The sequence below is a fragment of the Schistocerca serialis genome, chromosome 5 (assembly GCF_023864345.2).
Source record: "Schistocerca serialis cubense isolate TAMUIC-IGC-003099 chromosome 5, iqSchSeri2.2, whole genome shotgun sequence".
Lineage (NCBI taxonomy): Eukaryota > Metazoa > Arthropoda > Insecta > Orthoptera > Acrididae > Schistocerca > Schistocerca serialis.
In genome coordinates this window covers 258,351,472-258,495,650 of record NC_064642.1, presented here as the reverse complement: position 1 = coordinate 258,495,650, position 144,179 = coordinate 258,351,472, and the positions used below count along the sequence as shown (strand labels likewise).

Below are 144,179 nucleotides of genomic sequence, written 5' to 3'. Positions count from 1 at the left end.
CAACATTGAATGTGTTTTTTGCAGTTTCACGGGAAAAGATGTAAGGTCCATTTTTCTTTGACGAGAACACTGTTACAGGAATCACATATCTCGATATGCTTGAGAACTTTCTTTTCTCACAGTTCGAGACTGATTCGAACGACTTTATTTACCAACAGGATGGGCATCGACTCACTGACATCTGGAAGTGTGGGAATTTTTAAATCAAAGAATTAGTGAACGATGGATCGATAGCCCTGGACCAAATGATTCAGCCTTACATTAGTGGCCTTCATGGTCGCCGGACGTGACTGTATGTGATCATTTCTTGTTGGAGTTTATAAAAGACTCTGTTTATGTGCCTCAGTTATCAACAACAATGAATGAACTGAGACAGCACATAACAGCAGCTGTGGAAGCTGTGACTCAAGTCACGCTCGCTGCATTGTGGAAACAATTTGAATACTACATTGACATATGCCGTGCATCTAATGAGGCAAATTAAGCACTATTAAAAGGTATCAAGAAAAACTTTTTGAGTTTCCGTCATCAAAATTCATTGTATATGTTTATTATCCCAGAAATATAGACGTACCACTTCGGATGATCCATTTTGATAAACACTGTACATTACCGTGGCAAATAAATCTGATGAATAGTGAAGGCAGACGAGACGCCTCATACACCTCTCACAGAACTGAAACAACAAATAAACTGGTGTGAACTACGTTACAACAAAGGAATTCAAGAGCCAAAACTTCCAAAACGGAACGCAAGAGTCATAACGTTTGGTAGTTGTGCAGAACAAACAGGAGGTACTTACACGACACAGACACAGATTTCAATGCTGCGAACAGACATGTCAATGACCAGACGGACAGTTCATAACTTTGCACAAAATAAGGGGGGGGGGGGCACTAGGGAGATTTCAACACGTATCTGCCCCTTCGCAGTCCAACACCGTGACCACGCAACCACGACGGCTTAGCTCTTCTTGTTCGCTCGATCCTTTTTTCTCGGTCCAGTACACCATTCTCCTGTTTTCATGTTTGATCTGTGTTTAGTTTTTGACGGGATGTTCTCTGAGCCTTCTTACCACTAAATCTGAGGACGCTACGACGAGGACTTTCCCTTGTAAGAGCTCACTGAGATGATGACGATGTTTGGTTCGTGGGGCGTTCGACTGCGCGTCATCAGCGCCCGTACAACGACCCAATTCTAACAGTGTCGAATTTTTTCAGAATCTAATCTAGCCACTGTCACGAATGATGATGATGAAATGATGGAAATGATGAGGACAACACAAACATCCAGTCCCTAGGCAGAGAAAACCCCCAACGCTGCCGGGAATCGAAGAGGCCTGAGGGCCTCAACGAAATGGGGCTAAGAGAGCATCTCTCTCAGCAATTTTGTAAGCTTGATCACAGCATAGCAGTGTGCCACCTCCAAAAGAAAAACATCCATGCCGCCAACTTGACTAGGATTGGTAATGCAAACGGTTCCTACTGCTTTTGCGCGAGAGGACAGCGCATTGGTGACTCTGCAGGGACCAGTGGGCATATTCAGTGTTCGTATGTACCGGCATTGCTCTTGCTGGAATTTGAAATTAATGGCCCAAGGAACCTCTGCCGATTTTCCTCATATCGTGTATTTTATGAATTAAAATACTGATGACACAAAAACTACAGTGATGACACATAAATTACAGTGTTTCAGCGAGGTAGAGATACCATATGCTAGGGTCTTAGTTTTCCTCTGCCTGCTTGAGAAACAAGGCAATATGGCCCAGGAACTGTAAGGGCGTTCAAAAAGAAACGAGCCTGAGGCATAATTACAGAAAGAGTACCTGTATGTTAGAAGTGTTGACCCTGGCTGTTGAGACCCTTGTCCCAAAGTGACACAAAGCGGTGAATAGCTGTCTCATAAAATTCCCAGAGCTGCGATGTTAACCAGTTCCGCACGAGTAGCTAGACGTCGTCGTCCGAGGCGAATCACTTGCCGCTTAGAGCCTTTCTAAGGGGACCAAAAATGGAGTAATCACACGGGGAGAGGTCCGGACTGTATGGAGGGTGGCCAGAACCTCCCATTTGAACGTATGCAGGAGTTCCGCGAATGTATTGGCTGTATGAGGCTTCGCATTGTTGTGGAGCAGAATGACCCCACGAGTGAGATTGCCTGGTCGTTTTGATTTGATCGCTTGGCGAAAGGTGGTCAAAGTTTGCGAGTAGCGCTGGGCATTCACTCTTGCCTCGAGCTACAGGAAGTGAATCAGAAGGGGGCCATCTTGGTCAAAGAAGAACTTCAGCATAACCTTTCCTGCACTCGTGTGGATGACCTTGGCTTCTTTTGGTGGTGTGACCCTGGGTGCTTCCACTGGGGACTTGGTCGTTTTGATTCCGGTTCGAAGTGATGACACCGTGACTCATCTCCAGCCACCACTCGTGCCAGGAACGCATTCCCTTCCCGAGCATAGCGCTGCAGATGAGCAAGACAGTGGGCCATTCGACATGCTTCCTGGTGTGGTTGAAGACCGTGGGGCACCCATTGGGCACACACTTTGCGCATGTGCAGTCGTTCCTTCATGATAGTGTGAACACTTCTGAGGCTCAATCCGACCACGGCAGCTATGGCTTTCACTGTCACTCGGCGGTCCTGCGTAATGAGTGCGTCCACCAGCTGGACGATGTCATCGGTAACGCAGTGTGGTGCTCCAGACCGTGCACCATCGGCTAACGACACCCGTCCTTCCCTGAAGCGCTTGTGCTACGCCTTGATCCTTGCAAGAGACATGCAGTGTTCGTTGTACACTTGTGACATTCGTCGATGGATGTCCGTTCCTCCTACTCCTTCCGCTGTCAGGAAAGGAACAACACCTCTTTGCTGTTCTTTTGATGTCTCCATGTCACTGTTTGTAATGCGATTGGCAGCGTTGGACGATTGATGCATGCTGCTGCTAGCTCTGTATAGTCACGTAACGTGCACGCGTACCCTCTAGCGACGGACTGTGAATTTCCACGCACAGGTCGGAACCATACCTCGTTACACACGCCACGTTATTACCCTCCCGTCATCGGTTTGCGCATTCCAGACTACGGCTCGTTTCTTTTTGAACGACCCTTATATATTAAAACTGACACCTAATATATTCAGTAAAAATACTAAAACTGTTTAGAGACTTACTATGAAAATCTGAATACAGCGTCTGATTCATGATATTGATTCGAGCTCACTAAAATTCTTATTAACAAAGTTATCAACATCTAACAATAAACAGACAGTAGAGAATGTGGCACAGCGTTAAGGATCAGTGGGTGTCAGGTAAGGCATGAACAAGACTCTAATATTAGTACGAAAATAAATAAATGTTATAATAACGAGTAGAGGAGTACTTTACAGTTTATAGCACTTGATGATGGAGCTCTTATGCTCTGAAATCAGTTAAACAAATAAACTCTCATTACAACTGAAGTGGTTTCTTGCTTTACGAATGTATTACTCAGTTTAGGTTGTCCACCAGGTGAAATCATTCATACTACTCGGCCTATAAAAAGTGACGAAGACTTCTCAGACCTTTCCAAAGTTCCCCTGAAGTCTGTTCATAAGATGCCATAATAGTTGGGAAAACTTTGTGTAACGATAGATGCATAGTCTGAGAGTGTACTATGTTCTAACCGTATAGACCCTAATTGCTGCAAGCAATTAAACCCAAATGATGCTAACTCCAGTCCCACAGCCAAATTTTAATTAAACACTGCTAGTGTTTTAACTAAAGTAAAAAACAGATTTTTCTTAAATTTATGTTCCACTTGCAGCATAAGTAGCGACGAATAAAAACGTTTATCTTTCAAACCAATAACGTCGCGTTTTTTTTTTTTTTTTTTTTTTTTTTTTTTTTTTTTTTTTTTTTTTTTGAGGCCTCTCTACCGTATTCGCATTTTTACAAGTAGTGTGGGAGATATTTAGTCTTTCACAACTGTAATAAGAGTCTTCCAAGACCTTTAACACAGTCGCATAAACGATATGTTTCCCATATTTTTCCACAAGTCACTATAGTAATGGATTCTGTACGTACAAACAAATAATGAGCAGATAGAGAAGAATTCCACTTTATTTCGATAGTAACCATGGAAGTCATGTCTGGGAAGTGGAAATGACTAACTAGAGTTAGAATATGCAGTTTATTGTGAGGTTCTTCCACGTTTGCAGCAATCGTCACGTCTCCTAAAGAAAAGGACATTTTCTCAAGAAACCACTTTTCATTAGCGTGAAATACTCAAAAATAAATAAACTAAAATAACATTTGGAATCATAATGGATGACATAAGTGGACATTTTTTGTTGCAGAAGTCGCAAGTAATGATGAAAATTACTTTAACATCCAGGAGATGTATCTTATTCTTCATTTAGTTGGCTATCAACTGATAATATTTCTCCAGGATGGTGATGAATCACCACATGGGTGGTTTAAAAAGAGAATTCTTGAAAACTACCTCTGTTGAGAGCTAATTTGGTACAAGTATCTTGTTTATCACACTAACGTCGAAGACATCAGTGACCTGAAGCCCAAAATCAGCAGTCTATTTACATTTAATGAATGACGTTTAAAGACGTGGCAGTCATCTACTGTCTCAATAACCACGCTCATTTCCGATTTCGTAAGTCCCATAATCACGATAGTTGGTTAAAACAATAAAGAAGAAAGATCCAACCTTTGGAGCACGGGATATCTAAATGTTAATTAAGTTTTGGAATTGGAATTCAATGTAGCATGCAACAGCTGTATGCCACCATTGTAGCAAAGTGGGCAACTGAGTGGCCGGTAACTTGCAAGTTGCCATGGTAAAGGGTTTGGAGCGCGGCGCCGGGAAGTTTCTGTAGGCTTGGAGCAAGGTTACGACGGGAGAGAACTGGAAGTTAGAGGCAGTTTGCTAGGTCTGACCCCCCTTATCAACAAGCAGGCGAACTCGTCCCGAGCCCCGAAATCAGTGAAAGAAATACAGTCCTTCTAAAACACACTTTTTAAGGAGTTAGCCTGAGGGTTAAATTATTTCAAGTAGTGTTCCGAAAGAGTATCCACTGGAGAACAAAGGGTAGGACAAAATATTATCAAAAGTGTAAATATTAGTGAAGAGGCTTTTCTGAACTCACATAGGCCGAAAAATTATAAACGTAAGTGACAGAACACTGTGTGGTGGAGAAAGTGTTGGGTGCTAGCAGTTACAGCTCTGCTGTGCAGTAAGCTTTGTAATTGTTGATTTAATGTTGACACAGTTTGAAAACGTGAATATCCGAGTTTGGTAGGCAGCTCTTTTAATTGGTGTTCTGAAGTTGTATTTTGATGGTGACAATATCTATAGACTTAGAAGTTGGTAGCGGTAACAAATAAAGCTTATGTCGCGTCATTAAGCAAAATGTCGGTAAGCGGACGATGCTTGTTATCTAGCTGTGTACATTCTCTGTGTTGTAATTATATCATTACTGATGACCTTCTGGTTGCGACTGTGGGGATAGATTGTTTTACGTGTTGGAAATATCCAACAGATCCAGAACTAAACAGTGTTTCGTTTCGTATTCTGTGGGGCAGTAGCTGCGTTGTTGTAATTTTATGCGGTAATCGCTATTTAGATAATGGTGAAAGTGTCTTGTCAATCAGAAATAGCGTTTCTCCATGAATTCTCATGATTGTCACTTGTGGTTTGCGCATTTGTTGTAACTAATGTACAGCAAACAAACTGGAGATAACAGGGCCTCAAACATATATTACGATTTTACCAGATTGACTTGTTATTTATTTGATGGCGTACAAACCTCTAACAGAGTTGTGTAGTGTTACTAGAAAGCTTAATCAGGTCACAGAAACGGGCGTGCAGTGCATGAACGACTGTATAACAGTTAAGGGTAGGTAGGGTTAACAGGTTGAATATGTGCGGATGTGCACTCGTGTTCAGAAAAAGCAGAACACCTTGAACGACTAGAGATAGGACGTTCATATTTACAGGATACGTACACGTACATTAGTATGATCTGCAGAAGTGATTAGCATTTCAATCATCTCGGTTCAGAATGTATCCTGTTGTCCAGTAGACAAAGGATCCACCGTGGACTCTGATAACTTTTTCTATGAGTAATGACATTGCCGCGTACTAGGCGCAAATGGCGTTCTGTGTACAGTCACCCATTCTGCAGTCACCTGGTTCCAAAGTTTATCTGTGGTGGTTGGCATTGGGTCACTGCACTGCAATCGCCGTTTCACTATATCTCACACATTTTCTACTGGTGTTAAGCCTGATGATCTGCTGGGCCAGGGCCAAAGGATGACATCCAGTGACAGCAAGAAGGCAGGTGTTTGTGCAGCAACTTGCGTTCGTGCATTGTCTTGCTGAAAAATAGTGTCTGTTGTGTTGTGCAGAAAGGGTATGATTGCGGGTTGCAGGATGTCATTCATGTAGCTCACACTGGTCATAGTGCACTGGACACGCACCAGCTGTGATTTATCTCTGTATCCAATAGCACCCCACAAGCATAAGGCCTTGAGATGGTGCCGCAAGTCTTGGACGGATGCAGTCACTGTAATGCCGCTCCCCATGTCTGCGGCCATCATTTTCAAACAAACAGAACCTGAATTCGTATGAAAACACTTATCCGTTGCCATTACTGTCTACAATGACATCGTTCCATACACTACTGCCGTCTAAAGTTTGTGCACATCCGTCAAAGGTAGGCGGAGAAGTGGACGATGCGCATATAACCCATAGCGTAATAAAAGGCGACGTACTGTCACTTCTAATAGTGTACGATGTGTTTCACTGTTCCACTTCTGCGCCTGAGCCGATGAGAACGCAGATCTGTCCTACAATGCCATTCGGATGAGGTGTCAATCTGCTCTGAGGGTGGTCTGGGTGGTGCGACCTGACGCTTCTCGTCGTGTTCTTCTCCGGCCTTCCATGAATAATTCTCCACACACCCATTGCACTGCCGAAATACTTCATCCCACAAGAGCAGTAATTTCCCGGATGAATGCAGCACATTTTCTCATGTCAATAATGCTCCCTCTTTCAAACTCATTTGTTTGACGGCACAGTTCGCACATACGTTTGCGAGACATCCTGCACGTCTGTTCAAGTCACGAATCCAATACCTTCGGTTTATAGCACCAACGAGAGCCGTAGCAGTGTTGCGCCGCAATACCGATGTTGACCTGGAACCCTCGGGCGGCATAGCTCGACAACTACTTATTTCTGCAGGACGCACTAATATGCAAGTCCTGTGAATGTGGACCTCCTATTTCTAGTCGTTCAAGGTATTCCGTTTATTTTTAATATGAGTGTATTTTGACTACACAGTGTGTAACGCTCCCAGGGAAAATATATACACTCTTGACAAATACTCCCTAAACACAGGAAGGGGAGGGTGTTTAACGACCGCGTGCCTAAATCCTGTACATCTGGTTTTCGCGGGGCGGTTGCTCTTTCCCTGCACTGCCTGCTTCTATGTGCTCTATAATAATTACTATCGAACAGGGTGCGGAGCCACTTACAAAAACAAAGTCAACTTAGTCTCGTGGGATTCAGTACATTCTGTTAAAAACACACAGAGGATTAGGCTGCACTGTTCACGTTTTACATTATTCTATAATTACCGAAGTTAGTATTTGCATTACAATCGCATTATCTGTTGTGATCTACTATGGTTATTTTTGAAGTATTACTATCCAATTCCTCCCCTCATGAACCATGGACTTTGCCATTGTTGGGGAGGCTTGCATGCCTCAGCGATACAGATGGCCGTACCGTAGGTGCAACCACAACTGAGGCGTATCTGTTCAGAGGCCAGACAAACTTGTGGTTCCTGAAGAGAGGCAGCAGCCTTTTCAGTAGTTGCAGGGGCAGCAGTCTGGATATTGACTGATGTGGCCTTGTAATACTAACCAAAACGGCCTTGCTGTGCTGGTACTGCGAAAGGCTGAAAGAAAGGGGAAACTACAGCCGTGATTTTTCCCGAGGGCATGCAGCTTTACTGTTTAAATGATGATGGCGTCCTCTTGGGTAAAATATTCCCGAGGTAAAATAGTCCCCCATTCGGATCTCCGGGCGGGGACTACTCAGGAGGACGTCGTTATCAGGAGAAAGAAAACTGGCGTTCTACGGATCGGAGCGTGGAATGTCAGATCCCTTAATCGGGCAGGTAGATTAGAAAATTTAAAAAGGGAAATGCATAGGTTAAAGTTAGATATAGTGGGAATTAGTGAAGTTCGGTTGCAGAAGGAACAAGACTTCTGTTCAGGTGATTACAGGGTTATAAATACAAAATCAAATAGGGGTAATGCAGGAGTAGGTTTAATAACGAATAAAAAATAGGAGTGCGGGTAAGCTACTACAAACAGCATAGTGAACGCATTATTGTGGTCAAGATAGACACGAAGCTCATGCCTACTACAGTAGTACAAGCTTATATGCCAACTAGCTCTGCAGATAATGAAGAAATTAATGAAACGTATGAGGAGGCAAAAGAAATTATTCAGGTAGTGAAGGGAGATGAAAATTTAATAGTCATGGGTGACTGGAATTCAAGAGTAGGAAAAGGGAGAGAAGGAAACATAGTAGGTGAATATGGATTGGGGGTAAGAAATGAAAGAGGAAGCAGTCTGGTAGAATTTTGCACAGAGCATAACTTAATCATAGCTAACACTTGGTTCAAGAATCATGAAAGAAGGTTGTATACATGGAAGAATCCTCGAGATACTAGAAGGTATCAGATAGTTTATATAATGGTAAGACAGAGATTTAGGAACCAGGTTTTAAATTGTAAGACATTTCCAGAAGCAGATGTGGACTCTGACCACAATCTATTGGTTATGAACTGTAGATTAAAACTGCAGAAACTGCAAAAAGGTGGGATTTTAAGGAGATGGGACCTGGATAAACTGAAAGAACCAGAGGTTGTACAGGATTTCAGGGAGAGCATAAGGGAACAATTGACAGGAATGGTGGAAACAAATACAGTAGAAAAAGAATGGGTAGCTTTGAGGGATGAAATAGTGAAGGCAGCAGAGTATCAAGTAGGTAAAAAGACGAGGGCTAGTAGAAACCCTTGGGTAACAGAAGAAATATCGAATTTAATTGATGAAAGGAGGAAATACAAAAACGCAGTAAATGAAGCAGGCAAAAAGGAATACAAACGTCTCAGAAATGAGATAGACAGGAAGAGTAAAATGGCTAAGCAGGGATGGCTAGAGGACAAATGTAAGGATGTAGAGGCTTATCTCACTAGGCGCAAGATAGATACTGCCTATAGGAAAATTAGAGAGACCTTTGGAGAAAGGAGAACCACTTGCATGAATATCAAGACCATTGATGGAAACCCAGTTCTAAGCAAAGAAGGCAAAGCAGAAGGGTTGAAGGAGTATATAGAGGGTCTATACAAGGGCGATGTACTTGAAGACAATATTATGGAAATGGAAGAGGATGTAGATGAAGATGAAATGGTAGATATGATACTGCGTGAAGAGTTTGACAGAGCACTGAAAGACCTGAGTCAAAACAAGGCCCCGGAGTAGACAACATTCCATTAGAACTACTGACAGCCTTGGGAGAGCCAGTCCTGACAAAACTCTACCATGTGGTGAGCAAGATGTATGAGACAGTCAAAATACCCTCAGACTTCAAGAAGAATATAATAATTCCAATCCCAAAGAAAGCATGTATTGACAGATGTGAAAATTACCGAACTATCAGTTTAATAAGTCACAGCTGCAAAATAGGCAATATTGACCCTACGACTTACCTTAGAAGAAAGATTAAGGATAGGCAAACCTACGTTTCTAGCATTTGTAGACTTAGAGAAAGCTTTTGACAATGTTGACTGCAATACTCTCTTTCAAATTCTAAAGGTGGCAGGGTTAAAATACAGGGAGCGAAAGACTATTAACAATAAGTACAGAAACCAGATGGCAGTTATAAGAGTCGAGGGGCATGAAAGGGAAGCAGTGGTTGGGAAGGGAGTGAGAGGGGTTGCAGCCTCTGCCCGATGTTATTCAATCTTTATATTGAGCAAGCAGTGAAGCAAACAAAAGAAAAATTCGGAGTAGGTAGTAAAATCCATGCAGAAGAAATAAAAACTTTGAAGTTCGCCGATGACATTGTAATTCTATCAGAGCCAGCAAAGGACTTGGAAGAGTAGTTCAACGGAATGTACAGTGTCTTGAAAGGAGGGCATAAGACGAACATCAACAAAGGCAAAACGAGGATAATGGAATGTAGTCGAATTAAGTCGGGTGATGCTGAGGGACTTAGATTAGGAAATGAGACACTTAAAGTAGTAAAGAAGTTTTGCTATTTGGGGAGCAAAATAACTGATGATGGTCGAAGTAGAGAGGATATAAAATGTAGACTGGTAATGGCAAGGAAAGAGAAATTTGTTAACATCGAATATAGAGTTAAGTGTCAGGAAGTCGTTTCTGAAAGTATTTGTATGGAGTGTAGCCATAAATGGAAGTGAAACATGGACGATAAATAGATTGGACAAGAAGAGAATAGAAGCTTTCGAAATGCTGTGCTACAGAAGAATGCTAACGATTAGATGGGTAGATCACACAACTGATGAGGAGGTACTGAACAGAATTGGGGAGAAGAGGACTTTGTGGCACAACTTGACAAGAAGAAGTGACCGGTTGGTAGGACATGTTCTGAGGCATCAAGGGATCACCAATTTAGCATTGGAGGGCAGCGTGGAGGGTAAAAATCGTAGAGGGAGACCAAGAGGTGAATACACTAAGCAGATTCAGAAGGATGTAGGTTGCAGTAAGTACTTGGAGATGAAGAAGCTTGCACAGGATAGAGTAGCATGGAGAGCTGCATGAAACTAGTCTCATGACTGAGGACCACAACAACAACAACAACAACAACAACTATCAAATTCAGATAAATGCAACACAGAGCACACATGGAATTCACTGTTCAAAATACGCTTTATAAGTAGATGAAGGCCACACTTCCTCCCGTCAGTACTAAACAATTCCTCGGTTCGTTACACAAGCATGCATGTGGTCGAATTTCGAAACACATGTTTAAAAATGTCAGCGACCGATATCCGGAATGAGAAAGTACCTACTCTCATGATATTCAAACAGTCCAACCATAAATGCTTCATTCACTTGCAGCTTGTAATAAGGTTCTGTTCTGGCGTAACCACAAGCACAGGAACGAAGACGAAGAACGGAAAACCAGAGAAGGCGGTGAAACGACGTCGGCCAATGGTAAGCTGATTAGGTCCGCACCATTACAGGAGCGCCCCCTGCAAGAAGTGTATATAAGCGCTGCCCCTACCAGCCTCAGCCGCTCAGATCTGCTCAGTGTACGGACATTAGTGGACAGCATTAGCGCGACTTATAAGAGTGCTTAGTGACCATATCCACTGCATGTCTGGACTTCGTCTGTAGCGAGGACAATTACTGTTTGCATGTCACTTGCAACACCGATGTAACTCCAGAGTTAAGTATTGTTAGTCAGATTTATAGAAATAAAACTACTAATGTTATTGGATAATGGAATGTAGTCTAATTAAGTCGGGTGATGCTGAGGGAATTAGATTAGGAAATGAGGCACTTAAAGTAGTAAAGGAGTTTTGCTATTTGGGGAGCAAAATAACTGATGATGGTCGAAGTAGAGAGGATATAAAATGTAGGCTGGCAATGGCAAGGAAAGCGTTTCTGAAGAAGAGAAATTTGTTAACATCCAGTATTGATTTAAGTGTCAGGAAGTCATTTCTGAAAGTATTCGTATGGAGTGTAGCCATGTATGGAAGTGAAACATGGACGATAAATAGTTTGGACAAGAAGAGAATAGAAGCTTTCGAAATGTGGTGCTACAGAAGAATGCTGAAGATTAGATGGGTAGATCACATAACTAATGAGGAAGTATTGAATAGGATTGGGGAGAAGAGAAGTTTGTGGCACAACTTGACCAGAAGAAGGGATCGGTTGGTAGGACATGTTCTGAGGCATCAAGGGATCACCAATTTAGTATTGGAGGGCAGCGTGGAGGGTAAAAATCGTAGAGGGAGACCAAGCGATGAATACACTAAGCAGATTCAGAAGGATGTAGGTTGCAGTAGGTACTGGGAGATGAAAAAGCTTGCACAGGATAGAGTAGCATGGAGAGCTGCATCAAACCAGTCTCAGGACTGAAGACCACAACAACAACAACAACAATGTTATTTTCTTGAATTGCTGTATAGCATTGCGGTCCCTTAGGCACCCTGTACGAGACGAGTGGGCAGGACCCAACAGAGTCACGTTATCTTCCCGTAGCTGTACCGACGATGTTGACTATTGACCACCCAACACAACACACGAGATCTAAAGTCACCATTGTTTAGATGAACATTAGTATTGAGCTGCGTACACTAATACGAAATGTACAACCTGCGTGGCAAACGTTTTTAATTACATTGCAATGATTCGAGAAAAGCGTGCTGCAGCCAAGGATCAACACTATACTGTGACCGCGCCCACAGTGATTAATTGTCAACCACGACGATTCGCGCGCTCTCCCTCTTCAGAGAGGCGATTATCGATACGTAAGCCATACAATAGTGTGCTCACAAATGCAAAAGGTAGATCTGAGTTATCAGACAGTCACGCACTCCTATTTGTCCTCAGGGGACACGATTCATCAGTGAACACAATACAATGATATCATTCATCGACAGTCCATACGTCCTAGTCATGCAGACGTTTGTGTCCTGTGTCAACGAGAGTCAACACATGGGACGGTAATTCCCTGGTCCGATCGTTGCTACTTTCCGACAAATGGACAAATGGTGCGGCATGATGCAGAATGTTGTATCAAGTCCATTACTTGCTCTCAAATGGCAGGCACAGATGTGATTGGCTTATGATGTGATTGGAGCATGGTGATCCTCGCTTGTGCTTGGGGTAGTCGAGCACAAACTTGACTACGTGTGCGCCTGCCCTCAGGTTCCACGTGAGTACAGCCTCCATCCAATGTCAGATCACACTCATAGGAGTCCGCTTCAGAGAGGGGGGGTGGGGCACTTCCTCCCTTCTTGGATCTGGGTACAGGCTGTTATTCGATAAATAATGATATCGAATTTCTAAAAATAATTGCCTTCGACTCTATTACTCTCTAGAGTCAACCACGGTTGTTTCTCTTATTACACAAGTTTTTTCGCCCAGACCGCATAAAAATATACAATGGTACTAGTATCAATGAAATTAAATCGCAATCTTCAGATCTTTTGTATATAAAAATTTTATACGGTGCCAATCGATTTCGTCGACTGTTAACATTAATGGGACGTAACTATTATATATATATATATATATATATATACAGGGTGTCCCATCTATCTTGTCCATCCAAAATATCTCTGGAACAATAACAGCTATTGGAAAACGACTTTCACCGGTGTCAATGTAGGGCTGCGGCCCATGAATGTACGTATTTGGAAACATTCTAAAACGAAAGCATATGTGTTTTTTAACACAAACTTATGTTTTTTTAAATGGACCTTCTATATTTTTTCTTCAGCAATCCATAGCATGATAAAGCACATACACAATGGCGTTGATTGCATCGCAATATTCCCATTACATCCCGAGACATTAAGACGCGAAGTTGACGCTTGACACACCCGATATGCGCTGCTAGCGTACGTCCTGAGGCTCAGGCGTGAACCCCGTGCTGCCCGTAATCGCGATGTGATTGACATGTGTAATCACACCTCCATACTTATCAAGAGGTCCGAAACGAATAATACGGTCTGTTGCCATCAACTCTCATAAGCACACAATGGTTTCCCTCTTGCACATTTTACGTATCTACGTACACAATATGAACCAGTACCGATCGGTGTACACCCGTCAGGTTGTCTTATTTATCCTGCACACCCAAAATAAGGTTTATCTAATTCATCCCCATTACGGTCGGAGGAAGGCAACGGCAAACCACCTCCATTAGGACCTTGCCTAGTAAGGCGGTGCGGGTCTCCCACATCGTTCCCCTACGCACTGTAAAGAAGCATGGGACTTAATTTCCATTTTTAAATGCGTTATATGACCCATTGTCCCTGTAACGCAGGGCCTGGCTCTACCTAGTCAAGTGTCCAACGTAGTTCCCACTACTGCCACAGTTACCACTTCGCCTTGTTTATGATTTGCGACCCATGCAAACTCCTGTACTCCACCACCCTCCGAGCATCCCATTTGTTGTTGCTTTGGTATGCAGTACACCGCTTGCCAGTGTAGTCGTGCATCAGAGTAATCTAGTGACGGCACAGAGGTAGTACACATTGTGAATAAACGTTGTGTTGTGGAACTTATACTGTACAGTATAATGTACACACATGAAGATATGGTAGAAATGCTGCTGATCTATGGAGAATGTACGTTGACGGGAAATACGTTATGAGATTGCTTGTTTGTTGATAGTACTGTTAGCGAACATTATGATTATTAAGTTAATATGTCTGTTTTCTACCCTACTCTACATACCTGTACTGTACCCTGTTGTAGGTGGACGAAATGCTGTTCAGGCAGAACGACCGTACAGAAGACGATTCCCTGACAAGCCATTGCCTTCGCGCCGGATGTTTGTCTCACATCTCGTCTACGTGAAACGAGAAGCTTAAATCCAAGACCGCGACATAGCTGTGAATCCTCAAATCAGCACACGTCAAATTGAACGTGAAGTTGGTGTGTCGAAATCAAGTGCATAACGTATTCTTAACCGTCATAAATTTCATCCTTACCATGTTCGTTTACACCAGGATCTTCATGGAAATGACTTCCGCAATAGTGTAACATTTTGTCGGTGGGCTCAGCAAAAACTTCTGACTAATCCAAATTTTTTGCAGACGTTCTCTTTACCGACGCGGCATCATTCTCCAACAAAGGAATTGTCAGTATGAGGAATATGCATTATTGGTCCGCAGACAATCCAAAATGGCTCCGTCAGGTAGAGCATCAACGTCCGTGGAAAGTTAATGTTTGGTGTGGGATTATTGGAGATAACATTATCGGACCTTTCTTTATAAATGGCATCCAAAATGGCAGACAATATTCCAGATCTATACGACACAATCTTCCTGTTCACTTGGACACCGTACCTCTGAACCGGAGAATGGTCATGTGGTATCAGCATGACGGATGCCCTGCACATAACGCCTTGCGAGCACGATGACTTCTGAACCGTAAGTTCCCTGGTAGGTGGATTGGACGAGGTGGCCCAGTTAGGTGGCCTGCCCGATCTCCGGACCTTACACCGCTGGATTATTTTCTTTGGGGAGCAGTGAAGGATGCTGTTTACCAACATGAACCAACAACACCAGAGGACATGCAGCAACGCATTATTGATGCTTGTACAGCCATCAAAGAGGAAACAGTAGCACGAAGTAGGGCATCCTTCATCCGCAGAGTGACCCTATGTATGCAAGCCAATGGGCATCACTTTGAACATGCGATGGGAACGCTATGTTTAGTATGTAGTGCTGGTACCACAGTGGAAGTTTCTACAAAGGGCCATTTTACCCAGTGATGTTAAGAAACATTTGTTTGCAACAATTTGTCATTTAACGCACTAGATAAACATAACATTCATAATTATGTGATAATAAAACTAATTAGTTAAACATGTTTACATTCATCTTCTATGTCCTACCTGAACTTCCCAAATCAAAACATTTTTACCTAAACAACGGTAAAACTTTTAGTCCACTTGCTCGTTTCACTAAAACCATCAACATGAATTTTACTATTACGAGTGAATGATTAACTGTCACTTGCGCTAGATCTACAGTAAAGTAAAGTTTTAACGTAGAACGGCATTACCTTTTTAGTAACGGATTAACGATAAGCGAAGTTAACTTTGTGACTAATGTTGCGGTACACAGATATGTTACAGAACCGCATCACCCCTAGCCTATAGGATAAATACCTGCTGGAATGTACGACGTTAATGCAGGATGGCAGCAGACCGTATTATTCGTTTCGGACCTCTTGATAAGTATGGAAGTGTGATTACGCATGTCAATCAGATCGCGATTACGGGCAGCATGGGGTTCACGCCTGAGCCTCAGGACGTGCGCTAGCAGCGCGTGTCGGGTGTTTCAAGCGTCAACTTCGCGTCTTAATGTCTCGGGATGTAATGGGAAAATTGCGATGCAATCAACGCCATTGCGTAAGTGCTTTGTCATGCTATGGTTTTCTGAAGAAAAAATATAGGAGGTCCATTTAAAAAAACATAAGTTTGTGTTAAAAAACACATATGCTTTCGTTTTAGAATGTTTCCAAATATATACACTCCTGGAAATGGAAAAAAGAACACATTGACACCGGTGTGTCAGACCCACCATACTTGCTCCGGACACTGCGAGAGGGCTGTACAAGCAATGATCACACGCACGGCACAGCGGACACACCAGGAACTGCGGTGTTGGCCGTTGAATGGCGCTAGCTGCGCAGTATTTGTGCACCGCCGCCGTCAGTGTCAGCCAGTTTGCCGTGGCATACGGAGCTCCATCGCAGTCTTTAACACTGGTAGCATGCCGAGACAGCGTGGACGTGAACCGTATGTGCAGTTGACGGACTTTGAGCGAGGGCATATAGTGGGCATGCGGGAGGCCGGATGGACGTACCGCCGAACTGCTCAACACGTGGGGCGTAAGGTCTCCACAGTACATCGATGTCGTCGCCAGTGGTCGGCGGAAGGTGCACGTGCCCATCGACCTGGGACCGGACCGCAGCGACGAACGGATGCACGCCAAGACCGTAGGATCCTACGCAGTGCCGTAGGGGACCGCACCGCCACTTCCCAGCAAATTAGGGACACTGTTGCTCCTGGGGTATCGGCGAGGACCATTCGCAACCGTCTCCATGAAGCTGGGCTACGGTCCCGCACACCGTTAGGCCGTCTTCCGCTCACGCCCCAACATCGTGCAGCCCGCCTCCAGTGGTGTCGCGACAGGCGTGAATGGAGGGACGAATGGAGACGTGTCGTCTTCAGCGATGAGAGTCGCTTCTGCCTTGGTGCCAATGATGGTCGTATGCGTGTTTGGCGCCGTGCAGGTGAGCGCCACAATCAGGACTGCATACGACCGAGGCACACAGGGCCAACACCCGGCATCATGGTGTGGGGAGCGATCTCCTACACTGGCCGTACACCACTGGTGATCGTCGAGGGGACACTGAATAGTGCACGGTACATCCAAACCGTCGTCGAACCCATCGTTCTACCATTCCTAGACCGGCAAGGGAACTTGCTGTTCCAACAGGACAATGCACGTCCGCATGTATCCCGTGCCACCCAACGTGCTCTAGAAGGTGTAAGTCAACTACCCTGGCCAGCAAGATCTCCGGATCTGTCCCCCATTGAGCATGTTTGGGACTGGATGAAGCGTCGTCTCACGCGGTCTGCACGTCCAGCACGAACGCTGGTCCAACTGAGGCGCCAGGTGGAAATGGCATGGCAAGCCGTTCCACAGGACTACATCCAGCATCTCTACGATCGTCTCCATGGGAGAATAGCAGCCTGCATTGCTGCGAAAGGTGGATATACACTGTACTAGTGCCGACATTGTGCATGCTCTGTTGCCTGTGTCTATGTGCCTGTGGTTCTGTCAGTGTGATCATGTGATGTATCTGACCCCAGGAATGTGTCAATAAAGTTTCCCCTTCCTGGGACAATGAATTCATGGTGTTCTTATTTCAATTTCCAGGAGTGTACATTCATGGGCCCCAGTTTTGGGTGGACAAGATAGCTGGGCCACCCTGTATATATATATATATATATATATATATATATATATATATATATATATATATATATATATATATATATATATAATGATAGTAGTATGGGAAATTCTAACTTCAAGCCAGCATAAAAACACACAAATTCAAAGTAAACATACCTTATAGGGACTACATTCCACAGTACCATCTTTCGGCAGTGCACAGTGGACAGGTATTCTCTTATTGTATGACTTGGTAGGTACTGTGGAACGTAGTGTCTATGAGCCATACTTTAAATCTGTACGCATTTTCTTTTGGTTCGACGTTAGAATTATCCATAATTGTACGTTTACACAGGGTGTTCAGAAACTCCCTTTAGGAACTTGGACTTTTGTAGAGGTATCAGGTCATAATATTCTGAAAAGGAACCCATGTCTGTAAACGTGTCGTTCCCGTTCTACGACTGTTGCAAGTCAGATGTTTAACTCATCCATTTCTGCTTGAGGAATTTAATTAGGCGTGATGCTATACAATTATTGGGTAACAATTCGAACGGAAATATAACGAAACAGCTATTTATCCCTTAAGCACATCTGTTTGTGGTAACACTTAAACATGACTTAAACATGACATGTTGACATTATTTCAAAACAAAAAGGAACGCAGCATACAGTACATACAGAGCAGCAACGACGCCGTACAACAGCGGCTCGATGTGACGACGAACATCGTTGTTATAGACCTACATACTGCCCATACCAACTAGTGTGTCTTCAATTTCTGATCCAGCGGCCAGACCTCGTGCCAGCAAGTCTTACTCTGTCTCTAAAGGAGTCTACAAAATTAAACTCTGTATACGACATTAATTAACAGAAGTGACCGTCTGACGTAGTACACATCATCCTGTCTACCTTCCTGTATACCAGGACAAGAAACTCTGAGACTTTATTCTTTCCATCAGCAGACGCGGACGCGTCGCACATCTGAATTGAAACCGTCATAGAACTAAAACAGTACGTTCCCGGACACGGGTTACTCTTCAAAATATTGTGTGCTCAATCCCTTCTACAAGTCCTAGAAGTTTGCAACGGGAATTTCCGAACACTCTGTACACATTACAGTCCAATTAATGTCAGCAGTCGATGAAACGTATCGATACTGTAAACATTTTTCTGCACAAGTCATCCGAAAATTGTGATTTAATTTCACTCAAACTACTAATCATTGTGTGAGGCGAATAACCTTCTGTAATAAGAAGAACAACCGTGTTTAAGTTCTGAGATCGCCTCCAATACAGTTGACAATGTCAGCTAAACATCTAGAGTTAACATTGCAGAACGCGACAAGACGTATTGTAGCTTTATCAACGACAACATATCTTGGGTTTTCCTAGTTATCACTCTGCGCACGGGAAATTACGCCGATTCCGTGGTGTGGCTGCGATTTCAGCACTGTTTTGCAGTCAAGATGGATACCAACCGTTACAGAACCGAGCCGAAATAATGTATTCAATTGTTTCTGACGCTTCCACGTGCAGCTCTTAGCGATGTGTAGAATGGTGTTGGTCAAATACGGATTTCGTCGCCGATTGCCAAAACAAAAATATGGCAGCAGTGTACATTCCCATCATCAGTCTCCAATTCCCTTAAAGACGGCCCACCCCCGTGATGCACAACGGAATCACAGCAGTAGTTTTCATATTTGTCTGTGGGAAAAGAAAACACATGATGACTTGACGATTCTGCATTCAGTTTTATACGACCGAGCTATTGTGAATAACTCAGCCATGACGTATTGTAGGCGTTTGCATCTCTACTTAATCCCATACGAAATAATATTCTCTCCACGTCTGGGACCTTCTCAAAGTCTGTAAGTGTGACACAGCACGACACACAGCTACGAATTCTGCATTCCAATTCGCATGCTGCACATTAATGTAAGAAACTGCAAGGACAAGGCTTACCTTGTTGGTGTCCTAAGCAGCTGAAACTGATTATGCCAGCCAATTTGACAATGCTTTCTGGAAGTGCTACACATTAATCTGGCCAGATGTTGGCCTTAGGCTGCACTTAACTCAACCGCCTCAAGAAACATAGTTTTAAAACCAAATTTTGTTCGCTTCAGTTATTCCAGACGACACAGAATATAAAAATCATGCATGAAATTAATGCTGAAAGTATCTAACCAAAATTGTTTCCTTTTTAGTTAGTGAAAGTTTCAATGATAAGATTGTTCCAAATTAATTATTCAACAAACCTGCATCTGACTGCGTCTGCGAACTTGTTTCTTGCATTCCTCCATTTTGCCAGTTATGAAACATGTATTTGACTCAGCAATCAAGTTTAAGAGAATAATGCCGTTTGTGCAATGGCATTACGATGGTACTGAAAAATTAACTTTTGGCCCTCATGTTTACTTAATGAAATTATATCTTGCCTTAAATAATGCCAGTTGTGCAATGGCATAAAATTTGTTATTTGAAATAACTTTGTTCTGATAATTTTAGTTATACCAAAATCGATTTCAAACCATGAACTGCCCATATGTATTTCATAGAGGCCTCATTTTCCTTACGTTCTTTCATTGGTGGGTAACTTTACTTTAGTACTCATTTCCATATTCAATACAAACAAAGGATGTGGATTATGATTCAGGCTGTTAGATTTAAACACAATGTTGATCTCAATATATATATTGTTAAAATTTTAATAAGTCATAGACAAAACCTACCATTTCCAACATTTTTGTAGCATGAATCACTCTCACAAAAAATTTTACAAAACGTTTACTGCATCAAACCTTGGACATACAAATCCTAACTCTGAACATTATCTAACATAAACCATTTTTGAAATCATTATATATCTTCTCTCATTTTCATGCCAAAGTTTGCTCAGTGTAACTGCGCAGCGAGCGGGCACCCTACCTTAAATCTGTCACCACACGTCTGCTTCCTCTGGGCATCTAGCTGCGACTCTCGAGTTTTTTACTGCACGCGCCCGGCTCTCTTAACCATCCTACTCTAAGATCTTATACTCATTCCACCTTTCGGTTGGCAACTACCGACTTTATTTTCTGGATCTACCCTGATCAGACCTTAGCACATACCTTTCATAACGCCCTGGTCCGCTGGACCAGAATTTTGTGGGGGGATCTGTAATGTAAGATACAATACAAAACGTGCATAGTATTCCAATTAAAAGTGTATTACACAGCTAATAAATTTATCAATAGAAACATAGTATGTGAAGTAAAATGTATAATATCGCTAGATTGTCAAATCGCAGTGAATCAATGAACATCAAAATGTACAAAACAGAAACACATAAATTTAGGGCAAAGACATCAGACATTTAGATTATTAAGGAAAGTGTATCAAATACCATCAAAATTTGCGAAACAGAAGAAAACAATATGAGGTAAAATCCATAAGGTATTTAGATTTTGAAGGTGAACTGTCTCAAATAACACCAAAAGTTACAATGCAGAAATGCAGAATGTGGGGTAAAATGAAGAATATACTTATATATCTAAAGAGAAGTGTATTAAATAGTATTAAAAGTTACAAAATAGAAGCATAGAAATGTGAGGTAAAATACCTCAAATAACATCAAACTTTATCGAACAGAAATGTAGAGTGTGAGGTAAAACACATAAAATAGTTAAATATGCGCTAGAAGTTAACAGCAAATGTGGATAAATGTCTCATAAAGAACTCTTAATGCCAGTGAAATAATGCAATAAGATGCTTTAAATAAAAGTAGGATTAAATATATAATATGTGTCATTCGGTGGCAGCATTTATTGACTTTCAGTTACAATCATTATCTTGTAGTAGACCTAGAGTACACGCCGAGTTTCATTGACAATAGTAAATTAAGAAGACATGTCACTTTAGGTCACGGTTTACATTGAGTCTAATTGTAAACTGCAGTAAAACGTGGGGCCTCAGATGAAGAAACACTGAGCTACAACTAGTGTCGATTGTACAATCCATGTCACATCAGGTGACAGTTTATACGGATTCTAATTGTAAACGATAGTAAAATATGGGGCCTCAGGTGATGAAACACACTGAGTCACAAATAATGTCGATCGTACAATAGACGTCACATCAAGTGATAGGACACCCTGACTTTTAAAAGTGATCAGTAGTAAAATAAGGTTGAAGAGTGGGCATCAGATGGTGGGACACACTGAGCCACCTTACTGAGTACGTAGAATACCTGTTAAGTCAGGGGATAACTCTCCCTGTTTTGGTTACCATAATGAAAGACTATATTATGTCACAAATAGGGGTCTCAGGTGATGAAACACACTGAGCCACAAATAATGTCTATTGTACAATACCTATCACATCAGATGATAGGACACACTGACTTTAATAGTGATCAGTAGTACAATAAGACTGAAGAAGAAAGGGCATCAGGTGATGGGACACACTGAGCCGTAGTAGTATCGATTGTAAAATATATGTCAAGTCAGGTGACAACACACACTGACGTTCAGTTACAATTATAATAGTCGATCAGTCACAGAACACATGTTATGTCAGGTGGTAGCTCACACTGACATACACTTAAAGTTACGATATTCAGTTTGTTATAGGACACCTTTTACATGAGAAGGTAGCTCACACTGACTTTCTTAATATTCTCGTAGACTCAGACCAGTTATTATGTCAGGTGACAGTTCAGTCTAAGTTTCATTTACATTTACGTAGACTTGGGCTACTCGTTATGTCAGGTGGTAGTCCACTCTGACTCTCAAACACAATCATGAGATTCTCGCAGATGCAGAACGTATGTCCTGGCAGGCGACAGCTTAGTCTGATGCTAGATTAAAAACATTTACAAAATGACATTTGTCATAGTGACAGAAACGTACATTATTATTTTGCAGGAAATTAATATTAAAAGTAATATACAATAACTGTATGCAGTGGACATTTTCTGCAAAAAATTTTATATATCTTGAAGGTAACAATAACGTCATATCCTCCATAGCAATAACAGTAATTAGTTTTATAGAATCTATGTACAAAAAATTCCTACTAAAGGTAGTATACCATAATAATAACACTATGCAGCGGACATTTGTTACAAAATAAATGTTTATAGGTCTTTAAGGTGAATAGAATTTCACATAGTCAGCAACAATGCTGTATTGAAATCGTCAATAAGACTATAAATGATTCGTAGTCATATATAATATTAATGATTACAATAACCTGCACAATCACAATAGTCATTTTAGCGTCAACTTTATATTAAGTATAGACAGGTAATGGCTTAACAAATTTTGTACAACATTCTTAAATTAGAGTTTTGATAAAGTCTGAATAAGTATTTTAATTTCACAGTATAAATCTTATTTCTTTTCAGTACAATTATTAAAAAAAGTTGTGAACCTATGAGGAAAGTTACACAGATATCTTAGAAAAATAAGCAAAATATTTAGAACAGAAAGAAGAGTAGACTGAGAACTCAGAAAGGAAGAGTGAGTTCTACAGAGCTCAAGGATACGGGGCACCACCGCCATATGCTGTGTCAGTTAAAGAATAACCAACCCTGTACCCCATTACTTTTTGTGTAGACCACAAGGATAATCTGTTATCAAGTGTTGAAATAATGTCAATAATGGAAATTATTTGTGAAAAGAAAGAGGAAATAAAGTTAATTAAATAAACGATAGACAGAGACAATAAAAAGGATACTGATTACTGTAGCTGAAAATAATGGTTGTTATGGTACACCAAAAAGATAATTGTCATGCAAACAAAAACATAATAATGTTATATCAATGTAGAATGAAAATACTATAACACTTAAGGAACAGGCATTAGGAATGGACAAAACACTGAGCTCAGCCAAGGAGAGGTACTGTCTTGTCTCGGAAAACAATAATGTGACAAATCAAAAGTGTGTATAAAATAAATAAATAAATAAATAAATTATATATATATATATATATATATATATATATATATATATATATATATATATATAGTAAGATGTAGTAAGTGGCAACATAATTAGAGTCACAAAGTACAAAGGCAAAAACATTGTTTAAAAGATCCATAATCAGTCTATCATAAACAAAAAATAATAAGCATTCAGAGAAAGTCTGAAAATAACTGTAACAAAATGTAACATGTCAACTTCAGATAATAAAGTAAAAATAGCATGCCAACACAAAACAAAAATTTTAACTGAAAGCATAGAACATAACATTATCTTAGTCCTGAAATAGATAACACTACCAGAAAATAAAAGTGTAGAGACACATAAAGCAGAGCATAGCACAATTGATAAACAATAAAATAGTAACAGATGTTTATATATTTCCTTGAAAAACACGTGAAAAGAGAAAAAGGCAACCTAGAAGGCAGCACAGAGATATCATAAGAATTATGATACTTGTGGTGCTGTAGGCATGAGAGCAAAAATGATCAAAGAATGCTTGTAGTATGTCATGAAGTAAGCCCTGAGTGGATCCTCAACAATGAGTCCGAAAACAATCCCAATTGGACTCTAGTAATCCAAAGTCATCTGGAAAATAGTTGAAAATTAATAAACAGTATATAATGGAGACAAAATGTTAAGTTCTCAGAGAAGAGTATTTGCTTATTATAAAAAGGAAAGGGTCAGAAATGAAAGTTACTTGGTACATCGTAAAATCATTGATACTTGTTCTTAATAGCTGCAGGGAACATTAATTGTTAAATTGTATTAAAGTTAATTATGAAACTCGTCAGGAAATCACCATCGACATTTTGGGAAAATGTAGAACAACATCGCTCACACTTCATGTTGCTATGGTCGTAACTTTAGCACACAGCATTTGCTAATCACCACTTGCAGTATCCAAGATTCCAAAGTCTCAAAAAAAAAGGAACTTAAATCTAACAATATCTCATTCTGCTCGTAAGTTTCAAATATCATCTTAAAAACTCGTGTGAACACACCCTTTCTTCAAATATCTTAAAACCATCAAAATCATTAGTCTCGTCTTCTTACATTAATTGTCAATAGTCATATTACGCCCTTTAGCACGAAAACCCTAAGTAAACTTCAGGAAAATTGGTACCACTAGCTTAACATCAACATACAAAGTGGCCTTAGTTACCACAAAATCTTGCTGCAGTTAGTGTCATTATGTAGTATAAATATAGTTCATGGTAGTCATCGCAAAATGACAGAGGTGATCATCCAACAAAATATAGGGGCAAAGATATCATGTAGAAAGTATCAACATCAATTTGATGACCGAAATTCTCAACTGTGATGTCAACTTCAAACGCCTGTATGAAAAGATTTTCACGGAAAACAATTATGTAGTTCATCAGCAATGTATTGAAATAATCCCAGGTTACTACAATAAGTAAGAAACCTATAACGCTCTAGAAAGAAAGCAGGTAACATTACTAAGCTGTCTCCAGAAAAAGATGTCTCCGAACTCATGTCTTTATCTAATGCCAGAACAGAACACAGGTAGTGTTATTTGGAGCTTTTACACGGCGAAATATTCTGAATGTTTGCACGCTGGAAAAGAAATGCGCGCGATCCAGGCCTAACGACGTGAAAAAGATCTGTCCCGCCAGCAGTGCGTGTTGTATCCATTGTGGCCTACCGCCAGCTGTGACAGGAATTTGTGCCACACAGGCCATTAGTAGGGTTCCAGGTTACCGCCGCACAGGCGCTACACGTCCGCAAACCATGACCGGGACAGGGAGAAATAACATAAATAAAATAGCTGGACATACGTAGCTGGGATTTACTCTAATAAACCGAAGTAATGAAACCCTAAATGTTCCCTACGAAAACGGTACTGTCTATTCAATGAAATATTTGCAGTTTGTGATATGATGTACACCACGTGATTTTTTTTTTTTGTACGTAATGTTTGGATTTCAAGGTCATTAGGATCTGCTATATGGACTACTCGATGTGGACCATTATATAACAGAAAGAATTTTTGACAGATTGCGGGCTTTATGGGATAGCCTGTGGGAGCGGACCAGAACTTTGTCTCCTACTTGAAATGAAATATTCCTCTTTGGTGATTTCATCGGGCGCAGCCATTGGTCAGCAGCTCGCTTAATATTGTGTAATGCAATTTGAATAATCTTGTGATGCCGTAGGCAGCGAGATATCGGGAACGTATGATTTCTTTAATCTTGTCAGATGGATGCTAGCTGGCGGATGTTGATTCTTTAAAACAAGATGTGGAGACAACTGTTTGGAAGTATTTGGTAATAAATTTGTTACATCCTGACACATGTGAAGGTATTTGTCCCAATCATTGTGTTTTGCATGACAAAATATCTTCAATAATTTCACCAATTCCTTCACTAAGTTTGCTGGGGGATTCGATGAAGCTTGGTACCTGGAAATGAAAATGGGGGAAATTTTGTGAGTCTGAAGAGTACGTCGCCAAGTGTGCGAACGGAACTGCGGCTCATTGTCGGAGATTACTGATGCTACATGACCCACTTACATCAAAAAATGTTTAGTAAAAGAACGTGAAACAGTGCAGGCCGTAGCTTTACGTAATGGGGTGAAAGTGACGAATTTTGAAGTTAATTCCACGCAGACAAAAACATAGATGTAACCTATGTTTGTAGTGGGAATTGGGCCAAATATATCAGCGGCTGCTAGCTGACGAAGACGTAAAGGGATGATGGGGAATGTCTGAGCAGCAAAGGATACAATGGGTGGTTTTGATTCTTGACAAAGTCTGCATTTTGAGAGGACTTGGCGAATACGTTTTTCCATGTTGAAAAAGTAAGATGTTTGTTTGAGCAACTGAAAACATTTGCGCAGTCCATAATGCACGTAGCTAAGGTGAACATACCAAATGAGTTTGTTAAATAGGTCTTCTGGGATACAAACCAGCCAAATTGTCGTATCAGGTTATATACGGCGGAACAGAACATTGTTATGTATTAAGTAATACTGTCACAGAGTGGTGTTATTAACATCGCGCCATTTTTGTTTCACGTCTTTCCAGATGGAATCCTTATCCTGTTCTGAAGCAATGTTGTGCAAGGCATCGGAAACAAAGTTTTCAAATGCGACCTGGCGCATGTACAGCAAACTGAAATTGTTATGGCAAAATGTGTTGGCTGGATCAGTATTGTCGGTGTCTAAAGTGCGTGACAAAGCGTCAGCAACGACATTTTGAGGTCCTGATACGTACACAATGGAAAATGAGAATTCTTGTAACAAGAGAGCCCATCTCGCTAAACGACCATGAGATAGTTTAGCTGACATCAAAAATGCTAATGCTCTATGATCTGTGAACACTGTGGTGTGTCTACCAAACAGAAAAGGTCTAAATTTTGAAAGTGCCCATACAACAGCCAGAGCTTCTAATTCAATGATGGAATAGTTTCTGTCTGAAGAAGATAATGCTCGACTAGCAAATGGATATTTTTTGTACCTTGTATTGTATTGTATTGTATGTTGACCAGGGACCTAGGAACGACAGAGAGGCTCCGTCCCCGCTGCAGCCGCAGTGGTCCACAACCCCACGACGATTACCGCAGTCCATTTCAACCCTCCACCACCCCACACCGAACCCAGGGTTATTGTGCGGTTCGGTACGTGAAGAACTTGTTTGCGCAGCAATTGCCGACGTAGTGTGAGGCGGAATAAGGGGAACCAGCCCGCATTCGCTGAGGCAGATGGAAAACCGCCTAAAACCCATCCACAGACTGGCCGGTTCACCGGACCTCGACACAAATCCGCCGGACGGATTCGTGCCGGGGACCAGGTGCTCCTTCCCGTCCGGAAAGCCGTGCGTTAGACCGCACGGCCAAAACGGCGGGCTTTTTGTACCTTGGTTTCACCTTCAATGAACTCTTGAAAGAGATGAACTCCAAGGGCTGTGTTTGAGGAGACTGTTGAGATGCAAAAATCAATAGTTAGTTCGGGGTGAGATAGCAGGCGAGCATCTGTAAGAGACTGTTTTAATGTCTCAAATTCCTTTTGAGCAGTATTATCCCAAATCCAGACAATTTTTTCCTGTTAATTTACATGAAGTTGGCGTATCTAAAGTTTTGCTGTTAATAAACCTGCGAAAAAAGTTTATCATTCCAAGAAAACTGCGAAGTTGGTTTTTAGTGCGAGGAACCTGGATGTCATGGATTGCTTTTAGCTTATCAGGGTCCGGTTGAATTCCGGATGATGAAATAAGATGGCCTCAAATTTGATTTGAGCTTGTCCAAAATGAGATTTTTCTAGATTTACTGTAACACCGAAGCTAGAGAACGAGTGAAGAGACAATATTATGCTGTTGCCAGGAAGAAACGGTCATGAGAATATCGTCCTCGTAAGTGGTAATCCTGTCTTTCAAATGTGGTGGCAACACAGTATTTAGTCCACGGATAAAGGCTGCAGATGAGATTGTTAACCCAAAGGGGAGTCTGCAAAATTGGTAGCACTGACCAAAACAGAGAAAAACTGTATTTGCGGTAGTTGGGGTGTAATTCTATTTGGTAAAAACTGGACCTAAGATCTAAGGAGGAAAAAATAGACACGCCGTGAAACTGTTGTAAGATTTCATCCAAAGTTAGTGGCCTATCCGTATCTAGTATGATAATCGTATTGATCTATCTTGAATCCAAAACAAGACGAATTGATCCATCCCGTTTAGGCACAACATGTATTGGGGAATTGTATGAACTGGTAGCAGTTCCAGTAATATTGTGAGCTACCATTGATTGGATTTCCTGTCTGACTTTGTCACGGTGAACTAGCGGTATCGGATAAGGTGGAACAACAAAAGGGGTATGGGGTTTTACTTGAAATTCATATAAAAAATCTTTAATTGTGCCTGGAGCCGTGTCAAGAACATGGGAAAACTCAGTTAAAATGGCATGTAAATCTTCCTTTTCTCGAACTGAAGCGGAATCAACTACCTTGATTTTATCCTGAATAATGTTACCAATGTCTGGTGTCGTATCGTCATTGTCAATGTTTGGGAAACGAACAAAAAATGACGTCAGTGTTACGTCCGACGGGACCCGAGACGGAATGGAATTAATTTTGTTAAGGTCTTGTTCTTCTTGCGACAATTTTTTGTGAAAGTCCACAAAGAAGCAACTCCATCATCACAGAGACGAATCCAGTGATCTTCAAAATCTAAAATTGCTTTATGTTTGGTCAAAAAATCTATCCCCAGAATGACGTCTGTAGTGAGAAGCGGAACTATTAAGAATGTAGCATATAAAAAATGTGTATCGACTTGAAACTGCAGACAACATTGTTGTTTAATATCTACACCTTTTCCAGGAACAGCACCACTCACCTTAGTATGTGAAAGCGGAAGTGTTGCTAGAAACAGTGGCGTATTTTTGAAAATCGGCTTCACTAATAACAGAAATTGGAGAACTCGAATCAAGGAACGCAGAGAATTTGTCTGTGCCTATCGAAATATTAATAAAGGGATGATGAACAATTGGTTGTAGTTGATTTTTTCCAGCAAAAGGTCCTCTCGCGTATCGTCACAACGGATAACGTGTGATGTAAAAGTTTCAGACCGCTCTCGCTGCAGCGAGCACGCGGTAGGCAGAGCAGTTGGTTGCTATTGTTGGTGTTCTGTCTCACGCTGATGATCTCCATTGTTTAACAAATACTAACAAAGAGATAGAGGGGCTGGCCAGTACTTACCTCAACTCAGTACAGCCGATAGATACACATAAAACACATAAAACAGAACCGAAAATTTACGTTCCTAGCTTTCGGAACAAATGTTCCTTCATCGGGGAGGAGAGAGGGGAAAGAAAGGGAAGAAGGGAAAGGAGATTCAGTTACTCACAGCCCAGGTTATGAAGCAACAGGGAAACGAAAATAGGGAGGGTAGCAAGGATGGAGGCATGGTTGTCAGAGGGAAGCTTCCCTGAATCTCCTTTCCCTTCTTCCCTTTCTTTCCCTCTCTCCTCCCCGATGAAGGAACATTTGTTCCGAAAGCTAGGAACGTAAATTTTCGGTTCTGTTTTATGTGTTTTATGTGTATCTATCGGCTGTACTGAGCTGAGGTAAGTACTGGCCAGCCCCTCTATCTCTTTGTTAGTATTTGTTTCACATCTCATATGAGATTTTCCATTAATCATTTAGATCTCCATTGTTTCGTGGATTTGGTGGACGAACTTCTACTAAATGCACTGTTCCACCTGATGAATTATTGAAATCATGTCTGGGGTGGAACCGGGAATCAGGTTGATGAAATGGTACTCGTCTGTCGTCGCCGTAATTCCGTTGGCTGTCATTGGTTTGTCTCTGGTTAAAATTCTGTTGACTGTACTGATGAGTGGGTACGCGATCAAATGTTTGTCGTCGTTGGTAGTAATCATTGGTTCTGTATGGTTGATGGCGGTTCTGGTGCCACATTTGGTTTCTTTGTAGAAAGGAGTGTTTGAATTATTCCGCTGATTCTCCCAGTTTATCTGGTTGTTACTGTACCGCCGATTATTTTGTGAGGTAGTGCCATATTGACAATTGCGGAACGACATTGATGGAAAGGGGTGGTAATTTTGATTCCTGGATGGGTAGGCGTTCACAACATTCTGCTGATACTGGGGTTGTAGAAGAAAGCGTCTTGCATTTCCATATTGAGGTCCATTATTCGGAAAAAACTGCTTGCCGTTATTACGGAAACGGTTGTCTCTATTCTTTTGTGTTTCCGGGAAAGAGTGTTGACTAGATCGTGAATTGTATATTTCATCCAGTTCAAGAAGCTGTAAAACATCGCGAAAAGTGTTCAAGTTTTATGTGCAATTCCTGTCACCAACGAAACTCTCAACGATCTAGGTAATTTTCAAATACAAAGCTGAATGAGACCGGAAGGGCTGTAAGGTTCAGTAAAATGTCGATTCTGTTGAATCATGTGGTCAAAATATTGTGTCAAAGTGCCAAATTGTGAGTTATAAAAAGGTGGCATATTTAGCAACTGATCTTTCACAGCAGGCTGTGAAGTGGGATTCCAGTAAGCATCAAGAAATTGTTGTTGGAATGACTTGAAAGACAAACATTGCCATGCAATGTATCTCATTCGCGTTGCAGGTTCACCCTCCAAAAAACTGCAGACAAGTTCTAATTGATGTGCTAGTGGTCAATTTGGAGAAAAAGCGAATGTAAATTGCTGAATCCAATCAAGAGGATGTAAATCATTCGGATTATTCCGGAACATTTTAAATTTCTTGATTGACAGGAAGTGTTTGTAATCTACATTGTCATGGAGTGGAAAAGAAGGAGCATCATGGAGCAAAGGAAAACTGCCTGGGAAGGTACTACTTGGTACAGAGTAATCTTGAGCAAATGGAGCCTGTGAAGATAAGAATGGGGGCTGTTATTGCTGGTATGCAAACGGGTTTTCCTCCTGTTCTGGGACAAAATTACGAGGCGCACTGTCGTCCTGTAATTGTTGCTGAATATCGGAAAGATTACTATGAATTGAGTTGAGTTCTCGCTCTTGTTGTTCATTAATAGTGATTTGTTTACTCTTAAATTTAGCCAGTTGTCTCTAAAAAGGGAACTGAGGTTGTCTGATCTAATTCGTTTTCTGCTTGAGTTTCCAAAGCGGCTACTCTTTCCGTTATTTTTACTAATTGTGAGTGGAATTGCTCACCCTGTTCACTGACCTTTGTTTTAAGTTGAGTGACGTCATATGCCAGGGATTCGGTACATAATTCTAAGACCTGTATGAACTCAGAGGACTTGGAAGAGCAGTTGAACGGAATGGACAGTGTCTTGAAATGAGGATATAAGATGAACATCAACAAAAGCAAAACGAGGATAATGGAATGCAGTCGAATTAAGTCGGGTAATGCTGAGGGAACTAGATTAGGAAATGAGATACTTAAAGTAGTAAAGGAGTTTTGCTATTTGGGGAGCAAGATAACTGATGATGGTCGAAGTAGAGAAGATATAAAATGTAGACTGGCAATGGCAAGGAAAGCGTTTCTGAAGAAGAGAAATTTGTTAACATCGAGTATTGATTTAAGTGTCAGGAAGTCGTTTCTGAAAGTATTTGCATGGAGTGTAGCCATGTATGGAAGTGAAACATGGACGATAACCAGTTTGGACAAGAAGAGAATAGAAGCTTTCGAAATGTGGTGCTACAGAAGAATGCTGAAGATAAGATGGGTAGATCACATAACTAATGAGGAGGTATTGAATACAATTGGGGAGAAGAGGAATTTGTGGCACAACTTGACGAGAAGAAGGGACCGGTTGGTAGGACATTTTCTGAGGCATCAAGGCATTACAAATTTAGCATTGGAGGGCAGCGTGGAGGGTAAAAATCGTAGAGGGAGACCAAGAGATGAATACACTAAGCAGCTTCAGAAGGATGTAGGTTGCAGTAGGTACTGGGAGATGAAGAAACTTGCACAGGATAGGGTAGCATTGAGAGCTGCATCAAACCAGTCTCAGGACTGAAGACCACAACAACAACAACATGTGCTCAGAATGAGCAGCAGACGTTTGTTCCAACTTTTCAATAGACTCAGAAGGAAGTACTGCATTGATTCTGTCCCTAAGGGCAGTAACATCGCGCTTATGCGTTTCAATGATATCCTGCAATTTATTGTCAGTTATTTCTTTAAATGTGTAGATAGTCTGGGTTAATTTCTGAATGTTACCGGTAAGGTATTCACGTTTTGCGTTGTCAGCGCACAAAGCGTCTAATCGTCCTGCTAATCTTTTGTCACGTTCTGGATTGTCTCCACGGTATTCAGCTAATTATTCATCACATTTTGCGTCACGTTCGCTCAGATGTTGAAAATAATCTAATTTATCTTCAACTAGAGCTGGGGATGTCATCTCGGGATTTGGGTGTTGCAACTCATATTGCTGGGGAGGGTTGCTAAAACCGTTTGAGAATTCTCAGATGAAGCAACTTCTCTGTCTGTGGAAGAATATTGCAAGAGAAATTGGCTGTCGGAATCAACCACATGGCTTTGTGAAGATTGAATTAACGTGAACGAGTCATGGGAAACTGTTTCTAATTGGCTTACTACGTTCTGAGAATCCGAAGGCAGAAGAGGAACCGGTGCGGAATTTTGTGACTTTGTGGCGCCATTACCTGCCGCAGCATTGTCAAATTCCTGATCACTTTGCGAAGTAGGAGGGTTAGCTGACAAAACTAGGTCATTGTCCGGTTGTTGTTGCTTACTCGATTTTGAGGAACTGCATAATTATACTTTATCACTCTGTCGATTTGCTTCGGACATCTTGAAGGAGACAATATGGCGGACAAAATTTCGAAATGGTCGTAATTCGTAAGACGATAATTTGTACACAAAAGGTAAAATATTTAGATACATAAAATCAGTATAAGCAGAAGCAGAGTTAAAAATAAATATTCACAAGCGTAGCAGCAAACACAATATTGCGCAACTAGCAACGCAGAGAGCGCACAGCTGAAACAGTGGTGGCGAAAGGAATGCTCTAAAACCAAGTCCACAGTTACGGAAAATATATCCAAGAACGTCACCACAGAGGATGTCGCCAAGTGAAAGTATCTAACCAAAATTGTCTCCTTTTCAGTTAGTGAAAGTCTCAATCATAAGATTGTTCCAAATTAATTATTCAGCAAACCTGCATCTGACTGCGGCTGCGAACTTGTTTCTTGCACTCCTCCATTTTGCCTGCAATGAAACATGTATTTGACTCAGCAATCAAGTTTAAGAGGATAATGCCATTTGTGCAATGGCATTACGATGGTACTGAAAAATTAACTTTTGGCCCTGATGTTTACTTAATGAAATTATATCTTTCCTCCTTGGGTAACAGAAGAAATATTGAATTTAATTGATGAAAGGAGAAGATATAAAAATGCAGTAAATGAAGCAGGCAAAAAGGAATACAAACGTCTCAAAAATTATATCGACAGGAAGTGCAAAATGGCTAAGCAGGGATGGCTAGAGGACAAATGTAAGGATGTAGATGCTTGTCTCACTAGGGGTAAGATAGATACTGCCTACAGGAAAATTAAAGAGATCTTTGGAGAGAAGAGAACCACTTGTATGAATATCAAGAGCTCAGATGGCAACCCAGTTCTAAGCAAAAAAGGAAGGCAGAAAGGTGAAAGGAGTATATAGAGGGTTTATACAAGGGCGATGTACTTGAGGACAATATTATGGAAATGGAAGACGATGTAGATGAAGACGAAATGGGAGATAAGATACTGCGTGAAGAGTTTGACAGAGCACTGAAAGACCTGAGTCGAAACAAGGCCCCGGGAGTAGACAACATTCCATTAGAACTACTGATGGCCTCGGGAGAGCCAGTCATGACAAAACTCTACCATCTGGTGAGCACGATGTATGAGACAGGTGAAATACCCTCAGACTTCAAGAAGAATATAATAATTCCAATCCCAAAGAAAGCAGGTTTTGACAGATGTGAAAATTACCGAACTATCAGTTTAATAAGTCACAGCTGCAAAATACTAACGCGAATTCTTTACAGACCAATGGAAAAACTGGTAGAAGCCGACCTCGGGGAAGATCAGTTTGGATTCCGTAGAAATGTTGGAACACGTGAGGCAATACTGACCTTACGACTTATCTTAGAAGAAAGATTAAGAAAAGGCAAACCTACGTTTCTAGCATTTGCAGACTTAGAGAAAGCTTTTGACAATGTTAACTGGAATACTCTCTTTCAAATTCTAAAGGTGGCAGGGGTAAAATACAGGGAGCGAAAGGCTATTTACAATTTGTACAGAAACCAGATGGCAGTTATAAGAGTCGAGGGGCATGAAAGGGAAGCAGTGGTTGGGAAAGGAGTGAGACAGGGTTGTAGCCTCTCCCCGATGTTATTCAATCTGTATATTGAGCAAGCAGTAAAGGAAACAAAAGAAAAATTCGGAGTAGGTATTAAAATTCATGGAGAAGGAGTAAAAACTTTGAGGTTCGCCGATGACATTGTAATTCTATCAGAGACAGCAAAGGACTTGGAAGAGCAGTTGGACGGAATGGACAGTGTCTTGAAAGGAGGATATAAGATGAACATCAACAAAAGCAAAACGAGGATAATGGAATGTAGTCAAACTAAGTCGGGTGATGCTGAGGGAATTAGATTAGGAAATGAGACACTTAAAGTAGTAAAGGAGTTTTGCTATTTAGGGAGTAAAATAACTGATGATGGTCGAAGTAGAGAGGATATAAAATGTAGACTGGCAATGGAAAGGAAAGCGTTTCTCAAGAAGAGAAATTTGTTAACATCGAGTATAGATTTAAGTGTCAGGAGTCGTTTCTGAAAGTATTTGTATGGAGTGTAGCCATGTATGGAAGTGAAACATGGACGATAAATAGTTTGGACAAGAGGAGAATAGAAGCTTTCGAAATGTGGTGCTACAGAAGAATGCTGAAGATAAGGTGGATAGATCACGTAACTAATGAGGAGGTATTGAATAGGATTGGGGAGAAGAGAAGTTTGTGGCACAACTTGACTAGAAGAAGGGATCGGTTGGTAGGACATGTTTTGAGGCATCAAGGGATCACAAATTTAGCATTGGAGGGCACCGTGGAGGGTAAAAATCGTAGAGGGAGACCAAGAGATGAATACACTAAGCAGATTCAGAAGGATGTAGGTTGCAGTAGGTACTGGGAGATGAAGAAGCTTGCACAGGATAGAGTAGCATGGAGAGCTGCATCAAAACCAGTCTCAGGACTGAAGACCACAACAACAACAACAACTTGAATAATGCCAATTGTGCAATGGCATAAAATTTGTTATTTGAAATAACTTTGCTCTGATAACTTTAGTTATACTAAAATCGATTTCAAACTATGAACTGCACATATATATTGCATAGAGGCCTTATTTTCATTGGTGGATAATTTTACTACTCATTTTCATATTCAATACAAGCAAAGGATGAGGATTATGATTCACGCTGTTAGATTTAAACACAATGTTGATCTCAGTATATACACTCCTGGAAATTGAAATAAGAACACCGTGAATTCATTGTCCCAGGAAGGGGAAACTTTATTGACACATTCCTGGGGTCAGATACATCACATGATCACACTGACAGAACCACAGGCACATAGACACAGGCAACAGAGCATGCACAATGTCGGCACTAGTACAGTGTATATCCACCTTTCGCAGCAATGCAGGATGCTATTCTCCCATGGAGACGATCGTAGAGATGTTGGATGTAGTCCTGTGGAACGGCTTGCCATGCCATTTCCACCTGGCGCCTCAGTTGGACCAGCGTTCGTGCTGGACGTGCAGACCGCGTGAGACGACGCTTCATCCAGTCCCAAACATGCTCAATGGGGGACAGGTCCGGAGATCTTGCTGGCCAGGGTAGTTGACTTACACCTTCTAGAGCACGTTGGGTGGCACGGGATACATGCGGACGTGCATTGTCCTGTTGGAACAGCAAGTTCCCTTGCCGGTCTAGGAATGGTAGAACGATGGGTTCGATGACGGTTTGGATGTACCGTGCACTATTCAGTGTCCCCTCGACGATCACCAGTGGTGTACGGCCAGTGTAGGAGATCGCTCCCCACACCATGATGCCGGGTGTTGGCCCTGTGTGCCTCGGTCGTATGCAGTCCTGATTGTGGCGCTCACCTGCACGGCGCCAAACACGCTTACGACCATCATTGGCACCAAGGCAGAAGCGACTCTCATCGCTGAAGACGACACGTTTCCATTCGTCCCTCCATTCACGCCTGTCGCGACACCACTGGAGGCGGGCTGCACGATGTTGGGGCGTGAGCGGAAGACGGCCTAACGGTGTGCGGGACCGTAGCCCAGCTTCATGGAGACTGTTGCGAATGGTCCTCGCCGATACCCCAGGAGCGACAGTGTCCCTAATTTGCTGGGAAGTGGCGGTACGGTCCCCTACGGCACTGCGTAGGATCCTACGGTCTTGGCGTGCATCCGTGCGTCGCTGCGGTCCGGTCCCAGGTCGACGGGCACGTGCACCTTCCGCCGACCACTGGCGACAACATCGATGTACTGTGGAGACCTCACGCCCCACGTGTTGAGCAATTCGGCGGTACGTCCACCCGGCCTCCCGCATGCCCACTATACGCCCTTGCTCAAAGTCCGTCAACTGCACATACGGTTCACGTCCACGCTGTCGCGGCATGCTACCTGTGTTAAAGACTGCGATGGAGCTCCGTATGCCACGGCAAACTGGCTGACACTGACGGCGGCGGTGCACAAATGCTGCGCAGCTAGCGCCATTCGACGGCCAACACCGCGGTTCCTGGTGTGTCCGCTGTGCCGTGCGTGTGATCATTGCTTGTACAGCCCTCTCGCAGTGTCCGGAGCAAGTATGGTGGGTCTGACACACCAGTGTCAATGTGTTCTTTTTTCCATTTCCAGTAGTGTATATTGTTAAATTTTTAACAAGTCATACACAAAACCTACCGTTTCCAACATTTTTGTAGCACGAATCACTCCTACAAAAAATTTTACAAAACGCTTACTGCGTCAAACCTTGGACATACAAATCCTGACTTTGAACATTATCTAACAAAAACCATTTTTGAAATTATATACATTCTCTCATTTTCGTGGAATATGTACTAACGAAATAAACTTCCTGTTTGGTTATCAATGTAATCTACCTTAAAAATACTGTGTAGGTAACTATTAGTCTTTTTGCAATACAGTAAGTTTTTTTTGTTTCTTTGTTTTTTTGTCACAATTAGTTCTCGACGTAGGGCACATTTTCAGACTCCCCGACTCAGTCATAAGTCTTGAATCTTGCTTTCTCTTAAAAAAAATTCTGAAGATGCCCATCAGTCAAAACTCCACAGTATGGATATTGCACGATTCGACCAGCCGGCCAAATGAAGACACAATGGTGCCCCTTTTAAAGTCTCATGTGTTCATAACGCTGTCTGCGTGAGTACACGGCTTCTCCGTGTCCTTCTCAACATCTGACGCTTTTCGCGCTCCTTGTAGTTATACCCTACCAGACGTGATAAGAACACTAACCACAAATAGTACCAATTCACTCCACTCCGGTGGCCGTTCCAGCTGTCACAGAGAAATTGCAATTCTAGTCGCTTATATACCCGCCAGCGTTGTGTATGTGTACGAAAGTACATTGGCATCTGACCATGTCCTCTGGGTACTTCGCACTTTCTGTCAGATAGTGTAGAAGACAGAGTGTTCCAGTAAAGATGTGTCTGCAAACGAAATGTCTACGAATGAGCTGGTCCGCTGTCGATATTAAGAGATACTGACACTGCCTGTCTTGGGAACGACAGTAAAATTACTAAAACCACTAACCAGCCCGACATGGGGACTACACCTCTCCACTTTCACACGTACAAATCCCTGATCCATCCCTTCCTTTGCTATGCAGATTTGCATGGATCTCCGTCCTTCCTAAGTTCTATAAATCAGTCGCCCCAAGCCCCTTTCCCTCTCCGATATATAGCTGTCAGTATGAGTTGCCCCTCTCTCCTTGTCCCACACAGCCCCCCCTGTCTCGTCACCACCTCTTACCAGTCCTCCGTCCTCACCACCACAACTCCCTATCAAAAGAAGTGAGAACACAAGCCCTTGTTTAATAGTCTGTCAGTGTTTGAAAGTATTTTGTTTCAGTCTATATTGTGAATGGTGCACCGTGTGGTCGGATAGTTCCACTGTCTTTCATTATTTTGTTTTGGCTGAGTGCCGTTAAGTTTTTCCTCAGAGTTAGATTCATTTCGTGCAAGGTGCCTTTGAAACCATATTGTAGGAAAGTTGTTTTAATCTTTACGGCCTGATGTTTGTTCAAGTAGTGATAAAATTTTTGTTACTTGGTTTCCAGATCACATAACCAACGAAGTGTCCCCCCCCCCCCCCCCCCTTCTTAGAGTGTAAACGATTTAGATGCTTCTATCATTTTAAGACATGCGCTACAACTGTTCTTGTGTGTGTTTTAGGTCAGTGAGGAGTCTGTGATCCTCTGTGTGTAATAATCAATCTGTTTGAGAATGGAACATGTTGGAAGGCCGAACCTTGCTGTTATGTTTGAAGCTGTTGTGAAACGTTGTATTCCACAGAGTGATTCTTTCTGATTTAATGTTTAAAATGTACATCTTTTAAAGAAATATTGTCATTCCCGTTGGTGGCCTTTGTTGTTGTTTTTCAAATTGTTAAGCTGGGCGTATTTAACAGAGTTATTTGATAAAATAAAAGTGTGTAAAGATTCTGATAAAGTTTTATTTCAAGGTATGTGCGTTAAGTACCTTCCACTACTGAACTGAGTGTACCACCTTGTGCTACGTTTGAGACAGCTAAGTGAGATAGTGGCGAATGTGCGTTTACGAACCGCCACTAACGTCAGTATGAAATGCGTTCGTGGTTAGAACAAATATATTTAAAATAATTTACCTATTAATTTCTCTATCTAACTGGGCTCAAACTTTGCCCATGGTCTACGTGAATAGGAAATATAACGCTAGGTCGGTACGTTACATGGCGCAGCTTACCATACACTCATACCCAATAAAGGAGATGTTGAACGTGATGTCTTCGCAACTGGATGCAATTCTGCACTCACCTCTACAGTCGGTTACGATTACCGTAAGCAACTTCGGATCATCTCGTAAAGATTAAGAAGTCTGTACAATTCGCTGCTCCAGTTCTTCAGGCGTATAATGCTGTACAATTTACTTTTGATATAATCCATAATCCAGAGGTTGAGGTCAGGTGATCTTGGAGGCACAGGTACATGTCCTTCTTGACCTATCCCTTTCGGGCCTTATTGGCGCCTTACTTGTCTTCACACATCACCAGCAAAAAGAGGGGTGCTTCATCATGTCCCATCTTTCACACTTTCTAGGTTGTGCCCGAGGGAGCATCTTACAGCAGTACTGGAAGTTCCTGTCACAGAAACCGAAGCTATTCCCGTCCACCAAGTTTCCTTTGAAAATGTGTGACCTAATGAGATGATTATTTCGCACCCCTAACCAAACATTTAAAGAGAAACGTTGCTGATGTGGTGGCTCAGTAACGGTATGTGTGTTCCCGTCACTCCAAACCGGTGTATTATGACAGTTAGAAATATCATTTAGTCTGAGCTCTGCTTCGTTCGTGAATAAATTTATCTTATAAGCCAAAGTTTGACTTTAGCCTATTGTGACATCCATTGACAAAAAATTCTGTATACAAACTTGTAGCTGACTACAGGCAATTGCGCAGTTGTCCTCCTCGTCGAAGTTCCCCAAAACCATATTCTCAACTAAGGGAGTAATACGTACAGGTTTTCCAGCTGCCCCGTCAGTTGCGAAGCTACCGTGTTGTCAGAGAGGCTGACGGATCCTTGTAAATACTAATTTCATGGTGTCGTCGATCAGGGTACCTAAACGAAATGCATGTCTGTATAATCTTCGTTACTGCAAGGCGTACACCATCTTACGCTGATCGAACGAATGATGTGACTGCTACCATTACGCACGATATCCATTCTGTACATCCTGTACGTACGGACTGATCATAGTTACACTTGTCGGGAATGATCAGTTCTGTACACAACATAACATCGCGGACTGCTTCTTACGCGGAACAACTAAAATTTATTATTGTTTACAATGAATGTAGCCACTGGCAGATCACAACCACTCATACGCAATAATCTCGGGAACGGTTCGTTTGCTTCCATTATCGTATGCTTTCACCTGTGTCAATTTTCGCTTTTAGCTACACCCATCAACAAAAGTTTTGCGTCACTTCTTCATTCCGAAACTCATGGCACAGAAAACAAAAAATTCGATCTGAGACTTGTGCTTACGTTCATTTGAAATGTGTTCAGACCATCAAATAAAGGAACAAACATTACAGTAACGACAAAGACGTCTCTTTCCCGTAGGGGGTTTCTCACACGACTCTTGAGAAACGTCAGTACGTCGTAGAACATCACCTAGCTCGGATGCAGGCTTGAATCCGTCGTTAAGATCAAGCCATCCCTGGTTCAAATAGTCCCACTCATTAATAGCGATTTTGCATAAGTCGCACAGAGCTCGTGGTCGTGTCGATCTGTTGGTATATCTGTCGTAGGTAGTGACAGATTCCTGTATTGCAGCAGGTGTCGTCGTGAGCTTGATGTCGTGGCATTGCAGTTCCAGTGTGTGAACAATTTTAAATATGTGGCACTGACGTACAACTATTTACGAAGTATATCCGTTTATTCAATGTCCTACTAGGTGGCACTGGTGAATAATCAGATTTAAAGAAGGACAGCAGTCAGTAGCAAGAAATCCGTAATTTATTGCACGTCTAGATTTCGACTATAACGTAGTCTTCATCAATGCTAAAATACAAAAAGAAGTAGAATCGGAACAGATACAAGATACGTGTATAACGCAGTGCATAAGTGGGAACATAGTAATTACATACCATTACCACAAGAGATACAAGTACCAACATATCAGAGCATAAACTTTCAACAAATGCCGGCCGGGGTGGCCGTGCGGTTCTAGGCGCTACAGTCTGGAACCGCGGGACCGCTACGGTCGCAGGTTCGAATACTGCCTCGGGCATGGATGTGTGTGATGTCCTTAGGTTAGTTAGGTTTAAGTAGTTCTAAGTTCTAGGGGACTGATAACCTCAGAAGTTGAGTCCCATAGTGCTCAGAGCCACTTGAAACATTTTTTTTAACTAATTAGGCTAGCTAGCCTTTACATGACAGAAGCGCGGCTGAGGCTGTTGCTTACAACCAACGCAGGCGGCATGAATATGCGTCATCGAAGAGCAGTAGTGGCCACTACTGGAATATACAAAGACCGTAACCGATAAATGAATCTGAAGATGCGGTATATCTAGGATATGCAAATTACATAGTCATTATACAGGGTGTATCATAATTAATGGCGTAAACGTATACAGTTGAAAGTACACGATACTAGAAGCAAAAAAGTCTCAGTAAACATAGGGTCGAAAATGCGTACCTTAAGAGCTACGAGCAATTTTTCATCTTCGATACTGTGAAACAAATCTCTTCTATTGTAAGCTCTTTGGTTTCCATATTTTGGGAAGTGTCAGTATGGACCAAAGCAAGAAAAAATTGCCAGTAAACATGTGCTCTAAAATTCATTTCTTAAAAGTTATAAGCATTTGTTCATTAAAAGAGTTATGTTTCAAAGTAACGAAGATGAGAAAGTAACTCCCGTCTCCTTATTGTTTGTAATAGTTTTCCCAGTGACCGTCCTAGATCACTTATAGCACGCTTCAGTCCGCTGTGTGATGTAGTGGATGACTTTTTCCGCTTTTTCTGTATGCGGTGTAAATCTTCGATGCTGTGCCTCCACCAACCAACCACCATAGGAACACCAACTGTTTGACCCCATTCAAATTCACTTAGCTCCGAAATAATGTACTCACAACTACACAGAACAACTTTCTGAAGACGTCTGACGCTTACAACGTACTGAGAACATTGCACACACGTCGTTCGTGATCAAACACAACAGCGCAATCCTCAGGCTAGGCCAGCATCTGCATTTATCCTCAAGTTCGTATCTCTCGCAATGTTTCTATATTTTTGTTCAACCCCTGTACCTTAGCAAAATCCCGACTACTCTCTTACGAGTTCTGCGTGGTGTCTGTTTGTTCTATATCGTGTCTCCCTACGACTTTCGCGCAACGACGCTCTGAGCGTGTTTTTAGGGAATTGACTAGTTTGAACCTGGGACCTGTTGCTGGTAAGGAGACGCCAGACCACACATGACATGTAGAATTCAGAAGAGTTCAGTGATACTAGCGATGATATAACCAAATACTTAATGATTTCAGCGTCAGCTCCCCTGCACTCCCTGTAAAAGAATCTTAATACTAACTAACTTTAGTGGAAGGGGTTCAAGGATTTCCTATTTTTAGTTAGCTGGTAAAATAACGTCGAAAAAGCAGTTAAGTTTACCATTGGAAATTTTATTCTACTCACAAAACATTGTTTATAAATTGCACTATTGATAAAAGGAAATGTTTTAATACAGGATGGTAAAAACCAACTGCGTTCAACAAAAATGTGAACGAATATTCCCTGAATGGGTTTCCAAGTTCTACAATTGATCGAAGGATGACCTATGCCAAATCACATCTATAATCTAGGTTTAAATTAAGTTTCACAAAAGAGAAAACTATCAAAATGGTCTACAGTGACCCTCAATTATCTTTAATTACTTATCTAACTTGTCGTAAATTACAGTGGCTGATGTGGCTTCTCAATAACTATATAACAGAAAAATCATCGCGTTTCAGATTTTTACTTCAAGTGGCAAATGTGAACACCATGAGCTTTAATTGAAGATCGACACTAGTATTACGCAAAAAGGGGGTGTAACAGATGAGATTTCTGCAGTTCTGAGTGAAGCTTTATGCGCTGTTATGCAGCATCACGTGCGTTCATTACCTTGTCGGTGTTCGTCAGGGGGCGGAGAACAGCACAGCTCTGCTCACCTCGCCGTCTCGGAAGCAACTCTCTCCTAACATCTCCCTTACTACAATTTACTGAAGTTGGTTTTAAAAAAACTACCTGGCTGTGTTTTCATCTGACCAATCAGGGTCTCAATGTTAACCTTAAGCTCCGTCTACAAAAATTCTGTCTATCCAATGAGAAACGTTATATTTTTCGTGGTGGGGCAATGTTTTTAAAGTTTACAACGTAACAGAGACGCGAAAGAGTCTCACACTAAAACTTGCGGCTGGTGTGGTCCTTTTAGCGTTATCGTAAGATCTATACTCTTCTTCTGGAGGGCTCTATCTTTTAACATGGGCTGGGGGATGGTCCTGACGTAACAGAGACGCGAAAAAGTCTCACGCTAAAACTTGCGGGTGGTGTGGCCCTTTTTGCGTTATCGTAAGATCTATACTGTTCTTCTGGAGGGCTCTAGCTTTTAACGTGGGCTGGGGGGGTGGGGTGGTCCTGACGTAACAGAGAGGGGAAAAAGTCTCATGATAAACCTTGCGTCTGGGGTGGTCCTAGCGGTTAGCTGGCGACGTGGGTGTCCGTCCCTTATCGTAGGGCCGTCTAACTTAACACGGTTCAGCTCTTGGCTTCTGTTCTCGTTTCTCCCCTCGGAACTGCGTCTGTTTCACGGTGGGAAGGTATGACATGCATTTAGGCATTCTTGTGTTAGTCTGTGGTATTCCATTTGCTCACTCGTTACTCGTATTACTTTGGTTAATTTAATGTCACGATTTATTCGGAGCTATGTGACATACTACTGGATTTGATTATCATGTCAGGGTTTTGCCTGACACCTTACAGAGTATCTAATCAAGACGTTACAAGGTATGAATACAATTAGTTCGTGTGAAAATGATCGAAAGTGTTTTGGATCTGTAACTTATTTCCATAGTTTAATAGGACTACAACTGTGACCCTTGTGTTCCGTACCATCAGTTGAGTGACGACCTGCTGTTGCAACTAAGGTACACCTATTGGTTCATCGCCAGCGTTTTTATTATTTCCATTCGAAACGCATATAGCTTGTAGGATATCTGCTCTTCATTAAAACGAAAGTGGCTTGCAATTCATCAAAGCTTCAAGCAGTGGCAAGATAAACATAGGAAATGTAGAATTGAAAGACATCATAAAAGGAAATTCCGTATGATTAAAACTATTAACAGGAGCCCTGGAGGAATTTTTGAGATCCCAACTGGAAAAAAGAGGAAGGAATTCACCTCAAGTGTCATACATGGATCACTTTCATTTTGAAGATTTAATCTCTATTACTGTACTCCAATTAAAGTTATTTTGCGATTTACAGAGTGCAGTGGCGGCGGAGGGGGAGGGGGGAGGTGGAAAGCGTGCTGGCCGCCACCAGTCATCAGGGCTACACAAGACGCTGCATACACCTACAAGACAGGCAACACATCAAGCACATAGCGGTCGATAAAGAACTGCTATTGGATGGTGGCCGGTCCCTACCACTCGACTCGGTAAAGTTTTAATTGCAAAGTCATTTTAACCGGAGCATAAACGGGTAAATGGGTTCATGGTTCATGGGTGATGTTGGACACTTGCAGCTGCAAGCTTCCTGAGGCAACAAAAATTTAATTTACAATATTTCACGTAGTTATTGAGCGAATTTCAAAATTTTAAATGCACTCATCATCTATTACTAAAGAGTTATAATCTTACATTAAAGGTTTAATACAGTAAGACAAGTATTAGAATTATAAATGCCTTGAGTCAGCATAAGTCACATCAGGAAATACGCGGACTATATTCATTCATTATTTGGGAATGAGAGCACTCGGTGATTTGGAACAATTTTTATTCATAATTTCAAACCTTTATAAAACTTGTTCGCACTTATAGTCCCCACAAAATGATTCAAGGAAACAGTTTACTGCTTACTAAACATTTGCTGTATATGCAAAAAAACTGCCGCATGGAGGCATGATGTTTTCATTTATTACTTATTTACTACTAACACTATTCGCAACACATTTTGAAGACAGTATCCATGTATACCACTGAATGTGCCTGCAAAACTATAACGAGGTGAGAAAACTTAACAGATAGCGATATGCATATATACAGATGACATAATATCTTGGTTAAAAGTCAATTCAGAGTCACTCTGAAACCTAACCAAAGAAGTAAACTAAAGAAAGTGGCGCATTTAGAAATAAAAAATGTAGCAGAGGAAGACACCAAAAATGAACTTCAAGTTGAGATCAGGAATAGTTTCACAGTACTGCCGGAAACAGAGGACTCAGATGCAAATCAGCAGTGGGAAGAAATTAGAAATGTGGTTACAAAGGCTGCAGGAGCAGTCCTTGGAAAAAGAGTGGCGAGGAAGAAGAAATGGTTCAATGAGGTCTGTGAAGAGGCGGTCAGCAGGAGAAAAGAAGCCCGTGACAAGTGGTTACAGTCAGCATATGATCAGAGCATTAGGGCAGAATCTGACAGAGTCCGAAGAGAAACACAAGCGGTATTGCGGAGAGAAAAGAGGAAGTTCGAGAGTGGAGTTATTACAGAATCAGAAGAAGACTTCCAGGGAAGGAGGATGAAGAACATGCACAAAAAGGTCAAGTGCCTCAGGAAAACCTACAAACTCACGGAGAAGTTCACAAAAAATACCAAAGGACAGATGCCGACAAATGAATATCAAATCGCGAAGAGGAAGGAAGAACCACTTCCACCCCTACAGACAACTGAAGGTTCTTATCGTCAGGTCAGGGAGTTCAAACGTCTGGGCGCAGTATTCAGATATGAACCATCCTGTAAAATGGAAAGACAGGCAAGACTAGAGGGAGTTAATCGCTGTTACCACGGCCTTAATGCTCTCCTCAAAACCAGAAGCTTGTCAAGGCATTTCAAAATGAACATCTATAAAACTCTCCAACAACCAGTGGTACTATATGGATGTTCCACCTGGAGTACAACCAAGCAAGATCTCAACAGACTGATGAATTTTGAAAGGAAAGTCTTTCGGAAGATTTTTGGATCAATTTACGATAATAAGAGAGAAAATGGAGGATTCGTCGCAATACAGAGTTGTAAGATATTTACAAAGAACCGGACATCGTGGCTATAATGAAGACACAACGACTCCAGTGGGCAGGGCATGTTGCTCGAATGCAGGACAACCGATGGCCGAAAACAGTACTCAACACCAAGTCAACCGGAAGAAGGCCCGTAGGAAGACCTGGGAGTCGATGGAGTGACTGTGTATCCAAAGACCTTCAGAGTGTCGGCCTGCTGGAAGGATGGCAAAAAGGATCCGAAGACAGGCTGAATTGGAGGCAATCTCTCAAAGCGGCGCGCGGTCCATTGGGCCTGATCACGTAAAGTGTGTAAGTATACTATCACTTATACAAGATATAAAAGGTCAGTGCATTAGCGCAGCTGTCATTTGTTCTTATATGATTTATATGAAACAGTTTCCGACGTGTCTTCACTTAAAACTTCCGGGCTGATAGGCCGTGGTAGAAATATAAAACTGTCTCCTGATGTTTCGTCTCCGACTGCGGGAGACATCCTCGGAGGTAAAGCGACGCCGCTTTACCTCCGAGGATGTCTCCCGCAGTCGGAGACGAAACATCAGGAGACAGTTTTATATTTCGACTACGGCCTATCAGCCCGGAAGTTTTAAGTGAAGACAATACCGGCCGTGAAAGCTTACATTGTAGTTTCCGGCGTGATTATGCCTGCGCGACGGGAACTAACAGACTCTGAACGGGGAATCATAACTAGACGCATGGGACATTCCATTTCGGAAATCGTTGGGGAACTCATTGTTCCGTGATCCACAGTGTCCATAGTGTGCCGAGAATACCAAATTTCAGGTCTTACCTTTCACCATAGACAACGCGGTGGCCGATGGCCTTCATTTAATGACCGAGAGCGGCGGCGTTTACGTGGAGTTGTGAGAGCTAACAGACAAGCAACACTACGTGAAATAAGCGCAGAGATCAACAAGGCACATACGAAAAACGTATCCGTTAGGATAGCGCGGCGAAATTTGGCTTTAGTGGGCTATGGCAGAAGCCGACAGACGCGAGTGCCTTAGCTGACAGTACGACGTCACTTGCAGCGCCTCTCCTAGGTTCGTAACAATATCAGTTGGACCCTGGACGACTTAGTCAGGAGAATTTAGATTATTGATGGTAGGGGTGAAGTGTGGCACAGACATATGAAGCCATGGATCCAAGTTATCAACAAGGCCCTGCAAGCTGATGTGAACTTCTTTTACACGGAATGGACTGAGTCCGCTGGCCCATCTGAACGGATCATTGAGTGCAAATGGTTGTTTGTCTAGTTGGAGACCATTTGCAGTCATTCATAGACTTCATGTTCTCAAACAACGATGGAATTTTTGTGGATGACAATGCGCCATGTCACAGGGCCACATTTGTTCGCGACTGGTCTGATGAACGTTATGGATAATTAGAGCAAATAGTTTGGCCTCACAGGTCGCCGGAGAGGAATTCTATCGAAAATTTATCGGACATAATCGAGAGGTCAATTCGTGCACAAAATTCTGCACTGGTAACACCTTTGCAATCATCGACGGCTATGGAGGCAGGATGTCTCAGTTTATCTGCAGGGACTTCCAACGAATGATTGAGTCCATGCCACATCATTGAGTCCATGCTATGTCGAACGAAAAGAGGTCCGACACGATATTAGGAGGTATCCCACGACTTTTTTCACTTCAATGTGTATCATTGTACGAAACATAACTCAGGAGATATGACGTCATAAACACTGAGATGCGTGAAAACTGGCTTTCGGTACAACGGAGCGCCAATTACCCAGACTATTACTCATTCGCTGTTTCATAATGAGAGCACTTAGTGGCTTCCAGCAAACTTTAAAAATAATTTGAAACCTTTTGTAAAATTTCTGTCACGTACATGCTTAACGTCAAATATTTGATATATTAACTCATTTGTAAACTAATTAGAAATTTGAAGCTTTTTTAAATATGACAATTTGATTCTTTAAATAATCGGGGCTTCGTGGTATTATACTTATTGCCTTCATTGCAGATGAACGTCAGGAACGATTAAAAGAACTTAGAAGAGTAAGTTAAAAAGCACGAGTCAAAATCGGGTTACATTTGACTAAAATAAAGTTTAATCAAGATACAGCAAAGAATACAGTAGACGCATTGTAGCCCAGAAAATTTGCTGAGTTTTTGTGCTAAGGGCTGTCGAAGACAACGACTATATGCAAAGAAAATAAGTAGAGGAAATCATAAAAATTGTCTGAAATGCTCCTGGAAAGTTAAGCATAGTTTAAAAATAAACCACTAATGTGTCTGAAAGGCAAGTATACAATCAGCCCGTATTACATGTTAAGAGTTATGGCAGTGAGACATGGACTTTTGATGCAAAATACGTTCGAAGACAACTGCACAGTGAGTGACTGATAGACGAAGATTGGGAATTAATAGGGGAGAAAGAAAACGACGAGACGATATTTGAGCTATAACGAAAATAGAATGAGGATGCGTTTGTTCTCTTGCCAAGTAATTGGTCAGTAGATGGACCTACAAAGACGTTTCTGGGTTTCTAGAGACAAGGAAAAGCCGAAACGACGGCATAAGGGATCAATCGGCGGACGAAATGCCGGAGTGACATAGGTGAATAGGAATTATGGCTGTAATACAGCAAGAAGTTTGGTGTTTGGATAGCTCAGTCGATAGGGCACTTGTCCACGAAAGAGGAAGGTCCCAGGTTCGAGTCCCGGTTCGGTATACAGTTTTAATTTGTCATGTGGTTTCAAAATAAAATCATGACATTATTGTTTGGGAGAAACTGAGGATTGTTTTCACTCATGTGGGGGGAGCTCTATATTATGAATGTCAATTTCTGTTCTCCTCTTTCATGCACAAAATCATAAGGCAAACTACGCTTTTAGTAACGCCGTATTAAGAAGTGGAAACTATACACTTTTATGAGGGAATTACAATCACCTATTTGGACTAAGTAATGAATGTCTGAAGCACTATACCAAATTTGCCGGCGCTAGGTTCTGGTGGGAGAATAGAAACGATGTATCTCTCGATCTCTTACCTTTGTTAAGCTTGCTTGATGACCGGATAATTGCCCCACTGTCGAGATAGTGACTGTCCTTCAGCTGAATGACTCGATATGAATGGTATCTGATTGTACTCCAAGACATTCTGATAAGCTTTCCGATTATATATACCTTCTGACGAACAGAATCGTAAGGTGCGTCTAGTTGAAAACCGAATGGTAAGCAGAATTTTACTAACATTTACAATTTTACTTTTCAATATCTAATTTAGTTACAGTGAATGATTGTAGTTATCGTATTTATGAGAGAAGCAGAAATTTCTGACGCCTCTGTTTAATACTTTCTTCCTGAAAAATAAGTAAAAAGATCTTATTAGTTCCTTTGTTTGCAAACTTTTGTAACAGGAAAGAGAAGAGTCGTGAAATACTTATTTTAGGCATTGGTTCAAATTATTTGGACACTCGTACCATCCGTGTTGTATGGCTTATCAGTTATATGGCTGCGAGAGGGCTCTACACAGAAATCTTCCTTCTTATACGTCGGCTACTGTGGCCAGTTTGACTGCTATTTACTACTGAAATTCTTAATTAAATTTATGTATCTTGAAGGTTTTACTTCTAATGACTTGACCACAGTGTATGCGACTGCGCCAACAGCGAACTGGTTCACTGATATGAAAACGTAGCCTGCTACATCAGCTCAGTGTACCGTGGACATTAACTGCTCTGTCGCACTTTCTTCCGGCACGCTTCACGCTACTATCGATTCTGATCCGTTTGCGTCCTTATTAATAATGGTGTACGCAGTTCTGCTGGTTAGGAAGTATGTAATAGTACTGAACATTTAACTACCGATGAGCTAGTCCAGCACGAAATCTGTTTGTAGGACCTCGCAGGAGCAACGAAACTCCCGTGCGGTCGGACGTAGCTATTTTGAAAAGGAATTCAGTTACAGCAGTATCGTCTGTAATTAATGCAGGAATTTAAACCTAATTGTAAACCTAATGACGTGGAATTTATAGACGAAGTTCTACCACGACTAAGTGTCCCAAAGGGAATAGTATATTCCGAAGAAATCGTGTACTACTAGACCACGGATTTTAAGATCGTAAAATGTGCATTTTAGGTGCCTGAAGTATACTCTTCAGTAGCTCATTTAGGATACATAAAACATAAGATAAGCCCTAAATAGTATTATGCATAAAAACTAAACAATGTAGAATACATACTGGTTGACATATGGACATATTGTTCAAGGAAAATCAAACTATACGTAGCTGCACAACACAGCAAACATTCTATTACTTTATTGTTCAAACTGATCCTAAACTTTTTGGTTTTTATAAGATAAAAATATAGTATAAAACATGTAAAGCCACACGTTGAAATACATGTAATATGTAATTTAATAAATGCCGGATAAATCAGTGGTTTCATAGATTCAGACCCTAGTTGTTTTCACAGTAAGTAACTAAAACCTCTTCTAGGTTTTCTAGAGAACAACTAGGGCGCGTGTCTATCAGTATTAATTCTTATTCTGAAAAAGAACGTACTGCATCAGCGGATGTGACGGTAGTGTATTTCGGTTTCGACACGCGTTGGACAGGAATGCTGCAATCAGAGGAACTGGATTTTCTGCTAATTACGTTTGCTGCTGCGCACAGGTCCTACAGCCTGGTGTTCTTCTGTAAAACCTTTTGCATTTTTGCCTGTACTTTCTCTCCCACTACACTTGGTGCTTCATTAATTTTCATTTTAACTTGCTCCAGTAAAGAAACGTTCATAGATAGATCTCACTGAGCTTTCTAATTCGCAAATAATTCTTACCATAAATGTGTTGTTGGTTCTAATATAAGCCAAATCCTGTTGGACTGAGCGATCTTGGAGTAACTATTTTGCTGAATTTACAAAGTTGATAGATTTCCATTTATCTTCTAGACTGCTGAAAGATACTTACTGTAGTCTTCCGGTGCCGCTAACCACGTGCCCCAGCGGGTAACAGCAGGTTCAGATGGCAAGTGCAAGTTGTCATTTGAACGCCTGTATTCTTGATGGTGCCTCAACAAATTCTTTGTTTACAATGGAGATTACTTCATTTACCTTGGGGAATTGTAGCCTTACTTACTCTGCTATACGACTGGGTACCACGTGCGATACACGTTACAAGCAGCATCAAAGGATAGAATACATGAAGCAGTTGAAACGCTGCAACCATACATGCAGCGGCATCCACACCATTTTGGCATACCACGTTCATTCAACTGTAATGTTGCAAAGTGTGCAGTTGGTTAGTTTTTGCGAGTTGTTTGGAACAAATCCAATATGCCATTGATGACGCATCTGGGTTGAACTCATCATCAATCAGATTTGCAAAATACTGACAAAGACCGTTAGTAGAATCATCAACAGAAATCCATGTGCAAGACTTCCCATTATATTCTCGGATTCTGTGCAATGCGTCAGTGTAAGTTGAATGCACATAATTATAATTTTCACACAACTTTGGCTCTGCAGGAACAGACAGAAGGCCGTTCTTCAAGAAAATCTTTGAAAATAGGATTTTCTAGTTATCGAAACCTGGTGTTCGCTGCCACAACAGCACGACACATCACGGTAGAATTGGTTCTGTTTGGTGGGTTCATCAGACGTCCCAGTCAAAAGCATTTGCTTCAATTTTGATTTTCGTTCTACATTTGTCTTACGTAATACTCCATCTGAAACATGGGTTAAGTGAGACTTTTTATCACTCGAAACCTAATACGAGAAAGAAATAAGATGTTATATAGAAGTGCGTATAAAAAGTATTCGACATTGTTTAGCGACACTGGTACACAATATTAGCAGAATAAAAAATAAAGTAAATATATTATACATTTTAGCAGTTTTACTTTTCCAACTATCCTGTCATTCACCAGATTTTTGTCACAACTCGAAACTTTAAAAAAAATCAAAACTTGATGCATCATTTTGAAAACATTTATGCTGTGTCGTATAGTTGTGACATTTTCACAGTCCTTAGTTTTCCTTTATATCAAAACTGAACTCAGCAGCTTAAAATAACGCATTTAAATTTTCAAATGTAGTATGCTAGTACGTTAAAAATTATTTTTCCTCAAAATGTATGGCATGGTCGTGCTTCTCTTCTTCTAGAAGAGCGTATAATATTTCTTCACCCTTTTATAATGCAAATACTATGCAACCTCAAGCCATCTTGCGCAGCTACAGTAAAAAAAGGACCTGTTTTCAGCTCCCATGGTCTCAGACGTTTTTTTTTAAAACCCTTGTTTTCACTGGCCGATTTTTTAATGTCGTTTACTATATTTCTCAGATGTTCTAAAGCCAGATTCACTAGAGGACACACTTTAATGAAAGTGCTTCTTTGTGAGTGTTGTAACAGGTCCACGCTGAATCCAGAACTCACTTTCGAATAAGGCCCAAAAATAAAAATCCTCTTCCCTTGAAAGGGCACGGCCGACTTCCTTCCCCATCCTTCCCTAATTCGATGAGACCGATGACCTCGCTGTCTGATCTCTTGCCGCCCCCCCCCCCCCCCCCAAAAAATGAATCCATACAAAAGTCCTCCATAACGGCCGGACATCAATGACCAACACAAACCGTCACTTGTTTATACCACTGCAAATTGTATTGAAATATAAATATGTCCAGAATCTCTAACAAACATGAAGCCTTTGTACTGTCAGTAATTACTTTTACAAAGGAGCGGGTCCTCCACAATGTTACTACCACATAAGAATTGTACGTAAATTTTGCGGAGTTGGTTTTAATAAAATTATTTACATTTATATAACGTAGACAATAATCAGTTGCTATTTCTGGTCCATTGCTAACAAACATGAGGAAATGTAACCATGAGTACTCCGTAGAAAGAGGTGCGATGTTTCGAGGTGGCCAGCATTGGTGCGTTTCAGTTGTAGGGTATAGTTTTCGACAGCGGATACGTGTGAAGTGCTACTTTATACATTAGAAGTCTCATGGGCTAGCGCTTAAGTGTGAGTTTGCGACCCATTGACAGGCTGACTCAGGCTTGTAAAGAGTGATCGGCTAGTTGAGTTCCATGTCTGTTGGCGGAAAATAATCATCCAATACCGGAGCACATTGCGCCTATTAAGTTTGCTCTTACTTCACATCTGCTCTAGTGGCTTCGTCTTTCTTGGCTGGAGCTTGGAAAAAGTTGATGTGATAACTCTCCTGCAACACTAATCCATTTGCACAATTGACAAACCAGAGTTGTAGGCTTCAAATATTTATTCTTTGTTAAACGATAAACACTTTTGTCCACTACCATTCTCTACGCTCGCTACTCGTTTTATCGATATTATCTGCGATGTGCTTTATTGAGCACAAAGCTGACTGCAGATCAACATTCATACAGCGTTCGTGCAACCTTCGGAGCTATGTTGGTGATGCCTATGGTGGTGTTGATAGTGGTGCTGATTCTACAGTTTTTACCGCGCGACTGCAACCTTACGGATTTCGAAATTATCGTATTTCGTGTCCCGTGGACGTCATTTTAATGATTGATGAGGAGCAAATGATGTACATCCGTAGAAATTGATAGCTGGAAAGATAAATCAAAGGCTTCTATATAAGCGATGAAGCCTTGTACGTAGATGCCAGAACCGTGTTAACTGGTGAGACGCTAAGATCGATCGCTGAAGAATTTAAATACTAGTTCATGTATAAACCAGACGTCAGATTACATTGTGCTGCTCATCAGAAAAACGGCATATCATTCTTTGAAAGAGAAAAGGAGTTAACGCGTCATTATGCGATTCGAGAGTTAGGGAGAGATGATAATTTTCTATAGTGGCCTATATACAATGATGCATACATCGGTATCTTGCAAGAGTAGGAATTTCACCGACCAACGTACGTAATCTGATGGTACCAGTAACATATGTGTCTTGTAAAACAGAGGTCACCCAGTCTTGGTAGGAGCATGGGTGTAGGCCTTCAATACGCCTGTGTATTCATAAAAATGTTCGCAGGAAATGTTAGGTACTCGTACTTATGTTAACGAACTGTGTATTCTATGCACCTCATGTGCTTATGAAATACAATTGAGATTTCCAAAAGAACTGATGAGATGCCTGTATGGATAGGCTGCCAAATATCACATATAAAAATGAAAGCAAGATTTCCAAAGAAACGACACGCAGAAACAGACGTCCCCATTGATTTAATGAGGATAACGCCGTAACAATGACAGCTCAACAACATTTTAATGAACGGTATTGAGTACACTGGATTGGCCACCGCGAATTGTCTGCTAGTAGATTTGACTCCACTCAGCCTTTGTCTATGACACAACCTAAAAATTAAATTTAATTCTGAATTACTCTTAAACAATCGTTTGACATCTTCTACCAAATAATTTTATTTGAAGACGTGTTGCGACACTGCTGCTTACACAAAATTGTAGACACTTGAATTTGACTCGATCGCACTCTGAATCGCGTGTCAGCAACGCCGAAGTAGAAATCACGAGGAAAAAGTCATTGAACAAAGTTATAATTTACTACGGAGCCACTGGCTATCTTCAAAGCACTTGAAATATATCGATACAAAATGTCTCATTGTCGTCGGTACATCGTCTTTTGACGACGTGTTGTGGCCGAAACGCGTCAGGAAATTTATAAAATATTTCTGGTCCAGACAAATATATAATTAAATTATATAATAACGTCTATGACAGTTGCATTTTTTGTGTTTATTCGATATATTTTCACAACTACCTGTTCCCAGATCTTCGGGTGATCAACTCCTCCACCTAGTTCACCACGTATCACAACAACGTAACAAACGTTATACCTCGCTTTACTACTCGATGAACATCGCTGAAACCTACAACAGTGTATGGTAGTCCTGGTCTTCTTCTCAAACTCTACTTCTGTGAGTTAATAATTAATACAATCATCTAAACACCTCCTTTATTGCCGGCCAACCTACCGTCCAGTTATCCCCTCTTACGACTTATAAAGTTCCCACTTCTTCTCAGATACCTCGAATTCCTTCGTCTGCATTATCTTTCCTGTAAACTCGATTCCTAATACCCTAATGTATCTCCCTCCCACAAAGACCCTTAGTAACTGCAGCAATATTAACACTACATATTGCCTTCTCCGCATTTACAAAGACTTTATAGCCTTCCACAGCCTAACTTTCCTTTGCAGTCCCAGACCATGTAACTTTCTCCGAGATACACGCTTTCTGTCAGCCATAACTTCCACTTCCCACCCCAGTAAAGCCTTTCACCTCTTCTTTAGCTGCCCAGCTGCAATTATTACAGCCCCCATCCCTACTACATCCAAATACTCATAATACATCTGTTAGTTCGTTCACTTGTACAGCCCAATACCTTTCGTATAACATTTCCCAAACCAACGAAGTTACCTAGTCCCTCGTTTGCTGCAGATGATGGGCAGAGTGCTGCTACTTGTGGTCGCCCTGGCGACACTGCTGGCGTTGTGCGCCGCCGCCCCCACGGACAACCGCCAACGGCGCCGCCCCACGTTTGACTGGATGCTGAGGAAGCTCCGTCCCCCACAAGTCACTTCCAGGGCTGGCATCGAACAGCTGTGGTTCGAGCAAGTCTTGGACCACTTCGATTCGACCAACACTGCAACCTGGAATCAGGTACGTAAATCGCATAAGGCGGACATCACGGAAACGTAGTTCAATGTATACCTGTTTGGGGCCGTAATGGAATTCGATAGCTTTTTAAACGACGAGTACAGTGGTACAATGGTCAAACTTTTCAGTGAAATATCTGAGAAATTTTCTTAAGTTGAAAGGGAAGGCGGCCACAGTGCTCTTGCTGTGTATACATCACCACGTGCCAGGCTTTATCGTTGTATTCAGAAGAAGATAGGCCTTTGGCAGTAAAATAAAACAGTATTTCCTCGAGGCCCTACTTTATACAATAAAGATACACGATCAGCTAATATTTTTCTACAGGAAACTGTATGATAAATTACAACATATCAAAAGAGACACAGAGAAACTATTTGAAATACGCGCGCGTGTGTGTAAGTGAGCAGCTTCTGTGGAAACAAGAAAACAATTGAAGGACTTGATACAAAGGCAGAGCCTGACATGAGAACTCCAGTGCACGTGTTCACTCCGCAAGAGCTGAATCCAGCTCCCTTACGCTTCGATTTTAGTGCATTTATCAGGTATTTCTGCGAAAATTTCAACGCAACATTAACAAGCGTTGTACTTCTCTGTTCAAGAGCTTTTAAGTGCTATTAAAAATATAATGTTACATTAAAAAATACTTGCATCAGTGTCTGTAGTTTTATTGTATATTCAATTGTCGTAACTCTCGTATCAACAGAGATATGGAAACAAGTAAGTTTGTTAGCAAATTTACTTTTTAAGTGGAAGTATAAAAAAGACTACATATACAGGATTTTAGAGTGGAGGTAATAAAAAGTAACAAGCTTTCATTTACGCCAGAGGAAGGTTGTTACGCTGGTGATGCTCAGAGACGATGTTCGAACTGCCGTGTGATGAATATTGTTTTACAGACGATGCTAGATTCGCATGGATTTCTTCTTGCTATGGGAGACGGAGCGTTTGGTGTATGAGATAACAATAGTCATTCCAGATGAGCAGACTGCCTTTTTGGTTGAAGCTGCAGCCATTATTTGTAAAAGACCTGGTTGTTCTGAGTGTGTTAAACAATCATTAGCAAGCAGATGTCAGTTTTGCGTCAATCTATTCGGACGACATTTCCAGCAACATCTCTGAAACAATTTTCATCACTCAGCAGTTTAAGCATCTTTCTGATGACCACTAGCGCTAAAATCGTCATGGGCTCATATTGGGGAAATGATGGACATGTGACATTTTTGTTACATAAAAGTTCCTTTTTATGACCTCCAAATACACAAATTATATATATATATATATATATATATATATATATATATATATATATATATATATATATGTGTGTGTGTGTGTGTGTGTGTGTGTGTGTGTGTGTGTGTGTAGTGTTAAAAACTTTCATAAATACCAACTAGTCAGCGATGATTATACAAGGTCCATTCAATAAATAACTGGAAAAGTCGTATAATAAATACAAAACTTTGCCAACGTTTGTGCTTCTTTGTTGTTTTTGGTGGTGTCGTAGAACTATTACCAGATGGGGTTGGTACGCCTGCCACGTCAATAGGATGCTGGAATCAGTGAAACAAAACGGCAGCATCCTTGCAAGTTTGTACCAACGTGGAGCAGAGGAGTGTCGTTAGATTTCTGTCAGCTGAAGGGTTGAAACCAATCAAAGTTCATCGTCGGATGGTTGTGGAATATGGTGAAAGTTGTCTGAGTCGAACATAAGTGAACGAGTGGGCAGATACGTTTAAACAAACAAGTGTTCACGATTCGCCATTCCTCGACGCTCTGTCGGTACCGCCAAGGAGAATAACATTGCAAAAGTTGATGAGTTGATACGGGAAAACAGGCGTATTGCGGTGAATGATTTTGCAGCAGCAATAAACATTTGTGTCAGATCAGTCCGCCATACTGTTCATGACGTACAGATGTTCAAAAAAAGTGTGTGCCGGATGGGTTCCTAAACATTTCTCATCCGAAATGAAAGACAGGCGCATGGATGCGTGTAGGGAGCTTTTGCGATAGAACAAGTCTGAAGGGGAAGCATTTCATAACTGTATTGCAATGGGAGATGAAAGCTAGGTGTATTTTTACGAATGGAAGCAGGCTCTAGAAGAGAGGCAAAATAAAAGAAGGTGCGAACTGAAAAAGTGCTGGTAAGTTCATGTAGACCTGTAGATATTGTGATAATGAACACCACAGTAGGCAGTTAAGTCGAAGAGGAACGGACATCTCTAAAAACGTCCATCGCAGAAGTTTGGCAATCATAGTTGCAAGATAACTGTGAAGAAATTTTGGGTAACAGGAGAATTACTTCCAAGTTCAGGAAACGACAAGAAGTATAAGTCAACGATTAAACAACCAGGAAGGGCAAAGAAACTACAGCTAAATATGTACTTGCGATATGAGAAGAACTCGAAAAAGAAATGGTCGTCGGAATGACAGAGTTGTCATCTAGAAAAGTTAGAAGAACTTTCTGTGAAAATAAATGCAATGGCAAAAACAGATGAGGAATTCCACTGTTAAATTAGAGGAGAAAGCGGACAGGTGGACGGAGGAGGGACTGATGACGTGGTACAAGAAGAAATGAAAGCTGACTTATAACTGGTCCAGTACTAGCGTCAAAGTTTGACAGAGCTTTGGATGACCAGCGATTAAATAAGGTCAAAAATCATTGAGGGGGGGGGAGGGGGAGAGTACTGAGTTTTCGCCTCCATAGGCAACTGATCAGAGTGTCCAACTGCCATGCGGAGGTCCCTCGTTTGATGCGCAGAGCTGCCAGGGATGTTTCCTTGGTGAGGGGTCTAGAACAGGGATGCCCAGCCTCGTGATGCAAACTGAAGAGCTACATAAATGATAAGTAGCGACTCCAAGATCTGAGAAGCTGGCCGCAAACCATGACAGCAGTGTGCTGACCCTACGCTCAGCCATACCGATTCTGAAAGGCGCCATTGGCAGAGGCTAACACGGCGCCCAGCAGGTACTGAATGATCCTATAGAGCCAACAGAGGCAGCTTCAGAATAGCTAACCAGTGAAATTGTCAACCGATGGACTATTCATCCTATTTTGTTTGGTCTATGAGACTAGAAATACATTATCAAATTTTTGTTAAAGTACGATGCACGTAAACCTAAAGGTAATAATTGTGAAATTATTGCAGAGTCAGCTCAACAAGTAATACATCCAAATTTCTGACAAGTGTAATAAACAGTATAATGGAGAACACAATTAAGGATCTGTTAGATGTCGATCGATTAGGCTTTAGGAAAGGTAAAGACACCAGAAAGTCTCAACTAATTTTTAACTCAACGCAGTGCATCATACGGGACAGAATATGTCCAATAAATATGGAAGGAACTCAGATTCGCGATGATGCTGTTTTCTGCGCAAAGTGACGTCGGTGGATTATTGTAAGGCAATATACACTCAGTTACATCATAGAGTGACAGCTGTCTTTGAATGCTAAAAAATGCAAGATAATGCCCATAACAAATCCCACAATATCCGACTGCGAGATTAGTGGTAAATTTCAGTCGCCCATCACACAGTTACAGTATCGTTGATGTCATTCAGACTGTGTAGAATGGGACGTAACAACAGTTCGGAAGGCGATCTAAAGCGAAAGGTTTTAAGCGAATTCTAGGAAAGATAAGTGTATTCATAAAACATGTCTCCACAGAGTGTCTTGGAATAAGTGTCAGTGACATTGCTGAAGGCGAACCATCCAGCGCATGGGGACATTAAAGACAGAAATCCCGCGGAGTTATTCGAGAATATAAACAGACAGCACCAGGTGTCATACACCCCATTTCTATCATTCCCATAACTACGCACAGTTACAACATTAAATTTCGCAACCATGTTTCACCGTCACCCGTAAAGCCGAGGTTTACATTCGATACGCTAACCAAGGAAAACTTATTTTGGCGATAAATTCGTTATGTTATGCTAGTTTAGGGAGACAGATATATGTGAAGATGATCACATGGACTGAAATGAGACATAAAATAAAAAAGAAGATTCCTACTAACGACTTTTACAAATTCTGCAATTCACAAGTTCGTAGCGTTTTTGTATTTCGGTAGCTACGGGTTTATTTATCGACTGTCTTTCTTTATTCCTAGTTCATTGTTGAATTTTGAGTTTACATGTTTTCATGTGGACGCTAGCAAATGGCGTGCCAAGTCGAGAAATCGGAACATTTCCAACACATTCTTTTGTTTGAGGTCAGTAAACAGGTGACAGCAGCGGAGGTAACCAGAATCATTTGCGCCGTGTATGGGAGTAATGCCACTGGACAGAGCATGGCTTAGAAACGGTTCTCTCGTTTTAAGGAGGATCGCTCTGACATTAGTAACTCTCCAAGTTCAGGAGGATCTTCTGTGTTGATGAAAATCGTTTAAAAGCGTTAATCCAAAATGATACACGTCAGTGTACTCGAGAACTGGCAAATATGATGAACTGTGATAGTTCCACTGTCGTGTGACTTTTTTGCATGTAATGGAGAAGGTTCAAAATTCGGCTGTACGGGCATCGGATGCTCTAAGCCAAAATCACTGAAATCACTGCGCGGTCATATGCCATCTCCGTTTTCTCGTCATCAATTGGCTAGGGAAAGACATCGACCATTCCTATCCTGTATCGTTAGTGGTGACGGGAAATGGTGCCTTTATGGAAGCGAGAGGAAAAGAGCCAAAACAAAGGAGCAATTCCCCGTACAAAGACCTTCACCCATCCGCAAGAGGTAATGTTACTCATCTGGAGGAACAGCGACGGTGTGGTGTATATTACGAATTGCTTCCCCAGGATTTAATCGTCACTGTTGACATTTATTTTCAACAACTGAAACGTCTTGCAAACGCAGTCCAAGAACAACGACCAGGAAGACTGCGTGAAATGACGCTATTTCAAGATAATGACCGCCCTCATTCAGCTTGACAAGTGTTGGGTTGGGAAGTCATTCAGCACCCACCTTATTCACCTGATCTTGCGCCCTCAGATTTTCATCTTTTCGACTCTATATCGAACAGCCTTCAAGGAACTTCCTTTCTGGATGAAAATGCGATCCAACATGGCTGAACGAGTTCTTCACCTGAAAACCACGTGATTTCCTCAGTCGCGGAATCGAAAAGTTACCCCAGCGTTTCCAACTGTTTTAAATAGTGAAGGAGAATGTTTTATTGATAACTAAAGCCTTGGTACGTCTATCTGTCCTGTTTATTAAACCTATGGATAAACGCCACGAAGTTATGCACCAAACCAATAGTTTCAGATAGTCCTTTCAATGTCTATGGGGAGGTCCTTTAAATAAAACCGGTGCATCACCTAGGTCGAAGGATAAAACTAACAGTTCATCGATAGTGATGTCAAGAGTTGTTTCATACGTTGGTTGAAATGAGAACGCGAACTCTCTCTGTTTCGAAAGGACTGATGCTTAAGGACTATGAAGAAAATCAGTCTAATCTAAAAGCCGTAAATTCAACTAAATACCTAGGTATTACAATACGAACAGCTTAAACTGTAAGGTTCAAATGGTTCAAATGGCTCTGAGCACTATGGGACTTAACATCTGATGTCATCAGTCCCTTAGAACTACTTAAACCTAACTAACCTAAGGACATCACACACATCCACGTCCGAGGCAGGATTCGAACCTGCGACCGTAGCGGTCGCGCGCTTCCAGACTGAAGCGCCTAGAACCGCTCGGCCACAATGGCCGGGAAATTTCAAGGAACACATAGAAAATGTTGTGGGAAAGGCTAACCAAAGACTGTGTTTAATTTGCAGGACACTTAGAAAAGGTAACAGACCTACTATGGAGACTGCCTACACTAAGCTTGTCCGTCCTCTTTTAGAATACTGCTGCGCGGTGTGGGATCCTTACCAGATAGGAGTGACGGAGTACATCGAAAAAGTTCAAAGAAAGGCAGCACGTTTTGTTTTATCGCGAAATATGGGAGAGAGTGTCACAGAAATGATACAGGATTTGGGCTGGAAATCGTTAAAAGAAAGGCGTTTTCCGTTGCGACGGAATCTTCTCACGAAATTCTAATCACCAACTTTCTCCTGCGAATGCGAAAATATTTTGTTGACACCGACATACATACGGAAGAACGATCACCACGATAAAATAAGGGAAATCAGAGCTCGTACGGAAAGGTATAGGTGTTCATTCTTTCCGCGCGCTAAACGAGATTGGAATAATAGAGAATTGTTAAGATGGTTCGATGAACCCTCTGCCAGGCACTTAAATGTGATTTGTAGAGTATCCATGTAGATGTAGATGTAGAAAAATCTAAAGCAGGATGACCCGACTTGAACTACAATTTTCTTCTTCGTGTTACGACCTCGCTTTATAAAACGTATGAGCAAGTATCTCGATCCTAGTTTTCCACTTAAATGGCACGATATCACTTGACTGTGATACTATTATACTTTAGTAAATCGTTGCATTTAGTATTTATGCTGTAACGCCGAAACGCAAATTTTTCATCAGCTTTTTATAAATTTAGTAACTGTTTTTGACTGTCTTAAACTGCTTGGCTGGCGTCCTAGTGTCAATGTACCTTCTTACATCTCCTGCATCTACATATATCCTCCGCAGGCTACTTTACGGTGTGTTGTGGAGGATACTTGGTGTACCACTCTCACTTCACCCGTTTCCTTTCCAGTGGTGAAAGGCTCGTGGCAAGAACGATTGTTGGTGAGCCTCTGTGTAAGCTCGATTCTATCTACACTCCTGGAAATGGAAAAAAGAACACATTGACACCGGTGTGTCAGACCCACCATACTTGCTCCGGACACTGCGAGAGGGCTGTACAAGCAATGATCACACTCACGGCACAGCGGACACACCAGGAACCGCGGTGTTGGCCGTCGAATGGCGCTAGCTGCGCAGCATTTGTGCACCGCCGCCGTCAGTGTCAGCCAGTTTGCCGTGGCATACGGAGCTCCATCGCAGTCTTTAACACTGGTAGCATGCCGCGACAGCGTGGACGTGAACCGTATGTGCAGTTGACGGACTTTGAGCGAGGGCGTATAGTGGGCATGCGGGAGGCCGGGTGGACGTACTACCGAATTGCTCAACACGTGGGGCGTGAGGTCTCCACAGTACATCGATGTTGTCGCCAGTGGTCGGCGGAAGGTGCACGTGCCCGTCGACCTGGGACCGGACCGCAGCGACGCACGGATGCACGCCAAGACCGTAGGATCCTACCCAGTGCCGTAGGGGACCGCACCGCCACTTCCCAGCAAATTAGGGACACTGTTGCTCCTGGGGTATCGGCGAGGACCATTCGCAACCGTCTCCATGAAGCTGGGCTACGGTCCCGCACACCGTTAGGCCGTCTTCCGCTCACGCCCCAACATCGTGCAGCCCGCCTCCAGTGGTGTCGCGACAGGCGTGAATGGAGGGACGAATGGAGACGTGTCGTCTTCAGTGATGAGTGTCGCTTCTGTCTTGGTGCCAATGATGGTCGTATGCGTGTTTGGCGCCGTGCAGGTGAGCGCCACAATCAGGACTGCATACGACCGAGGCACACAGGGCCAACACCCGGCATCATGGTGTGGGGAGCGATCTCCTACACTGGCCGTACACCACTGGTGATCGTCGAGGGGACACTGAATAGTGCACGGTACATCCAAACCGTCATCGAACCCATCGTTCTACCATTCCTAGACCAGCAAGGGAACTTGCTGTTCCAACAGGGCAATGCACGTCCGCATGTATCCCGTGCCACCCAATGTGCTCTAGAAGGTGTCAGTCAACTACCCTGGCCAGCAAGATCTCCGGATATGTCCCCCATTGAGCATGTTTGGGACTGGATGAAGCGTCGTCTCACGCGGTCTGCACGTCCAGCACGAACGCTGGTCCAACTGAGGCGCCAGGTGGAAATGGCATGGCAAGCCGTTCCACAGGACTACATCCAGCATCTCTACGATCGTCTCCATGGGAGAATAGCAGCCTGCGTTGCTGCGAAAGGTGGATATGCACTGTACTAGTGCCGACATTGTGCATGCTCTGTTGCCTGTGTCTATGTGCCTGTGGTTCTGTCAGTGTGATCATGTGGTGTATCTGACCCCAGGAATGTGTCAATAAAGTTTCCCCTTCCTGGGACAATGAATTCACGGTGTTCTTATTTCAATTTCCAGGAGTGTAGTTCTACGTTCGTGATCTTTTCTCGAGATATAAGTAGGAAGGAGCCGCAAGGCTCGTTATCGGTGTGACCCTGAAACCTGGCCAAAGCTTGAGTGCGACGCGTGGCGGCGAGTTGCAACAGCTTACATAATCGACGCACTGACAGACTCTCTATGGCCCATGCCCAATGTAGTGTACGGCACAGATCAATGTCACGGTCGTCAGTGCTCCACAATGTTCATCATAATGAGCACCCAGAGGGGGCTCCAAAGGACAGGATAGTGTGACATTCAAGTCGGGTCTCCAGCCGGAACATAACGTCACCTTGACACAATAGTTCGGCGACCCACTTGGCCGCCATCATCAGGTGAGTTAGCCTTCGCACTAATTCACCAGAACTGAAATCAGGCCGCAGCGGTGGCTCCTTTATACGCCCCCTGTAGCTCCATCGTGCGTGTGCAAGCATAACTGGCCTCTAGCGTAAAGCAGGACAGCGCACCGGTGCTGAAAACTCGCGAAACGAGAAACAGGTATGAAACAGTGTTGACACATTTTGAGCCGGCCGGAGTGGCCGTGCGGTTCTAGGCGCTACAGTCTGGAACCGCGTGACCGCTACGGTCGCAGGTTCGAATCCTGCCTCGGGCATGAATGTGTGTGATGTCCTTAGGATAGTTAGGTTTAAGTAGTTCTAAGTTCTAGTGGACTGATGACCACAGCAGTTAAGTCTCATAGTGCTCAGAGCCATTTGAACCATTTTGACACATTTTGATGACCGAAACAGACACGGTTATTTTTTAATGTCAAACAAAACAGGGCTCCAGCTCTTACTTAACGGATACCCCTTATCTCTGCTTATAATATTGTCAGATTTCAATAGCTTCTTTCGCTAGACAGTCCCAATAAAGCAGCGCTGAGCAAGCACTTGTGTCTCATAGTACAACATTTCATGTCCTTCAGTAAGACAATATTCCGCTACCGTAGATTTTTCTGAAATAAACCCGTGTGGAAATGATGATCCAAGCATCGATCATGCACCGTACGAATCGTTTATCCAATTTAGGCTTCCCCGCAATGGCAGGGAATTTTCTAGACACTGGGCTTCCTCCAGCCCAAATCAGCCTTCACTGAGCCAGAAGCGCTCTAGTCTTAGCTGGCGGAGAGAATACACTTTTAATATCAAATCCCTCCAAAATTCTTCCTATTTTTGAAGATGTGCTTCTCGCGAAAGGCAGGAACGCCACCGGTTTCCTTGGCGTTCCTACTTCTCGCGGGAAGCGTATCTTCAAAATTTCAATATCAATCGAACTGATGTGAAAGGACTTGATTTACAGATTATACATACATGATTTTGTATGTTTGAGTGTCGTCGGGGGGTGGGGGGTGGGGGTTTCGGGAGGGAGTTAGGTTGCAAGACGGCCGTTTTCATGATACTAAGTAGCACAGTGACATAATTAAAAAATTTATTGAAATTGGTCTTTTTTTACATCACATGTTAGAAGTGAAACACAAGCTTAACGACAAAGTGTACCATGGCACACATGCTGCTTGCGTTTACATAAACATTCATCGGTAGAATATAAGGTTTGTTCGGAATATATAGTCTTAGATTAGATTAAGAATTTTCTTTGCTACCAGTGCTATGTTTTGTGGTACTGGGAATTGACTAAAGACTTTTTAGCTCATTATTAGTTAACAATGAGTAATGAAATTAGTTTTCTCGCCTAGTATTGTAACGGTGAGCATTGCTGTCACCTCATTACAACGATGTCTCCTCCACCTGCCTCCCAATCATATAAGTTTTGTTGTTATTAAGCTATAAAACAAACAACGAAGCGTGTTTCCGCACTGAAAAGTCTTTCTGCCGTGTCATCACTTGTGGGGCTTTCCGCAGCTCTACTACCGCAGCGGCGAATACTACAGATCAGGAGGCCCCGTCTTCCTCTTCATTAGCGGGGAGTCTGAAGCCAGCGACACGTGGCTGGCTGGAGGCTACATGTTCGACCTGGCTGTGCAGCACGGTGCCTACATGTACGAACTGGAACACCGCTTCTACGGCTCCAGCAGGCCCACGCCGTGAGTACACTACATTCCAATTGTGCAGCAGTTCGCAACTTGAAGTCAGAATAACATCTAGCCTAGTCGCCAGAACTAGAAGTGCTGCACAGAATATAAAGGGCTACCAAAAAGTTTCCATTCGAAAGCTGTATAGTTCAGAATCGGTATTCTCACCAAGCAAAATGGCCGTGAGCACTTAGGCAAACATCCCACCGACGGACCAGGTTGAAGTTACCCGTGTAGTAGAACATCGTGTCCCCTTGGATGAAGAAGTAAGTATCTTCCTGGTACACATCGTCGTCCGAAACGAATGGTCAACCCTTAGAAGCCTTTTTTAAGGGACCGAAGGCGTGAAAATCGCCTGGGTAGAGATCAGGACTACAGGGTGATTCTTCAAAAAGTTTGAAAATCCCGAAAGCGACGTAGATGACGCCGGGACATGTAATTTAATATAATACTCACGGGACGGCAAATGTCGGGAAATAACCTAAAAGCGGACGAAAGATGTTGAATCAGATGACGTATCTCGCCGTACGTGCAACGGTGGAACCTGTCGGTCTGTCGCACCTGAGCATCCTACCGAAAGTCAAGTATTCTTGCCAGTGTGGCTCCAGTCCTACAAGCGCAAATTTAGCGCTTGGGATTTAGGGTTCGAGTTTTGCGTCTGGCAAGCATTCATTATTTCCTTGCGTTGTGTTAGACAATTGTATGTTTACACCGATGTAAGATATATTACTTTGTGTACCGGTCTCGCGGTCTCCACTCCTTAACTGTAAAGTACAGTACAAGAAACACCTACCACATTGCACCACAAGTAAATAAGTATAAGCTTCCGAAGTGCATCTCTAACAGTAAATCACTTACGTGTTCTACACTAAATAAAGGATGAAACCAAGAAAAGAAGAGACAAACGGGGAGAAACACAAAATTCAAGCAGATTTTGCTTGGTTACAGTGAGGACAATAATTTTGTAACTTCTCCATTTACAACAGATCACATTTACAAAAGGTGTTCGAAAACTGAGTAGCATAGCAGAGCCATGTGTAGCACTTCCCTTTACCTGAAAGGGTAGAATCGGCTAGCCCAGTTGCTGCACGTGCACCGAGGTATGTCATCTGGTGACGTCACATGTTCAAAATTCATGATCCACTTTTGGAGTATTTCTCGGCATTTGCCGCCCCATATTAAATTAACGTCTCAGCGACATCTACATCGCTTCAAAATGTAAAGGACAGATGATCGAATGTCTCGCTCTTGAGTTGGCGCAACTTCTGCGCTACAAATTTGCGATATTGGGACTTGCGTTATGACGAAGCAGCAACAGCCCTTTAACTTTAATCAGTGTTAAGTTCCTGTGGGACCAAATTGCTGAGGTCATCGGTCCCTAGGCTTTCACACTACTTAACCTAGCTTAAACTAACTTACGCTAAAGACAAAACACACACCCGTGCTTGAGGGAGGAGTCGTACTTCCGCCGGGGGGGGGGGGGGCGGGTGTGGGGGGGGGGGGGGGGGGGGGACCGCGTGAACCGTGGCAAGGCGGCCCTAGACCACGCGGCTTCCACCCGCGGCCAACACACCTTGTCGCGCATCGTTCCACATTGGTGGTTTCCGACAGACATACGGCCACATACACAATCTCCATTCTCCGATGGACGTCTGCGGTGTTTGTCTTTCGGCGGCCAAGAAATGAAAAACAGCATGTTGGTCCTGTAAGGACGCCTTCGGCAATAACGTCGCCATAGTTCACGATTCCGACCGATTCCGCGTCTACAGTACGCAATTCGGAAAGACGAAAATGCCACACTAATACATTTCCTTAATGTTGCTGCTTATATACCCGCATCGGAGTCTCGCCTTTTTTGCATATACGAAGCAGCGACGCTCTGAAACGGGAAATGGCCTAGTAGATAGTGTCGGAACTACCATGCGGCTTTTCGCGGATGATGCTGTAGTATACAGAGAAGTTGCAGCATTAGAAAATTGTAGCGAAATGCAGGAAGATCTGCAGCGGATAGGCACTTGGTGCAGGCAGTGGCAACTGACCCTTAACATAGACAAATATAATGTATTGCGAATACATAGAAAGAAGGACCCTTTATTGTATGATTATATGATAGCGGAACAAACACTGGTAGCAGTTACTTCTGTAAAATATCTGGGAGTATGCGTGCGGAACGATTTGAAGTGGAATGATCATATAAAATTAATTGTTGGTAAGGCGGGTACCAGGTTGAGATTCATTGGGAGAGTCCTTAGAAAATGTAGTCCATCAACAAAGGAGGTGGCTTACAAAACACTCGTTCGACCTATACTTGAGTATTGCTCATCAGTGTGGGATCCGTACCAGATCGGGTTGACGCAGGAGATAGAGAAGATCCAAAGAAGAGCGGCGCGTTTCGTCACAAGGTTATTTGGTAACCGTGATAGCGTTACGGAGATGTTTAACAAACTCAAGTGGCAGACTCTGCAAGAGAGGCGCTCTGCATCGCGGTGTAGCTTGCTCGCCAGGTTTGGAGAGGGTGCGTTTCCGGATGAGGTATCGAATATATTGCTTCCCCCTACTTATACCTCCCGAGGAGATCACGAATGTAAAATTAGAGAGATTCGAGCGCGCACGGAGGCTTTCAGACAGTCGTTCTTCCCGCGAACCGTACGCGAGTGGAACAGGAAAGGGAGGTAATGACAGTGGCACGTAAAGTGCCCTCCGCCACACACCGTTGGGTGGCTTGCGGAGTATAAATGTAGATGTAGATGAACTTGGCCCCTTATGATATGAATACCCCTGTAACGGGACGAAATCTGTGTCAGTATGTTGTTGGCCCTCCTTTAGCACTCCTGTGCACTCACGCTGCCTCCACCCCCCCCCCCCCCCCGCCCCCCTCAGCTCCGGAGACGGAGTGTGTGTGTGTGTGTAAGGTGTGAAATTTCAGGGTGTCGCAGGAGGAATGGTCACTATTCATTGATATGACAGAAACGCTCATTTGAAGCAAAAACTTCGCACTAAATGTACCCTATTCCGAATGGTTTCCGAGATAGTAGAGCACGGTCAAAAATGTTAATGCTTTTATAGACCGCCTGGGTCAGGAGCCCTAGTAGGAGATCTCTTCAGACAGAAATGATAGAATATGATTAATAATTTTCCTGTTTATGCCGTTGTAATATGGGGTGCCATTGACTGGGATTCGCTTGCCATTGTTTTGGACGTCTTGTCCGAAAATTACTTTGAGGGTCTTACAAAGAATGTTAACGTAGGTAGGCAGATTTTTTGCTTAGCAAGAGTGACAGGATAAAAATTTCAGAGTATCTGAGCAGTCAGAATCAAATATTCGATGATGAGGACGAAGATGTGGAGAACAAATGGAAAAAATTCAAAAATGTTAATGCTTTTATAGACCGCCTGGGTCAGGAGCCCTAGTAGGAGATCTCTTCAGACAGAAATGATAGAATATGATTAATAATTTTCCTGTTTATGCCGTTGTAATATGGGGTGCCATTGACTGGGATTCGCTTGCCATTGTTTTGGACGTCTTGTCCGAAAATTACTTTGAGAGTCTTACAAAGAATGTTAACGTAGATAGGCAGATTTTTTGCTTAGCAAGAGTGACAGGATAAAAATTTCAGAGTATCTGAGCAGTCAGAATCAAATATTCGATGATGAGGACGAAGATGTGGAGAACAAATGGAAAAAATTCAAATACCCTAGACGAATATGTTCCGGGCGCGGTCTTAAGGGACAGGGAAGACCCACCATTGTTTAATAGCCGTGTTAAAAAACTGCTACATAAACAAAGAGACCTTTATTTCAGATTTAAGAAAAATAAAAACCTAAGTGACAAACAATGGCTGATCGAAGCGAAAATGAGAGTAAGAAGAGCAATGAGAGAAGCGTTCAGTGACTTTGAAAGTAAAACTTTGTCAACAGATCTGACAAACGGAGGCCATGGCGTTGGGATCACTGATCTACTTCAAACTTTGTACACCTTCAGTAGGCCATTAAAACAACATAATGTGCAAATAATAAGCTGCACTATTCGGGCAATTCCGATAAAATCGCAAGAGAAGTTTTACATACCTATGTAACTCACGCATCTTGTGCGTAGGTGTTGGACGTTAGAGTTTATGGTGGTCAGGTGGTTAACATTCCAGCTTTCTAAGACGAACGTGGCTGAGGCGACGGTTTGACTCCCTCTTGAAACTTCATTTTTGTAGTACAAGAGCAAATTCTATGATAATCAAAAAAAATTTCCACTACACTATTCATTCTTGCTGCATTAGCAAAGTCCCACCGGTACGCAGGTTAACGGCCAAATGAGGCCTGCCTCTGTGTCTGCAACTCGGAGCGTCGAAGTGCAAAGTAGTTCCGGATACCTTACCAGATTGAAAGTATAAGAGATTTCGCAAATCACGATCGGCATACATTTTCAGGAAAACTCAATGTATTTCCTCACTTACTTGTCTATGGTTATTAATTTGTTTGTTCCAATAATTAAATTAGATTAAAAATAGTAAGTAGTCAAATAACATGAAACTCACTAAAACTTCATGTAAATACACGTGGTTTTTTAAATCATGTAACGTTTCAAATGCCATATATATTAAACAATATGACAAATGATGAAAAAATACAGATTAAAACTTAAGTATGAGAGCGAATCGAACTGTCGCCTCATACACGTTCGTCTTACGACGCTCGAACGCTAACCACTTTGTTTTTGTTGTTGTTGATCTCATTTTGTTCGTTGCATTTGTTCGGGTCGAACGTTCCAACACATCCGTTCAGTTTCGTCGTTGCCCCACTCTCTGATTTTTTTTTTATTACATCAGAGAACAGCTAACCTTCTGACCGAACACGCTGAGCTACCGCGCCGGCACATTTGACCACCATGAACTGTGACAGCGAGCATCTACGCACATCCGTTACGTAACAGACACGTAAAACTTCTCTTGCGGTTTTTTAGGAATTGCCCAAGTAGTGCACCTCGCTACTTTCACATGAAGTTGTTTTAATGGTCCATTAACGGTGTACAAAGTTTGAAGTAAATCCGTGATACCAGCATCGTGGCCTCCTCTTGTGAGTAAAAACGCCAAGAGGTTTTGAACGTATGTAAAATGACCAAGTGAGTTAAAATCAACTATTCATTCACTCAGTGACCATACTGGCATCGAAACGGAAGATAACAGAGAGAAGGCCCAAATACTGAATTTGGTCTTCCGAAATTATTTCACGGGGGAAGATCGTAACACGGTCCCCGCCTTTCATTCGTCGTACGAACGTCGAAATAGTACATATTGAGATAAGCGATCGTGGAATAGAAAAAAAAACTACAATCGCTCAGTAGTGGAAGGGCGTCAGGACCAGTTGAGATACCTGTAATATTCTACAAAAATTATGCAAAAGAGCTTGTTCCCCTCCTGGCATTATTTATCGCAGATCGCTTGAGGAATGAAGGGTACCTAGCGACTGGAAGAAAGCGCAGATCATTTCCGTTTTTAAGAAGGGCTATATGACAGATGCACAAAATTATAGACATATATCGTTGAAAAAATGGTTCAAATGGCTCTAAGCACTATGGGTATTAACATCTGAGGTCATCAGTCCCCTAGACTTGGAACTACTTAAACCTAACTAACCTAAGGCATCCCTTACATCCATGCCAGAGGCAGGATTCGAACCTGCGACCGTAGCAGCAGCGCGGTTCCGGACTGAAGCGCCTAGAACCGCTCGGCCACAGCGACCGGCCACATATCGTTGACATCAATCTGTTACAGAATTATGAAAAACGTTATATGCTCAAAAATAATGACTTTTTGGAGAATGAAAATTTCCTCTATAAAAATGAACATGGGTCCGGAAATAGTGAACATGCGAAACTCAGCTCGCTCTGGTCCTCCATGAGCTTCATAGCGCCGTAGACAACGGCGGTCAGGTCGATCCCGTGAACCTTGACTTCAGGAAGTTATTTGACACCACCTCGCAACGCTATTTAGTGAAAAAATACAAGCTTATTGAGTATCGGAGCAGATCTTCAACTGGATTCAAGACTTCCTTGCAGGTAGAACTCAACACGTCGCTCTTAACGTAACAAAATCGACAGATTTATAGGTAATTTCCGGAGTATCCGAAGGAAGTATGATAGGACCGTTACTGTTTACAATACATATAAATGATCTAGTAGAAAGCATCGGATGCTCTTTAAGACTGTTCACAGATGATGCGGCTGTCTGTAACGAAGCAGCAATGCTAGAAGACAGTAACGATTTGCAGAATGACCTCCAGATAATTGATGAATGATGCAGGCTCCGGCAGTTGATCCTGAACGTAGATATATGCATTATTTTGCGCATACATAGGAAGAGAAATCCGCTACTGTGCTGCTACACTGTTGATGACAAACCGCTGGAAACAGTATCTACCGTAAAATACCTAGGAATAACTGTCCAGACCGACTTCAACTGCAATGAGCACATAAAACAAATAGTGGGAAAACGGATGCCAGACTCAGATTCATAGGAAGAATCTTAAAGAAATGTAACTCATCACAGTGGCTTCGACTGATTCTTGAGTATTGTACATCTGTCTGGAATCCCTGCCAGATAGGACTGATAGAAAAGCTGGAGAGATCCAAGGAAGATCGGCGCGTTTCGTGACGGGGTCGTTTAGCCGGCGCGAGACAGTGACGGATATTCTCGACAAACACCGTTACCAGACGTTACAAGAGAGGCGTTGTGCGTCACAAGGAGATTCACTATTGAAATTTCGAGAGAGTGCTTTCATAAAAGAGTTGCACGACATATTACTTCCCACCCACGCATGTCTCGCCTAATGACCACGAGGAGAAAATTCGAGAATTTGGAGCCAATACAAAGGCTTACCGACAGTCATTCTTCCCACGCGCTATTCGCGAATGGAACAGGATTGGAGGGCTCAGTGGTATAAAAGTACCCTCCGCCACACACCATTAGGTGTCTTGTGGAGTAAGATTTAATGTAATCTGTTTTTGGGCTACAGGAGCACATTTACGTCTGTCATCCGCCCAACTCCTTTGACGTTTTATTCTAGCCCAAGCTACCTCGTTGCTTTCAGCCCCTTTGTTCTGGATGCCTTCCTGCCATTAAAGTAGCCCGATGAACGCGCCGTTGTCCATGGTGTGTTGTAAGCGAATTAGTGCGAGGGCATGAGAGTTTATCAGAGCCAAGTATTAATTAGCAGTGTTTGGACACGCGCTGGCTAAAACGCTGCACAGCTATACTAATAAAAAACATGCAGATCGTTGCATGTTTACGGCTTTTGTGATGCTAGTGCTCCTGCTGCTATCGAAGAATACCGTCGGCGCTTCCCGACACGTCGAACTGCTTACCACAGTGTTTACAGAATTCTTCAGCACACTGTGTGAAACAGGTATTCTTTCAAGTGACCATTTTTCTATCGAACATGTAGTTCAATAACCTATGCAATAAGAGTAAAGCATTGTTGAATTATGCATCGTAATACTGCTAGTCAGCATAAGGTGACATTCTGCACATATCAGTGTCCGGTTAACTCGTGTGTGGCGAACATTACATGCGGAAAACTGGTACCCGTTTCACACACAGCGTGTTCTCATCTTCACATTGGCGACAACTGGAATTTTGTCACTGATTAAATGACAATCGTCATTTTCTTCCGTTAATACTATTAACTCGCATAGCCACGTTTACACGGAATGGAATCAGCAGCACACATCGACGGTCGCAGTAAAACCCACACGGTACAGTGAAAACCATTTTCCAGTTTCGTTTTTCGGTCAATGTTTGGAGTGGCATGATCGGTAACATGTTGATAACTCCAGTCAGTTTAGAAGATCGGATGACAGAATTGAATTACTTAATTTTTTGGAAAATTCGTTTGTTGAACATCTTGAGGACGTTCCCTTTGCCACGTGGATGCATGACGGACCAGCTACGTATTTTACCAGACGTGTGAGGGAACATCTCAACCGCACTTACCTCAATCTCTGATTGGTCATGTTAGTACAATTAATTGGCCAGCAAGATCGCTAGACCTTACGCCATTATATTTTTGTTTATGGGGTTGGATGAAGAATGAGGAGTACAAAATAAAGTTGAATACATGCGATGAACTGAATGGTCGCATTGTGGACGCTGCTGCCGTCATTAGGGAGCGTACAGAGGCGCTCAGGCAAGCAACACAACACGTTCTCCAAAGAGTGTACAAATGCAGTGATCTTGACTACGGGATATTCGGACATTTAACATGAACTGCACAACAACTGTAACGTGACGTGTACGATAATACTTTGTGAATAATGTGTTAAAATACATATTTTTAAATCAGTTGTTTGTAAAACGCATGTTGTAATATTTGCCAACTGTTGTACATGCGTATATGACAAGCCTGACTATGTGTTGAATAACACAGGAAATAAATACCTACGTACATTAACTATGTTCTATCTCGGAAACCATTCGGAATAGGGAATATGTCGACATTAGTTTTTTGCTTCTTCCTGCCATATCCGTCAACAATGACCATTCCTCTTCTTTTTCGTACTCACAGTCGCCAAAATAACATTTTTAAGCGAACGTGAACCGAACGTCAAATAGTGAGTGAGTCCACGTGACACTGGAAACTGTAATTTTATTCCTAAATGCACACATTAGTTCCCGACTGAGGTAGAGATGCAGTTAAGATACTGTACTCCCATTGTACATTCGGGATGATGACTGTTCTAATTCACACAACTTGATTTATGTTTTCCGTCGATCTTCTTAATTCGTGCTTCAACTCCATCTGTACTGACCTCGCTGTAGATGGGCGTTAAACCGTAAAACCATTATCTTCCTTTCACACACCATACAGTTAACCTATGTGCAATTCAGACAACACAAAAACCGGAAAAATTCCTTCGTTAGTAGGTGACACAGTCTTTGGCTATGTTCATACTGAAACTTAACTTTCATTTTATATTGATTTACAATATAAAATCTATACGCCGTAAGTAATTTCACCCCCATCCTTCCAGCTGAACTGCAAAACCCTTACCTAAACAGGCTTAAGTCCAACATTCACACACGCCTTCTATACTCGCAGAATATATCCATCATTGAAGTTATAGAGTACGTAGATTTCTCAAATATTTTATTATGATCATTCACAGTGTAATCGATTATAATTTCTCAAACATCAGTTCAAAATATTTTATTTATTTCTTGTTGTTTAGATGTAGCTTATGATCCAGCTAAACCAAACTACTTACAAACAGTGTAGTTTTAAAACGTCCTTAAATGCATGTTTTAAAAAAATCTACTTTTAAGATGTCCATCTATCAAGCGTTTTAGCTAGAGCCTGAAAGATTGCACATTAGGCCTGGTTGAGATGTGGTCTCATGCAGCAAGAGTAGCATAGGGAACGTGCAGCTGTGACTTGACTGTGCCAAGTTTAATGTTTCCAGCGTTGTAACATATGATTGGTAACCATGCAGAAATGTACAAAGCTGCAGTTTTCGATAATTAGCTCCTGTCCACCAAGGTAGAAGATCAAAACAGTACCACGTCGCTCAACCTACTACTGCGCTGTGGGAATGCGCTTGCGAGGAGTTGTTCATGTTACAGAGTATCCGAATATAGTATCAGAGATCCGGAAATAGCAACAGTAGCAGAATTCATAAAAAGGGTAAGCAAAGTTCATTAATGTGTATTTTTGATAACAGTCATACGGTAAATTCGGCACACTGCTGTGACCTGAAAGAATAACAAAAGTTTGATGTAAACATTTCAGAACGTCAACATTTATTTGCGCGAGAAGATATTTGTACAAACAAAACCAAAGGTATTTACACGGTTCAGTCACATTAATGTGAACTGTGGTGTCACCGCCAGACACCACACTTGTTAGGTGGTAGCCTTTAAATTGGCCGCGGTCCGTTAGTATACGTCGGACCCGCGTGTCGCCACTATCAGTGATTGCAGACCGAGCGCCGCCACACGGAGGGTCTAGTCTAGAGAGACTCCCTAGCACTCGCCCCAGTTGTACAGCCGACTTTGTTATCGATGGTTCACTGTCTACATACGCTCTCACTGGCCGAGACAACAGTTTAGCATAGCCTTCAGCTACGTCATTTGCTACGACCTAGCAAGGCCCCATATTCAGTTACTTCCAGAATGTATTCTGAACAGATAATATTGTGAATCATGTACCGTCAAGACCGACGTTCATCGTTAATGGACTAAAGTTAAGTATCAAACTAATTACGTCCCTTTTCTGAATTCTGATTCCTTGTCATGTTCCAGACCTCACGTCACTATAGTTCTTTCCTCCTCACGCCAGCCTGCGTGAGCTAAAACGCGTGCATTTCGGCCTCCTCTAGTAACACGGTGTTGGCTCTTCAGCCAACACAACATGAACATCGCCAGCGTTCGAAGTCAACGTTCAGTAACCACTCACAGACGGCAGATGACAGTACTGGAATGCTGGGTACACAAAACGTGTCGGGAGGGGGAAGGTCGCAGAAAACATTCTACCGAAGTTCTCACATACTCGTTCGATTTAAGATCGATTTGCAACGTTGCGCCCAGATATTTAAACGACTTTACTGTTTCAAGCAGGACAATAGTAATACTGTAGCCGAACATTACAGGTTTGTTCTTCTTACTCATCCACATTAACTTACATTTTTCCACATTTAGAAGTAGCTGTCATTCATCACACCAAATAGAAATTTTTTCTAAGTCATTCTGTATCTTCCTACAGTCACATGACCTCAGATTGCTGCCTATCATTTCTACCAAATAATTTACACTATGTAATCAAAAGTATCCTGACACCTGGTTGAAAATATCTTACAAGTTAGTAGCGTCCTCCATCGGTAATGTTGGAATTCAATATGGTGTTGGCTCACCCTTAGCCTTGATGACAGCTTCCATCTCACGGGCATACGTTCAATCATATGCTGGAAGGTTTCTTGGGGAATGTCAGCCCATTCTTCAGGTAGTTCTGCACTGAGGAGAGGTATCGATGTCGGTCGGTGAGGTCTGGCACGAATTTGGCGTTCCAAAACATCCCAAAGGCGTTCTGTAGGATTCAGGTCAGGACTCTGTGCAGGCCGCAATCACAGGGATGCTATTGCCGTGTAACCTCTCCGCCACAGGCCGATCATTATGAACAGGCGCTCGATCGTGTTGAAAGATGCAATCGTCATCCCCGAATTGTTCAACAGTGGGAAGCAAGAAGGTGCTTAAAATATCAATGTAGGCTGTGCTATGATAGTGCCACGCAAAAAAATGGATGCAAGTCCCTTCCATGAAAAACCCGCCTCCGAATTTTACTCTTGGCACTACAAACGCTGGCAGATGACGTTCACCAGGCATTTGCTATACCCACACCCTGCTATCAGATCACCACATTGTGTACTGTGATTCGTTACTCCACACAATGTTTTTCCACTGTTCAATCGTTCAATGTTTACGCTTCATACAGCAAGCGAAGAGTCGTTTGGCATTTACCAACGTGATGTGTGGCTTATGAACAGCCGCTCGACCACGAAATCAAAGTTTTCTCACCTCCCGCCTAACTGTCATAGTACTTGCAGTGGATCCTGATGCAATTTGGAATTCCTGTGTGATGGTCTGGATAGACGCCTGCGTATTACACGTTATGACCCTCTTCAACTATCGGCAGTCTCTCTAATTAAACAGACGAGGTCGGCCTGTACGCTTTTGTGCTGCAGGTGTCCCTTCACATTTCCACTTCACTATCACATCGAAAACAGTGGACCTAGGGATGTTTAGGAGTGTGGAAATCTCGTGTATGACACAAATGACACCCAATCACCTGGCCACGTTAGCAGTCTGGGAGTTCTGCGGAGCGCCCCACTCTGCTCTCACGATGTGTAATGACTACTGAGGTCGCTGATATGCCATACCTGGGAGCACAATGCACATAATATGAAAAAGGTATGATTTTTGGGGTGTCCGTATACTTTTGATCACGTAGTGTATTCTAACCCTACTGTCCCATACTGGTGCACTAGGCGACTACGTCACAATGGCTATGATGAATGCTCTTTTTGCTGATACGTGTCCTTTTTCTGTGTGTCTTCTGAAATCCCAGAGGTACTAATGAATAACCCTGTATTTTATCGAAACACTAGAAACATTTATTTCCAAAGCATTGGCTGTGTGTCGTTCCCAGATACGGCAACGAGAGTAGATCATTCTACTCGTTTATCCCTGCTTCCGCAGCGACACGAGCGCGGCGAACCTGCGCTACCTGAACTCGACGCAGGCACTGGAAGACCTGGCCACCTTCATCCGGCAGCAGCGCCAGGAGAACCCTCAGCTGGGCGCCGCCAAGTGGGTGGTGTTCGGCGGCTCGTACGCCGGCAACCTGGCCGCCTGGGCGCGCCTCCGCTACCCGGACATCATCGACGGAGCCGTCGCCTCCAGCGGACCCGTCCTCGCACAGGCCAACTTCCCAGGTAACCTTCTGGACGCTAGCAATAGCTGCTTGCGTCGTTATGATTCTTCATTTTGTATTTCAGACCACAACCAGGTTTTCCGGATTAATCACTAAAAGTCCAGTGATAAACCGTTTTAAAATTTTTCTACCATTTTTCTCAAGAAGAAAGACAAATATAACAAAACACATGTATTCCAGAATGAATTTGCGCTACACAGCTGAGTGTGTGCTGATACGAAACTTCTTGGCAAATTAAAACTTTGTGGTAGACAAGGATTCGAATTTGTGACCTTTGTCTTAACTTTCCATGACTATCGGTATGTGTTTAGAAATCTGCAGGTGGCTAGGAGAAATTACTGTACACGTTTTAGTCTGATTTAAAAACCAGGTACATTAAAAAAATCACTTTTCTTTAAATAATTATTTTCTGCTTTTTAGTCTCGTGTGTGAAGTTTTTCATCGATTCCAAATATTACAGAGACATTTAAATTTCAGGTTTAATTCACTTTCTTTTTATATGGCTCAACCAACTTATTGCTTCCTTCTATGTATGTGTCGCGAAAAGACCGTGAAGGCTGAGCTAACGCCAATGGTTACCAGCAATCATTCTTCCCGCAAAATACTCACGAAAGGAACTTCAAAAGGAGGAAATGATAGTGGTAGATAAAGTACAATTCGCCACACATCAGACAAGACAGTGACTTAACATTGCATTGTCCTACGATTCTGAGCTACGCTGAAAGTTTCAAGTGCCTCGTTCATTCGTAAATGACTGTAGTAAGCAAAATACCCGGCACCATACACCAGACAAGATAAAGAGTTAATAATGTATTTTCATCCAGTTCTGAGCTTTCTTTAAAATTTCTAGTCTCTAACTCATCGGAAAGTTAGTTTATAATGAACGCAAAACTTGTACCAAATAGACTCTCAGGCAAGAAAGTGACCAAATAAAAACGTGGCGAAATGATAAATACATGGGAACATGTACATTTATTATTACTGCTGTTATTATTATTAATATTTATAGATCAACTACATAAATGTAAGCTCAAGGTCAGTTTGACTGGGTAAAGACACGAGTGAATAATTGGGCAAGTAAGGGGGGGGGGGGGGGGGGTTGAGGGAGGAGAGAAAAATCAAGCTATCCCGCCACAGGACGGAGTCAGTGCTATGTACAAGCATGGGCGGCAGGCGCTATGTTGGTGCAACGTGTCGATCTCCTCTGGTGCTGTGTAGCTTCTGGGCGTGTTATATCCCTCTGAGAAGACGCGCTCTGCAATGTAATTCCTTCTTATATTTTTTGCAGCCGGCCTAATACCTTCAGGCAGAGGCCGTGCGGGATGCAGGATGTCTATTGTCTGTAGTGAGTAACTTGCAGGGGCTGTGTCAACGTAGTATTGCGAACGTGAGGTCAGATATGAAATACGCAGTCAGATGCTTCAAGATTAAAGCATCGGAGCACAAGAAAGTCCTTCCGACATGGAATGGAAAGCAAAGATGCCATAAAGTGAGGACAAACATCAGGATGGTTGCAAGGATACGACTCTAAAAACGGAGCTGACAGTGAACTGATATGCCTCCAGAAAGCAAATTTAGAGCACTTGCAAATAACTTCTTTCACGTATCTCTAGTCCCTCGTCTTACTGATCGAACCCTAGGATGCCGTTATTCGGGAACTTAGTTGATTTTTCTCCACTCTGTCCTCCATAGCTCCGAATTTTCCGTTGCATCGTCTTTGTCATTCGCGGGCTTAATGCGGGTTCTCACCCACCGAACGACTGACACCGCCTGTCAACATCTACCAGTTTTTCTGCTGGTCCTAAAATTGTCGGACTTGCGAGTCGAAAAGTCCCTGGGCAGCGGCAGAAGAGCAGCATGAGAACTCTCGCATTGTTCTTACACTGTTTGGTGTTGCGGCACCTCATATTCTGGACTGCGGGTTCCCTAGCGGCTTTCATGTCGGATGTTGTTGTGAAAATTGTCAGAATCCTTTCAAGTGGTTATCTGCATCCAGAGTTGTCGAGAACGCAGCAACCCAACAACAATCCCATTTGTTTACAATAGAAAGCCTTGGCTCAAGTGCCTCGGGCGTTCAGTGTTCGGCATTGGTTCCCTGCTCTCTGACATTGAACAGGATCATCCTTTCGGAGCGAATCAAACGCTCCAGTTAAACCATAGATGTCTGGATTTCAGGAGAAGTCTCACGACATCTAGGTGCGGCGTCAGTGGAACCCTCTTGTTCTGAGCTCCAGGCTGTGAAGTATTATACACGATCAAAACTGTTTGTATTGTTGTCGGGTGTCCAGTCGGGTGCAGTCGCTGTCGTAACGCGATATTTCGACAGCTTACCTTGCCGTCATCGTCAGGTGATACCCGTAGAATGAGCGCCTTTGCTACATCTCGCCCTCTTTTATACTCTTATTGCCCCTCGTCCCTCCCTCCACTACTGGTCGCAAGCCGTGACGGGAAGAGTGGTGGGAGGAGAGGGGGTGGGGAGAGGGAGACGTGGCTGCAGGAAGCTGGGCGCGAACCCTGGTGCGTCGGTATTCCTGTGGCCTGTGTCGGGCGCGGAAGTCGCTCTCGGCCGATGGTGAGATTTTAGGTGGCTGAGTGCAGCGTTCCAGCTATGGTAGGAGTGAACCCAGTGTCTCTGCTGATCAGCCCATCAGCCACTCGTATTTCAATAGCCTCCTTCAGAAAACAATCCCAAAATGACGAGGTCTATCTTAGCACTTCCGTTTCATCATACTATATGGAGTCCCCTGTAGCCATGCAGTGTTCTGCAACTGCAGATTTTGTTGGTTGCTTAAATTTTGTGTGTCTTCTGTGTTCCTTGCATCTTTCTTCAATTGTCAGTGCAGTCTCCCCAATATAACTCTTACCACATTTAGATGGAATATGGTAAACGCCTGGTTTACGGAGCCCCAAGTCATCTTTCACCATACCTAATAGGGCATGCGTTTCCTAAGATGGGCTTCCTGTACACACAGTGTCCTAATGTGCCGTTCGTTCTGCGCGTGACTGAAATGTCCAAAAAGGGGAGTTCTCCAGTCTCTTCGATCTCCATGTTCTGATACTGGGTAGCAGGAAGTTCAGATGCTGGAGCACTCCTGTAGCCTTTCACTCCCAAGTGGTCACACCATAAAAGTGTCATCAACATATCTTGAAAAGAACGTAGGCTTCAGTGCAGCTGTTCCTAGAGCTTTCTCTTCGAAGTCCTCCATAAACTAGTTTGTCTAAACTAGTGACAGAGGACACCCAATGCCGATGCCATCCGTTTGTTCATAATAGTCGCCATTGACGAGAAAGAATGTTGTTGTGAACACAAATTCGAAGAGATTAGTCATTGCCGAGTTGAATTTCTCTCTCGTAAACTGGAGGGAGTTAATGAGCAGCACTCTAGTGAAGAGGGATACCACACCAAAGCTCACCACAAGGTCCTGTTCACGGAGGCGTAATTCTGACACCTGTTGAATAACATACATAAAGTACCTTATATGGTGCTGACATTTCCCGATGTAGGGGCTTAATACTTCAGTTGGACGTTTGGCCTGCCGGTACTTTGGTGTGCCTACGTTGCTTACGGTAGGACATCCTGCTTGTGAACCTTTGGCCAGCCGTAGAGCCTTGATTCTGCAGCTCGTGGCCAAAGTTTCTTGGCGATTTCGTTCGGCAAGGACTGGCGCAGAAGCTCAGTAGACTTATTCATCACTCTGTTGCCAGGCTTAAAGATAACGTTGTCAAACCACTTCATTAAAAAAGGAAACATAACATTATTAAGGACTTACCATACTGTCTTATACTTGGCAGTATATTCAAAAAACAAATTGAGAAGGTAATATACAACAGACTTTATAGACATTAAATACACAAAAACGTACTTAGCATCAATAGATTTTGGTTTCAAAAAGGAGTGTCAACAGAACAGATTATATTTATCATGACACTTGACATACTATAGTGAATAAATCAGTAATTATTAACATTGGGAATGTATTGCGAGCTATCATGATGTCCTCATGCATTCACTAAAATATCGTGGAATAAGAGACACAGCAGGTTCATGGTTTTTATCTTCTGTGGGCATCAGTTCCATGTTGCTCACATAGCAATAGGCATTCAGAATTTCAAATTATCGGACAAGGTTTACCACAGGATTCTATTTTGGGTACTCTGTTGTTTCTGATGAAGACAAATGAATTTCTGCCTGCATTGTCAGCAGATTTTAGTTTTCACCCTTCTGCATGTGATAAAAATGCTGAAAAGAGTACTAGCAAAATATTTGAAAAATTAACAGTTCGTTCAAGACAAATGAATCATCTCTAAAATTTTGATAAGATTCAGTACTTATAGCTGAGTATTCCTCACAGTACTTTACAAGCTATAAAATATCTATTCAGACAATGATACATAGGAAGCAGAAAGTTTTTGAGAGTAATATAGAACTGGAAGATCTGCATCCTAGAATTAATTAATGAAACACCTTAGTTAGGCTAGATGTGCTGCATACTTTGAAACGTCCCCTTAGAAAAATTAATGAATTACTGTGCTGGAACTGACACACAATATTTTTAGCGCAACGCAATCTGACTTTTAATAATCCCTACAAAAGAATGGCCCTGACTAACAATAACCTATACCTTTCATGAATCACTTACCTCAGAAAAATCTTCATTACTCGAACTACTGCAATACAGCGAGCGCCAATACTGCCAGCTAAATAAAAGATTCTAACTACTGAAGTCACAAACTACTGATAGGCATAGTTAGCAAATGAAAGATTTTGATAGAGAACAAACAATGTATTTACCTTAACAGTGTTCAAAAGTCATTATATATATATATATATATATATATATATATATATATATATATATATATATATCAGTTCATGGCATCCAGTCTTACAAATTTACTGTCTCTGATGGACACACGTCCAGATCATCCGCTCTCAAAACTCCACCATCTCTCTCCCCACATCCACCACTGCTGGCGGCTCACCTCCAACTGCGCAACGCTACACGCTGTTCACATCTAACTGCCCACTACAATAGAGAACTTTTCAACAATGCAAACCAGACACAGACTGCACACAGCACAGCCAGTGATTTTCATACAGGGCGCTACTTGGCATTACCAATATAAAAACCTAAACAGCCTACTTGCAACTTGATTGTGATTTAAAAATGGCAAATTAGTTCGTTTTTCATATTTCAGTTTACCAACTACTTCCTGAATCATTATCTGAGAAAAACAGTAGACATATGTGTTATAAGAATTAAATCTGTTGTTAATTCCAGAATAGCAAGGACAGATCACTTCAAAAATCTCGATGTCAGGCATAACTGTTTCTCCTTGCCAACACCAATTTTGCTCTTTTCTGAAAAAAAGCACACAAACAGAACAATCGTGTTTCATGTTGCTGAGTAATATTTCAAGCACTGAGTGATATGCAACGATGATGAAAATAAAGGAAGCGTTAGTTTCTTCCACAAAGTAATTGGAATTTATTGCTTGTTAGAGTGAAAAGCCAGTGCGGAAAGGAAAGCAATGGAACGAAAACATTCAAACGACTGACGCGGCGCGACTTGTGTTGCAGAGTACCTGGAGGTCGTGACCGAGAGCATGCAGACGTTCGACTCGGAGTGCGTCTCTGCAGTGGCTGAAGCCACACAGGAGCTCGAGCAGCTGCTGCAGAGCGATGGCGGCGTGTCCACCATCAACGAGCTGTTCGGGTGAGTTGGCCGCTTTACTGCCCATTCCAGCTTGTAGTAGCATTTGATTGCTTGCTGTTTGTGACTAACACCAGGGAAACTTACGGTACCATGTCTCGCCACTGTTGTCAGTATTGAAGTTTCAAACGTGGATATTCTCACACCTTGCAATATCAGGAAGTATTGCAATACGTGGGAAAAATTCTCTTTGTTCGATGTTATTACATATATCGTAACACAACAGACGCTACTTCAAATATCTCATATGAGACGCATTTTTCTGCTTGATTTTTTTTGTGGTGGGGGGGGGGGGCATGGGAGACTGTAAAACTAGTGTAACCCACGATGCGAGAATATCAAACTTCAGTCATCTCGTATTCAAGAATTAGAGCATTGAGAAACTTGCAACAACCTTTACACATAATTTCAGACCTTTATGAAACATTTTCTCGCTGACGACCCCAAAACAATGCTGAAAGGCATAAAATTTGTCCCTTACTACATTTTCGAAGTTCATCCGATAAAACTGTCACATGAAGTAAGACGTTTTAATTTATTACTTCTTTGCAACTAACTCTGTTCGTAGCATTTTTCAGATAGTATTAACACATACCATTGAATGTACCGTAAAGATTACATGATTATACGACACTTTGTTCAGGGGCTACGACGTCACAAAAACGGAATGCGTGAAAGCCTACAGCATCATGCAAGACACTTAAATGTATTACTTCGTTGCTAGTAACTATTTTTTCAACTCAGTTCACAGACAGCCAGGCACATATACCACTGGACGTAGCTGCAAAACTATACCATTGTAGAGTACATAGTTCAGGGGATACGACATCATAAATATCAAGCTTAGTGAAAATGGAACTGCAGGGCAAAATTAGGTAGACACACAGGTAAAATACCTGTACGAATAAGCGTGAAACATGTTAAATATGTGTGAAATGTATTTGACGTGTGCGAATACGAGCAAAGCCACAGATAAAAAGATCTTCTCAAACCCATGGAACGATATAAATCAAATTGGCGACATACAGTAGTTACAATCTGGAAACAAATACTGTAGGGGTAGGAACCACCATCCTGCTATTGGCGTGAGTGTGATGCCTTGGAGAGAGAAAGGAAAACGACGAGATGGACAGAGATGGAGGAGGGCGAAATGGACAGACAGAGGGGAGAGGGGATGGACAGAGAAAGGAAAGAGGAGGAGATGGACAGAGAAAGAGGGAGGAAGAGTCAGGCCGAGACGTAGGGGAGGAAGAGATGAACAGAGAAAGAGGGAGGAGGTAATGGACAGAGAAAGGAAAGAGGAGAAGATGGGATTAGGGTAAAGGAGCAGATGTGCACAGGAGGAGGACCTGATGGTTAGAGGAAGAGGAGCAGATGGATAGAGGGAAGGGCAGGAGGAAATGGACTGGGAATAGGGAGTGCAGGAGGTGGACAGAGTGACGGGGTGCTGGAGATCGACAGAGAGAAGGGAGGGGGACTAGTAGAAGATTGGAATAAATACATACGCGGGCAACGCCATGTACTGGGCTGGTAGGAACATAATACGACGTGAGAAAATAATAGTGTCCACAAATAGTACTTAGACGACGGGAATCATCATAATGTTACTTAACAAGCGAATAAGTACACGGGATACGCAAAATAATGTGAACACCTGTGCTTACTTGGGAATGGGTTATTAATAAGGGGTTCAATCCCCATTTGCCCGTAATACAGCTGCGATTCTTCTTGGAATACTGGCATATAATGATTTTATAGTCTCCAGTGGAATGTTATGACACTCTTCGATTAGAACTTCTTCTAAGTCCTGTAGTGACGAGGGAGGCGGAAATCTGCTCCGGCGTCTGCGCTCCAATACCGCCCACAAGCGACTGTCCTGAACAGGCAAAACGCTGCAATTCAGTTGCATGCTCCTCATACAACAATTGTACTGTCCTGCCTGTGTGAATGAGTGCATTATCGTCCTGAAATATGGCATCATTGTTGGGGAACAACATTTGAACCATGGGGTGCGCCTGATCACCTAAAATCCCATAATCTTTGGCTGTAACACGGCCTTTGAGAGTAATGATAGGACCAGCGGAATACCATGGCATGGCTTTCCACACCATCACATTCCACCTGCATGCTTAACCGTTGGATTCAAGAAATCAGATTAGTAGGCTTCTTTTGGTGTTCTCCAGACGTAAACCCAGCCCGATGTTGGAAATAACGAAAACGTTGACTCGTCAGACCATATGACGTTTTTCCACTGAACAGGCGCCCAGGATTTATGCTTCTGACAAGTTTTACGCTTCTTTGCCTTGGTTGACGTTACTAAGGGTTCGGCATAGCAGCTCGCCCGTGAATATTCGCTGTATGGAGTTCTCGGCGGACAGTATTAATAGTTACGGGGTCTCGAAGAGGGCTATTGAGCTCTGCAGTAACTTTATCCGCCGTATTTTTGTGTTGTTTTGACACAATTGATGTTAGCGTACGACAGTTTCTGTTATTTAGATTTGATTTGCACCAATTATTACTTTAAGACGATGATGTCTTTCCGCATTTTGTGTAGGCTGTCACAATTGTTGAAACAGTTGCTCTTGAAACAGCCAATAAATTGGCTCTCTTGGTTACTGATGCTCCAGCTAATCAGTCCCCCATAATACGTACTCTTTGGAACTCAGTTAGGCCTTTCATTGCATGTCGACCTCGTCCTCTGAATGCAAATACGAAATGTGCACTACTCTTAAACAACCTGCACTAATGCTTAGTCCATACTGAACACGCACAGTCCAGCGCAACACATGCCTTAGCTGCACTACTGACCCTCAAACACAACCATCCCATTACTACCACTGTGATCATTATGTTGCCTATCCCCTGTTTCTGCAGCGACGGTTATTATTCTAGTTACAGGATACACAATAATGCTCCATTAAAATACGGTCCACGTGTCGATTGAAAGTAACATTTCACTTTGTTTTGGTTAAATAGTTTCCACGTCGCTGTATGCTCTCAGCTCGGCTCAGTATTCTTTCAGTGAGGATAATCAGTCGGGTTATACAGTCCCTTTCTAAAAACTTGCGAGAAAATGTGTACAAGATCACAGTTTAAGTACGAAGATGGTAAAAAATGTTGGCCTGCTTCATGATTATACATAGTGTTTCTCACGGACAGGGGAGCTCTACGTCCGCATTGTTCGAAATCCAACAACATATAGATAGACCCTGACTGCTGATGACGCCTTTGATGGTTCCATGTACTGTGTCAGGTGGCGTATTGATTTAACGGAACTACATTTAAATGTAAGGAAGCAAGCAAAAAATGTTATAATTGAAAATAGAGAAATTTTCAGTTGATGTTTGGAAGCACTAGATAGCGTGGACCTTCTATCAAAACAATTTAAATGGCTCAGTATGAATTCCAGGCCTTATTAAAACACATATATGCAGATAACACGTGTTCCGAAACGAAAAATACATCAGCAATCAACACACTTGCAAGCCCAACGGATGGAAAGAAGGAATGGACAATCGTAAAGTACACACGTCAAAAAATGTTTTGCATCACCTCGGTTCCGAGAGATCCGGATCCTGTACGGAAAATTGGAATGGAGATCAACATAAACATCATTTCCGTCCTTTTTATTGCTCATGAAAACCACACATTGCGCATTGTACACACCATACAGCGAGGCCTTCAGAGGTGGTGGACCAGATTGCTGTACACAACGGTACCTCTAATACCCAGTAGCACATCCTCTTGCATTGTTACATGCCTGTATTCGTCGTGGCATACTATCCACAAGTTCATCATGGCTCTGTTGGACCAGATTGTCCCATTCCTCAACGGCGATTCGGCGTAGATATCTCAGAGTGGTTGGTGGGTCATGTCGTCCATGAACAACCCTTTTCAATCCATCCCAGGTATGTTCGGTTGTGTTTCTGTCTGGAGAACATGCTGGCCACTTTAGTCGAGCGATGTTGTTATCCTGAAGAAAGTCATTCACAAGATGTGTACTATGGGGACGCTTATTGTCGTCCATCAAGACGAATGCCTCGCCAACATGCTGCCGATATGGTTCACTATCGGCTGAACGATGGCATTCACGTATCGTACAGCTGTTACGGCGCCTTCCATGACCACCAGCGGCGTACGTCGGCCCCACATACTGCCACCCCAAAACATCAGGGAACCTCCACCTTGCTGCATTCGCTGGGCAGTGTATCTAAGGCGTTTGGCCTGACCGGAATGCCTCCAAACACATCCCAGATGACTTTCTGGTTGAAGGCATATGCGACACTCATCTGTGAAGACAACGTGATGGCAATCCTGAGCGGTCCATTCGGCATGTTGTTGGGCCCATCTGTACCGCGCTGCATGGTGCCGTGGTTGGAAAGATGGACCTCGCCATGGACGTCAGGAGTGAAGTTGCGCATCATGCAGCTTATTGCGCACGGGTTGAGTCATAACACGACGTCCTGTGGCTGCACGTAAAGCATTATACAACATGGTAGCGTTGCTGTCAGGCTTCCTCCGAGCCATAATAAGTCGGTAGCGGTCATCCACTGCAGTAGTAGCCCGTGGGCGGCCTAAGCGAGGCATGTCATCGGCAGTTCCTGTCTCTCTCTGTATCTCCTCCATGTCCGAACAACATCGCTTTGGTTCACTCCGAGACGCCTGGACACTTCCCTTGTTGAGAAAGTAACAATGCGTACGCGATCGAACCTCAGTATTGACTCTCTAGGCATGGTTGAGCTACAGACAACACGAGCCATGTACATCCTTCCTGGTGGAATGACTGGAACTGGTCGGATGTCGGATACCCTCTGTCTAATAGGCGCTGCTCGTGCATGGTTGTTTAGATCTTCGGGCGGGTGTAGTGTCATCTCTGGACAGTCAAAGGGAATGTGCCTGTGATACAATATCCACAGTTAACGTCTATCTTCGGAGTTCTGGGAACAGGGGGTGATGCAAAACTTTTTTTGATGTGTGTCTTTACTTAGCTAAATTATGGTCATATTACTTTAACTCTTTAGGTAAATTGGAGATGATTCAAATTTGTTGCATAAACGAATGTGTAAATAAAATTTAAACAACACCACGGACATGTCTTCCACTCATACAACAAGCAGTTAAATTAATCCTGAGTCCAAAATTCATTCACACAAATGCAGCAAAAACGATGGTAAATTAAAATCAGTGCTCAAACCCATAAAACAAAAATTACTGTGCCACGAACAGACAGAAACCTTTAGAAGAGTAGAGTAGCCATCGGAAAAGTTTTTTAAGAAAACCTAGGGAACGGATCTGAATGTTGGTACAGTCTCTACACTATTCTGGTCAGCAATGATGTGCAACGAGTGTCAATGCCTACGATCCAGAATTCAACTTTACCCGTGAATTCCGTAGCAATAAGTAGCAGATTATGTTCTAGGGCGATGTGCTTCTCGGGCGTATAAATAGAAAGCATAGAGCTATCCTCTAGCTCGAAATAATACTGAATTCTACTAACTGCTTATAGCGTCCGTGCACCCCCCCCCCCCCCCCCCCACCCATGCCATTGGATGGCCGTCCTCCAGCTATGGATGGTAAACGACTGATTGCAAGGGGATGTGGGGGGCCGTTAGGTCAGTAGGTCAGAACTCGCGTATGCCCCTGGCGAGACGAGAAGCGGACCGTTGCTTAGATACAGGCAAAGAGGTTATACAGCGTTTTCGATAACATGTCGAAACAGCGCAAAGGTAAAAAAGAATGCAAAATATTGTTCACATTCCTACCAGAAGCTACGGCTTGGTGAGAAAGATCAGTCCAATAGACCGTGTTGCACGAATTACACCCAATACTCCCGTGGTGTAACTGATGAGGATTTTTAGAACTCGAACGACGACTTTTCTACTAATTCACGTACCCTGATAAATGTAGCCATCCTTCATCAGAAAACCGGGCATTTCAGCATGATCTTCTTCCCCACATACAGACTGCGGTAGCCATTTGCTGTAATGACGCCCAGTAGCAGTATTTGAATTGGTCAGTCGACAGTTACTTTGTGAGGTTTCAGTTTGTGCTTGTGCACAATTGTAGAAGCAGATACCGCTGATACCCCAATCTAAAATGATTTTCCCGGACAACAAGGCTTTTCTTAACTGTCCCAGTTTTGCTAAAACTGATGTGCTACCTATCAGTTCGTCAGGACGGGCAATATGACTAACTTGCCAGAGCCCTCAGAACGGGTAACATCACCAGCAATCACAGCTGGCCACACAACACAACACACATCACTTGCGTCACTGGCGAAACACATTAAATGTTAAAATATTGTACTTTAGAGCCATCATCTCATAGAAGCGTAGTTGAAGATTGTTGTTGTTGTGGTCTTCAGTCCTGACAGCCTTGGGAGAGCCAGTCCTGACAAAACTCTACCATCTGGTGAGCAAGATGTATGAGACAGGCGAAATACCCTCAGATTCAAGAAGAATATAATAATTCCAATCCCAAAGAAAGCAGGTGTTGACAGATGAGATAATAACCGAACTATCAGTTTAATAAGTCACGGCTGTAAAATACTAACGCGAATTCTTTACAGACGAATGGAAAAACTAGTAGAAGCCAACCTCGGGGAAGATCAGTTTGGATTCCGTAGAAATGTTGGAACACGTGAGGCAATACTGACCCTACGACTTCTCTTAGAAGCTAGATTAAGGAAAGGCAAACCCACATTTCTAGCATTTGTAGACTTAGAGAAAGCTTTTGACAATGTTGACTGGAATACTCTCTTTCAAATTCTAAAGGTGGCAGGGGTAAAATACAGGGAGCGAAAAGCTATTTACAATTTGTACAGAAACCAGATGGCAGTTATAAGAGTCGAGGGACATGAAAGGGAAGCAGTGGTTGGGAACGGAGTGAGACAGGGTTGTAGCCTCGCCCCGTTGTTATTCAATCTCTATATTGAGCAAGCAGTGAAGCAAACAAAAGAAAAATTCAGAGTAGGTATTAAATTCCATGGAGAAGAAATAAAAACTTTGAGGTTCGCCGATGGCATTGTCATTGTGTCAGAGACAGCAAAGGACTTGGAAGAGCAGTTGAACGGAATGGATAGTGTCTTGAAAGAAGGATATAAGATGAACATCAACAAAAACAAACGAGGATAACGGAATGTAGTCGAATTAAATCGGGTGATGCTGAGGGAATTAGATTAGGAAATGAGTCACTTAAAGTAGTAAAGGAGTTTTGCTATTTGGAGGGCAAAATAACTGATAATGGTCGAAGTAGAGAGGATATAAAATGTAGACTGGCAATGGCAAGGAAAGCGTATCTGAAGAAGAGAAATTTGTTAACATCGAGTATAGATTTAAATGTCAGGAAGTCGTTTCTGAAAGTATTTGTATGGAGTGTAGCCATGTATGGAAGTGAAACGTGGAAGATAAATAGTTTAGACAGGAAGAAAATAGAAGCTTTCGAAATGTGGTGCTACAGAAGAATGCTGAAGATTAGATGGGTAGATCACATAACTAATGAGGAAGTATTGAATAGAATTGGGGAGAAGTTTGTGGCACAACTTGATTAGAAGAAGGGCTCGGTTGGTAGGACGTTCTGAGGCATCGAGGGATCACCAATTCAGTATTGGAGGGCAGCTTGGAGGGTAAAAATCGTAGAGGGAGACCAAGAGATGAATAAACCAAGTAGATTCAGAAGGATGTAGGTTGCAGTAGGTACTGGGAGATGAAGAAGCTTGCACAGGGTAGTGTAGCCTGGAGAGCTGCATCAAACCAGTGATATGAGTCCCATATGTACGACAGATTCTTGGCGATATATATGTTCTCCGCGAGTTCACTCAAGATACAAGCGTCTATCACTCCACCACAGTTTGTCTCTGTACAGGTACATTTTTAAAATGGTCAACAAAAGCGGGCGAGTGACACCGTGGACGTATCGAACTGGTAAAGGGCCGGTGGAGGGGGGGGGGGGATTCTCTCAGAGGGACCCTTTTATTCACGATTGTGTCAATGGTATACCTCTCTCTGATCACGCCGCAGGATCAGAGGAGGACTGAAAAACATAAGCAATGAGAACCTTTTGCTTCTTTGGACCACGTTTAAATTTCGTCGACATCCCTACCGTTCCTTTACGTACACCAGAGAAAAAAATTTAGGTCTTAATGCAATCCAAAGAGGTGCGATCACGTTCAACGGACTTTCTAGCCCACGAGAGATCGGTTGATTCCTAGAGGGGTGGGGGAAGGGGATGTCAGCTGTGTCAAAAATTTTCAGAAATATCGTCCTGTTGCTCAGCACACTACGAACTGTCACTGTTGCTTTTAACAGCGATATGTGTGGTAATCAACGCTGCAAAGGAAATGGATGGTTTGATCGATGCCCTTTTGCCCGTCCCTAATGCCTCTTCGTATCGATTCTGAGCGACTGAATGTGTAAAATGTTTTCCGTGGCCATTCGTAATAGAACCACGGGATTCCAGCCGTGGGCGTCGAGGTTCTGACAGCCGTCGCAATGGCTTCAAGAGAAACTGTGGAATGTAGCGACCTTCCTATCGTGTGACACATCCACCATAGCGTTGTGCATAATTTTTGGGATATTTTTATGCCAATGTGACATTTCAACCACCTCACATGAACCTCTGAGTTGTGACCTGTCTTTGTGTGAGTCGACACCTTGCTGTCTGATGCGTCGCCGAGCCCTTTTGCATCAACACAGACAAAGAATGCAGGCACCTTTCAGACAAATATCATACTTTTACGTCGCAATGGTTGACAATTACGACATTTCTAAAAATTGCTCCCTTAAAATTATGTTGCACTGTACATTTAGAAGGTGTTTGCTGCTTATGTTACGCCCATCCATCTGATACTTTTTGATTTAGGAGTTCTAAGTTGCTGTAACCCTCCACCACCCTTCCAAATGATAGATCGTGTTCTTTTGGAAAATGAGCATCTGTTTTTCTCACTCCACTACGAGTTACGCAGATACTTTTGTCTTGTAGCAGTCTCTCTGTAAAGAAAATGACTGAAGCACACTCATATTTTATTTTTGCAGATGACTTTTCATTCTTTTCCTCTGATAATACGATGGATTCGCTGTGGAAAAACAGTTACCGAAACGTAATTTTGTCGAGTCAGGGCCTGAGATTCAGTAAAATTTACAATTCTACTCCATCAAAAAGCCATTCACCTGACAATTTTTTAGTCTCTTCAAAGATCAAATCACAAAAGATTTTTAAAGAAGCATAATCAAATTTGAAACAAATATGTTAAAAATCTATGCGATTAGTACTCCAGCAAATCAACTACGGAAAATCAGCAAGCATGGCTCACCTAGGGAAATCAAGACTTAAACTGTTGCTTGAAACTCTGTAACAAATTCCCTTCGGTTGATCTCTCCACTTCATCTGACATTTCTTCACGATTTTTGTCTTTGTATAGATCGGCAAGGTGTGAGTCAAGTGCACGTCCTCCAGAGCAGTTCTGACATTGATGAATCATGCAAGTTTCTCTATTTAGTGGTGCACACCGTCAAGCCAAACAAAAATTTATAGTTCTTGCCAATAATGCAACTAGCAAGCATCAATTTGGTATTTTGGTGAACTGTGCTAGCACTCGCTGAGTGAACATCTGGGGAACCAAAGACACACAATGTCTTGGCCCGAGTTTACAGAATTTTGAGAAATTGATATCCTTGCGGTGCTTCACAAGAAGTAGGGGTCGGTTGATAGGACACGTTCTGAGGCGTCAAGGGATCACCAATTTAATACTGGAGGGAAGCGTGGAGGATAAAATTCGTAGAGAGGGACCAAGAGATGAGTACACGCAGAAGATTCAGAAGGATGTAGGTTCAGTAGTCATTTGGAGATGAAGAGGCTTGCACAATATAGGAAAGCAGGGAGAGCTGCGGCAAACCAGTATTTGGACTGAAGACCCAAAAACAACATCAACAATGAAAAACACACATGGGCGCTACTGCTGATCTAATTTACAGCTGAAAGTGAACTTGACGAGAATTATTAAAGTAAACAATGTTATTCCACAACGTTGGCACTGAAAACATCTTGTGCTCGATAAGGCACTTTTAGCTAGTTCTCTCGTCCGGACTTCTTCCCACGCTTGGAATGCATTTAGCACAGCAGTATGATCAGATGGCCACGGGCAAATGGTTTTTGTTGATACTTCAAAGGGCGATTTTCCATACCACTAATAAAACCGCTGGGAAAATAGAGCTGTTGAAACATGTTTCTCAAACTGCATACTGAACTGTAGTAACATACGTTCTTATACTTAAGAAATGAGGGTTGGTGTGCTTTTAATTACTCACCTTCCTTATCTGGCAGTACAAAACACATGCCACTCCAATGAAATAACATGCTAAACATTAGTATACATGTTCATATAGGTCAGAAGCGAAGTTTTTAAGCTTTCAGCTACCCACTTTCAAAGTCACCCAATCATTATAGCGATTCCAGGTTAGGATATAACTTTATATTACAGTGAAAAACGTTTGTCACCGTTTGCTGATAATGCTGACACACCTTTCAAACAGTGGAGTCTACATGACGTTTCGATGAAACAATGTACTGAACAGTAGCAACGTATTTCATGGATTATAATATGCTATGGACCATAGGGTGCCCTTAATCCTCAAGCATTTTTAAATGACATTTTTAACCATTTTATTAACAGATTGCAAAACCAGATAAAAAAATATTCCTAGTTCATAAAACCGAACTGATCTTTAAATTCCCTGAAAATCGTCATATGAATTTTCTTCTCCTACATCTACATCTACATTTATACTCCGCAAGCCACCCAACGGTGTGTGGCGGAGGGCACTTTACGTGCCACTGTCATTACCTCCCTTTCCTGTTCCAGTCGCGTATGGTTCGCGGGAAGAACGACTGTCTGAAAGCCTCCGTGCGCGCTCTAATCTCTCTAATTTTACATTCGTGATCTCCTCGGGAGGTATAAGTAGGGGGAAGCAATATATTCGATACCTCATCCAGAAACGCACCCTCTCGAAACCTGGCGAGCAAGCTACACCGCGATGCAGAGCGCCTCTCTTGCAGAGTCTGCCACTTGAGTTTATTAAACATCTCCGTAACGCTATCACGGTTACCAAATAACCCTGTGACGAAACGCGCCGCTCTTCTTTGGATCTTCTCTATCTCCTCCGTCAAAACGATCTGGTACGGATCCCACACTGATGAGCAATACTCAAGTATAGGTCGAACGAGTGTTTTGTAAGCCACCTCCTTTGTTGATGGACTACATTTTCTAAGCACTCTCCCCTGCTTGTTGTTGTTGTTGTTGTTGTTGTTCTTGTTCTTTTTCTTTGTCTTCTTGTTCTTCATCGACATCGTTGTCCTCTTCATATATAAGACGGTCTTCACTGCCATCGAGCGTGTTACTTATGCCGCACTTCCAGAAAGATTTAACAATAATGTCTCCTCTCACTGTAGACCACGACTGTTTCGTCCAGTGACACACCTTTTTGATAGGAGGTCGTTTCAAAGCTCCCTTAGGCGTGAATTGATGTGATTCATCCATCATCCATTTGTCCATTCCTCTCTCGTATATACACTACTGGCCATTAAAATTGCTACACCACGAAGATGACGTGCTACAGACGCGAAATTTAACCGACAGGAAGAAGATGCTGTGATATGCAAATGATTAGCTTTTCAGAGCATTCACACAAGGTTGGCGCCGGTGGTGACACCTACAACGTGCTGACATGAGGAAAGTTTCCAACCGATTTCTCATACACAAACAGAAGATGACTGGCTTTGCCTGGTGAAACATTGTTGAGATGCCTCGTGTATGGAGGAGAAATGCGTTCCATCACGTTTCCGACTTTGATAAAAGTCGGATTGTAGCCTATTGCGATTGCGGTTTATCGTATCGCGACATTGCTGCTCGTGTTGGTCGAGACCCAACGACCGTTAGCAGAATATGGAATCGGTGGGTTCAGGAGGGTAACACGGAACGCAGTGCTGGATCTCAACGGCCTCGTATCACTAGCAGTTGAGGTGACAGGCATCTTATTCGCATGGCTGTAACGGATCGTGCAGCCACGTCTCGATCCCTGAGTCAACATATGGGGGCGTTTGGAAGACAACAACCATCTGCACGAACAGTTCGACGACGTTTGCAGCAGCATGGACTATCAGCTCGGAAACTATGCCTGCGGTTACCCTTGACGCTGCATCACAGACAGGAGCTCCTGCGATGGTGTACTCATCTACGAACCTGGGTGCACGAATGACAAAACGTCATTTTTTCGGATGAATCCAGGTTCTGTTTACAGCATCATGTTAGTCGTATCTGTGTTTGGCGACATCGCGGTGAACGCACATTGGAAGCGTGTATTCGTCATCTCCATACTGGCGTATCACCCGGCGTGATGGTATGAGGTGCCATTGGTTACACGTCTCGGTCACCTCTTGTTCGCATTGACGGCACTTTGAACAGTGGACGTTACATTTCAGATGTATTACGACCCGTGGCTCTACCCTTCATTCGATCCCTGCGAAACCCTACATTTCAGCAGGATAATGCACGACCGCATGTTGCAGGTCCTGTACGGGCCTTTCTGGATACAGAAAATGTTCGACTGCTGCCATGGCCAGCACATTCTCCAGATCTCTCACCAATTGAAAACGTTTGGTCAATGGTGGCCGAGCAACTGGCTCGTCACAATAGGCCAGTCACTAATCTTGATGAATTGTGGTATTGTCTTGAAGCTGCATGGGCAGCTGTACCTGTACACGCCATCCAAGGTCTGTTTGACTCAATGTCCAGGCTTATCAAGGCCGTTATTACTGCCAGAGGTGGTTGTTCTGGGTACTGATTTCTGAGGATCTATACACCGAAATTGCATGCAAATGTAATCACATGTCCGTTATAGTATAATATATTTGTCCGATGAATACCCGTTTATCATCTGCATTTCTTCTTGATGTAGCAATTTTAATGGCAAGTAGTGTACTTTAGATGGTTTATTTGTCGAGACATCAAGAGGTTACAATTGTGAAGTAAGTCTTCAAGGAATAACGGCAAGCTCTGTATTGTGGGTGTATTTTATTGATGTATTACGGATATGAAGTAACTGTAGTTACATCCTTTCTGTAAGTTTCTGGATAAATTCTTTTTAACATGGCTCATAAAATTAAGAACAATGAAGATGGCTGCTTTCTGATTACATTGTAATTGATTGGTTTTAATTGCCACTAGAATACTAGTCTGTGTCTGAAGGAGGAATTCTAGCTTTAATCGATTTAGAGGGGAAAGGAAGGTTGGAAAGGGGAGGGTGGGGGCGTTGGGAGAGGAGGGAAAAGAGATGGGGGGCATGATTAAATCATACGTTCAAGGTCAATGACCGTGTTGAAGCTCATTTCTGATCCCAAATCGCCATTGCATTCATACTCAAAATGTTTTCCGCAGTACTTCACCCATTTTACATACCATCGTTCGCCTTTCGTGCTACGAGGCTTGTCGGCAATGGAATATCGTGTTTAACAGTTGATCATCGTTCAGTTATTTCACTTCTAAGTTTTCGAATAAAACTGAAGAGGTATAGCGTCTGAAGACTTCCAGTTGGAGCTACGTACATTCAGCCAAAGTCATTTTAAGGAAAGTGTTAAGTAGCAGAAGCAGGTGCTAGGCTCGTTACTGGATTTCACGCAGATACCCATTCATCCTCACATGAGATCTGTGAAGTCACTTGATGCTCGTGGTTATCTACATTAAGGAATTTTAATTTTTTTTTCACTTGACAGCTATTTTATGTATAAATGTATGTGCTATCGCTCAATGTTTCTCATTTTCTACTTGCCATACGCTTCTTACAATATCATGTCGGTTACGTAGAATGCACAAGCTTCAGTGTGTTGCAGTTTTCACAAACAGTACTACTGCGTTAACAGTGTTATTGAATACCTTCAACGGTTTATTACTCCATAAAGTATTCCTACCTTAATTCTCATAGTGTTTGTTTATGATTCCATTAAAGTTCATTGTAACTAAGGGAATATACTCATATCACGTGGTGGAGCTGAAACCATTGGCCTGTTAAATACGTCTACGGAACCCATACTATTAGTGAAACTGTAAAACCTTGTATCTGTCTGTTTGTGTGTTTGAACACTTTAATCTCTTGAACAACTAGACGAATTTTCGTGGGGATTTACAGGTAAAAAGAGTAGCTTATGGCAACGCACAGGCTTTATTTATCAGAACTGGATCACGGAAAACGAAAATAGATTTGAGGTTTTATCGTATGTCTGTTTGAACACGCTGTTCTCGAAAACTACCTGACGAATTTTCTTTGAGTTGTCCCAAGTAACATGAGCGTAGTTTGTGGCAGCTTATAAGCTTTATTTCATCGGAACCGGAACACGGAAAAAATATTGTATTTGAAACGTTCATCTAAAATCGCATGCTCGGCTTTGTAGTTCTGATGTTTAATCATCACAACGCAGTACACCAAAGAATGAATGGATGGCTCCGTTTGTTTCGTAGTACCCGAAAGAAACCATAGATGGTAGTTTATGTCAACTCAGCGACAGGTGTATTTTCGGAACTTTGCGTCATGGACATAATTAAGCGAAGCACTCTTATTTTTACGAATACAATGGAGCAGCGAATTTGCTTGGCTAAGATATATGTACTTACTGATTTCGCCTTGTATATTAGGAACTTAACGATTGCACTTTTCTTCTTTCGATAGGCATTATTTATTTTTATTGCTTGCTAGAAAAAAGTGTATATTAAGTTTGCTTTATGATTTGGGTGCCTATTCCTTATATTTTAATTTCGTTTCGTTTGACAAAAGAACTTCCTAAAAATCGACCGAGTCTTTCTGGATACACCAGAGAGGCTATGCTGTCTCAAGAATACAATGAAGGCTGTGAGGCGATACTCGCTGCTGCTTGAGAACCTGAGGCTTTAACTCGCTCTTTGGAAAATCGTTCCTCAAATAAATGCGTGACGGAACTCTGATCGAGAGAGACATTAAATATCTCGCTCCTTAGAACCCTTCATTCACAATGGCTTTAAGTTTCGTCTTCCGCCGTAACATCATAGAAGCGGAAATTCTGGCGCAAAGTGGCATGGAAGACCGAGTTTTTGTTCTGAATCCTGCTTATTCCTAACAATTTACCATTTCCCTTTAAACAAGTACAATTCCAGGAGAGCTTATGTTATGTCACGGTCATAAACAAAGCACATGTCAGACGCTGCTTGTTGAGAGAGTGAACACTAGTGTTAGATGCTTTTCGCACAGCGAATTCTACGTCGCACTCTCCATTTTAATGAAGCAAACAATGTCTTTGTACATGTCCCGAATCATACTACACTGCACAACAAAATAGAAGGATCACTTTTTCGAAACCCCGTAACTGTCTTCCATTCCGATGCATAATTTTGAAATTCGGCTCAACTGCGCTTAAAACCTACCTCTGTAATTGTGCAAAATCGTGACGCCCTGTGACGTCACTTTTCAGACACACCTCCGCTCAGAATCAATACGAAATGGCCTCAAGGGGCGGCAAAAAAGGCATCAATGACATCACTCCTTGCATTGCGGCTTGATTAATACAAATTTCGTGGTAGAAAACGACAGTTCACAGTGCAGTGAGCGACAGGACGACGTTCTTGAGGGTGCCCGACACTGATGCCGCCCTCTTGGGCGTGTCAAACCTACTCTAAGAACATTGTGGGACTGCTACCCCGTTGAAAGTGATCTCACGCCTTTGGAATGTAGCGTGACCGGAATTCTTTCCCAGGTATACATAGTGGAACCACTAAGGAATGTTCAAAACCATTCGTCGAAATATGCACGTGATCCAAAGAAGCGAAGGGCGTTTCTGCTTTTCCAACCTCCCTGTTTCGCGCCCTCCTGTGGAGTAATTGCTGGGGTGTGCAACATTAAAATGTGCATGAATGGAACGTCGAAGGGCCCGTTTAAGAACCCCCCCCCAGTTCGGCAACACCCTCGTTGGCACCCACGAACCATTGTTGAGCATGTTACAAATGTACCTGCCAGAGGCTTTCGCACACGTTCAACCTTGCAGGTGCTCTAGCGCTGGGGCTTAGTCAACCCTTTAGACACACCTTTGATACCGTTTCCCTACCTTCAGGCTCAAGAGTAGCTGCGAAGCTGAATCTGACAGGTAAATTTGTAAAGGGCCTAAAAACCGTGCGTGAGTGGCACTGCGGGTGTTGCCGAGCTGGAAAGTTTCAGAGGGACACATTGTCGCTCTATTCATGCATCTGAATAATGACACATTTAAGAGACATGTAAGAGGTCGAAATAAGGCTCAATAACTGGATGACTGACTGATCTGGCCTTGTAACACTAACCAAAACAGCCTTGCTGTGCTGGTACTGCGAACGGTTGAAAGCAAGGGGAAACTACAGCCGTAATTTTTTCCGAGGGCATGCAGCTTTACTGTATGGTTAATGATGATGGCGTCCTCTTGGGTGAAATATTCCGGAGGTAAAATTGTTCCCCATTCGGATCTCCGGGCGGGGACTACTCAAGAGGACGTCGTTATCAGGAGAAAGAAAACTGGCGTTCTACGGATCGGAGCGTGGAATGTCAGATCCCTTAATCGGGCAGGTAGGTTAGAAAATTTAACACGTAAGGCAATACTGACCCTACCGCTTATCTTAGAAGCTAGAGCAAGGAAAGGCAAACCTACGTTTCTAGCATTTGTAGACTTAGAGAAAGCTTTTGACAATGTTGACTGGAATACTCTCTTTCAAATTCTGAAGGTGGCAGGGGTAAAATATAGGGAACGAAAGGCTATTTACAATTTGTATAGAAACCAAATGGCAGTTATAAGAGTCGAGGGACACGAAAGGGAAGCAGTGGTTGGGAAGGGAGTGAGACAGGGTTGCAGCCTCTCCCCGATGTTATTCAATCTCTATATTGAGCAAGCAGTGAAGCAAACAAAAGAAAAATTCGGAGTAGGTATTAAAATCCATGGAGAAGAAATAAAAACTTTGAGGTTCGCCGATGACATTGTAATTCTGTCAGAGACAGGAAAGGACTTGGAAGCAGTTGAACGGAATAGATGGTGTCTTGAAGGGAGGATATAAGATGAACATCAACAAAAGCAAAACGAGGATAATAGAATGTAGTCGAATTAAGTCGGGTGATGTTGAGGGAATTAGATTAGGGACTGAGACACTTAAAGTAGTAAAGAAGATTTGCTATTTGGGGAGCAAAATAACTGATGATGGTCGAAGTAGAGAGGATATAAAATGTAGACTGGCAACGGAAAGGAAAGCGTTTCTGAAGAAGAGACATTTGTTAACATCGAGTATTGATTTAAGTGTTAGGAAGTCGTTTCTCAAAGTATTTGTATGGAGTGTAGCCATGTATGGAAGTGAAACATGGACGATAAATAGTTTGGACAAGAAGAGAATAGAAGCTTTCGAAATGTGGTGCTACAGAAGAATGCTGAAGATTAGATGGGTAGATCACATAACTAATGAGGAGGTGTTGAATAGGATTGGGGAGAAGAGAAGTTTATGGCACAACTTGACTAGAAGAAGGGATCGGTTGGTAGGACATGTTCTAAGGCATCAAGGGATCACCAATTTAGTATTGGAGGGCAGCGTGGAGGGTAAAACCCGTAGAGGGAGACAAAGAGATGAATACACCAAGCAGATTCAGAAGGATGTAGGTTGCAGTAGGTACTGGGAGATGAAGAAGCTTGCACAGGATAGAGTAGCATGGAGAGCTGCATCAAACCAGTCTCAGGACTGAGGACCACAACAACAAAACTTGTGCACCAACTACTACTGCAGTAAAACATGTGAGCATTTGACACTCGTTACGACCTCTGCATTTCCTATAGTTTTAAAAATAGTTCTTGGCTACTGCAGACAACGGAAACTCGTCAATGAAGTAATTATCCTGAAATTAAGGTGGTTACATTTATTATTTAAGACTCGCCTAAAGATAGGGAAGCTGTAGGACATTAGAGATCTCTAAATGTAATTCGGATAGAGAATACAAATCTTAAATAATCCAATCAAGTGAACAACTGATAATAAATAATTCAGAGCAGTGTTAGGAAAACTGTAGGCTACTAAAATAAAATAACTCCAGACACTGTGGGACTCGCTACAGCTAGATAAATAAGACAAATATTTAACATAGATAACTGAGCGTTCAAGATGCATAAGCAAGGGGGTTAAGTGTCTACTGCTCAGAAGACAGATTACACTACTGCGTGAGCGAACCTTATATTCTTTAAGTGCAATGACAGGGTACCAGTAAGCGCCAGATGATAGCCTAGAAGTGAATTCTCTCTGAGGTCTCTCCTGAACTCCCACAACTCTCAAGCTCTCCTTGGAGGGAAGGTTGAATGCTGTTGCCAATATGATAAGCCAGTATGCTCCTTTTTCTACGAAAAAGCTAGTGAAAGCAGTCGAAACTTCCCAATCAGGCCTTGCAGAAAACATTAACATTCATGGGGTTGGTACTGGTTTAGAACGGTCTTTTATCATTGCGCAGCACCATCTACACAATATCTGGTGGCGAGGGTGTAACTATGGATTGAACAGTACGTAATTTTGAAGAGTAGCAAAAAACTTTCTCACGACAGGGAAGTTTCAGTATGTGGATCATCTTCGATGTGCAAAAAGAAACATAAATTCCACCCTAAAGCGCATTCAGGGGAAAGAGGTGTAGAGGAATGACACAGTGCTTCTGGCTAGCGAGAAAGCTCCAGGAACTGTCCACAACAAGCATTTGTGCGAAAAGTGGCTACCAACCAGGAGGCGCACGTTTCCCTTTCGACACACCGTGAAAAGCCTTCTGCCGACTCTACGAGACTGGCGAGCCATGCAGACTCACCCCCAAGAGCCGAGAAATCGAATACTTTTCACTTCTGCAAAATGCAGGTACGAAGCTCACAAATTAATCATCGTGAAATCGTAATAGTGCTGTAACAAAATCGGAAATTAAATTCTGACAGTTATGTTTTTTTCCTTTTTTGGGGGGGGGGGGGGGAGGAGGTCATCAGTATTTTGACTGGTTGGATGCGGCCCGTCACGAATTCCTCACCTCTGCCAAACCCTTGATCTCAGAGTAGCGCTTGCGACCTACTCCCTCAGTTATTTGCTGTATGTGTTCCTCTATACTTTTTAGCGTCTGCAGCTCTCTCTAGTACCATGTAAGCTATTCCGTGATGTCTTAACAGATTCCTTATCATCTGTCCCTTCTTCTTGTCAGTGTTTCCCATATATTGCTTACCTCGCCGATTTTCTGGAGAATCTCCACATACCTTACCTCATCAGTCCACTTACTTTTCAACATTCTTCTGTAGCACCCAATGTCAAACGCTTCGACTCTCTACTTTTTCCAGTTTCCTCACAGGTCACGTTTCGCTACTATACAATGCTGTGCTCCAAACGCACATTCTCAGAAATTTCACCCTCACATTGAGGAATATGTTTAGTACTAGGAGACTTCTCTTGGCCAGGAATGCCCTTTTTGCCGGGGCTAGTCTGCTTTTGATGTCTTTCTTGCTCCATCCGTCACGTGTTGTTTTGCTATCTAGTAGCACTATTCCTTAACTTCATTTACTTCGTGATCACCAATCCTGATCTTAAGTTTATCGCTGTCCTCATTTCTGCTATTTCTCATTACTTTCGTCTTTCTTCTGTTTACTCTCAATCTATATTCTGTACTCATTAGATTGTTCATTCCATTCAGCAGATCATGTAATTCTTCTTTACTTTCAAAAAAAAAAAAAAAAAATGGTTCAAATGGCTCTGAGCACTATGGGACTTAACATCTATGGTCATCAGTCCACTAGAACGTAGAACTACTTAAACCTAACTACATCACACAACACCCAGTCATCACGAGGCAGAGAAAATCCCTGACCCCGCCGGGAATCGAACCCGGGAACCCGTGCGCGGGAAGCGAGAACGCTACCACACGACCACGAGCTGCGGACTCTTCACTTTTACTCAGGAGAGCAGTGTCATCAGTGAATCTTGTCACCGATATCCTTTCACTTTGAATTTTAATCCTATTCTTGAACCATTCTTTTATTTCCATCGTTGGTTCTTCAATGTATAGACTGAACAACAGGGGCGAAAGATGACATTTACACCATTTTTAATCCGAGTACTTCTGTCTTGGTTTCCCAGTCTTACTATTCACTCTTGGCTCTTGTACATGTTGTATATCATCAGACCTTTCCTAGAGCTTACCCCAGTTTTCATCAAAATTTTGAACATTTGCACCATTTTACAATGTCGAGATGCTATGAACTTGTCTTGATTTTTCTTTAGTCTCGCTTCCATTATCAACCTTAACGTGAGAACTGCCTCTCTGGTGCCATTAGCTTTCCTAAAGCCAAACTGATCGTTATTTAATACATCCTCAATTTTCTTTCAAATTCTTCTGTGTATTATTCTTGTTGGATGCGTGAGCTGTTAAGCTGATTGTTTGGTAATTCTCGCACTGTTGACTTTTCACTCTTTGGAATTGTGTGGATTACGTATTACCGAAAGTCAAATGATATATTGCCAGATTCATAGATTATACAGACGAAAGTGAATAGTCGTTTTTGTTGCCACTTCCCTCAATGATTTTAGAAATTCTCGTGGAATGTTATCTAATCCATCTGTCGTGTCCGATTTTAGGTCTTCCAGTGTTGTTTTAAATTTTGACTCTAGGACTGGAGCGCTTGACAGTCATGTTGCTCACGTAAAAAATGTTTCAATTAAGTGTCATCAAATTACCGCTCATCAGGTACACACACCTCCCTGAGCCAGTTCCCATTATACGAGTCCCTCATCCTGCCAGCTGACAGCTGTGTCTCCGCTTCCTCTCTCCTCGGAAAAACTACTCGTCCCAACTATCAATGACCAGAGACAAGCCTTAGAATACGTCATTTAATAAAATCGCTGTAGGTTGCAGTAGTTACGAAAAAATGAAAAGACTTACACAAGACAGACTAGCGTGGAGAGTTGCGTCAAACCAGTCTTTGGACTGGAGATCACAACTACACATTTAACTGCTTGGAGGCTTTGAGGACCTCATCATACGCGTTTCCAGCACAGCGGAGAGAAATTAACTGTTGACCACTGGCTGTGCAGGCTCTGCTCACCACTGGACGTGTCGCAAGAATACGACGTGGCGGGGCTGAGCAGCTTCGCCATTAGCGCGTTCTCCGGGGCAGCGCAGTACAACTCGGTCTCCAGAATCGGAAGCAGCACTGTGGAGCAGTACTGCGAGGCGCTGAGGAGCGCCAGCGGGAACTCGGCGCTGGAGCGCCTCACCAACTTCTTGGGGTTCGATGACGCAACATCCTGCGTCGATCCCGACTACGAAGCTTCTATCGAGTACTACCAGAGCACTGAATGGAGCGATGATATCAGTAAGTATTGTGTTTAATTGTGACGTTCTAAAAGGAATGCTTTGTTTAGTGAGTTTTGTGTTCAATAAATTTTATTTTCAATCAATTTCTAGGGCGAGATACAAGAGCAACTGCGAAAATAGAGAGAGCTGCGTAACAAGTTTAAAAAAAACCTCATTAACTAATTAAACATGAACGAAGTCGAAAGAAGTGTGAAGGCAGCCGTGATATAAGCGGTTAATTAATGTGAAAGCGTCGCCTTACGTGTTGAGTGCTGAGTTTGTGCTACGTAAAATCAGTCAATAGAGCAAAGTATTCCGTCTGACTAATGGCTCATTGATTATGATGACACCGAAACGAAAGATAGTACAGGGAGATGGAGGCCAAAACACTAGATTCTGCCTTTCAAACCTGTTTCACCTGTGAGGTGGCAAGAGCGGTCCACGATAGCTTCAGCGTAGACGGTGGAGTAAGTCAGCAGAAAGGTGTGCTGAGTTCCCGGCGAAGTAGTGCGTCAGAGCTGCCATACCATATCAAACGACACTTACATTCGTTGTATTTAGCCTCAACAAAGAGCGCAGAAGATAGACCGAAGAGTTATATTATATGGTTTTCCACCAGCAAGTTGCTATTTGAAGGCAGAGCATGGTGTGGTGGCCATAAAGGCTATGTAGCTGCAACTGATTTCATGGCTACTGCAATGGTAAGCCGGCCGCTGGTGGCCGAGCGGTTCTGGCGCTACAGTCTGGAACCGCGTGACCGCTACGGTCGCTGGTTCGAATCCTGCCTCGGGCATGGATGTGTGTGTTGTCCTTAGGTTAGTTAGGTTTAAGTAGTTCTAAGTTCTAGGGGACTTATGACCTCAGCAATTGAGTCCCATAGTGCTCAGAGCCATTTGAACCATTTTTTTGCAATGGTAAAAATAGCACAGAGACAGCTGCAGTGTAGGAAAATTGGAAATTTGTGGTAAGGTCTTATGGGACCAAACTGGTGAGGTCATCGGTCCCTAAGCTTACATACTACTTAATCTAACTTAAAATAACTTACGCTAAGGATGACTCACACACCCATGCCCGAGGGAGGACTCGAACCTCCGACGGGGGGAGCCTCACGGTCCGAGACAAGATGCCTTAGACCGCGCGGCTACCCCGTGCGGCTTGCAAGGTAGGAAGTAGCACTACATGAAAAAGTACACTTAAACAGCCAAACACTATTGTGAAATAGTTAATTATTTAAAGCTGATGGAAGTTGTAAATTTACATTTGTCCTTACAAAATAGATGACATACAAACGTCCTATGTGTTTGGAACAAGGAAAGTAACTCCTTAGGCAAACCCAGAAACTGTATATTTATGAACTAAATATAATTAAACTAACAAATGTAAATGTTGCTTTTGATGACTAATTGCTAACTTAAATGAAAAACATAGAATAAATCAAAACTGCCACTTTATCAAGTGATACATTATCACTAAAACAAACGTTAACTTCCCAACTCGCATTAGTTTCAGAAAATTACTTTAGTGAATGTTATTTTTTCTTCTTCTACATCTACACCTACATCTACATTTATACTCCGCAAGCCACCCAACATTGTGTGCCGGAGGGCACTTTACGTGCCACTGTCATTATCTCCCTTTCCTGTTCCACTCGCGTATGGTTCGCGGGAAGAACGACTGCCGGAAAGCCTCCGTGCGCGCTCGAATCTCTCTAATTTTGCATTAGTGATCTCCTCGGGAGGTATAAGTAGGGGGAAGCAATATGTTCGATATCTCATCCAGAAACGCACCTTCTCGAAACGTGGACAGCAAGCTACACCGCGATGCAGAGCGCCTCTCTTGCAGAGTCTGCCACTTGAGTTTGCTAAACATCTCCGTAACGCTATCACGCTTACGAAATAACCCGGTGACGAAACGCGTCGCTCTTCTTTGGATCTTCTCTATCTCCTCTGTCAACCCGACCTGGTACGGATCCCACACTGATGAGTAAATACTCAAGTATAGGTCGAACGAGTGTTTTGTAAGCCGCCGGCCGGAGTGGCCCAGAGATTCTAGGCGCTACAGTCTGGAACCACGCGACCTCTACGGTCGCAGGTTCGAATCCTGCCTCGGGCATGGATGTGAGTGATGTCCTTAGGTTAGTTAGGTTTAATTAGTTCTAAGTTCTAGGGGACTGATGACCTCAGAAGTTAAGTCCCATAGTGTTCAGAGCCATTTTTTTGTTTTGTAAGCCACCTCTTTTGCTGATGGACTACATTTTCTAAGGACTCTCCCAATGAATCTCAACCTGCCACCCCCCTTACCAACAATTAATTTTATGTGATCATTCCACTTCGTTCCGCACGCATACTCCCAGATATCTTACAGAAGTAACTGCTACCAGTGTTTGTTCTGCTGTCATATAATCATACAATAAAGGATCCTTCTTTCTATGTATTCGCAATACATTACATTCGTCTATGTTAAGGGTCAATTGCCACTCCCTGCACCAAGTGCCTATCATCTGCAGATCTTCCTCACTGTCAAGCTAAAGCAGCTGAAAACCAAGAATACAGCATACAACGTAAATCTCTTCCCCCTGAAAAGGTCAGAAGATGGTCACGTTTGGGTCACAGCCTCCAGTGCAGGACTAGAGAGAAACCAAGGGTCCTGCGCAGGGGACCTACCGCAAAAGGAGATATGGCCAATGCCAATGGCTCCGCCAGAGAGGAGGAAGGGTACTGAGCCAAAGGCATTGTCTGGTTCACCAGAAATGCTGGAGGCGAGGACATATCAACCAGAGATGTGAGGCAGGAAGTGGAGGAGGAGGATAAGGCAGAGCAGAAGGAGGGCGAGTCAGAGTCCATAGGCCCCATATTGGGAGGCATAGAAGCAAGCTTCGCTGGGACCTGACGCTGCAGGTGGAGGGAGGTCAGACCATGGTGCGAAAGGGACGGCAATGGGGAAGCACACTGTTGCAAGTGGGAGTCTGCACCTTGAACAACTTTTCGACCAGCCCTGTCGACCGGCTGACTGGAGGGCGACGGCAGTGATAACCCAGCAGGGTATAGGTGCAACTGGTTTGCAAGACAGGTCAGCATCCACCACAAACGACTGCTGACTCTTGCGAGCCGCCACGACATCGAGCAGCCGCCCTTGCTACCAGCCAGAGACTGGGCCAAAATGGCAGTCTCAGAGGGAAAACAGGGCAGGCGTTGGTGGTCCAGTGCATGCGAATCAGGGTGCAAAGATCCAGAAGTCCTGGGGCTGTCGCCCATGCTAATGCTCTTCTGGACTGAATCTGTTGACTAACATTGCCCAGTATGTCGTCACTACCCTCGACAACGCATCATCACGGGAATAAGCAGACATGTTCTTCATTTCTGTCTTGAATGTACGCACAAAGTGTTCCACACTGAAGTTAGAAGACGGGTAGGACGAGGCGTTAGCCAGATGCTGGATACCATTGTGAATGCAAAAGTGCTCAAACTCTTGTGACATAAATTGCAATTAGTTAAAATTCTCTGCTTTCTTCTTCGACTGAATGCAGGTTCAGGTTGTAAAGAGAAAAAAGATATTGAAAGTTATTAACAAAGTCGTGCCAATGGCGGATCAGTGTTACGCTTGAAAGGTTGCGTCTCTCCCACAAAAAGTTGCAAAACGGAACTAGCGGTACAGTGACTATTAACATAAATATGTGGACTAGTGTTGTGACGAAGTATCGAATCACATTTTGACTGCAATATAGTTCACTACATAAGAAATTATTCAGAGTTAGAGTGAACGATGCCTGTATTACAAGATCAGGATGGTAAAAGACAAAAGCAAACAGCCAGTCATCTCCTAGCAGCCCTCGAAAAAATTGAAGGCCTCTCGCTCGTTTATTTATACAGTCAGCATAAATACTGGTGTATGAACTCTTTGGCCCCCAGTCAAAATATTAATTATATGTTTCTCTGCACAAGTATACACAAAATTTCTCTCGCAAGCAATAGTTTTCGGTGAAGGGGTCTGACAAGGTCTACGAGCATAAACACAACACACGGTGTTTGGCTGACGACTGAGCACACATCAACGGCACACTGGACGAGGCGCAAACCGAGGTCCACGGTGGTTCAACTCAGCGTTAGAACTTCCCCGCCCGACTCATTACAGCCCACGCTTACGTCAGCAGATCTGCCCATAGCATGCGTCGTGTGTACCATTCACGGCAGCTGTCCGCAATACTTCGCCGCGACAGCCAGTTCAGTTCATCTGCCTCTACAGCGATGTCCGCCGGCGGGGATACTAAATACATTCATACGTAATACATGCTGTTGCTGTAGTCTTCAGTTTGATGCAGCTCTCTACTGCAAGTCTGTTCCGTGCAGGGTTCTTCATCTTCACACATCTCCTGCATGCTACATCCATTTGAACCCCCTTACTCCATTCGAGACTCCCTCTACAGTTTTTACGCCCACACTTCCCTAACTCACCAAACTGACGATTCCCTGCTGCCTCAGGAGGTATCCTACCAATCGATCCTTTCTTTCAATTTGATTGTGCCATAAATTCATTTCTTTCCGAATACGATTTAATACTTGCTCATTATCAATCCGATCTATCCATCTAATCTTCAGCATCCTATTGTAGCACTACATTTCAAAGGTTGTATTCTCTTTTTTCCTGAAATGTTAATCGTGCATGTTTCACCTCCGTACATTACTACTTACAAACAAACACCTTCAGAAAAGACTTCAAAGTATTTAAATTTATGTTTGGCGCAAACAAATTTCTCTTTTCCAAACTTCCATTTGTTGGTAATGCCAGTCAGCATTTTACATCCTCTTTAAATCAATTATTTTGCCCCCAAAATGATAAAACACAGCTACTGTTTATAATGTCTCGTTTCAAATGATTCAAATGGCTCTGAGCACTATGGGACTTAACTTCCGCGGTCATCAGTCGCCTAGAACTTATAACTAATTAAACCTAACTAACCTAAGGACATCACACACATCCATGCCAGAGGCAGGATTCGAACCTGCGACCGTAGCGGTCGCTCGGTTCCAGACTGTAGCGCCTAGAACCGCACGGCAACTCCGGCCGGCGTCTCGTTTCATAGTCTGATTCCCTCAGCACCGCCTGAGTTAATTCGACCACATTCTGTTACCCTCCATTCATTTTTGAGATGCTCCTCTTGTAACTTCTTTGCAAGACGTTGCCCATACCGGTAAATTGCTCCTCCTAGTCCTTTCTCCGTTTCTGATAGGATTACAACGTCATCGGTAAACAACAATCTTTAATTACTTCCTAATTTGCTCAATGCACAGACTGAATAGCTGTTCCACTCGCTTCTCAGGTATTGCTTCCCTTTCACTTATAACTGCATTCTGGTTTTTGTTCAAGTTTTCAATAGCCTTTCGCTTCCTGTATATCATCCCTGCTACCTTCAGAATTTAGAAGAGCGTATTCCAGTCAACATCGTTAAAAACTTCCTCTGAATCTAGCAATACCATAAACATAGATTTGACTTTTTTAACATGTCTTCTAAGATAATTCGTAGCATAAATAACCTTTCCGATGTAGGCTTATAACAGTTATTCCATTCTGTAAATAATTCATGTCAGTATTTTACAACTAAAACTTATTAAACCTATGTCCGCCCCAATAGCTACGTGGTCAGCGTGACGGATTGCCGTACTACGGGACCGGGTTCGATTCCTGGATGGGTCGGGGATTTTCTCCGCTCAGGGACTGGGTGTTGTGCTGTCTTCATCATCATTTCATTTCACCGATTGGCAACGTATCAAAGATTAATGTAGCATACAGAGAAAGCGGAAAAACGTCATCCGCTAAATAACAACGCGAACGGAAGTGGGTGTTGAGTGTCGTGTCAGACGGTTATTTAAGAGAATTCTGACGAAAAATAAGAGGACGACAGCTGCAAAGGTCATTGCAGAACTGAGTGTCGCTCTCCCGGCCCCTATCAGCACCAAAACAACACGAAGGGAGATTCGGGAGCAGAGAATTGCAGTGTGAACAGGAATTTCAAAATCGCTCACCAGTTATGCAAATGCCCGTAACAACAATATGTGATGCCGAAGCTTTATAATCTGTACATGGAGCAACGGAGGACAGAAATTTCAATCAAAAACTTTATCCTCCGAATGCGAAAATGTTTTGTTGATGCCCATCTACACAGGTAGAAATGATCATCGTCATAAAATAACAGACATAATCGCACGGAAAGATTTAAGTGTTCGTTTTTTCCACGCGCTGTCCGAGTGGATCGGTAGAAAAATTATGTGGAGGTGGTTCGATGAACCCTCCGGCAGACACTTAAGTGTGAATTGCAGAGTAGTCAGGTAGAAGTAGTGGTAAATGTAGATTGGTATGACAGGTGAGATCAGGGTGGATGTCTACAGTTGTGATAACACCGTAGAAGGAAACACTGTTTCGTGGGCATAAAGGCAACCACGCACGATCTATACTTCACTCGTTATTTCACAGTACCAACAAAGATACACACATTAAAAAAAGTTTTATATCACCTTGGTTCCGAGAGTTACGGGACCTGTGCAGAAATTTGGAATAGAGATCAACATAGTCATTTTTTCCGCCCTTTTTATTGCTCATGAACACCCTACATTGCATGCTGTACCACCATACAGAGATACCTTCAGTAGTGGTCGTCCAGATTGCTGTACACACCGGTACCTCTAATACCCAGCAGCACGTCCTCTTGCATTGATGCATGCCTGAATTCGTCGTGGCATACTATCCACAAGTTCATCAAGGCACTGTTGGTCCAGATTGTTCCACTTCTCAATGGTGATTCGGCGTAGATCGCTCAGAGTGGTTTGTGGGTCACGTCGTCCATAAATAGCATTTTCAGGTTATCTCAAGTATGTTCGATTGGGTTCATGTCTCGAGAACATGCTGGCCACTCTAGTCGAGTGATGTCGTTACCCTAATGAAAAAAGTCATTCACAAGGTGTGTACGATGAGGGCGCGAATTGTCGTCCATGAAGACGAATGCCACACCAATATGCAGTCGATATGGGTGCACAATCGGTTGGAGGTTGGCATTGACGTTTCGTACAGCCGTTACGGCGCCTTCCACGCCCACCAGCGGCGTACGTCTGCCCCGCATAATGCCACCCAAAACAATAAGGGATCCTCCACCTTGCTGCACTCGCTGGACGGTGTATCTAAGGCCTTCAGCCTGACTGGGTTCCCTCCAAACACGTCTCCGACGATTGTTTCTTTGAAGGCATATGCGACATTCATCGGTGAAGAGAACGTGATGCCAATTCTGAGCAGTCCATTCGGCATCTTGTTGGGCCCATCTGTACATAGCTGCATGGTGTCGTGGTTGCAAAGATGGACCTCGTCATGGACGTCGGGAGTGAAGTTGCGCATCATGCAGCTTATTGGGCGCAGTTTGAGTCGTAACATGACGTCCTGTGGCTGTACGAAAAGCATTATTAAACATGGTGGCGTTGCTGTCTGGGTTCCTCCGAGCCTAATCCGTAGGTAGCAGTCATCCACTGCAGTAGTTGCCCTTGGGCGGCCTGAGCGAGTCATGTTTTCGACAGTTCCTGTCTCTCTGTATCTCCTCCATGTCCGAACAACATCGCTTTGGTTCACTCCGAGACGCCTGGACACTTCAAATGGTTCAAATGGCTATGAGCACTATGGGTCTTAACATCTGAGGTCAACAGTCCCATAGACTTAGAACTACTTAAACCTAACTAACCTAAGTACATCACACACATCCATGCCCGAGGCAGGATTCGAACCTGCGACCGTAGCAGCAGCGCGGTTCCGGACCAAAGCGCCTGGACACTTCCCCTATTGAGAGCCCTTCCTGGCACAAAATAACAATGCGGACGCGATAGAACCTCGGTATTGACTGTCTAGGCGTGGTTGAACTACAGACAACTCAAGCCGTGTATCTCCTTCCTGGTGGAATGACTGGAACTGATCGGCTGTCGGATTCTCCCCGCCTAATAGGCGCTGCTCATGCATGATTGTTAACATCTTTGGGCGGGTTTAGTGGTATCTCTGAACCGCCAAAGGGACTGTGTCTATGATTCAATATCCACAGTCAACGTCTATCTTCACGAGTTCTGGGAACCGGTATATTCGTAAGAAAAAACCCCAAGTATCAAGTCTCGTGAAATTCAAAGTTTCAGCGAACTGAATGTTAAATACCCTACTTTCAGTTATATTGCCGACAACTCCAGTTGACGGTGAACTACCTCACACCCAGCCAACAGCCTTTCACGGCCTTATCCACTCCAGTAACATCAGTTTAAATGTGGTTGAAATGCCCCAACGGCTAAACCCTCAAACGGTAATTACAGACCAGACAACAGTGACCAGTCTAAAACAGATAAAACACACAATTAGCGATAGGCTTAAGCTGCTTAAGCTATAGACCATTCAATTCCATAGAATTAAAAAGGCAAATTCGGGGAAGTATATATACCCAGTTAGTACACGTAAGTCTTATTAACTTGAGACACAAAAAATACTACTATCAGGCTAGCCGAACTCTAGTATCATTGTTTTGTTTTATCAACTTACCCACTTGATACTGAAGGTGAATCAGCTGTTACTGCGATGACGGCAACTACAAATGTCTGGTATACCGAAAATTACCAATCAGCCCCGTTAGCACACACACAGTGGGTTTCAAGTTCACACATTGGTCACCATGTAAGCTTTTCTTACGAACAGTCTGTCCACGTTCGTTACAGAAGTCGACCAATATTCAAAAGTCCAGGCTGCCTGCCTTTCTGAGAGACAATTCCATACAACTCGGCCTCACACACAAATACCGGGCAAGCCAACTCCCGGTGTTGTGACCAGCCAGCAGCCACGAGGAAAACTGACCATAGTTACTGCAGTCGGCAACTTACTTTTCCTCGCCGGCGGGGCCGCTTAAATTGCCTCCCCCGACCATGCCCTCTCTTAAGCCGGCCAGGGAAGTCACAGAAATCGCAGAGCACCTATAGGAGAGAGTAGTAACTATCAATAAGCGCACTTGCATGGATCACTTCCCCTAAAGCTTTTCCTCTACGGTCTCTCAAGTACGACGTAGGTTCTTCATTGATGTCTTGAAACATGTGCTATGATCCCTTCCCTTCTTCTTGTCAGTGTTTTCCATATGTTCATTTCTTTGCCGATTCCACGGAGAAACTCCTCGTACCTTATCATGCACCTAATTTTCAACTACTTTCTGTAGAAGTATATCTCAAACACTTCGGTTAAATTCTTTTCCGGTTTTCCCATACTCCATGAATCACTGCCATACATTACTGTGCTCTAACGGTAGATCCTCGGAAATTTCTTCCTCAAATTAAGGCCAATGTTTGGTGTTAGTGGACGTCTTTTTGCGGGTAGTTGCCTTCTTTGTCCGTCCTAGACTGCTTTTTACGCCCTCTGTTCTTCGTCCATCGTGCGTAATTTTCAAAGTAGCAGAATTCCTCCACTTCGTCCACTTTGTGGTCTTCTATTTTGGTATTAAGTTTATTGCTAATTTTATTTTTGCTACTCCTAGTTTACGGAGCGAGGTGGCGCAGTGGTTAACACACTGGACTCGCTTTCGGCAGGATGACAGTTCAAATCCTCGTCCGGCCGTCCTGATTTAGGTTTTCCGTAATTTCCCTAAATCGCTTCGGGCAAATGCTGGAATGGTTCCTTTGAAAGGGCACTGCCGATTTCCTTCCCTAATCCGAGCTTCTGCTCGGTTTCTAATGACCACGTTGTCGACGAGACGTTAAACACTGATCTGCTCCTACTCGTCGTTACTTTCATCTTTCTGCGGTCTCAAACTAAATTCTGTACGCATTGGACGTTCTAGTTTCCGAATTATTTTTGAAGTACCTGCGTTGCTTCCGTGGTTGCGTAGTATACTTCTACAGCTGGATATGATTACTTATTGAGACAGGCCAGCGTTTCAGATGACAAGCTCACTGTGGGGTTACGTCAGATACTTTATTTTGCTACATCATATCTTGTGGAATTGAGTGGGGAACGCATTTACACAGGCTTTGCAATTCTTTCTCGCTTTCACTAAGTAGAAGAATGTCATCATCGAATCTTAAGATTGATAAGGTTTCACCTTGAAGTTTAGTCCCACTCTTGAACCTTTATTTTATTTCGTCATTGCTTGTTCGATGTACAGATTGAACAGTAAGCGAGAAAGGCAACGTCCCTGTCACATATCCTTTCTAATCCGAGCGCTCCGTTCTTAGCCTTCCACTCTTATTGTTCCTTGGTTCTTGTACATAGAGTATGATACTTGCCTCTCCATAAACTTACCGAGCGAGGTGACGCAGAGGTTAGACACTGGACTCGCATTCGGGAAGACGACGGTTCAATCCCGCGTCCGGCCATCCTGATTTAGGTTTTCCGTGATTTCCCTAAATCACTCCAGGCAAATGCCGGGATGGTTCCTCTGAAAGGGCACGGCCGACTTCCTTCCCCATTCTTCCCTAATCCGATGAGACCGATGACCACGTTGTCTGGTCTCCTTCCCCAAACACCAACCATCCCTATTCTCCAAAGAATTTCAAACATCTTCCTCCATTTAACGTTGTCGAAATCTTTTTCCACCCCAACAAATACTGTGTACGCGTCTTCATGATTCTTAATCGTTGCTTCCATTATCTAGCTCAATGTCAGATCAGCATCTCTGGGGCCTTTACCTTTCCTAAGCCAAAAATGTTCATTTAAAAGATCCTCATCTTTCTTTACCTTTCTTCTGTATACTACTCTTGTCAAAAATTTGGTTGCACAGTTGTTAAGCTGATTGTGTGGTAGTTCTCACACTTATCTGCCATTGCTATCTTCTGGATCGTGTTCCTGAAATGTTCCGGAAGTCTGACGAACGTCTCCAGACTCGGATTCTAAAAACCAGTGTGAATGACTGTAGAAATGAAGTATAGTGGAGTCAGTGGGACTATGTATCAACATTCTTTTGACTACACAAACACTGACTAGGACTGCGGCAAGACTTATCCCACGGCGTGATACTGGTACATTTCGGTAGGTCGCCAGACACTACTGAGAGGTATGTGATTTAAACCAGCGTTTTGCAGCATAATTGTTGACTCAGAACCGTGCGCCAACGTTACATGTGTTCTTGGCAGTGATTAACGTTTCTTGCACTAGTACGATTCTAGGTCCTTACCTTCCGGCCGAGTGCAAACCAGGCAAGCACACTTGGGCTGCTCTTTATGGTGCCGCGTTTACAGGGGCATGGACCTCTCTCCTGTCGGTCATGTCCATACATGACCACAAATGCTGGCATTCAACCGGGTCCTTTATCAGTACATAGATATTTGAGAATAAGCAAGGTACACAGCACCGAAGGACAACATTAAAACTTACATAATCCATGTTACGTAATTGCGCCGGTTTTCATAAGATATCATCAATGACGTTGACTATTATGCGAAATTCTGTTATGTGATGCGATAGCACAACACAGAGGGAAGAAACTAATCCCGCTGCGAATTTTACTTAAACTGACGAAATTCAAAATCAGACAATTGAAATCTCAAGTTTTAAAAGTTTTCTTCGACACACGGGTTTGTCACTCAGTCCCTTAAGACATGAAGTTGCAAGGTGAAGTGTCTGACGTTATCTCACAGGGAACTTGTCGTCTGAAGTACCGGCCTATCTGGAGAGCTGATCGTATCTCGCTGTAGGAGAACGCCACGCAATCACTGAACCAAGGCAGGGACTTACAAAGATAATTACTAAAGTAAAATGTATTCTTGTAAAAAAATTTACGTCAATGAAATAAAAATTAGCAAACACACTATTTGCTTATATGTTCATCTGTGTGTCGACTTCGTAGCCTTGCATATTGAGAAATTTATCTTAAATACTTCGTTCTGATACGGCGCTGTCATCTTCCGTGTTTGTTATCAGTGAGTTACTCAATACTCAGGAGGTCCAAAGTTGAAAACTCTTTGTCTATAAAGACCATGACGAAATTTATTTCATCGGAATACGCCGGAACTATATTTTACCCTAGTCTAACGCATTAAACAACCGACTCTGCTCACGTCAATAAAATCATCGCCATCGAGGGTACACTTACTACGGATGATAAATGATCAAGCATTTTTGTCATCGTTAATGCAACACGAATTGTGGCTCTTAGTCGATGCAACGTGCAATAGCAGAACTGGAAGAGCAACGAATTGCCGCGCTGTTTGTGAGCTCCATCGATGAGGAGAAAGTAATGATTTAAGTTCTTTTCTGTGGTAATGGCCGTAAAGATTACTGTCAGCAGATAGGGTTACACATACGTGCTGTAATCTGCAACACTGCATCAAACAGAACAAATACATTTGCAACTTCTTTCATATAAGTACAGTAGAAGCCCGATATAACGCGGTTGTCGGGGGACACGCTTTAATCTCATGTTGTAGCGTACCTACGGTGTATCGAGAGTGACCGGTTTAATAACAAACTACGCATGGAAAGTGAGAAGAACAGGTAACGCAATATTATACATACAGTAGTACACTGCAATTAATTGCAGAGACCGTTAGAAGTAAAACTTACCAAACAAGGTTTAGACGAATTTCACTCAATACACTATGTAAAGGACACTGTCAGATACAATATAACAGTTTACAATTGAAATGCCTGGGCTAGCAGGACAGAGAGGATTGGGTTGTGGAAAGGGGCTAAAAGTAGTTGCTGTCAGTTGCACTCAACACACAAACTTTATTTTACAACACACAATATTACAAGGATTCAAAACACTCAAAACTTTAATCGACCTCCTTTGATTAACTTTAGATCGGCTGTAGGCCACACTCAAAATCCAAAATACAAAGCCTAAGCAAGAAATTGAAATACAAGGTCCTTCTGGAGGTTTCACCAAAAATATTTTCTAAATCTTCAATCTAAACAGGATGAAAGCTTTAGCAATTTAATTTAGTGTAGACACAGATTTCGAACATTCCACGCTAACATCCCTAATGCGTAATACCGTAACTTCTGAATATACGTCTTCCCATAACACGGAAAGAACAAGCAAATGTCACAGTGATGCTAATCCCAGAAGTCGAACATAATTACACTTGGGTCCAAAATTAAAGCAACAAAGATAAATTTTGCGAGGTTGCTTTTCTTTTTCCACAAACAGTGTAAACATGTGATAGTATATTACAATGTAAAGAATACAGAACGTAAGCAACTGTAATATGATTAACGGTAGACAAAAATGTTCTTCGTTTTTTTCCAACTTAATAGATTTTCCGACACATTCCAACAATTAGTCATTGTCCTCCGTGTAGGGGGTGACCACCTCTGACAGCAATATAGGTCTGGAAACGTCGGGGCATGCTGTGAATGATGTTATCAGTCTCATGCTGAGGCATTAAAACCCATTCTTCCTGCAGCGCTGCTCACAAGGCTTGGAGAGTGGTTGGTGAAGATTGAAGTGATGCAACCCGTCTCCCCAGTGCATACCAGATATACTCTATGGGACTGAATCCAGAAGAGTGAACACGCCACACCATGTGTACAGTAACTTCCGTGCCATATGACATCGAGCGTTATGGTTGTCTGGGTCCACAGCACCTCGCGACAGTCTCACATGAGGCCCAAAGATCTCTCCAAGATACCTGACAGCAGTTAATCCTTGCTGATTCACCCGTACAATTTCAAAAAGAGGTGTTCAAGTGGTCAACATAATCCCTGCCCAAACCATTATGGATCCTCCTCTACATCGGTCTCTTTCCCCAATTTTTGTGTCCCGAAATCGTGTTCTACGTTCGCTCTAGATGCGAAATCGTCTAGAATCACTCTCTAGACCGAATCAGGATTCATCTATGTAAAGAATATTGGTCCACTGTTCGACCGTCCAGGTGGCATGTTGACGGCTCCACTCTAGACGTTCCGTTCTCTGAAGATGCATCAGAGGTACACATACAGCAGATCGCCGACAGTAAAGGCCACTCTGCTGGAGCCTTCTGTATAGCGTTTGCCCGATACAAAACGTCCAGTGGACGCTGCGAAGTCTGATGCCAGTTTCCGTGCAGTACTAAGGTGGCGCCGTAGTACCCTTACAGCCAAATAACGGTCCTCTCTTTTTAATGTTACACGTAGTCGGTCCTGCCCCAGTCTTCGGCACATAGTTTCGGTTTTTACAGATTGGCACCATACCCGAGAAACAACAGAAAGGTTCACATTAAGCCATCGGGCCACATCCCTTTGTCCTTCTTCCATTCTTCCTAACGTCCTACACCGCAGAGAGTCTGGTAGGCGTCTTCTCTTTACCATACTGCACCGTCTGTGATGCTGTACACAACGATTGTAGATGTGGGACTACCTAGCAAACACTAACGCGTTTGATAGGTGTCCTAACGTCATTGTTGGCGTGGTTGTCCGTTGACAGGTATACCATCTTTCATGCTGAACGCAGTCATACGGACATCCGTTGACAGTTTGTATGATCATATAGTCAATTAGGCGCAGGACGGGAAAGAGCGGTTTGTTGCTTTAATTTTGGACACCAGTGTAGATAGGTATTTATTCTAAATGAGTACTTCTTTATTTCTACCTATTGCTTCTATCAATATTTCCTTTCAAAGCTTCTACTTTGTTTACAGTAACTTTCCGCCAGTAATCTAATAAGTAATTAATTTTGATATGTCCACAGAAAAATATTAGCAAGTAAAATAGTGTTCTGATGTAATGTTAGCTGCCATAGACAGAAATCGGTTTATATGGATAGTGCAATTTAACTATTAAAATTTAATAATCGCTATGAAAGAAAAGCATCGTATTTAACAAAGATTTTGATTCATGGTTTTCCAGTGCCCAGTACCTTTCAGCCTATAATTTTATAATTTCCTTCATTTATGAGTACTAGTACTAGAATAGTGAACTGGTATACAAGTGAAAGAAATATGGAAACGAAAGAAGTTGCTCCACATAGATGCTGCTGTATTGTACGGTAAGATTTACTTAACCATAAACGAACTGGTCATGACGAAATGTGTCTCACAGTGCTAAAAAAACTTCACTTTCATTTTCTATACTTCTAATGACCTGAGAAAAATTGAACTGCGGACTGGGGAGTAATATGAAGCTGCTATCATGTAATTCTTCTGACAAATGTTTTCAAAGACCAGGGCAGTTTCCATTGGTTAGATGATGGACTATCATTTATTTGAGTACCATTCGTTCCATTTTTATTGTCTATGTTGGCACTGATACCATTTGTATAACTACAGTTTCTGACAACATTTTTTTACACAGGTGTATTTTCCAGTTTTTTCTTTGCTATATCATTCCTTATTTTGCTGTAAATATCAATGTGTCATTTCTCTTTTCAAATTACATACTTTTCCCTCCGATTACCTTCTTTACTTTGTGGTCTCCCTTTACTCTTCAGCTTACAGTGCTATACTGTGGATACCGTAATTTCCCTTCGCACCAGTGGAACAAACAATCAGGCGTGGCATCAACAACAATGAAACGCCATTGTGTGAATGATTGTTGTTTCGGAAGTGTTGTCTGTCCAGTGGACAAGACTATTTAGTTTTTTGACCTCAGAAATTTAGTCAAGGTTGCTGTAAAGTGTAAAAGGTAAGTAATTCACATCAGATAATTGTACAGTTTATAAATTGACTTGGTAGTCGCTAGGGATTTCCTGCAGTTTGTGAGTAATGAAAGAGGTAAAGTAAGTTGAGACTGATTGGTGCTGCCTTGTGTTAGCGTACTGGGAAATTTCGTCACGAAAGTGTTTAAGTATGTTTTGGGGCTTATTTGAATAACTGAGAACGGGGCTTTTAGAATATCTAGTGGCAAACTGATTGAATGTGAGGTAAAGTACATTTACAAAACATTTTCTATTTCCTAATACTGTTGGAATTACCTACCTCGCCATCTACTTCCGATGACGAGGACCCTTAAAAGGAAAGGAGGCAGAGTGGAATGGGATGACGGGTCGAAGAAGGAGGCAGCTAAAGCAGCAGCAATGAAAAGACATCGATATTGAGCCGTAGTTGTGTCCGGCTCTTCGAAAAGCGCGTCAGGCGGAGTGCTTTCTCTTCGTGTCTAGTGTTTGCGGTGGCGCTTTCGGTTTGGCGCGCTGTTTGGATCGCTACCGCCCTCTGGCGAGAGTTGGAGCAAGCGAACGGTCGCGTGAGGTGATTTAGGGTCGGTGTCGCGGGTCTCTGTGGTTCAAATGGCTCTGAGCACTATGGGACTTAACATCTGAGGTCATCAGTCCCCTAGAACTTAGAACTACTTAAACCTAACTAGCCTAAGGACATCACACACATCCATGCCCAAGTCAGGATTCGAACCTCCGAAAGTAGCGGTCGCGCGGTTCCAGACTGAAGCTCCTAGAACCGCTCGGCTACCGCCGCCGGCTCACATTCTTCACTTGCAACATTAGAGTTTTGGCAGGATAATGAGATAGAAATGCTCTGTTTACTGTCACACACTACCGTTGTACTGCAGCCTTTTGACAGATGTGTTTACAAGACCTTCAAGACACAGTAGTTCGAAATGGCAACAAAATAGCAGCAAGGAAATCTCAACACCAAAATGGGCAAATTTGATTTCAACGGCAGTTTCACAGAAGCATAGGTATCAAAACGTCAGTCCGTTTAGCTGTAAGTAGATTTTCCTGTACGGGGATCTACCCGCTTAACCCAGATGCGATTGAGGATTGGCGGTTTGCTCCTTCTGAAGCTCCAAGAGTAATAACGGAAACACCCATACAGAATGCTGCAAAAGCCGCGATAACCTCAACAGTTACGCCAGAAATCTCCATGCGAGATATTTTTTCTCCTCGACAGAAACCTCGAGAGCTGTGCCAATCGCTCGTCACACAACATCTGCAGAAAGCACTGCTACAGTAACGGCAAGGATGGAGTTACTGATGTAAAAAGAAGAGAAGAAAGAGAACTTCTGAACCTAATGGCGACCGAAATAAGAATATCAGTACCAGAAATAGAGCCTGTGTACAACCTCAAAAGTGCACCACCTGGTACGTCGGTGCGAGAAGTCGCTCGCAAGCACTTTCTCTGTGGACATTGCGCGTGTCTTATGCGAAAAGGGTCTATATATGTCCATAATAACCTTATTTAGAAAGCCCAAATCACTGACCGAATGGCCCCCCTCACAAGCATTTTCGGCAGTCGAGAGGATAAATTGAATAACGGCATAAAATAAACGTTTGACATTCCGGAGTAACCATCTTTCGCAGATACAATAGATTTATTCTAGAAGTATAAGGGGCAATCAAATAGCTTCCGTTTGAGGGCGTTGCTGCAGCATGCAACGTAGCGCGACTCTATTGCACGTATAGAAGCGACGACATGTAGGCAAGGGATTTATGTGACATTCGTGTCTTTCCGATGTGTATGCGGTAATTGCGGAAACGTGAACTATGGCGATGCTATTATCAAACGCGGCCAAAAAGGAACAACGCGCTGTTCTTCTTTTCCTGGCTGCCGAAGGACAAACACCGGTAGGCATCCATTGGAGAATGAAGAATGTGTATGCGGCAACGTGTCCGTCGAAAACCACCGATGTGGAATGGCGTGACAAGGGGAGCTCCAGCTTCGTGATAACGCAAGTTCCCATATCGCAAATGTCGTAATGCAGTAGTTACGCCAAATCAAGTGGGAACATTCGATCATCCGCGCTACAGTCCTCATCTCTTCCCGTGCGTTTATTGGACCTTCGGCCCCCTAAACTTCTTGGAGGGTCCTGTCGGACGAGGATGGACAGCAGGTAGTTACGGGCTTCTTCATACGACAGGACATGGCGTTTTACCAAAGGCGTATCTTCAGTCAGTGCGTCGATTGCATGACTGCCTCAGTGTCCACGGCGATTTTGCCTGATTGGCATACCTATTTTGGACTGTACCGCCTTCGACTCCAACCTTCTTGATCGCCCCTTACTACATGCCTGGAAGGAAAATGTAGTTAATAATTTCACGAAAAAATGTATGTAGTTGAAATTATTCCTATAGCCACGCTGTACCCTAAATGCTAACCTAGTGCAAGCAAATGCTTCCTTAATTTTTCTATGAACTGCGCTTTTCTTCTATTTCCAATTATCTTTAGCTTGTGGTTTCCTAGGTAATTCATGAAAATCTTTATTATTAATTATGCTACTTTCTGAGTCTACAAATATTATAATCCCATTAGCAAATTACTATTGTGAAGCTTTTTACTGTGCATTTTGTTCTTTCCGTGTATGTTCTATAGCCTCCATTACATTTTCTATGAAAGAATGTAACAGCTATGCAAAATGAGAGCAGTCTTGTTTAATATCACTTTCTATTTTAGCTTATTTCTTTAAAACGTCATTATTATCTGTTTTTTACATCGGTTTCTGTTAAAATTGAGGATTTGTCCTTAGTCATTTCAATCCCTTCCATTTTTGTTCAGTTCCCGAAACAGAATCTTTCAGTCTACTTCCTTGCATGGCGACTCTAGGTCAACAGACGTTGCAGATGATTTATATAAATCTCGATTCTCTTTAACATTATCTTTAGTGCCAATATGGCTTTCCTCATTCCTTTGCGTTTTCTTGATCCAATCACGAATGATATGCTCTCAGATGTTGTTTTGCGTTAGCAGTTAGTTTTCCTTTTATAACATGTATCAGAGTTTTTGAGCACAAGATAATTCTCAAAATCTGCGGTTTGAGGAATCATTTTCTTTTTCTCTGTTTGGTAAACTAACTGTTCTACTTTCGTGACAACCTCATATAATTTTATACCGTAGATCCTTCATCATTCTAGTTGTTAACATCGTTGTGGAATTATGACCAATCAGAATATTATATGATTTGCAATTTTATTTCTAATATTTTGTATTCTTAATTCCACTCAATGACAACTACACCATGTGCGCCTAACTAATTTTTGATTTGTTCACATATTGTAGTCTAGTTTTCGTTGACTCCTTTGTTTATGCATGGTGTTCCACACAATTCTGGAGATAGAGAATGTGACTTCCACTGTGTTTCAGCGCGTCAGTGGCTGTGGCAGACGTGCACAGAGTTCGGCTACTACCAGACCACGGACTCCGCCAACCAGCCGTTCGGCAACAGGATGACGCTGCCTTACTTCACTGACATGTGTGCCATACTTTACGGCTCAGAGTAAGTACTCGCCACCAGAGCTACAGACTGGTTGTTTCTCTTCTCAGTAGACAGTATCCCAGTAACATCACTGTACCTAAACGTCGAGGCATTTCCATTCCTTTTGAAACAGCACGTTACTCGAGGGACAGATATGATGGTTGACGCATGTGGCGTGTTAGGGCGTCTCTGTAAGGTCATTGTATTCTCTGAATTTCAGACGGAGCTCACTGCCTTATTCTGATATACTCTTCCTCTGTCTGGACCATTCTTGAACAAACAGTCAGATCCACATGCTAAGCCCCTTTTCTACTTTGGTGACCAACTTTTGTATAAAAGATTTTCAGGATAGAGCTATGAAATCAGTAGCGCTTAACTCAATCGTTTATTGAAAGAATGTTGGCGATTACTTGAAAGTATAGCCTCATGGATAGGATAAACTGCATATTTCAGCTCACTTCGCAACAATACCCAGATCACCATGCTGACAGAGGAAGCTAGTCGTTTGCCGTTCCTGTGTTGAGCTCAAACAGATGGCCCCGGAGTATTCTGTTGATCGTAAGACCGGTCACACATTTTCGGCCTTCACGTCATCATCGTTCCTCAGAAAACGTGAGTTTGCTTCAAACACAATTCTGTAGTTATATATACGAAGACAGTAACTTGTTCTCGAAAGAACAGTTACTGTTGATGACCCTGCAGCTTTTCCCTGGAATAAATGATGACTAACTGACAACCTCAGCTGCCGACAGGTGTTGTTGATATACCTCGATGTGGACAGCCGAAAATGTGTGCCCCCACCGGGACTCGAACCCGGGATCTCCTGCTTACATGGCAGACGCTCTATCCATCTGAGCCACCGAGGACACAGCTGAATAGCGCGACTGCAGGGACTTATCCCTTACACGCCTCCCGTGAGACTCACATTCCCAACTGTCCACAATTCTACATATGTATTGTACCTTATAGACATTTGCCCACCCACTCATTACTCGCGCACGCTTTGGCGTTTCCCGTAAGAGTTTGGGCAACCTGTGCGCATTCGCACAGGGAAAAGCTGCACGGTCATCAACAGTAACTGTTCTTTCGAGAACAAGTTACTGTCTTCGTATATATAGTTAAAGGCTAGCCATTGACCTTCGTTCTGCGTTTTGCCACCAGCTTTTCATCTGCTAGTGAAGTTCGGTGTTATGATTGTGCTGTCTGCGCGTAAGAAAATGCGTATGGGGTAGGGATGAGTGGGGGGGGGGGAGGGGAACTTGTTTCTAAGGGTCGTGAATAACTGGACTAAAGCAACACAGTGAGAAGATACTAGTAAAATACTCAAATATACTTCAATACGCTGGGCAATGATTCATTCTGCCACATATGAACCTCTTTCTCGTCAATGGAAAACACCAATCAGCGAATAAACTATGGAGCACCCACACATCAACCAACTTATTACATCTTAGTGACTGAGAATATACTAGAAACATCATGCTTCTGTGTGAGCTCTGTTGCGCATTCAGGCTCCGAAATTTTATGCTGAAACAAAAGCACTAAGGCCACAGCTGATACTGAACAATTTTTTCATCTAGCCATGGTACTCTTTTTGTTTATCCTTCTGCAATCAGAGGTTATAGTCACACGCTGGTAACCTATATGGCAGCGAGACGAACTTCAGCCTTGCTTCCTTCGTCCCTTCTATTCCCTCCGCTTTCGTCTAAGATTCGACATGTTTCTCATTGTTGGCTCACAGAAGATGCAGCAGCCAAAGCAGGTGGAAACCATACGACAGCTGATATTTAAATGGAATTCATAGTACAGTCTTCTGGAAAAGTCATCGCAGCGGTATCTACAACATGAGGCAAGATGCATGATGACTTACACTGCCAGAGTCTATAAATTAATGAGAACCTTACAGAAATGAGAAGAATCAGAGTAAGTATACTGTCAGTGGAAGACTCTGGTTATTGTCTAGTTTCGTGCTCATAATGTTCTGGCAGTTTTCTTCGTATTTCTAGCGTAAAGCTCTCGAAGTTAATGTTACATTAAACATTTTACTCACCGATAGCTGCAAAGCTTCTGGACCATGCAGGGTGTCCCTCCTAAGAATCTTCAGGTGAAGATTCTTCGTATTTCTAGCGTAAAGCTCTCGAAGTTAATGTTACATTAAACATTTTACTCACCGATAGCTGCAAAGCTTCTGGACCATGCAGGGTGAATCTTCTTCAGGTGAATCTTCTCTAATATGTGGACAGATATTTGCAATTTGGTTTTTGCATTGCATAGCTGGTGCCAGACCAAAGAAACACTGTTCGTCACATCTTTCATGCGACGCCCACTGTCGACGGAAAGCGACCGTTCATTTCCTGTTGCAAAGAAAACTGTTTTTATAGCGAAATTTTAATACCCATAGAGCGGGCCAAAATTAGTCTAGTGCGATATCTGTTTTATCGATATGTATTAACAGGGACAGTTCCCTAGCAGCGACTCAGTTGCCCTGCTCCATGGCGGTAGCAGTCAGCGCCGGCAAAGATGGTGCTACCGCTGCTGCAGTACTGGTTATTCTTCCTGTTTTAGTGTCCGTGTTAAAACATATCAATAAAACGAATATCGCACTAGACTAATCTGCGACCACCCTATCGAACAGGCACGTAAAAGTCCGCTTTAAAAATCTTCTGTTTGTAACAGAAAACCAATCGACGCTTTCCGTCAACTCTGGGCGCCACCTGAAAGATATAGCAGTTTTTATTTGGGCTGGCTATAGCTAAAAACTGCGAAAACGAAATTGTGCATATCTGCCGAAACGCCAGGGAAAATGCGCTTGACGACTCTTAACCCCGAATATCTTTAAGGGTATGTCACAATTACAGTAATTCTCCACCACAGGATTCATTTGCTTGCAAGGATTACCAATACCAAACAAAGCTCGTTGTGTTCATTACATGAGAATAAGGAGAACGGTAGACAGCTGCTGATGAATCTTCCTGGTTGTTCGGTCGCGGCCTGTGAAACTTTTTCGTTCTTGACGTCCAAAGCTCCTTTTGGCATCTTCAGAGATGTCCAAAGCAGCTCTGGATGAAACGTCAAGAATGCGAAAGTTTTATGGGCCACGAACGAACAGCCCGAAAGGTTCACCTACAGCTAAGACAACCGGCCATAAAAGCCTTCACTGCATGACTAGCTCTGTGGACAGTCCCTTAGCATCAGCTAAGCTGTGTGGTAGTTAGACATTATACTAACGTTTCATACGAAAATCTTGTAAAAATCTTCCAAAATATGTTTTTGTAGCTTTTAATCGTTGTAACAGCTGAGAGCTATAGTGCTTCTAAAGTTTAGAATTGTTTGACAGATAAAATACGTTTATTTTAGAAAAGGGTGCAGTGAAGTATCGCCAACTATTTGTTCTTAAATTATTTCTTGGATATTTCTGTAATACTGTTTATAAAGCTAGGTAATGATAAGATTGATACAGTAACTCGTATCGTGTATTCAGGATTGAACTGTTGATTCCTGCTTTGAATGGGAGAGCGAAAATATTTTGTTTCATTTTTAAACATTTAATCCAGTCTGTATTTAGCGACTGTATAAGTCCACACGAAACGAATTTTGTGCAGAGTTTTTCATTTTCAATCAAAAGTTTCCCAGTGAAGATTCCATTATGATTTTTCTTCGTAGCCCTACATTAGATTTATGCATGACGTACATAAAACTCAGTTTTCATGTGATTCAGCCAGATTATACACATGTTTGTCGAGTATGCCCGCAGTTCTCAATCTGCTGCTATCCTTGTTGTGTTGGCTGAAGATCCAACACCGTGTTACTAGAGGAGGCCGAAATGCACGCGTTTTAGCTCACGAAGGCTGGCGTGAGGAGGGAAGAACTATACTGACGTGAGGTCTGTGACACGACAAGGAATGAGAATTCAGAAAGCGGACGTAATTAGTTTCTTACTTAACTTTAACCCATTAATGATGAACGTCGCTCTTGACGGTACATGATTCACAATATTATCTGTTCAGAATTCATTCTAGTTACTGAATATGGCGCCTTGTTAGGTCGTAGCAATAGACATAGCTGAAGACTATGCTAAACTGTCGTCTCTGCAAATGAGAGCGTATGTAGACAGTGAACCATCGCTAGCAAAGTCGGCTGTATAACTGGGGCAAGTGCTAGGGAGTCTCTTTAGACTAGACCTGCCGCGTGGCGGCGCTCGGTCTGCAATCACTGATAGTGGCGACATGCGGGTCCGACGTATACTAACGGACCGCGGCCGATTTAAAGGCTACCACCTAGCAAGTGTGGTGACTGGCGGTGACACCACAATCCTTTTCCTTCATCATAATATTGCAGTATACAGGGTGAAAAGTACTTAAACCGACAAACTCCGGGAGATTGTAGGGGACATCAAAACAAATATTTTTCCCTAATGTCATTTTTTCCTATGAGGATTGTTTAAACCGGTGGAGGCCGTATTACGCTCGCTAGTTGTTAGACGCCGTATCACGATCTTCAGTTGTTAGAGGGCATATTACGCTCTTCAGTTGTAGGCAACTGCTGTCCACCAGTGTAGTAGTGCATTGTCTCTGTTTACTAATGGAGCGATACACCTGGAGTGAGTACACTGATATGGTTGGTGCGTATTACGCAGCGCACCACAACGGACGAGCTGCACAGTGTGTTTATCAACAACAATATCCTAATCACCGTATCCAGCATCATACGACCTTTGCTGCTGTGTACCAACGTCTGCGTGAGACCGATTCATTTAGCGGATTACCTGGACAGGGACGCCGTCGCACGGTAAGAACGCTGCAATTTGAGGAAGCTGTCTTGCAGCATGTGTAGCGGCATCCTTCAATCAGTGTGGTTCTTCGTTAATGTGTGGGTCAGTGTTGTTGGGGACCGTTAATTGGGCCGTATCTGCTACCTAGGCCATTAAGTGGCAGCCACTATTACAATTTTCTCGCCAGAGCATTGCCAGAATTGCTGGAAGACGTCCCGCTTCCTACAAGACAGCGCATGTGGTTCCAACATGACGGGGCGCCGACACTTTTCGGTCGTCGTGTGCGTCGATTCCTGGACCGACGGTTCCCAAAAACGTTGATTTGCAGAGGTGGTCCTGTACCATGGCCTGCTCGATCCCCAGACATGTCCTCTCTGGACTTCCTGTGTGGAGAGAGATGCGCAACCCTGTTTACGCAACTCTTGTTGCATCAGAAGAGGATCTGGTTGCCCGGATAGTAGCAGCAGCAGGAACAATTCAGGATACTCCTGGGGTTTTTGCCCAAGTCAGACAGAACGTGATCCGACGGTGTAACCTTTATTTACGTGTCAATGGAGGCATTTTTGAAAATCTAATGTAACTGAAATTGGGTTGTGATAATGTGTTGTCTCTTGGTCATAAAAATATGGAAAAGTGTTTGTTGGTTTAATTAATTTGCGACCAGAGAAATCTTCCTCTTCCGGTTTAAATACTCCTCATAGGAAAAAATTACATTAGGGAAAAATATTTGTTTTGATGTCCCCTACAACCTCCCAGAGTTTGTCGGTTTAAATACTTTTCACCCTGTAGATAAAAATTTAAATCAATGGTGGAATTCGAAAATTTTTATGGGATTGGGATTCGAATCCAGATCCGTCGCTTACTAGGTAGATGTGCTGACCACGGAGTCATTTTTTTTTTCGGTATTGTTCGTTGCGTTTGGTCTGGGTGGACGTCACAAGACATCCGTTCAAGGATTTGGGATAGACTGTGCCTCCTAGAAACTGAAGGTTGAGTCAACTATCATGTCTAGATAGGGAATAGGGGCAGTGTAGGTACCTTTCGAGCAACTGTGTCCCAGCGTTTCCATGATGTTTCTGTTTCAGGTACACGGCGGAGCGCGTGGAGGAAGGGGTGACGAACGCCAACTTGCTGTACGGGGGTCGCAACCCCGACGTCACCAACGTCGCCTTCGTGAACGGCGGCCTCGACCCGTGGCACGCACTCGGAGTCCTCGAGGACATCAACGAATCGTCTCCAGCCATCATCATTGAGTGTTAGTATCTCACTCCAGCACTGTATTCATGTAATCACCTACAGAGGGGTCCAAAAAATGTATCCACTGTTTAAAAGCCCATAACTGGCCAACTAATTGACGGAGTTGTCTCACCTTTGGTAGTGTAATAGTTTGTAGTTCCGGCAATCGCCACATAAGCGTCGTATTGCGTTGTTTTGTTTTATCAAATGGTTCAAATGGCTCTGAGCACTATGGGACTTAACTTCTGAGGTCATCAGTCCCCTAGAACTTAGAACTACTTAAACCTAACTAACCTAAGGACATCACACACATCTATGTCCTAGGCAGGATTCGAACCTGTGACTGTAGCGGTCGCGTGGCTCCAGACTGTAGCGCCTATAACCACGAATGTTAAGATGGCACAGTATTAGTTTACACACACAGCACGAGCAATGAACAAAAAAGTCATTCCTCAGATGAAACTGACACTTCACTTACGTTACTGCGCAGCATGTATCAACATTGCAATAACAAAATTTCACTGATATAAACGCCATCTGCAAGCCACGTCGAGAATTTACCCCTTGCCTTCGTACGTAGTTATGGATGATTATTTGTATGGAAAGCGTAGTCTTGTACGGAAGTGAGAAGAGGACGGTAAACAGTTGACACAAGAATAGACAGCATCTTTTTGCATTGTAGTGCTACAGAAGAATTCAGAAGATGAGGTTGGTAGACAACAACAAATAATGATCAGGTACAGCAGCGAAATCGGGTAAAAAAGAAATTTATAGTAGAAATGAACTAAATGGAGGGATCGACTGACATTGCACACTCTGAGGCAACCATGAATTCACCATGGTAATGGAGGGAAGTGTGGTGCGTAAGAACTATAGAAGGAGGCCAAACGTTGATTACGGTAAGCATGTTCAAATGGATGAAGGTTGCAGGAGTTTTGCAGAAATGATTAGGCTCACACAGGATAGACTAACGTTTCCAATTTATTCTTGATCTGAAAAACCATGTAGTTTGATAAAGGAACAAACCACATTTAACATGTAACACATTGGAACTCGCAGAGGCGGTGAAGCATCATCAACAGAGAAGGCCACATATTGGCCACTAGACAAGACATGGGGCAGATCTATGATTATATCGGGGAAGTTTGCAGACTGGAAGTGGTGTCTAAGAACAAGGGCTGGACAGATGGAAAGTCCTAGCCAACAACTAAATGCATTGGTAATTCTCGGTGGAGGCCCAATGTTGCACTAGTAATTATAATATCTGGTGATACACGAGCTTTCATGTCCCTACTTCAGTCCTGGAGGTGACCTGGTGTGTTTCCTGTTTACAGACCAGTCTCACTGCTCGGACCTGTACTCCCCGTCACTCCTGGACATCCCACAGCTGACGGCAGCCCGAGAGAAGATCGCGCAGCTGGTCGCCCAGTGGATCAGCTAGAGCGCACACAGCAGGTCAAGAGTGCTGGACAGATGTGTAATCAATTACTACTAATAAAGCAAGAGATAAAAACTATCTTAAATCCTTCCCAATCCACCTTATGTACTGGACTTTATCACACAGGGCACTTAAGGGATTGGAACACACTGGAATATGCATCGTCTATGGTTGCATATGAAGATTATTTTCAAGTTAATTTAAGTGGTACGTATGGAACACTAAACACTGAATGCTAAAAATGACTTATACAGCGACATTATATTAAAGATTACCTAAAAAATCGGAACAACCCTGTATTTTATTCAAATCTGGTACTGTCTTAAAACCAATCAGGCCAACAAGAAACATAAATGTTGCAAGGAAAATATTCATACACACATCCTACCTGTACAGTGTTTCATCCCACGCATTGAACACAAGAAACTTTGAAACATTAGTAGCAATTAATGAAAGCAATTGTAAATATATTATCAATAGAGAGAAGCAATATTGTGGTGTAAACGTCTGGGTTGACAACAATAGTTATTCAACAGATAAAGTACACATTTAATTGGGCTTAAAAATTCCCACAACACAAATATAAGTGCTCAGCTCTGAATAATAGTACAATATGTTAAGCTACTTTTCAACTACATCAGCGCATCATGAAAAAAGTTAGTGAACATTGATATATACGTAGTATAAATTGCAGTACTGTCGCTGTGTAATTTATCTACCTTTATCTTCCTCTTCCTCTTTTGGTGCAACGATTGGATCTTCGACTACTAACCATAATGTTATGAATCTTGTGTTCGATTCACTCCCAATATACGAGTAGTGAGTCACCCTCAATCTGCCGACGACCTTGTCTAAAAGGTTGAAGGGGCACATAGAGTTCAATGTAACGATCTTGCCTTTGGGATGGGAAACTACCCTGAATGTGGAAGACTCAATAATAACCAATGTAGCACGATTAAGAAGAAGGCAATTGAAACGCCTGCTTTAAATACACATTATGTGCATAAAAAAAACATTTTTCTGTTGAAAAACATTCCAGTTCATTTACCTATTCACGTCTCCAAATTAGAACTGTTAAGGCGGAGTGTGTCCATAAGAAAACAGGAAAACACCAAAAATCGAAATCCAACTAAAGGGTAGCATTCTACGAGTTTGAAAACGAAAATATACTGCCTGAATTTAGATTTAGTAGAAGTGAATGAACCTATAAAAGGTCAATTAATACAATTATCTGAGTCAGTCATTCTTTTTATTAAATTCCACAACGCCCCCATTTAATCCTCATATCCACATCTATACTCCGCGAGCCACCTTACGGTGTGTGGCGGAGGGTACTTATTGTACCACTATCTGATCCCCCCTTCCCTGTTCCATTCACGAATTGTGCGTGGGAAGAACGACTGCTTGTAAGTCTCCGTATTTGCTCTAATTTCTCGGATCTTTTCGTTGTGATCATTACGCGAGATATATGTGGGCGGTAGTAATATGTTGCCCATCTCTTCCCGGAATGTGCTCTCTCGTAATTTCGATAATAAACCTCTCCGTATTGCGTAACGCCTTTCTTGAAGTGTCCGCCACTGGAGCTTGTTCAGCATCTCCGTAACGCTCTCGCGCTGACTAAATGTCCCCATGACGAATCGCGCTGCTTTTCGCTGGATCATGTCTATCTCTTCTATTAATCCAACCTGGTAAGGGTCCCATACTGATGAGCAATACTCAAGAATCGGACGAACAAGCGTTTTGTAAGCTACTTCTTTCGTCGATGAGTCACATTTTCTTAGAATTCTTCCTATGAATCTCAACCTGGCGCCTGCTTTTCCCACTATTTGTTTTATGTGATCATTCCACTTCAGATCGCTCCGGATAGTAACTCCTAAGTATTTTACGGTCGTTACCGCTTCCAATGATTTACCACCTATGGCATAATCGTACTGGAATGGATTTCTGCCCCTATGTATGCGCATTATATTACATTTATCTACGTTTAGGGAAAGCTGCCAGCTGTCGCACGATGCATTAATCCTCTGCAGGTCCTCCTGGAGTACGTACGAGTCTTCTGATGTTGCTACTTTCTTGTAGACAACCGTGTCATCTGCAAATAGCCTCACGGAGCTACCGATGTTGTCAACTAAGTCATTTATGTATATTGTAAACAATAAAGGTCCTATCACGCTTCCCTGCGGTACTCCCGAAATTACCTCTACATCTGCAGATTTTGAACCGTTAAGAATGACATGTTGTGTTCTTTCTTCTAGGAAATCCTGAATCCAATCACAAACCTGGTCCGATATTCCGTAAGCTCGTATTTTTTTCACTAAACGTAAGTGCGGAACCGTATCAAATGCCTTCCTGAAGTCCAGGAATACGGCATCAATCTGCTCGCCAGTGTCTACGGCACTGTGAATTTCTTGGGCAAATAGGGCGAGCTGAGTTTCACATGATCTCTGTTTGCGGAATCCATGTTGGTTATGATGAAGGAGATTTGTATTACCTAAGAACGTCATAATACGAGAACACAAAACATGTTCCATTATTCTACAACAGATTGACGTAAGCGAAATAGGCCTATAATTATTCGCATCTGATTTATGACCCTTCTTGAAAATGGGAACGACCTGCGCTTTCTTCCAGTCGCTAGGTACTTTACGTTCTTCCAGCGATCTACGATAAATTGCTGATAGAAAGGGGGCAAGTTCTTTAGCATAATCACTGTAGAATCTTAAGGGTATCTCGTCTGGTCCGGATGCTTTTCCGCTACTAAGTGATAGCAGTTGTTTTTCAATTCCGATATCGTTTATTTCAATATTTTCCATTTTGGCGTCCGTGCGACGGCTGAAGTCAGGGACCGTGTTACGATTTTCCGCAGTGAAACAGTTTCGGAACACTGAATTCAGTATTTCTGCCTTTCTTCGGTCGTCCTCTGTTTTGGTGCCATCGTGGTCAACGAGTGACTGAATAGGGGATTTAGATCCGCTTACCGATTTTACATATGACCAAAACTTTTTAGGGTTCTTGTTTAGATTGTTTGCCAATGTTTTATGTTCGAATTCGTTGAATGCTTCTCTCATTGCTCTCTTTACGTTCTTTTTCGCTTCGTTCAGCTTTTCCTTATCAGCTATGATTCGACTACTCTTAAACCTATGATGAAGCTTTCTTTGTTTCAGTAGTACCTTTCGTACATGATTGTTATACCACGGTGGATCTTTCCCCTCGCTTTGGACCTTAGTCGGTACGAACTTATCTAAGGCGTACTGGACGATGTTTCTGAATTTTTTCCATTTTTGTTCCACATCCTCTTCCTCAGAAATGAACGTTTGATGGTGGTCACTCAGATATTCTGCGATTTGTGCCCTATCACTCTTGTTAAGCAAATATATTTTCCTTCCTTTCTTGGCATTTCTTATTACACTTGTAGTCATTGATGCAACCACTGACTTATGATCACTGATACCCTCTTCTACATTCACGGAGTCGAAAAGTTCCGGTCTATTTGTTGCTATGAGGTCTAAAACGTTAGCTTCACGAGTTGGTTCTCTAACTATCTGCTCGAAGTAATTCTCGGACAAGGCAGTCAGGATAATGTCACAAGAGTCTCTGTCCCTGGCTCCAGTTCTGATTGTGTGACTATCCCATTCTATACCTGGTAGATTGAAGTCTCCCCCTATTACAATAGTATGATCACGAAACTTCTTCACGACGTTCTGCAGGTTCTCTCTGAGGCGCTCAACTACTACGGTTGCTGATGCAGGTGGTCTATAGAAGCATCCGACTATCATATCTGACCCACCTTTGATACTTAACTTAACCCAGATTATTTCACATTCGCATTCGCTAATAACTTCACTGGATATTATTGAATTCTTTACTGCTATAAATACTCCTCCACCATTGGCGTTTATCCTATCCTTGCGGTATATATTCCATTCTGTGTCTAGGATTTCGTTACTGTTCACTTCCGGTTTTAACCAACTTTCCGTTCCTAATACTATATGCGCACTATTTCCTTCAATAAGAGATACTAATTCAGGAACCTTGCCCTGGATACTCCTGCAGTTTACCAATATTACGTTAACTTTTCCTGTTTTTGGTCTCTGAGGACGGACGTTCTTTATCAACGATGATAATGTCCTCTCTGGTAAGCCGTCAGGTATTTTATCGTTTCGCCCGAGGGGGGGTCCCTCTAACCTAAAAAACCCCCGTGTGCACGCCACACGTACTCTGCTACCCTAGTAGCTGCTTCCGGTGTGTAGTGCACACCTGACCTGTCTAGGGGGGCCCTACAGTTCTCCACCCAATAACGGAGGTCGATGAATTTGCAACCATTATAGTCGCAGAGTCGTCTGAGCCTCTGGTTTAGACCCTCCACACGGCTCCAAACCAGAGGACCGCGATCGACTCTGGGCACTATGCTGCAGATATTAAGCTCAGCTTGCACTCCGCGTGCGATGCTGGTTGTCTTCACCAAATCAGCCAGCCGCCGGAAGGAACCAAGGATGGCCTCAGAACCCAAGCGGCAGGCGTCATTCGTTCCGACATGTGCTACTATCTGCAGCCGCTCACACCAACGTAAAGAAGAGTGAAATAGATATTAGTGTCAGTGGTGTTGAGCGAAAGCTGAAATCATGAAAATTGGACGAAGTTCCTGAGCCCAATGAAATCCGTATCAGATCCTATATTGCACACGTAGGTGAGGAAGCGGCTGTCTGAAATACAATCTATAACGTATGCCTCGAACAAAAACTGTGCTCAGTACTTGGACAAAACCACAGATCACACACATCTACGAAGGGTAGCCGAGGTAACTGACAAAACTGATATCCAGTAACCTTGACATCCATTTGTTGTAGAATCTTAGAACACATTCTCAGCTCAAACATAATGAGACTTCTCGAACAGAATCATCTCCTCCATGACAGCCAACATGGATTCCGAAAACGTCAAACATGTGAGACCCAACTCGCACTAGTCTCACATGACATCCTCAAACCAATGGATCAAGGCAGTTAAGTTGAAGCAGTATTTCCTCATTTCTGAAAGACATTTGACTCAGTACCACATCTACGCTTATTACGAAAAGTGAGATTGTAAGGAGTACTGGATGTGGATATGGAGGGGCATGTGGTTAGCACACCGCTCTCCCGGCCGTATGTCAGTTTACGAGACCTGAGCCGCTACTTCTCAGTCAAGTAGCTCCTCATTTTACTTCACAAGGGCTGAGTGCACCCCGCTTGTCAACAGCGCTCGGCAAATCGGACGGTCACCCATCCAAGTGCTAGCCCAGCCCGACAGCGCTTAACCTCGGTGATCTGACGGGAACCGGTGTTACCACTGTGGCAAGGCCGTTGGCGATTGTATGGAGTATCAAACAAAATTTGTTATTCGATTGAGGATTTTTTAATGGGGAGGATGCAACAAGTTGTGTACGTTGTAGAGTCATCAGGAGATGTAGAAATAACTTCGGGTGTACCAAAGGGAAGTGTGTTAGAACCTTTGCTGTTCACACCGCATACTAATGACATTGCATACAAAATTAATAGTAACTTCAGATTTTTTTGCAAATGATGCAGTTATCTACAGTGAAGTAGTGTCTGTAAGGAAATATATTAATATTCAGGCAGATTTGATAATATTTCAAAATAGTGCAAAGATTGCAACTTGCCTTAAACGTTCAGAAACGTAAAATTATGCACTTCATAAAATAAGAAACGATGTATCCTATCGCTATAATGTTAATGGAATCGGTCAATTTGTACAAATAACGACGTGTAACAATTTTTGTGGGTATGAAATACAATCATCTCATAGTCTCTGCCGTACGTAAAGCAGTGGGCAGTCTGTGGTTCACTGGTGGAATACCTTGGAAGTGTAATCAACATAAGGAGACTACATGAAAAACATTCACGCGACCCGTCGTAGAATATTGCTAAAATGTGTAGTACCCATACCAACTAGAACAGAAGATGTTTAAAAAAAAAAAAGGCAGCTCGAATGGTCATATGTTTGTTTGACGCTTGAGACAGTGTCACAAAGATGATGAAAGAACTGAACTGGTAGACAATTGAATACAGATACCAAATATGGCGCGAAAACGTACAGGTTATCAATAATAAAATTCCAGTTTCAGAGCGCTGCAGGAAAAGAACCACCACTCACAATGACGTCAAATTTGAAGAGAATGTTATTCACGCAGGAGAAAACATCTTGGAGGAAAAAAATAATAGATGGTTCTGTAAGTGCCTTAACGTATATGGGGTCTCCTACAAATGACGTGAATCACAATACTGCAGCTATGGTTCGAGTTGCGCGTTACACGATCCATACTATTCAATGTGCATGACTGCTGCGCCAGTTCGGTAATCAATAGTTGTGGCACTGTTAGTTGGGTAAGCCCCTCCACCCCAGCAAAATCGTACCACATCGGATGGGACAAATAGGTTTTTTTTCTGCCCTGAGGTCAAAAATCGCATAAAAAGCAATGTGACAAGGGATTTAATTGTACTGGGCAGCCTAAAAATGAAAATGACATCGGTTTTTAGCTGTCCTTCTACCAAGGACCAAAAAAAAGCAAAATGACATCTGTTACTAATTGTCGTGAGCCTGGTGCAAGACATTACTGCGTAGGCTTCCGCGGCCAGAGTCAAATGGTTCAAAACACTCTGAGCACTATGGGACTTAACTTCTGAGGTCATCAGTCCCCTAGAGCTTAGAACTACTTAAACCTAACTAACCTAAGGACATAACACACATCCATGCTCGAGGCAGGATTCGAACCTGCGACCGTAGCCGTCGCGCGGTTCCAGACTGTATCGCCTACAACCGCTCGGCCACTCCGACTGGCGGCCAGAGTCGGTCGACATAAAAGTTTCCTAGGTATGGTTCCGCGTCATATTGTATAAAACTATTGCTGATGGCATGCGCAGTGAACAGTAATAACAAAATATAATATATAGAAAGCACCAGTAGACCCAGAAGAAGGCCTCTGCAACTGTGGCCGAAACGTTGGTTTTCTCGCGCAGTAGTTTTACACAATATGACGCGTACCATTCCCAGAAAACTTTTACGTCGACTGGCGCAACACATGTTTAATAAGGCGTATGCCGTTTTCTGCCACAAGCTGAAGTCGAGTACAACATGTTCCACAATAGATTGTAGTGTCTCGTGCGACACGTTCAGAATGCGTTGCGCAACGCGTGCTTTCAGTTCAGCTATGTTCGTAGCTGCAGCACTGAACACACCATCTTTCAGATGACTCAGCAGCCAGAAGTCATACGGATTAAGATCAGGTGATTTGGACGGCCAGGCTGTGTGGAAATGGCAACTGATGAGTTTAGCACGTCCGAAATGCCTCTGCAGCAGCTGCTTCACAGACTGTGGGATGTGCAGAGAAACACCGTCTTGCATAAAAATGATCCCACCGATACATCCACGCTGTTGAAGAATTGGAATAATGTTGGTGAGCAAAATACTCTCATAGCGTTTACCAGTGACGGTACACGTAACAAGGCCCGCAGTATAAATGTCCTCGAGAAAATACGGCCCTACTATAAAGCATGCCATCAACCCGTACCACACAGTCACCTTTGAAGAATGAAGCAGTAGCGCCTTTTGTTGGTGCAGATTTTCCGTTGCCCATATTCTGAAATTCTGTGTATCGACCTGTCCGCGGAGATACAAATGGACTTCGTCTGTCCACAGAATGTTCCATGGGCATTCATTGTCCACTTTCATGCCAGAAAGCAATTCCAGAAAGAACGTTTGTATTGCTGGCAGGTCAACAGGAAGCAACCCCTGAACATTGGTGATTTTGTATGGATAGCAACGCAAGATGTTTCATATAATTTTATGCACCGTGCTCGCAGGCATGTCCAACATACGGGAAATTCCTCATGCAGTGCATGTTTAGGCACCACTTCTCGACTCCTTCTGCAGTGCTGCGGTCACGTCTTCGACAGACATCGGCACAACTGCTTTCCTCCTTCTGCCACATTGCACTGCAAAAGAATATGTCTCTTCGAATTTTGTAATAATTTTCTCCGGGGCCTTAGCAGGCATAGGATCAATGCCTTTTTTCATACCCTTGAGTGTGCGGAACTTCTGCAGGACTCCTGTCGCAGAGTCATCTTCCTGTGAAAGACCTTTAGCAGCAAAGCGCGATCATTCACGGAGACAGACAGGTAGTGTGTCTCAGACGCAAACTGCTGAACAGCCGAGCGCTGTCTGGTGTGCATATTCTGACACATACAGCGCCATCTGGTGGATTTTTTTGTTCCATGATTTTTCCACATGCGTCAATAACATGCTGATCAAATTTGACGACATTCTTGGCTGTGGTTCTCTTTATACTATGTTTCGAAACTGGAACTTATGTAACCCTGTACTTAGAAAGTTTCTAGAAGCAACTTTAAGTGATGAATCAGGAATTCAGGTTATGGATGTATATGTAGAGGGTTCTAAGATAAGAACACTGGCATTTAGGATCAAAATATTATTTCATTTTTTCAGTAATCATTCAGCACCCCATAAAACATAATACGCCAGAAGGTATCACAAAAGCATTTCACAACGAAATTCTAAATCGTATATTTTTACCTGACATGGATGCACATCTTCATTTTGCAGTATGATTCTCTCACTATTCAGACATTAATTGAGTCGTTCTAGCACTACTTTTTCCATTGTTAAACGGCACCATGGCCCATACTGTAGTACTACGAACACAGGCATCTCTAAAATTGCTCCTCTATAGCCCACTGTTGGTAATGGGTGATGTACTTTACTTGTTCTTTCTACAACCATATACACTACTGGCCATTAAAATTGCTGCACGATGAAGATGACGTGCTACAGACGCGAAATTTAACCGACAGGAAGTACACTCCTGGAAATTGAAATAAGAACACCGTGAATTCATTGTCCCAGGAAGGGGAAACTTTATTGACACATTCCTGGGGTCAGATACATCACATGATCACACTGACAGAACCACAGGCACATAGACACAGGCAACAGAGCATGCACAATGTCGGCACTAGTACAGTGTATATCCACATTCCCAGCAATGCAGGCTGCTATTCTCCCATGGAGACGATCGTAGAGATGCTGGATGTAGTCCTGTGGAACGGCTTGCCATGCCATTTCCACCTGGCGCCTCAGTTGGACCAGCGTTCGTGCTGGACGTGCAGACCGCGTGAGACGACGCTTCATCCAGTCCCAAACATGCTCAATGGGGGACAGATCCGGAGATCTTGCTGGCCAGGGTAGTTGACTTACACCTTCTAGAGCACGTTGGGTGGCACGGGATACATGCGGACGTGCATTGTCCTGTTGGAACAGCAAGTTCCCTTGCCGGTCTAGGAATGGTAGAACGATGGGTTCGATGACGGTTTGGATGTACCGTGCACTATTCAGTGTCCCCTCGACGATCACCAGTGGTGTACGGCCAGTGTAGGAGATTGCTCCCCACACCATGATGCCGGGTGTTGGCCCTGTGTGCCTCGGTCGTATGCAGTCCTGATTGTGGCGCTCACCTGCACGGCGCCAAACACGCATACGACCATCATTGGCACCAAGGCAGAAGCGACTCTCATCGCTGAAGACGACACGTCTCCATTCGTCCCTCCATTCACGCCTGTCGCGACACCACTGGAGGCGGGCTGCACGATGTTGGGGCGTGGGCGGAAGACGGCCTAATGGTGTGCGGGACCGTAGCCCAGCTTCATGGAGACGGTTGCGAATGGTCCTCGCCGATACCCCAGGAGCAACAGTGTCCCTAATTTGCTGGGAAGTGGCGGTGCGGTCCCCTACGGCACTGCGTAGGATCCTACGGTCTTGGCGTGCATCCGTGCGTCGCTGCGGTCCGGTCCCAGGTCGACAGGCACGTGCACCTTCCGCCGACCACTGGCGACAACATCGATGTACTGTGGAGACCTCACGCCCCACGTGTTGAGCAATTCGGCGGTACGTCCACCCGGCTCCCGCATGCCCACTATACGCCCTCGCTCAAAGTCCGTCAACTGCACATACGGTTCACGTCCACGCTGTCGCGGCATGCTACCAGTGTTAAAGACTGCGATGGAGTTCCGTATGCCACGGCAAACTGGCCGACACTGACGGCGGCGGTGCACAAATGCTGCGCAGCTAGCGCCATTCGACGGCCAACACCGCGGTTCCTGGTGTGTCCGCTGTGCCGTGCGTGTGATCATTGCTTGTACAGCCCTCTCGCAGTGTCCGGAGCAAGTATGGTGGGTCTGACACACCGGTGTCAATGTGTTCTTTTTTCCATTTCCAGGAGTGTAGATGCTGTGATATGCAAATGATTAGCTTTTCAGAGCATTCACCCAAGGCTGGCGCCGGTGGCGACACCTACAACGTGCTGACATGAGGAAAGTTTCCAACCGATTTCTCGTACCCTAACAGCAGTTGACCGGCGTTGCCAGGTGAAACGTTGTTGAGATGCCTCGTGTAAGGAGAGGAAAGGCGTACCAGCACGTTTCCGACTTTGATAAACGTCGGATTGTAGCCTATCGCGATTGCGATTTATCGTATCGCGACATTGCTGCTCGCGTTGGTCGAGATCCAATGACTGTTAGCAGAATACGGAATCGGTGAATTCAGGAGGGTAATACGGTACGCCGTGCTGGATCCCAACGGCCTCGCATCACTAGCAGTCGAGATGACAGGCATCTTTTCCGCATGGCTGTAACGGATCGTGCAGTCACGTCTCGATCCCTGAGCCAACAGATGGGGACGTTTGCAAGACAACAACCATCTCCACGAACAGTTCGACGACGTTTGCAGCAGCATGGACTATCAGCTCGGAGACCATGGCTGCGGTTACCCTTGACGCTGCATCACAGACAGGAGCGCCTGCGATGGTGTACTCAGTGACGAACCTGGGCGCACGAATGGCAAAACGTCATGTTTTCGGATGAATCCAGGTTCTGTTTACAGCGTCATGATGGTCGCATCCGTGTTTGGCGACATCGCGGTGAACGCACATTGGAAGCGTGTATTCGTCATCGCCATACTGGCGTATCACACTGTGTGATATTATGGGTTTCCATTGGTTACAGGTGTCGGTCACCTCTTGTTCGCATTGACGGCACTTTGAACAGTGGACGTTACATTTCAGATGTGTTACGACCCGTGGCTCTACCCCTCATTCCATCCCTGCGAAACACTTTATTTTAGCAGGATAATGCACGACCGCATGTTGCAGGTCCTGTATGGGCGTTTCTGGATACAGAAAATGTTCGACTGCTGCCCTGGCCAGCACATTCACCAGATCTCTCACCAATTGAAAAAGTCTGGTCAATGGTGGCCGAGCAACTGGCTCGTCACAATACGCCAGTCACTACACTTGATGAACTGTGGTATCGTGTTGAAGCTGCATGGTCAGCAGTACCTGTGCACGCCATCCAAGATCTGTTTGACTCAATGCCCAGGCGTATCAAGGCCGTTATTACGACCAGAGGTGGTCGTTCTGGGTACTGATTTCTCAGGATCTATGCACCCAAACTGCGTGAAAATGTAATCAAATGTCAGTTCTAATATATTTGTCTAATGAATACCCGTTTATCATCTGTATTTCTTCTTGGTGTAGCAATTTTAATGGCCAGTAGTGTATTATTAGACCTGCCATTGATTGCCAGTAACAGTCCATAAGAAAGAATAAGTAAATAAAACTAGAACATCATATTATATCAAATATAAATAGAAAGGTTACAAAGCTCTCACGTAACAAAATATCTGCAGTGATTATCTGCAGTGTTTATTCACCACAATTCGGAATTAATACACAGATCATAATGTATACTGACGGAAGAAAAGTCGCAGCACCAATCAAAAATTAGAGTAATGAAATTTCGGGCACACATTTGTCTAGATAACACATGTAAGTGATTAACATCACACGATCACGGGGTATCATATCGCCACCTCATCTTCACATACGTCCTCTCCCCTTTCTATGATATTGTCCACAAGTCTGGTTCCCTTTCATAGACTCCCTATAGGTATCTTCTACCT

At 42.9% G+C, this 144,179-nt stretch overlaps 1 protein-coding gene and 1 pseudogene across 1 annotated transcript; one reads left to right on the top strand and one right to left on the bottom strand.

Moving 5' to 3' along the window:
- Positions 1 to 64,167: 64,167 nt before the first annotated feature.
- LOC126481215 (putative serine protease K12H4.7) lies at positions 64,168 to 132,369 on the top strand. The gene is made up of 8 exons (XM_050104819.1): positions 64,168 to 64,344; positions 65,869 to 66,050; positions 78,275 to 78,510; positions 84,091 to 84,226; positions 105,339 to 105,619; positions 124,596 to 124,728; positions 130,564 to 130,733; positions 132,049 to 132,369. The coding sequence occupies exons 2-8, from the start codon at positions 65,971 to 65,973 to the stop codon at positions 132,153 to 132,155; spliced, it is 1,143 nt and encodes a 380-aa protein (XP_049960776.1). The 5' UTR covers positions 64,168 to 64,344; positions 65,869 to 65,970; the 3' UTR covers positions 132,156 to 132,369.
- A 5,012-nt stretch (positions 132,370 to 137,381) lies between these two features.
- LOC126482703 (5S ribosomal RNA) lies at positions 137,382 to 137,499 on the bottom strand (annotated as a pseudogene).
- Positions 137,500 to 144,179: the final 6,680 nt, after the last annotated feature.

Bases quoted from the DNA above. Each gene is read 5' to 3' on its own strand.
- LOC126481215 (XM_050104819.1), top strand. From the start codon at position 65,971: ATGTTCGACCTGGCTGTGCAGCACGGTGCCTACATGTACGAACTGGAA. The intron at 66,051-78,274 runs GTGAGTACACTA...CTGCTTCCGCAG, and splicing joins GGCTCCAGCAGGCCCACGCC to CGACACGAGCGCGGCGAACC. The intron at 130,734-132,048 runs GTTAGTATCTCA...TCCTGTTTACAG, and splicing joins TCCAGCCATCATCATTGAGT to ACCAGTCTCACTGCTCGGAC.